The sequence below is a fragment of the Pipistrellus hanaki genome (assembly GCF_964339955.1).
Source record: "Pipistrellus hanaki genome assembly, chromosome: 1".
In the NCBI taxonomy this organism is placed as follows: Eukaryota; Metazoa; Chordata; class Mammalia; order Chiroptera; family Vespertilionidae; genus Pipistrellus; species Pipistrellus hanaki.
In genome coordinates, this window is record NC_140503.1 from 97,208,236 (window position 1) to 97,351,109 (window position 142,874).

The 142,874-nt window shown below is 48.0% G+C and overlaps 3 protein-coding genes and 2 pseudogenes across 8 annotated transcripts; 3 read left to right on the forward strand and 2 right to left on the reverse strand.

The window, feature by feature from the left end:
- Positions 1 to 11,142: 11,142 nt before the first annotated feature.
- SNX33 (sorting nexin 33) lies at positions 11,143 to 109,467 on the reverse strand. Of its 4 annotated transcripts, none has more exons than XM_084905735.1 (4): positions 106,892 to 109,467; positions 15,280 to 15,390; positions 12,502 to 12,615; positions 11,143 to 11,724 (listed from the first exon to the last, which is right to left on the reverse strand). In XM_084905735.1, the coding sequence occupies exons 1-4, from the start codon at positions 108,357 to 108,359 to the stop codon at positions 11,243 to 11,245; spliced, it is 2,175 nt and encodes a 724-aa protein (XP_084761861.1). In that variant the 5' UTR covers positions 108,360 to 109,467; the 3' UTR covers positions 11,143 to 11,242. The 4 variants fall into 4 exon arrangements, 3 of the variants coding, with proteins under 3 accessions (XP_084761861.1, XP_084761863.1, XP_084761862.1); XM_084905737.1 differs by having other exon boundaries at positions 11,634 to 12,086; positions 106,892 to 109,456; XR_014796927.1 differs by lacking the exons at positions 11,143 to 11,724; positions 12,502 to 12,615; positions 15,280 to 15,390 and adding exons at positions 91,292 to 91,994; positions 92,045 to 100,806 and having other exon boundaries at positions 106,892 to 109,440.
- Positions 28,376 to 64,982, forward strand: CSPG4 (chondroitin sulfate proteoglycan 4). The gene is made up of 10 exons (XM_084905470.1): positions 28,376 to 28,576; positions 48,143 to 48,306; positions 49,880 to 53,404; positions 54,571 to 55,053; positions 55,387 to 55,563; positions 57,377 to 57,575; positions 57,657 to 57,791; positions 57,903 to 58,069; positions 61,794 to 61,977; positions 62,275 to 64,982. The coding sequence occupies exons 1-10, from the start codon at positions 28,489 to 28,491 to the stop codon at positions 64,089 to 64,091; spliced, it is 6,939 nt and encodes a 2,312-aa protein (XP_084761596.1). The 5' UTR covers positions 28,376 to 28,488; the 3' UTR covers positions 64,092 to 64,982.
- LOC311612240 (proton-coupled zinc antiporter SLC30A5-like) lies at positions 71,822 to 90,314 on the reverse strand (annotated as a pseudogene). Its single transcript has 3 exons — positions 90,303 to 90,314; positions 72,457 to 72,678; positions 71,822 to 72,250 (listed from the first exon to the last, which is right to left on the reverse strand). The product of its transcript is annotated as a proton-coupled zinc antiporter SLC30A5-like (transcript).
- Positions 109,468 to 124,962: 15,495 nt separating the features above from the next.
- IMP3 (IMP U3 small nucleolar ribonucleoprotein 3) lies at positions 124,963 to 126,146 on the forward strand. Its single transcript, XM_084906753.1, has one exon. It carries the CDS (start codon positions 125,040 to 125,042, stop codon positions 125,592 to 125,594), a length of 555 nt encoding a protein of 184 aa, XP_084762879.1. The 5' UTR covers positions 124,963 to 125,039; the 3' UTR covers positions 125,595 to 126,146.
- A 3,070-nt stretch (positions 126,147 to 129,216) lies between these two features.
- On the forward strand, positions 129,217 to 131,115 carry LOC311633691 (ferritin light chain-like; annotated as a pseudogene). The gene has a single exon. The product of its transcript is annotated as a ferritin light chain-like (transcript).
- The last annotated feature ends 11,759 nt before the right edge of the window (positions 131,116 to 142,874 follow it).

A 142,874-nucleotide genomic window follows, 5' to 3' on the forward strand; every position in this document is an offset into this window, starting at 1 on the left:
AACTAACACCTATTCTCCTCAAACTATTCCAAAAAATTCAAGAGTAAGGAACACTTCCAAGCTCTTTTTACGAGGCCCACATTATACTAATTCCAGCACTAGATAAAGACACTACAAAAAGAGAGAATAGCAGGCCAATATCCCTGATGAACATAGATGCTAAAATCCTCAACAAAATGTTAGCAAGTCAGATCCAACAATATATGAAAAAGGTCATACACCAGCGGCTCTGGCTCAGAAACCACAGCATCTTGAAGGGTTCACAAGGTCGTCCTTGGGAGGAGGCTGCAGGAAGTGGCAGCGGCTAGGCGAACAGCCTGGCCACCACCCAGTCTAGCCACAGCCCAGGCCTGAACCCATGGGCACCCCACGCCTGTGTATGCCCCAAAGACACGACCCAGACCCTGGGCATGCTCCCCACAGACACCACCTGGACCTCACAGCTAAGTGAACGCCAGCAGTATCCCAAACACCTGCAACTGAAACTTGCAGAACCAGCTCTGTGAGAGAAGGGAGTACAGCTCAGAACAGGGACAATCAAGGCCTGAAACTCGAGGCAGACCCAGCCTCTGGGCTAAGGAGTCCCCACCTACTGGACTACTAGGAGCTTTCTAAAGATAAATTCCAGTCAAAAGAACGTACCTGTAGGGCTACTAAAGGAAAATTGTGTTTATCTTTCCTCACATTGATTTGCACCAGACAAGCTGCCAGGAGGCCCAGGATAGACACATCAAGGGACCAGATTCAATAACATCAGAGCAAAATTCAGTGAACGCTTCAAATAACGAGCCCAAGGTTTTTGAGTGTGTGTTGTTTTGTTTTTTGGTGTGTGTATGAGTGGATTGTTTTTGTTGTTCTTTGTTTTTTCCCTTTTATTATTTACTAGAGGCCTGGTGCATGAAATTCGTGCATGGGGGTGGGGAGTGTTGTCCCTCAGCCCAGCCTGCACCTTCTCCAATCTGGGACCCCTCTAGAGATGTCCAACTGCCCGTTTAGACCCAATCCCACTGGGCAGTCGGACATCCCTCTCACAATCCAGGACTGCTGGCCCCCAACTGTTCACCTGCCTGTTTTCCTGTATGCTCCTAACCACTTCTGCCTGCCAGCCTTATCACCCTCTAACCACTCCCATGCAAAGCCTGATTGATGTCTAACTGCTCCCCTGCCAACCTGTTTACCCCCAACTTCCCTCCTCGGCCAGCCTGGTCACCCCTAACTGCCCTCCCTTGCAGGCCTTGGGCTTTCCAACTGCCCTCCCCTAATGGCCATATTATGGCAGCCATCTTGTGTCCACATGGAGGCAGCCATCTTGTGTTAGGAGTGATGTCAATTTCTATATTACTCTTTTATTAGATAGGATAGAGACCTGGTGCATGGGTGGCTACCAGCTGGTTTGCTCTGAAGGATGTTGTGGATCAGGGTGGGTGTTCCCTTGGGGTGTGGGGCAGCCTAGGCAAGAGGCCTGTGGTGGTTTGCAGGCCAGCCATGCCCCCCAACAACCCAAGCGGAGGCCCTTGGTATCTGGAATTTATTTATCATCTACAATTGAAACTTTGTAGTCTAGACCAGAGCCAAGCCTCCTGCTTGCTCTGTGACAGCAGCCATTTCTTTCTTTTTTTTCTTTTTTTAAGTTTTTTTTTAATTTAATAAATCTTTATTATTCAGATTATTACAATTGTTTGTCCTTCCCTTCCCCCCCCCCCCCACATAGCTCCCTCCACCTGGTCCCTACCCTACCCTCTGCTCTTACCTCCCTCCCCACCTCGCTACTGTCCTTATCTATAGGTATATGATTTTTATCCAGTCTCTTCCAGTACCCCCCACACAGACACCCCTTTCCCCCTGAGAATTATCAATCCCCTCCCATTTTCTGCCTTTCCACGTTTCCAAGTCCCCATGTCCCCGCGCTCCAGCGCAGTAAACAATGATTTCTGTGTGCACCTCCGCAAAAAAGTCACCCTCACTTTTGTACCCAATGACCGACAGACCAGCTTCTCCCTGTAGGTATCTGGATCCCCTGTGTGACCCCAGAAACTGGATTTCAAAGTGATCGGGAGTTTGTTTCCCTTCGGGTTGAAAAAAAGCTGCGTGCCCAGTTGCCCACCACCAGCTCAATTCATGTGCCTCCCTACCTAGGCTTTTCAGCTTTTCAGCTTTTCAGCACTTGTGCTCCTTTCTCTTTCCTTCTAGTTGTAAGACTTCCGTTCAGCCAGCTTTCCAGTGGTTCTAAGTGATAGACATTTTGTCTTTTAATTGTAGTTTTGAAATCGTTGTGCGATGCAGCAGGTTAGTTGTTTACCTTTGCCGCCATCTTGGTTTCTCAGCAGCAGCCATTTCTGTTAAAATTTATGTATCTTCTATAATTGAAACTTTGTAGCCCAGAGTGAAGACCTGAACCTGCCAAGGCTGCAGAAGCTTGGCTTCCTCCATCACCCAGAAAAACCCTAGCCTCCTGCTCTTCCAGCTCCGTGGCTGCCTCCATTTCTGTTAAAATTTATTTACCTTCCATAATTGAAACTTTGTACCCTTGAGTACACCGCCAGGGTGTGTGGAAAGCTTAGCTCCATTGCCAGGGAAACCCAAGCCTCCCTCCTGCTCTTTGTGGCCACAGCCATCTTGGTTGGGGTTAATTTGCATACTTGCTCTGATTGGCTGGTGGCCATGGCTTGTGGGTATAGTGGAGTGATGGTTAATTTGCATATTACTCTTTTATTAGATAGGACTAGAGGCTGTGCCTGAAATTGGGGGTGTCCCTCAGCCCAGCATGCACCCTCTCCAATCTGGGACCCCTAAGGGGATGTCCAACTGCCAGTTTAGGCCCAATCCTAGAAGCAGTTGGACATCCCTCTCACAATCCAGGACTGCTGGCTCCTAACCACTTGCCTGCCTGCCAGCCTGATTAACACCTAACTGTTCCCCTGCTAGCCCTATATCCCCCAACTGCCCTCCCCTGCTGGCCATCTTGTGATGATGTGGGGATGGCCATCATCTTGTGATGACATGGGGTGGCCATCTTGTGATTTATATAGATTCTTTTTTCCCCGTTTATTATTTCCTAGGGGCCCAATTCATAAAAATTCATCCACTGGAGGGGGGAGGGTCCCTAGCCCAACTTAACCCCTCTCACAGTCCAGGAGCCCTCAGGGGCAGGAGGCAACCTGGCGATCAGGGGAAAGCGACGCCCCCATCACACTTCTGCTGCTGCCACTGCCTGCAGTGCAAGCCTCGGTCAGCCCTGGTTACCTGAGTCTTGGAAGGCCCTGGGTGGCTGGGCAGCTGCTATCTGAGGCTTGCCTGCACCTCAGGCCTGCCCTGGGCAGCTGGGCAGCCAACATCTGAGGCTTGCCTGTGCCTCAGGCTGGCCCTAGGTGGTTGGGGGGCTAAGGGCAGGTTTAGCTACACCATGCACCTGCCACTACCCGCCCCCTCCACCGGGCTGGGTTGAAAAGACTGGGAGACTCTGATGGGACTGAGGGGGCTGGGTAAAGCCATCTTTGGGACGACATGATGATCAATTTGCATATTGCATATTCCCCTCTTTATTAGATAGGATTCTTTTTCCTTGTATATATATAATTTCTCTCCTTTGATTCTATTCTACTTTAATCTATTCTTACTGTTATCATTAATTTTTCTTATTTTGTTTTTCTCTTTTTCCTCATGTTTTTTTTTTACTTTTCCTATCTATATCTTAATATACCCATTTTACTATGTGTGTTTTTTCCCCTAAAGACTGAGTTTTTTAATTGAATTTATAGGTGTGACATTGGTTAATGGTATACAATTCTATAACACATCAACTTGGTGTTCACCACCCCAAGACAAGTCTTCTTCCATTATCATTTCCTGTGCTCCCATATCCCCTTACTTCACTCCCTCCCCTCTGGTAATCACCATGCTGTTGTCTGTGTCTATGAGATCTTTTTTGCTTAAGCACTTCATCCTTTTCACCCAGCTCTGCAAACTCCATCCCCTATGACAGTTGCCAGTCTGTTCTCTATGAGTCTGTTTCTATTTCGTTTGTTAGTTCATTTTATTAGACTCCACATATGAGTTAAATCATATGGTACTTGTCTTTCTCTGAATGGCTTATTTCACTTAGCATAATACTCTCCAGGTCCATTCATGCTGACCCAAAATATAAGATTTCCTTATTTTTAATGGCCAAGTAATATTCCATTGTGTAAATAGATCACTTTTTTTATACACTCATATACTAATGGGTACTTGGGCTGCTTCCAAATGTTAGCTATTGTAAATAATGCTGCAATGAACGAAAGACCCCAAATAGTCAAAACCGGTTTGGCTCAGTGGTAGAGCGTCGGTCTGCGGACTGAAGGGTCCCAGGTTCGATTCCGATCAAGGGCATGTATGTTGGTTGCGGGCACATCCCCGGTAGGGGGTGTGCAAGAGGCAGCTGGTCGATGTTTCTCTCTCATCGACATTTCTAGCGCTCTCTCTCTCTCTCTCTCTCTCTCTCTCTATCTCCCTTCCTCTCTGTAAAAAATCAATAAAATATATTTTTTTAAAAAGAAAAGAAAAGAAAGACTCCAAATAGCCATAGCAATCTTGAGAAAGGAGAACAAAGTTGGAGGAATCATGCCACCTGATATCAAACTAAACTACCGTGTTTCCCCGAAAATAAGACATCCTCTGAAAATAAGACCTAGCGCATGGAAAGATAAGACATCCCTTGAAAATAAGACCTAGCGCAACTTTGGGAGAAAAAATTAATATAAGACACTGTCTTATTTTCAGGGAAACAGGGTACAAAACAGCCCGGTAATGACATAAAAACAGACATATAGATCAATGGGACAATTGTATGAGATCAATGGAACTCACACAACCCAACAAAAGGAAGATAAACAATCCAATAAAAAAAAAATGGGCAAAGGACCTAAATAGACACTTTTCAAAAGAAGACGTACAAAAGGCCAAGAGACATATAAAAACATGCTCAAAGTCACTAATCAGCCCTAACCAATTTGGCTCAGTGGATAGAGCCTCGGCCTGTGGACTGAAGGGTCCCAGGTTCAATTCTGGTCAAGGGCATATACCTTGGTTGCAGGCACATCCCCAGTAGGGTGTGTGCAAGAGGCAGCTGATCAATGTTTCTCTCTCATGGATGTTTCTATCTCTCTATCCCTCTTTGTAAAAAAAAAAAAAAAAAAAAAAAAAAAAAAAGATACATTTAAAAAAAAAAGTCACTAATCACCCAAGAGATGCAAATCAAAATGACAATGAGGTATCACCTCACACCTGGGTGAGGTACATCAATACATCAACAAATGACATGTGCTGATGAGAATGTGGAGAAAAGGGAGACCTAGAACACTGCTGCTGGGAATGCAAACTGGAGCAGCCATTATGGAAAATAGTATGGCATTTCCTCAAAATATCCATAAGGATCTTCCGTTTGACCCAGTGATCCCACTTCTAGGAATATATCCTAAGAAACCCAAAACACCAATCAGAAAGAATGTATGCACCCCTATGTACATAGCAGCACAATTTACAATAGCTAAGATCTGGAAACAGCCCAAGTGCCCGTCAGCAGGTGAGTGGGGGGGGCGGGGAGAAAAAAAAAAAAAAACCTGTGGTACATTTACACCATGAATACTATGCATCTGTAAAAAAGAAGGATCTCTTACCCTTTGAGACAGCATGGAGGGACCTGGGAGTGTTATGCTAAGTGAAATAAGTCAGTCAGAGGAAGACAACTATCACATGATCTCACTCATATGTGGAATCTAATGAAGAAAATAAACTGATGAAAAAAATAGGCAGTCAATGGGGTAAAAAACAAAACCAATGGGGACATCTGTAATACTTTCAACAATAAAGATACATTTTTCAAAAACAAAAACAAAATAGATCCAGATATATAGAAGTATGTAACAGACTGATGAATCTCAGAAGGAAGGCAAAGTGGGTGGGTGGGGAGAGATTGACCAAAGAATTTATATTCATATATGCATAGCGTATAGACACAGACAGTAGTGTGGTGAAGGCCTGAGGAGGGTGTTGAGGAAGGGGTCAATTGAGTGTAGAGGGTGGACATCTGTAATACTTTCAATAACAATAAATTTTTTAAATGAAGAAAGAAAATACACAAACTGGGCCTTGGTTCCCACCTTGTCCTCATCATCAACAACATGAAGTGGCAGAAGTTGTAAGTGGATGGTCTCTCTTGGCCACAGGAGACCACATGAAATATCAGGGGCCTCAGAAAATGTCTATACATGTGATCCCTGGAGTAATTCAGGCCAAATCTGGCAGGGGGGGGGGGGGGAGGGACATAGGAATGTCTGGGACTGAAGGCTGGGGTAGCCAGATCTGGGCAGAAATGGCTCAGGCTGGATGAAGGTATCCTAGGGGCCTCAGCACCTGATCTCCTGTGCAGCCTATGGAGAGGGCTGTCTGAGTCTCAGGTACCACGAACAGGCTACTCCACCTGTTTTGCCCAAGGGAGAAGAGCCTGTACAAAGCCTGAATGTCTCTGTTCTCCAACAGGCTGAGATTGAATCACAGGAATTTACAACACAGCCCCAAGTGAGAGATATGAGTCTGCTTCAAGCCTTGCTGGCAGAGATTGCCACCTTTCAGCCCCCATTGCCACTGATTGCTGAAGCTGTTTCCTTCCAAGAAAAAAAAATTCTCCGTAACAGGAAGCACTGGAAATGGCTTCCAGGCCCAAGGGCCAGCTCATCACCCCATACCTGTCCCAATCTGGACCCTTCTCCTATCCTCATAGCCTACACCTCCCCATGACCCTCCTAGCTCCCCACATCCCCAAGGAAAAGAGTATCTGAGAGGCCCAGCTCCCTGGCCAGAGCTCAGCCCTCCCAAATCTGCCACTTGCTCACCCCTTCCTGTTGTCTTTCGGAACGATCTATTTCAGGGTAAGCCAAGACTAGACATGCCAAATTCCAGGACAAAAATGGATCTCTGAGGTAATCTGGAAAACACACACATAGTTATTTCACAGATGAAGAACCAGAAGTGCAGAGAGAAGCCTTGCTCAAAGTCACACAGCAGCGCATTGATGTGGCTGAGATCTGACTTCATAAGACCTCTGGACCAGTCATTTAATAGCTAACTGTCATATCCATGGGAATAATATTCATCTCCAATACAGGCCCCTCTCCAGAGAATGGATGGACCTGGGTTTGAATCCCTGCTCCACCACTTTGTATCTGAGTTAAAACCTCTCTGCCTATTTCCTTACCCAAAAATTGGAGCTCAAAAACTAAACTAACTTCCTGTGGTTGTTATGAGGCTCAAGTGATATAATGCAGTAAAGTCTAGGAACAGAGCTAGATCCCTGGCTGGTATTCCCTGCATAGTAAAGATGGTCCTTCATCATACCTAATATCTCAAGGGGCACCACTGCCTGATTTGCTTAGGGGAGGGGGGCAATTCAGAGCAGGTGGAGCAGGAAGAACAAGGAGAGAGTATGTGTAGGACTGCAGGGCCAGAGTAAAGTCATTTCCTACTGGAGGAAACCCTGGAAGACTCCCTGGAGGAGGTGGCTTCATGCAGAGTTGCACTTCTCTTGCTCTGAGCTCCTTTGGGTCTTCCTGAGGACCACCTAGCTGAAGGAAAGCACCTTACCCTGAAAGCCAATCCCAATTCAAGCTTCCACCCTGAGTGACCTGAGGGTAAGTCCTTCCCCTCTCTGGGTATCTGCAAAACAGACCAGAGAGACCAGACAACACCTCCCTTAGAGGTGTCTTCCAGCTGTGACCCTTTTGCAATCTTGTCCATACCCATCTCCTGCAGTACCCAAATATTGCCACTGGGAGGCATCAAGGAGTTGAGCTAGAGTCCCCCTCCTTCCAGCTAGAGACTGGGGCTGCCACTGGATAGTCTGGCCCCAACACTGCCTGTTCCTGATACCCCGCACCCCTCAGTATGCTCTCCAAGGAGCCAGAGCTGGTGGACACCCACATCCAGACATTTGATCCTTCCCACAGGCTTGCAGAGCAGCCAGCATTCTCTTCACTTTTCAGTTAGGGAAAATGAGACAGAAAGAAGGGGGATTTGTTCAAGGTCACACACTAGAAATGGCAGAACCAAGTCTCCAGTCCTAGCACCTAGAGGAGACAATGTGAAAAGAAGATTGGAGTCAGATACATTTGGGCTGGAACCCTGGTGCCCCTCCCCCTGGCAGATCACCCACCCGCTCTGACTCTCAGCTATGTAAGTGCCTGGCACATGACAAGTGCTGAACACACAAAGCCACCACTTTTTCTAGTAAATTTTACAGGCTACAAGAACAGACACTTGTCTATCTTACTCACTTTGGCATCCCTGTCCCTCGTGGGCCGTGCCTGGAACTCAGAATACGGGTCTCCCTCCTCAAACCTTTTCTACAATCCCAGATCAACTTTCATTTGTCTTTTTCCCCTAGCAGCCCTGCCTGGTTCCCACACCCACCCAGGCCCTGCCCACATTTGCCCCATGTCTCAGATCCCTTTTTCATCCCTGACTCTCTCTCAGTTCCTCTCCCCTTCTGAGCCCACTCTACTACATGCTGTTTTTACAATGATGATAGTTTTTTACTTCTGATTATCTCCCTTTCTCCCCTGAAGGGTAACATGTTTCCACTCTCCTAGGGAAAAATGCACTCTGGAAGAGAAGAGCAAACTAAAGACAGTGAGACTGTAGGTGCTCCCAGCCACACCACCCACAGGCCACACAGGCCTCCTCTTATAATGGCCTCCAAGAACAGCTCTGTTGATCAAGGTGGACCTCTGGGAGAAACCAAGATGGCGGCCTAGGTAAACACCTAAACTGCTGCCTCACACAACAATTTCAATTTAAATCCTACAACTAAAATACAGAACTGATATCATCCAGAAGCACAGGAAAGCTGGCTGAGTGGAAATTCTACTACTAGAAGGAAAGAAAAGAGCTCACAGAAAATCAGAGCAGCTGCAAAGGACTGAGGTACGGAGACATGTGTGCAGAGAGGAAGGGCAGCTGAGTGCCTGGCTGATGTTCTCTGGAGGGAGAGGGAAGGAAGCCCCCGACTGCACTGAACCCCAGTTACAGGTGAAACCCCACGGACCCAGTCTCATACGGGAGGAGTCTGACTGTCAGGTAGGAGACTCAGAAACTCGGGGAAACGGCAGCGGGCAGGGGTCTGGATACGCGCGCACAGAGAAGACTGCTGAGGTTGCCACTGGCTCTCCCTAGTGGAAGGGAGGCGAAAGCTCCTGACTGCACAGGGCCCCAGCTCCAGGCAAGCCTGGGGGAATGTATCCAACACTTCAGCCCAAATATCACTAATTTTTATAGCATTCGTAATCAATGGTGTTGTTGGCAAAATGACATCTTTCTAACTTGCTGCAGGACCGATGGGTCCCCAAGCTCACTCGCTCCCAATTCAGTCTGCGCAGCCCAGGCTTGTTGAGGAATGTGGGAGACAGGACAGACACAATACCCCTTGGGAGGTGGGACTTCAGGCCCAGAGTCAGTTATCACCTATGGGTTTTTCAACAATCCCCTTTTAATAATATTCAGGGGTGTGTGTGTAGTTTTAAAACTCCAAAGCTATTCTCTGCTCCTTTCTGGCCAAAGTTGTTCAATTGAATTTTCTTTTTTTAATTTATATTTATTTCAAAGAGAAAAGGAGATAGAGAGATAGAAACATTAATGATTAAAGAGAATCACTGATCGGCTGCCTCCTGCATACCCCTACTGGGGATCGAGCCTGAAACCTGAGCATGTGTTCTTGACTGAAATGACCCGGGACCCTTCAGTCTGTAGGCCAACACTCTATCCACTGAACCAGAGCAGCTAGGGCTAATTTTTATTTTCAATTAAATCCTAACTATTTCTCAGATTCATAAAGATGAACCAGCAGACACATCAGAATATTGAGTGGTCCTTTCTCCTGCCTCTCAGCTCTTGGGATAGTGGATGCAGAAGAATGTGCCTCTCCTTGAGCCATGGGGTCTGGAAGACATTTTGCCTCCTCTCCTCTTCCCCAGTCCCTCTCCCTCCATAACCCACTGGCCCCAAGCTGCAGAGCAGGGATAGAAGTCCCCCTCACACCTCCTGTGTCCAGGGAGCAGGGCAAGTCCGAATGGGAGATCCAGACATTAAGAATTAAGGAAGGACAAATACCAGCCTTCCCGGAGCTGGCACCTGGCTGCCAAAAGCCAAGTCAGAACGAGTGGGGGCAGTGGCCAAGGACTGGACTCGGGAGCGAAGCAACACCACCCCTTCCTGGCTGGTGTGCAGCCCCTCCTCTAACCAGCACTGCAAGGCTCAGCTTTTAGGCTGGGGTCATAAAGTGACTTTCCAGAGACAGCATGTGACATTCAGCCCCTTGCCTCCTCCCGAGTCTGACTGCAGCCTTCAGGCTCTGCCCATCCTGCTCATCTTCTCTCTCTGCCCAAAGAATTCTGAAAATACTACATCTTGCCTACCTCACAGTGGACAAAGCCTGAGTCCACTGCAAGCTGGCCATCATCTGGTCCCATTACCAGCCAGCCTCCTGCAGTCCGGGCTTGTGCCCTCTGAGCCTTCCCAGCTCCCTGCCCTGCACCCTTTGGTCCCATCTACTGGCCTTTGCTCTTATCTTTACCACCACCAGGAATACCCTTCCTTCTGTACACTGTCTCTGCTTGTCCTGAATCCCTCCCCCAGGAAAACTCACCTCTCCCCCTTTCCCAACCAGAGTGACCCCTCCATCCTCTATCCGCAACCATTTTCCCTTCTCCCCTCTAAGGTGCTGAGCACTGTCAGGATTCAGAGTCACACAGCTCTGGACCTAGAGGAAACTTGAACATCCTCCAGGTCTCTCTCCCCCCACCCCCCCACCACCAGTCCTTACTGCACAAGGCCCAGAGATGGGCGGAAGCTGCATAAGATCACACAGCACATTAGTGGCAGAGTTAGAACTAGAACTCAGCCCTCTGGAACCTCTACCCACGGCTTCTTGAGAACATGTGGCCTCCCCTGATGAGCCAGAACAGGACTTCTCCCAGACATTGACCTGTAATGCCTCCCAGTGTCCCCACCCCTCATCCAGGGCAGGGCCCAAAGGAAGCAGTCATGAACATTTACAAAATGAAGAAATAAAAAAATAAAAATATTTATCTAATACTTTCTGTGTGCTAAACACAGCAGGCATCAGTTCTGCTACTCAAAACCTTGGTAAGTTGCTCATTTTTGTATAGAAAATATCTTCTGTGGGGAGGAGTGAGTGAGTACACCAGGAGGGCCCTCAGTTGTGAATGTCAATGACCAGTGGACAGAGGTGGGGTGAGTGTTTGACACCCATGGTGAAAGAAGGTGTGCGGGGCTTGTGCACTGTGACCAGCTGGACATCATGGGAACCCGGTCCAGGCTGAGGTGTGTGGCCCATTGGGTAGGCAAAACGCTTGGCCATGCTGTAGACGGGGCTGCGGTTCTGGTAGACAGATGGCTCAGGGCGGGCATGCACGGCGGGCCCAGGACCTCCTGCCGCGTTCTTCTTGGAGAACCGGATGTTGTCTGCGGAGGCCAAGCTATAGCAAGGAGCAGCTCGGTTGATGGGGAGGTTGGGCCCCAGCAAGAGTGGCAGTTGGTAGTGGTTGGGGGCCGGGTTGGGGTCCATTACTCTGTATGGGCACCGGGAGCCGAAAGTGTACTGTGGGGCCCTGCGTTCTCCAGGAGGGCGGGTCTTCTCCACGCAGTAGTGACAGGAGGCTGGGGTGGAGCTCAGGCCTGAAAGTGGGCAAAGGTGGCGACCTGAGGCATTGATTAGCCTGATGTGACTTCACTAGAGCCACATTCGCTTTGGACAGGGAGACATCCAACCCTACACGGAGCTGTGGGCAGGTGAGGGTCTTAGGCTATCCTGACATTAGAATGTGACACTATTGTCATAATATAAAGACCACGCCCTCATCAGTTGCTTAGTGGTTAGAGCATTGATTGAAGGGTCTCAGGTTTGATTCTGGTCCAGCGCACGTATGCAATTACAGGCTTCATCCCCAGCCCTAGTCAGGGTGCGTGCAGGAGGCAACCAACAATGCGTCTCTCTCATATCGATGTTTCTGTGTCTCTTCTTCTCCCTTCAAATTTCTCTAAAAATCAAGAGAGAAAAAAAAATATTCCTGAGTGAGGATTAATAAAAAGAAAAAGACATAAGTGTCATCAGTATGACACCTTGGGCTGTCAGCATTCTGACATTGTCCCCATGGCAAAACCAAGAAAACATCCTGAAATCACTATGAGCTTATTAGCATAGCGATATTGCTGCCCCTATATGAGCCCCACTTATAACCATCACCCCTGACACATATGCATAACGTTGGCTTCAATACGTAAGTACTATGACACGGATATGGTGACATCTGTGTCTTGATGTGACATTGCAGGGAGATACCAGCATCCACAGACACACCTGAAGAGGGGAGTCATGATCCTCTGCCCCCACTCAGGTCCTAAGGGTAGACCTCCATTCTTCAACTCCCAACCCCACTCCCCATCCCATCTTACACAGGTTAGGGATGCGTTCCTCCATGGAGATCTGCTGGCAGCTGGACAGCCCAACCCGAGTTATTTTAGGGTTCAATAAGTAGCAAGGCCCAGGGCTGCATATGTCCATTATCCCTGCAAGGTAGACACAGACCTCAGTCAGTTCTAGAGTCTGTCCCAGGGGAGAACCCTTCCCCAAGAAAGGAGCGAAGGGTTTCTTCTCAATTCCTCAGGCTCTTGGGTGTTTTGGGAACCCTGAGAATTTGACTCACCTGTAAAATGGGGCTTTTCATTCTCAAGAACTTGTCCAGAGGGACAGCTGCATAGCAGCTTAGTCCACTGGTCAGTGATTGGTGCCAAGGGGTCATAATAGGCATGGTGGCTATTGTTAGTTTTAAAAAGGGGCTCAAAATAAATAAGCTTATGAACAAAATAGGTCCATAGGCATAGATGCAAGGAACAGACTTGAGAGACCTGAGGGAGGAGGAGGAAGGGGGAAAGGGAAGAAATTAGCTGAAGGACATATATGCATAGCCCATGGATACAGACAAAATGTAGTGAAGGCCTGGGGAGGGATGAGGACTGGGTGCAGGGGGGAAAGGAGGATGGGGAATACTGTAAATAATAAAAAGGGGCCAGGCCCAGAGCAGCAGCAACCAAGCCCAGAGCAGCCAGGTCGGGAGCGGCCAGGCCTGGAGCAGCTGGGCCCAGAGCAGCCGGGTTGGAAGCAGCCAGGCCCGGAGCAGCCGCATCCAGGCCGGGAGCAGCCAGGCCCAGAGCTGCAGCAGCCAGGCCAGGAGCAGCCAGGCCCAAAGCAGCAGCATCCAGGCCGGGAGCAGCCAGGCCCAGAGCAGCCGGGCCCAGAGCAGCCGGGCCCATAGCAGCCAGGCCCAGAGCAGCAGCAACCAAGCCCGGAGCAGCCAGGTCGGGAGCAACCAGGCCCGGAGTGGCAGTGGCCAGACCCGGAGCAGCTGGTTGTGGAGCGGACCAGAGCAACAGAGGCCAGGTCCGGAGCAGCCAGGCCCAGAACAGCTAGCTCCTCGCCTGCCCATGCCCCAGGGCTGCCTCTCAGACATGGCTGGAAACTTTTGGGGGAACTTGAGGGTCTGCTGAATCAAGTGATGAAGGCTTAGATCTGGATGTGTTGAGTTAGTATAGCGCTGGGGTGTTGATCTGTGAGTGCCTTGTGTGGGGTCTGGATGAGGTTGGTTGATCTATTTGGAAATGTCTTTTGTGTGAAGTGTATCCTTGGGCATGTGGAGGTATTATTGATTGGAGAAAATGCTAAGTATCTGAAAAATTTAAAGTTCTGAAAGTTTAAGGTCTCTTGCCAAAAAGAGGTTTTAAAGCTAACACCTTAATTTTAATGGAGAAAGGGGAGGACAAGCCCTTCCCACCCAGAACAGGTAATCCAATTCCAACCAGCAGCTATCTTTAAACAATGTGTTCATTTACATTTGAATGGCTACACCTTTTGATAGCCTAAGGGCAAGTTTACATGTAAACAGGTTTGCTTCTCAATTCCCAGGGCAGAAAAAACAAGGTTTAAAATTATTAGATTTTAAAATTTATTCTTAGAAGTGTAAAAGTTTATTAATTAAAATAACAACAATAACAACAACAACAACAACAAAAAAAGGAGATTGAAAAACCTGATGAACAATATTAGCTGTTGATTATAGTAAAGTTGGAGATACAGGAGGGGAGTGGACTGACAGTTCTCAGGGAAAGGGGGAGTGGTGGATGCGGGAAGAGACTGAACATAAACTGTGCACCTATGGATGAGGACAATGGGGGGTGGAGAGGGGGCGGAGGGTGGTGTGGGAACCTGGTGGAGGGGGGAAGAAATGAAGAACCTTTGTAATAATATGAACAATAAAGATTGATTTAAAAAAAAACACACACACACACACACACACACACACACACACACAATAACAATTAGTGAGGATGTAGAGAAATTGGAACCCTGTAATGTGGCTAGTGGGGATGTAAAATGGGACAAGCTGCCATAACCGGTTTGGTTCAGTGGATAAAGCCTTGGCCTGCGGACTGAAGGGTCCCAGGTTTGAATCCAGTCAAGGGCAGGTACTTCGGTTGCACACACATCACCAATGGAGGGATGTGCAGGGGGTAGCTGATTGATGTTTCTCTCTCATCTATGTTTCTAACTCTCTCTCACTCTCCCTTCCTCTCTGTAAAAAAAAATCAAATAAAAAAATGGGACAGCTATTGTGAAAAAAATAAAATAAAATAAAAATAATAATAATAATAAAAAGAGCTGGTACTGCTGGCCAAGGAAGGGGTTTGGCAGGCACCCTAGATCTCAGACCCCCAGATACATACTCCTGCCCAAGGCCAGTAGCTCCAGCTCTTTTGTGATCCAGTGCTCCTACCCTTTCAGGGGGTTCCAAGCCACCTGGATAGCCTTGGGGGCCACCATCCTCACCACTTTCCCCCAGTCTCCAGCTATTCCTGCCCAGCTGCTGTGGCAAGTGAATCCGTAAAAGCCAGACAGAAAGGCGACTCTGCTCTGCCAGCTGGACAGTGACAACATCCCTCTAAAGCTCCCTCAGGAGGTCCAGTTGGAAGGTGCCCACAGAGTTGCCTTCAGAGGGGTGGGTCACTTGGGCATCACTGCTGACATCCATCTGGACCTAACAGATAACCTTGGTGTCCAGTTCAGGGCAGGCCTGCGTTCCCAGGGGCCTGGGGCTACAGATAATGGCTCTTTTCCTCTCATTGCCACCCCCAAACATCTAACAATAACCCTACACCCAAGGTGTGGGGGACACTCACGTTTTGCTGAGTGCTGAGTGTGCAGAGTGCAGGCTGGCTCCTGGAACATGGAGCTGTCGTGGCCTAGGTAGCCTGTGCAGGATGGCCGCAAGTACTTGGCAGGCCCTGGACCTGCGAGAACAGACAGCAAGGCTCACTCTGGGCCCACCAGATCAGAGGCAGGAAGCTCCAAGTACAGTGCTCCATGAGAACATCAGGGTCTTTGCTCCCACGACCTCAAATTCCACCATCAAGCCGCTTCCTTGCCTGAAAGGCAGTGTTCCCAGGTAAATGTAATTTCCCTTGGATAGGTAATAGTTACAACTAACTTATACTGTGCCAAGTAATACACTAAGCATTTTATGTGAATTGTTTCAGTTAAGCCTCCCAACAACTCTGTAAGATAGATACTATCATATTTCCCATTTTACAGATGAGAAGACTGAGGCTTAAGAATATCAATTTGCCCAAAGTCACACAAGCTGGTAATGTGAAAATTCTGAGACAATCAGCTCAAACATTTAACCATCACTAAACCACCTCCCAAACTGAGCAATAATTAGTTATTAACAATGTAGTAAAAAGTAATATTTCTGCTTTCATTTGAGATTAAGATTCAAGGGAAGGGGGGAAGCTAAAGCTGGGTTAAAGGCTCAAATAAATCCATAGCCTTTCATTAAAGCTGGCTTCACTCCATGCCACAGCCTCCCTTCCTTTCCTACCTACCTCCCCCCTAAAAATTCCCAGCAGTAGAATCACTGCCTGCACGGTTCAGCTTGGAGGCACACATCTTCTGTGGACCTTAAAGAAAGTCTGCAAGAGAAAGAAATGGGCCAGAGTTCAGGGCAGGGTCTGGGGGGTTCTGCTCTCACCTTTGATCATCGCCATGACCACAGGGGTCTGCTTCACCTCTTGCCAAGAGGGCACCTGCACCTTCTCCTCTGGGCGCTGCCCATAGAACACAGAATTCCCGGACCCCTTGCGCTGTTTCATGGCTGGAACCAAGGACGGGACAATAGCAGCTACAGAGACATCTAAGTGGCAGGCAAGGAGCTAGGCTGGTGTGGGGCTTATTTCAGGTTCCCCTGCCCAAGCTCCTGCGTCCACTCTTCCCCACTCCAGAGGTGTCGTGGGGCTGAGAAGGAAGACAATCTCCGGCTTGAGCAGCTGAGACAGTCTAGGGCGCAGCAAGCCACAGGGCCCAGGAGACAGGACCTGGAGATGACATCACTGCAGAACCTAGACTGTGAAGCGCGGTGTTTATTTCTGTCAGTTGCCATGGTGCCTGAACTGTGGCATAGAAATTCTATGCTAGCAGCTGAGTCGTAGAACCCTGAGAATTCGACCCAACCAGGCTATATTGCCTGAAGGGTCCCCAGGACACTGGGTCAGGGAAGGGAAACAGAGAGGTGGAGTGACAGAGCCAGATCTTCACTCCTCGTGGGTACCCTAGGGGTGGGAAAAGGAATAGAAAGACTAGGTAGGTCATGGGCCAAGGGTTCCTGGAGCCTGCATAGCTCCCTACGGTGGCCCTTTACCTCTTGCCCCTACTACCTGTCCCCCAAGGTTCCCACCATGCCCTCCCTTCTACCAAAGTCTGTTTTTCCTTGGGAAAGGATCAAGCCAATTATTTCACACTAAGATCCAATAGCTTCCCAGATTTTATCCCCAAGCCAGCATCTGTAGAAATCTATGTCTAACTCAAGGAATACTTGCCTGCTGCTGGCATTTCAGGCAGGGAATGAGAAACAAATAAAGGAGGATGGAGGGGTAGTGCTGATGCCTTAAGAAGCCACTTCCTGTGCCTGTAGTCAGGAGCACCGCAGGGTGGAGGGGAGCATGAGAGGAAACATACGATAGATGTCTGAGCCCCTGGGCAAAGGAAATGCTGGAAATCTCTTCACCCTTAAAATCCCTGGTTTTGGGGGGGCTCAGGGTCAGCTTATACCAACCAGTTTCTTAGCTCAGATGGGATTTGGTGGAAATCAAGTAAGAGGGGTTTCTATTCTGAGAACAAATGACAACTGGCTTTAGAGAGGGTATCTGTCACAACACCAGTACATAGATATGGAAACTGAAACCCCAAAAAGAGAAGGACTTGCCCAAATTTTCTCCTCACATCAGTAGCAGAAACAGACCCAGGACAAAACTCCAGGGCTCTCTTTGGATCATAGCGTCTGAGCTAATGGAAATCAAAATATGCTGAGCCTTATTCCCACCAGCAGGCACAGGGAAGACGTGGAGTGGACCAGCCATACATGCTGGCATTCTAAAATCCCCTTGTCGGACCAGAAGGCTCAGAGCAGATGGCAAGGTCCCACCCAACAGCAGCAGAGCTGCCCGTGCCCTCACATCACCTATGGAGTAGCCAGGCCTCTGATTTCTGGAGAGGTGAGGCTTGGCAAAGTGGGGATTGGCCCTACTTCAGTTCGTCCGGGGCCATGGGCAGTGCCGCCTCCACACCCCATCCTCGTCAGCTTTTCCTGGAGGAAGCTGTGAGCTTACTGGGCTAGAGCCTGATGGTCTCATGCCAATAGGGGCCAGATGTGGGGCCGGGAGCTCCACCTTCTTGGGCTTGGTGGGGAGGGAAGACGGGGAGGAGTTTCCTGGTGTTTAAACCCAGGGAGCCTTCCTTCCCTCCCCCCACCTCCCACCCCTGCATTGCTCCTGGCTGTCATCCTTATGCACAGCTCTCTTGGAAAAACTGAACCACTCTACACCCCTGCTTCTGCTCTGAATGCAGAAGCTCCCTTCCCTCCAGCTTTCACAGAGACTAGCTAACCCCTGGAGACAGACCTCTGTCCTCTCCAAAGCTTCTGTTCTGTCTCTCATACACCTGCGCCTGAGAGCTCAAGGTAGAAGGTCCCTTGTCTCCTCAGTACCCACCAGGCAGTGTCTACTCCCTGTCAAAAAAGGAGCTGAAAACTCATGGCTCTTGAACACTAGCTTTGCCTTCATGTCATCCCCTCCCATCTCCACTCTGGTCAGCTTGCTGTCTCCCTTTCCCAGAGATAATTTCAAGCATGGTTCATTCCCCTCTCCATGCCTGGCCCTCCCTCCAGCCCTGCTCACCTCCTCCTCAGCTAAGAAAAGTGAGGGGTCTCCCTGCCATACCATCAGAACCATCCTGCTTCTACCAACACCTGCTCTCACTTCCCTCTGGGGTGGGGAAGGACCCTCTAAGACTTTTCTCATCTCATCTGCCTCTTCAAGAACATTTTGCTCTCCATGGTTCCATTCTTTGTTTTTACCTCTCATCTGGCCCCTTCCTAGCTCACTCTACATATCCTACATTCTTCCATCTATTACAGACCACGCCCCTGGCCCCGCACACACCTCTCCATCACTACCTGGATCCCTCCAGTCCACAGCATTTCCCTGTTGTCTGTTCTCACATCCCTTTCATGCTTCGGCTCTCCACAGGCTGGCTTCAGGCCCATCACTCAACCTCAACTATGATCTGCATGTGGAAGTTGCAACCAGTGGACACTTTCACCCTCACCCAATTAACCTCTCATCTGTCCTGGACCAAACTGACTGACCATTCTCCCCTCCTTGTAGCACTCCTCCTGGTTCTAAGATTTCTGGTCTTCCTTCCATGTCCTCGTACGCTTTCACAAGCTTCCTGGTTCTTCTTCCTCAACCAACCTTTCAGTGTTGGCACATGCTTATTAATTACAAAGGGAAAACAGTAGCTTTACAGAGAGAATCCTGGCAGGTTGCACATCAACCAAGTAATGTAAGTTAACATCATCCACAATGGGACAGAGAGGTATTGTGTGCCTCCAGAAAGGATGCACTGAGAAGGACACAGCATCTCTTCTGGGCTGTTCCACCAAAGTACATAACCTAAACCTAATTATGAAGAAACCAGATAAACTCAAGTCAGGATTCACTTTACAAAATAATATTTCTGAAATGTCATGAAAGACAAAAAAAACTCTGAAGAACTTTTCCAGATTAATAAAAACTCCAGAGATATAATAATTAAGTACAACATAGGAGCCAGAATTTTCCTTTTGTGGACAAAAGGGACCACATGCTAACCTGACAAGCTCAGGGAAGGCCTGCATGGCAGTCTTGCAAACTCAAGGACCTAAAGTAACCATAAAGGATGGTCTGAAATTAAACTTTAACTAAAAGCAGTTATGGTGGGTAGTCACCTCCTAGGCCAGTATATTCACTGACAAGATCAACCTTTACCTTATTTGAGCCTATCTGTCTTTTTGCATCTATAATAACACTAGAGGTCTGGTGTGTGAAATTTGTGCATATGGGAGGGGGGTCCCTCAGCCTGGCCTGCGCCCTCTCACAGTCCAGAAGCCCTGGGGGGATGTCCGACCGATGGCTTAGTGGACCTAAGCCATCAGTCGGACATCCTTAGCATTGCCAAGGAGGCGGGAGAGGGTCCCACCACAGCTGCTGTGCTCTCCAGAGGTGAGCCCGGCTTCCGGCTGAGTGGCACTCCCCCTGTGAGAGCACACTGACCACTAGGGGGCAGCTCCTGCATTGAGTGTCTGCCCCCTGGTGGTCAGCACACATTATAGTGACCAGTCATTCCACCATTTGGTCATTTGCATGTTAGCCTTTTAATATGTAGGATATGCTGTAGATGAGGCCCCCCTGGAAGCATAAGAAATGCAAAAAAATTTATTGTTAACTCATTCTCGAATTGCCCCCACTTAAATCAAATTGACCCTCCTGTGGGGCATGTTGTGCACCTTGGGAACCACTAGGCTTGACACTTTTCCTCTCTGAGCTTCATTTCTGAATACATACACATATACCACAGGAATTGTAATCTCTTCTCTGCCTACCTCACTGGGTTGTCATGAGGAGGTTCTGAGCTAATAAACCTAGAAATGTTTCATCAAGTAAGTGATGTCTAAACAGGAAGGGATTGTAAATTTTGAGCTCACGGGTACCCTCGCAGGTAGCAGGTGCTGGTTAGGGGAGGAGGGCATGATTGTTTCCTGGGACTGTAGCTGTGGAAGCTTTGCAGAGGGTTCCACAGGCCTTGGAGAGGTGGGCTCTGGCCAGCAGTCCTGTAGGTTGTCCCTGGAGGCGCTGGTTGGGGGGCAGGGAGTTAAGGGGGCACTGGGGGAGGGGGGCCAGGACGGCCAAAGGGGGAGTAACTGTCAAACCTTCCCGCTTGGCGCCATTCTTTAATTGTACCTGGCTGTTCCACAGCCTTACCTGCTCAGGGCCAGGGCCAGGATCCAATTTCCTGGACCTGGTAGGGCCAGGCCAGGGCAGAGCCATGCAGGCTAGGAGGGCGGGTTTAGCCACACCCCATGATTCCACTGCAAAGACGGCCTGCCTCCACCCAGGTCTGGAGTTGTAGGGAGGAGAGGCATACCTGGCCCTAGCAGAGGGGGCCCGGCAGCAACAGACCAGCCGCAGGCTCTGGGGACCCGCTAACAGGTGTGCCAGAAACAAATCAGTTTAACTAAAAGAGAGATGTTGACAGGAAGCCAGGAAGGCTGGTCAACAACCTTAACTGCTCTAACCACTCACCTTTTAGTTGAGACATTGTTAGCTGAAGCAGCCTCCACCTTGTTTGTCCCATGTAAGTTTCTGTTACTTCCTGCCTAAGTTGTTTCCCCCAAAGCCCCAATAAAAGGATGGCAGGGCCAGAGCAGGAGTAGTTCTCCCACTAGAGTTGGACTACCACCTGGCCCCCCATATCACCAAATTGAATTTCTTCAAGTCTCTTCATTTGTGTGCGGCCCTTCTCCAGAACCCGAACCCTGAATTGGAACTCTTTCCACGCGGGACGTCACCATACAGGTGGTCACCAGCATGCTATTGTTGTGGGCGCCCCTGGTGGGGTTTGAGGGGGAGATATCGGGAGTCAGAGGTGCGGGCTGCAGCTACCCGCAAGGCTGAGTCTTCTCCCCATTCAGTCAACCTCCCGTCCCCCCAGGGGTGCTGGGGCTGAGGTAGGCTGTCTGTGCAGGGAGATTGGAAGAGCTCCCCGTGGCCGCTTCCTCTTCCTTCTTTGCAGTCTGGGCTCCTGTCAGGCAGTCTCCTCAGACCCCTGGGAACTTTGACCGACAGCCCCCTTTCTGTGCATGCATCAATATATAAATTGGTCTGGGACACCACAACAGACAATTAGCATATTACCTCTTTATATGTATAGATAGCCTTGAAATGTCTGGGTAATTTCTAACTTCCCTTTTTCTGGAACCCTTGGACACAACCTAATGTGCCTGGGTGCCAGGTCAGATCCCACAAATTCCTTCATTGTTATAATGTTAATTGTTCCTGCACCCACCTAAGTATGTCTATCATTTTACTTTTTATCCAATCCCAGAAGTTTCCTCCCCCTCCACCTGTGCTTTCTCCTGCCCCTCTAGTCTATCACCAATGGACTTCATGTAACCCACCTACATCTCCTCCTTTGATTGCAACGTATAAAAGCAGAGGAAAACCCACCATTCTCCAGAGGACTATCCTAATCCACTGAGATATTGCTTCCCAGAAATTATTGACAGTTTGGCTCAAATAAACTCACAAAAATTCTTTACAGGCTTGAATGTCTTTTATTTTACTATCAAAAATGTTATTGGGAAACACTGACAAAACTAGAAAAAAGTCTGTGGCTACTTAAAAGTATTGTACCAATGTTAATTTCCTGATTTTGATCAATACACTCTGATTATGAAAAAGAAGGTCCTTGTTCTTAGGAAATACACAATGAAATATTTAAAGATAAAGGAGCAGTAGTATATCTGCAACTTACTCTCAAATAGTTCAGGAAAATACAGTATATGCACGTACATAGAAAAGAATTTAAAATGTGGTAAAATATTAACCTTTGGGAAATCTAGGTGAAGAGCATGTGAGAAATATAACTAGAGGCCCAGGCCCAGGGCATGACATTCATGCACTGGGGGGGGGGGGGGGGGGGGATCCCGGGGGATCCCCTCAGCCCATCCTGCACCCTCTCCAATCCAGGACCCCTCAGGGGATGTCCAACTGCCGGGTTAGGCCCAATCACAGGGATCAGGCCTAAACAGGCAGTCAGACATCCCTCTCACAATCCTGCCTGCCGGCCTGATTGCCCCTAACTGCCCCCCTGCCAGCCTGGTCACCCACAACTGCCTCCCTGCCAACCTTGTCACCCCTAACTGCCACCCTCCACTGGCTTGGTCAACCCCAACTGCTTTCTCCCCGCCTCTCCCCCCACCCCCCACCCCCCCCCCGCTGGCTTGATCATCCCTTACTGCCCCCCTCTACCAGCCTGGTTGCACCCAACTGCCCCCGCTACCAGCCTGGTTACTCCACACAGCCTGCTATTCAGTCATTTGGTCATCCCTCACTAATCCCAATGCAGCCTGCTGTTCAGTTGTCATTGTTACTGTGACGGCTTCCCGGACACTTTGCATATTCTTCTATTATTAGTATAGATTTTCTTGCTACTTTTCTGGAAGTCTGAAATTATGTCTAAAAAAATGTGAGGAGAAAAAAATGTTGGTGTGTCAGAGTTCAGCCCTGGGTAGTCTTATCTTCTCTTGTTGCTTCAGCCCCACTATCTGTACCCGAAGAATTCCCAGAGATATGCCTCTGGCCCAAACCATTTTAGGGGTTTTAGAGCCACATTATTTGACAGCCTGCCCAGTGTCACTTAGGTTTCTCACAAGCTTCTCTAAATCAACATGCCCAAAGCTTTTCTCGTGAGATGCCCCTGCCACCCATTTATCTCATTGAATGATATCACCAGCCATCTAAGTGCCCACACTAAAAAAATGAGCTTGTCCTATACATCTCACTTGTCCCTACTCCCTATATCCAACAATCACCAAGTGACATTGGGGAGCCTGTAACCTCCCAAAAACAGGGATTCTGTCATTTACTTTTGGGTCCCCAGCCCCCAGGATACTGCCTAACATTTCTCAAGTGCTTGAGAAATATTGTTGAATGAATGAATGACTTTATTCATTGATTGGTCAAGGAAACATCACTTCTCCTCAAAGAAGCAGAGTCCTACTACTCTCTGAGTTCCAGACACATTTCTGATGTGGCTCACTGGACTACCATTTACAGTTGTACCGATTTGTATCAGTTAGCTATTGCTGCATAACAAAACTATCCTTAAAACTTAAAGCTGTTTCTGTAGATCAGGAGTTCGAGTGGATTAGCTGGAGAGTTCTGGCTCCAGGTCAAGATGTGGCAATCAAGATGTCACAAATAGGGGCTGTAGTTACCTGTATATCCATTTTCAAGATGGCCACTCACATGAATGGTGAGTTGATGCTGTCTGTTGGAAAAGGACTCAGTTCCTCTCCACATGGGTCCCTCCACAGGCTATTAAACTAACCTCAGGCCATGCTGTCTGGCTTCCCCCAGAGCAACCAATCAGAAGAGAGCAAAGCAGAAGCCTCCATGTCTTTTATAATCTTGCCTTGGAAGTCATTCTCTGTCATTACTGCAATGCCCTATTGATCATGCAGGTCAGCCCTATTCAATGTGGAAGTTGACTACACAAGGGCATGAGTGCCAGAAGACCACTGAGAAACATCTTGGAGGCTGGCTACCACGGGTATTTTACTGCACAAGGACACCTACTCAATGGGGCCAAAATCCAAGCTCTATGTTCTTGTGTAGAGTGGCATACCCACTAAGCCCCACACAGCTAAGCCCTGCCAGCTGGCTCCAGCTGGCTCTTGGTTTTCAGTCTTGCCTCTCCTTCAAGGGATTCCCAGGAGTCACGCAGAGAGCAGGACCCTGGCATCAATACTTCCCATTGACATAACCACCAGGCACTGTCCTGCTCAGTTTCTGAAGCACTAGCACCTCTGTTGGAGAACATCATCCAAGTGCTACAGTGGTTCTACAATTTACCACTGTAGGGGAGTTTAGGGGAATGGTGCAGAGGTGAAGTGACTCACCTGAGGCCTCACAGAAAGGCTTGGCAGAACCAGATTTCTGGCTCCTAACCCCACATTCTTTCCACTGCCCTGCCCAGCTGCCAGCTCAGATCCACATCCCCTAACATCCACTGAAGCTTCATTCATAGTCCTGAGGAGATATTTCTCATCCTTTTGGGAAGCGCTCCACAGTCCCCAAATGTGCCTGCCCTATGCTAGAGCCTGAGCAAGTATGTGCACATATTTTCCATCCAAACAGGGAGTTTGTTCCCCTCCCAAGGCTTCCTCTATAGGTAGCTGGGTGTCCACTGGTGGGCACAGCAGGGTTAACAACATGAACCACTGTTTAGAAATAGTGCAACCCCAGGGGAGTCAGCTGTGGCCAGCTGGTCACAGCCACTGAAGCCACAGCCTTTGTGGATGTGGTATGCACAACGAATGTCTGCTCCTGGGAACAGAGGCTCTGAGATGGTCCTCCCACCCCCAGTCTGTCTGTCCAGAAGGGCTTGGGGCTTGGCCCAGACCCTGTTCTGGCCAGGGCGAAGTCCTGCCACTGGTCTCCAGTCCACAAACGGCTGCCGGGAGCCGCAAACATGATATTTCAGCTCCTGAATGTTGTAATTGTTGGGAATGGCTGCCCCACCCCTCCTGTGCCTGGCCTCTACACTTGGAGGAGCTCCATCAGTGCTTTCAGCCTAGAGCAGGAGCAAGACCACTCCTAGCCGAGGCCCCTGTCGGAGGCCCAGGCCTGGGGCCTGCTGCTGTGGAGCTCCTGCTCAGGAGACTGCAGGGGCACAGAATCAGGGACAAAAACCTATGTCTCTTTGTACAGTAGTGGCCTGGGTTCTGTGTCCTTCATGGCAGAAGGCCAATTCCTTGAGGGCAGGACCTGGATAGTGAAAGCACACCCAGCTCAGGTACAATCCCATGTAGAGCATAAACCCGCACCATTTACTAGCAAACCGGCTTTAGTCATAGGCTTCTTGGGTGGGGCCCAGGTCTTCAGGGTGAAAAATATGGAGTCACTCAGAATCCCAGCTGTGGCTAAGGGCAGGACCAAGCCACAGCCACAACCAGAGCAGGCACTCTTAACCCCAAAAGCACTGAAGATAACAGTGACCAGGAGGCCTGACCAACATGACTGGCTGAGTTCTGCTGGCAGAGAAAAGAGTGATGTGGGTCTCTCTTGTTTGTTCTCCCAGAAGCAGATCTCTTGGGGAAACTGAGGCAGCACATACCACAGGTCATTGTAGCTTCAGAAAATTTGGAATCCTTCTCCACTTCTAGACTGTGGGCATCCTGCTTTATTCTTTGAATGTGTTCTGAGTCTCCCTTTCCCCAAGCTGGGGTGCTGTCCTGTGGGAAACAGTCAGTCAGGGGGCAGTGGAGACCCTAACTCAGACTTCCTGCCCTAGATAGGCATGAGGAGAATGCAGAGATATCACTCTCCAGTGAGTCTGTGGAAAAGGAGGCCAGTGATGGGAACGAGGGCTGAAAGGGCTTCCTGGAGGAAGCCAGAGAGGTAGGAGCAGTCAGAGATGGTCACTGAGGACACCTGGCCAACCCAAGCTAAAGAAAGTCATGGCAAAGGTCAGAGTGCAGAGGGTCTCAGGGGCATGCTGAGGAGGTTGGGAGAGGACAATTGAGGAGCAGGCAGCAGGCATTGCCCAGTCCAGAGACTTTTGCTCTGAGATAGTAGGAAGTAGTCAGGAACCAGTTCAAAAACAATGCAGGGCCCCAACTTTCTGCCAGTCTGCCTGGCATGATGCCACTCAGCACTGGTCCTGGGTTCAAATGCTGGGCTACAGGCTGAGCAAAGGCCAGGCTTGTGTGTGCCAGAGCCCCAGCAACTTTTCCATTATATAGCCTGTTTTCTCATCGTGAAAAGGGAGCATGGTCGCCTGACACACACACTTCTCAAGAGTTGTCAAGAGACCAGGTGAATGTTTTATAAACAGGGAGGCTCAGCAGAGAAGCAAGCGTGGGTTGCCATTATTTTTCCAGGCCTATTTCTCCCTCTCGCTAGCAACAAGGCAAGGGAGGCTTCGAGCTAATCCTGACTCCATCCTGAACTGCAACTGGAGGCTCCACAGACAATGGAGTAAATCTGTGTGGGTAGAAATCAGGCAGAACATGGAAAGAGGGAAGATGGGATGGGTGGGAATCTCCTCCCAAGTTTTTGATTCATAAAGAGACAAAGCCCTTCTCCAAACTTTTTTTTTTTCATTCCTAAAATGAAAGCTCTACTCCTCCAAACAGTCTTCCCAGCAGCTGCCATCCCCCGCCCCAGGCTCACACTAGGCCAGAAATTAACCCCTAACAAGGACCAGGTGCCTTACTGAGTAGTGGAGAAGGGAGAAAAAGAAACAAGTTGTAGAATCAGCTAAGCCACTAAGACCAACTGAGCACAGCCCCACCCCACGCCTTCTAGGGTGACCTACAAGAGACTTCTTAGTCTGCCAAAATTCCCACAGAGCAGCAGCAACTGGCTTCCTAGTCAACCCCACAATGCATTTATTGAGCATCTACTATATGCAGCTGCCTCTGAAGGGGAAAGTTCAACCTTCAAGGGCTTTCCTTCAAGGGAGATGAAGAATATGAAGCTGTATGCAAACTGGAACACGGATGTGCAGCAGGACAACAGAAAAAGGTAAGAAAGGACAAGCATTTGTTGAACACTTGCTGTATACCAGGCCCTGGGCTAGACACTTGTAGTACACTAAAGCATTTAGTCCTCACAAATCCAACTTTAGGAATGAGGAAACTGAGCCCCAGAAAGGTAAAGCAACTTCTCAAGTTTGGACAGCTAAGTAAAAAATCTGAAATTTTAAATCAGGGCTGGATTCAATAGCAGTGCTCACAACCCCCTCACAGACCATCACACAGTGCCTTGGTGGTAGGAGTGCTGGGCTTGGAATCAAAGACCTGGTTCCACTTCTTAGCAGCTGCGTAGACTCGCTCAAGCCCCATAAGCTCTCTAAGCCTCGGTTTCTTCATCTCAAATGGGACTTAATTTTGTTGCAAACTGAGATTTTGTTATACACATCGTGAGAATGCTACTGGTCAAGGGGAGAGGCTGGGGAGAGAGTACTTGGTGGGATGGGGTTGAGGGTGGGCTTAAGCAGGCAGGTGTGGTAGAGGAATTCTAATACAAGAAAGGAAAACACTGCAGGGGTGAGCTTCCACCCTTTCACTGTACATAAAAACTGAGGCCAGGCAATGCTGATGCCAGGACCAGCAGAGAGCAGACAGAGGCTCTAGTTGCAGGAACTCTATAATAATACAGCCTTTTCTACTCCTGTTTGGGACAGGATGAGGTTGTTGCCCCAGAGGGAGCCAGGCCCCAGCCTGAAACTGTTAGGTAGAAGCCAGATTTCCAGGAGACAGGAGTCAGGGGGCCTGGGATTTTGGTACCAAATGACCTAATCTCCACCTGGAGGCCTTGAAAGAACCACTTCCCGCTCTCAGCCTGTCTCCTACTCCATGAAATGGGGAGAGGGGTGGTTCTACCCACCTATTCTAAGGCAAATGATACCACGGAATTGAGAATCCCTCCTTCATACTAGGAAACTGAGGCTCTGCAGAGCGGAGTGGTCAAGGTTGCAACACCAGTGGGCATCGGACAGGTGTAGAACCTCAGGCTGATGCCTCTCTGCCCAAATGGAATCCTGAGGAGACCTCAGAGGCAGAGGCCCAAAAGCCATATGTGCGTTGGGGTCCTTCCTCTTAGCCCTAATGTGAGACTCTGTCCCCAATCCTTTCAAGGGCAAAAGGAAGAGAGTGGGTGGGCCATCCTAACTCATATAAGTCTAATCTCTTCTGGGACTCTGTCCCAAATATTCAAGGTGGGGTCTGGGTCTGACTGAGCTGTAACGGTCCCCTCACCCCTCCATAGGAAGGAGTAGCCTAGCACGGGCCCTTTATTTTATTTTTTTAAATATATTTTATTGATTTTTTGCAGAGAGGAAGAGAGAGGGATAGAGAGTTAGAAACATCGATGATGATAGAATCATCTATCAGCTGCCTCTTGAACACCCCCTACTGGAGATGTGCCCACAACCAAGGTACATGCCCTTGACCGGAATCGAACCCGGGACCCTCAGTCCGCAGGCTGATGCTCTACCCACTGAGCCAAACCAGTTTCGGCACGGGCCCTTTAAGAAGGTTGTTGGGGGGGGTCAGAGAGGAGGACAGGCAGGGAGCCCAGGCCTGAAATCCGAGTGCTGGTTGGGCTGCTGCTCCGCCCCCAGAGTTAAGTAGACTATGTGCACGGGGAGCCCCAGCCCACACCAGAAGAGCTGACTTCTCTCAACTGGAGACTTTGGCGCTCAAGTCCGGCTGCCAGCCCGCTGCAATGCATGCAGGTCCTCGGCCCCGAACCCCAGCCCCTGCCCTGGCCCTGGCTTTGACCTTGGCTATGTTGGCAGAACCAACATCTGCAGGTAAGTGAGGGACCCGAGACTCCCAACCCAGACTGGCAGGAGCTGTGGAGGGTTCCTTCGGTAGAGAAAAGAGATGGGCCTCAGAAGTGGCCCCCAGACTAGGAAGCAAGGAGGCTGGACTCCTGCCACCCCAGGCTGGAGTCTCTGGGAATTCCACCAGAGATAGATGCTCTCATCTCAGGGTAATACGGGCTCTGGTTTACTGAGCGTGGCCCTAGGAATGGGTTGCCCAGGGTAGGGGCCCTTCATACCCAGTGGAGCCCCTTCAATGCCATCTGAGCTCCCTGAGCCCAGGAGGCCTTCCGTGACCACATGGTGCCCAATGGACACCCAGTGATGAAAAGTACCCCAGCCTCACCGCCCAGGCCAGGAATGGGGAGTGCTGCAATGCAAGAAATGGGGAGGGAGCCACCCTGCCCCACCCTGTGCTGGGGAGATGGGGCACAGGCACCTCAGTCTCCTCTGGTCCCCTCCAGCTGCCTCCCAGCTCTGTTCCTGCTCCTACTCACATTGTCCGAGACACACTTTCTGTCTGGCTTCTTCATCGCCACCTTCCTTCTGTCTTCCTCATCCCCCTTCTGTCTTTTTCTCTCTCCTCTCTCCTCACTGAGAAGTCTGGATTGGTGACAGACAGGACCACCCGCTCTTCAGCCTCCTAGAGGCAGGGCTGTTGCCTGTCCATATCCTGTGCTCCAACAGGGACTCGTCCCTCAGACAGCTCTGGGCAATGACACACCTCCCTGTCGCAGGCCTTGGTGGCTGACCCCAGCAGAGACTGGATGACAGTTTACCTTCTGAAGGGTGCTAGGATGTGTCCCCTCTGGGTCACAATGTCAGAAATCCCACCACTGCAGCATTCTTCCTTCAGTGAAAGCATAAGAATGTGGCCTCAGAACCCATCAGTCATTATACCCATGTATGAATCAGTGCTTCAGCCTTCAGCTTTCGGGACCATTCCCAAGAGCAACTTTGAGAAGAGGAAGGACTTGAGTCTCCCTGTCAGGGGCTCAGGCCACTAAAAGGGAAATGAGTCAGGGGAGAACCCCACACATACTGGGGTGAGTCAGAGCCAGATCCCCAGGCGTGCTACTCCCATCCCCAGGACTCCATGGTCTGGGTAGTGGTGAGTCTCTAGAGAGATGGGAAGGGGGCATCTGGGGTGATTAGAGAGGTCCGCTCATGTAGCCCCCCAGCCTCTAGCCATGGGAAAGGACCCAGCAGCACCACTTCCTTGGGTTCAACTGAGAGCCTCTCTCAAAACCTCCTCAATGTGCAGGTGCCATGCTGAGCAGTGAGGAGTGCACAGAAAATTATAAACTGAACTTGGTTTTATACAGGAGGTAGAAAAGCAGATTAGAACTCAAACAGCAATTCCTGTCATGTCTGCAAAGATCCTGATAAAGTGTATGGAGAAAAGAAATCCAGAGGCAAGCTGGGGCAGGGCAGAGTATGATCCTCGAGCCAAGGCTTGGAGGATGTGAAAGGAAGGGGTTTAATGAGCAAAGGTCTGAGGTGTTATGAGCAGAGGGATGTTGAGATAGAAAGGCCAGCAGCCTGGCTGAAAGGCACATTTTGAGCACAAGCCAGGAAAAGCAATTGCACTGGGGCACAGACACTATAAATGGCAAAATGCAGCCCACTGCCTATGCCCTGCTGAGGAGCCAACAAAGGTTTTAGAGAGGAGATGACATGATGCCAGTGGGGCTTTATAACATTAAGCCAACCCCTGCTTTAGGAAAGATTTGGAATTGGGTAGGGAGTGGGTGAGCAGGTATCCTCTCCCCGTCCCAGGCAGAATTCCTCTCCAAAAACCCATCTCTGTCACCATGCCTGGTTAACTCCCTTTCCTGGTGTCTGCAGTAGAGACAGCCCCTGCCTGAGGAGGGCGTCACCACTAGACACCTCTGGCCCCAAAGGCCCTCAAGGTACAAGAGTGAGGCACATTGGGCATCTAGGTCATGGGTCCTGAGAGTCGAACATTCTTGGAAGCCATCTGGTCCAGCCTTCCAATTGTACAGCCAGGGAAACTGAGGCCCCAGGGAGGAAACAAAGTGCCCTAAGTCCCACAGAGAAGCCCAGCTGCCAGTCCTGCTCTGAGGGAGTAGGTGAGGTATCCAGCTCCTTCAGAGCACTGCGGGAGGCCCTCAGCAGAGTAACCATTGGGGAAGACTGGGTTTGAGCTGATGTGGAGATGACAAAGTTGGAGGTCAGAATGAGCAAAGAAGGGGTATAGCTGCCTTTGAAAGGTAGGTGAGGGGTTGAAGTGGAACTCAGGCAAGAGCACCTGGTAGGGAGGGCTCCTGTGTAACCTGGATGGGGGCTCTGAATTAATGGGGCTGTCTTAGAGAGCACAGGGGACCGGGTGCAAAGAACTGAACCAGGGCAGACTCCGCTGGATGGTCTGGGGGAAACAGTCTCTGAGCCATGCACATACTAGCCTGAGCCTCAGGCAGGGCAGGGGCTAGGGCCTTCAGCCCAGCCCACCCAGTCTCTACAAAAACTGTTTCAGAACCAAGTATAACTGAGCCCCCTCCCAATGTTTGCCTGCCTGCCTGGGCAGGATAAGAAGGGCCTTTCAGTGCAGCTGCCTAGAGGGCCCAGAAGGGGGCCAGGCCAGGTGGACCAGGCCATTGGCGATGGCTAGGGGGAAGAGGGGCATGTGGAGAGTTCTCAGAGGAAATGTATAGGCACAGTCTGGGAACTGGGCATGCTGCCCAGGAGGGGGCTGGCAGTGGAGGGGGAGATGGAAATAACCCTGACATACACACTCATTGACGCATACAGATGTGGGCTCGCACATGAGTACAGACAACCTGGCACACAGCCAGATGCCCTCACAGACCTGGGTGGGTGGGTGGCTGCTGCCAGGAGCCCAGGGTGGCTGCTGCCTCCCTATCTGGGAATACAAGCCCCATTTCTCACAGACCTGGGCTGGGTGGTGCCTGAGGGGGAAGGAGGTGAGGGCAAGATGGGACCAGGGGTGCTATGCTGAGCTGTGGCTCCTATTTTGGTGCCAGGAGCAAATGAACAAAGACAGCCTGCTCACTGCCTGGTCCCTCTGCTCCTTCACTGCCTGTCCCCCAGTTCCCGGCCCCATCCAGCTCCCCTTTTCCTTCCAACATGCCCCCTGCCCAGCATATGTCTAGTTCTGTAGAGCTTTCTAGAGTTAAGACTTTTTCTCCGGGTGCAAATGTAGGTATGTTTCAGAAGTACTGTATTCATTGTTACTGAATGTGTAGGAGTCATTTTTCAATTAACTGAATTGGTATGAACAATTTTGTACTTGGATTTTCTCTGGGGTGAGGAACTCCTAGTTCTTCCTGCTTCTCGGGATAGTCCATAACTCTAAACAGGGGAGAGAGTGAAGCTGTTATAATAGGGCTCCTCCCTCCAGAGATACCCTATGGGGAGGCTAATCATATTGCCATGCAGCCTCACAGCCCTGCCAGTCAAAGACATCCATCCCCATTTTACAGTTGAAGAAATGAGGCTCAAAGAACAGGAAGGTCTGTCCTCAGGCCACTCTTTGGGCACACCGGCCATGGTGTTCTCACTCATCCCAACAACAGCTGGCTCTCCCAGATAAAACCAGGTGGACAGCCACTACCAGTGGGCATAGGCCCCCCAGCAGGGAAGAGAGATAGGTCATCAAGGGGAGACAGCTCCCAGAGGCCCCCAGATCTCTGTTCCCATCCCCACATGCTCCTCCAACATCCCACTTCTCCAAATCCTCTCCACCTTCTCATAGCATAAGCAAATCCTCTTCAAGAAAGCTCCGCACTCCTCCAACAGCTGGAATGGCAAAGGAAATCACATTTGTCTCCGATATAGGGGAGTGGCTCTGGGGCTGCTGGCAAGATGGTTTGGTGGCATGGCTCACCCATGTTCTGGACAGTGCTTATCCTGTTGACCATTCCTTCCTCCCACTCAACTCCTGCCCATGCCCTGCCAGCTCTCAGCCTTCGAATGAGTTGGCTCTACCAGGCCTTCCTCCACTGCTCATACTAAACTGTTTCAGTCTGTGTCTCTCGTGGCTTAACTGTCATGGTAGGTCAGCAAGACTGCCTCCCCCCACCCCCACCCCCCGCAGACCTTACTACAGAGACTGCTGATCCCAGGCCAGACCCCCATGGTTCACAAGGAAACCAGAACCCAGAGAGGGGCAATTATTTTCTCAGAGTCGCACAGCAAGTTTTTAGCAGGGCAGGGGCTGGGCCTCGCTGCTCTTTGGCCTTATACCCTGGCCTTGCCAATAAGACCAGTAGCTCCCTGAGAGCAGACCTCCTATTTGCTTTTCTCCAGGGTCTCCACTTCTTGCTGAGCACAAGCCTGGACCCACAAAGGAGCATAGAGATCACTGAGCCAACCAGGGGTTTCCAGGCTTTATATCCCCACATCTAGAAATCTAGGATACATGCCCCAACCCTAATTCATGCACAGCATTTCATGAACATTCATTTATAAATTGGGGCTTTATTTTTGATAAAGTATTCTGTGGCTTAAAAAAAAAAAAAAAAAAAAAAAAACTTGAAAACCAATGAATTGCTTTGAGTTAAAACATACTGAGAGCATAGGAGATGAATTGCTTTGAGTTAAAACACACTGAGAGCATAGGAGATTCAGGCCAGATACAAGGAAGAACTTCCTGGCTTTTATAGAATCTAAATCACAATTGTTACAAAGGATCCCTGGAGATTGTCCTTCCCCAGGTGGACAGTCTGGAGGCCCAAAGGCAGGGAGCAGAACACAATCCCAGCTTCCTCCCAGCCAGGCCTGGGGGCTTGGCCTCTCATGCCCCAGCATCCCATTCCTAATCCTCCTAGAGCCAAACTGGACATTCCTAAGCATCCAGGTAAGCAAGAGCCTCATGGCACCACCTGCCTATCCCCCCTCAAATACAAGCCTCCGCATGTTAAGTGATCCTGTGTCCCACCACCTAACCGATGGATCAGGACAGCAGATGATAATCCATAACCTCTAGCATCCTTCTACCTTTGCCCAGACAGTTCCCTACAACTGCCTTCCCTTTCTCTTCCCATCCTTCAAGGCCCAGTCTCAACATCACCACCTTTGGGAGCCTTTCCAACCATTGATTGCTGAGGCCCACAGCCTGGGCTGCCCTCCTTCTGGGCCCCTGCCTTGTATCTCTACGAGCTTACAAGCCTTTCTTCCCCTATCTTCATCTGGCCTCTGCCCCTTGGTCCATGACCTCCATCAGTGTGACACCCAGTAGGAGCATGAGCACTCACACATACCGTGTTGCTCAGCAGCGTGGCTCAGAGCCTAGCAAGGAGAGTGCCCAGTCCCTGAGACAGAATTCCTGGGGGAAACCCCCAACTCAGGACACAGAGCCCCAGCTCCATCACCAGAGCAGGGCCTCTGGCCTGAGTCAGCCTGCTCTCTGGGGAATAGAGGGGACTGGGAAGAGGAGACCAATTTCCGTTCCCCCCTAAGAGCAGCTCCTCCCCCACCCACATCTCAGGAGGCCAACTATAAATATCAGCAAGCCCTGGATGCTGATTCCCATGACACCAGCCCCTCCTTGCCCCCTTCCCTCATGCACATTGGCTGGGACCAGCCCACACTCCTGCAGCTTTAGGCCAGCCAACAGGCAGGCCTCAGGCACACACACACACACACACACACACTTCCCACAGTGGTCAAGAAAGGAACAAATCATCCTTTTTGGGTGCTTTGAGCTCCCTTTTCACTCTCAGTTCTTACTCAGGCCCCTCATGTCCCCACTGTGAGTCCTTAGCTCTGGGAACCTCTATAGGGCTGGGGATGAAAGAGGCAGAAATATAATGATAAAGAACACAGTATTAGAGAGTCTAGGATTTAATTACAGCCCTACCACTGGATGCATGATCTTGGTCAAGGGATTTGGCCTTTCTGATCCTGAGTTTTCTCCTCTCTAAAACGGATAAATAATGCCTACTTCCTCTATTCGTCAAGGATGAAAGCCCTTTACCTAGAATAGGTATCTGCTCCTGAGGTTGCTGTTACTCTATTTCCATCTCCTTCGGGAATGGGGGCAGCAGCCCCAGCAAGATGGAGGCTCCTGCTTAGGAATCTTTCAGAAAGGTCCCAAGGTGGGGTATTGGATGTGGAGGCCCTCTGAGAGGGTCTTTGTGGGATAAAGTGACATGGAAAAGACAGCCATGACAGCCTGCCCAGGACTCTTCAGAAAAGGGCCAGGGGGGAGGAAGTCTGCGTCTGACTGACCCTCTTGGCTGAGACCTGCATGCCCTTCCCACTGTGAGTAGAAGCAGCCATGACCCAAATCCCTCCCAGCACTGACCCAAATCCTAATAGTCCCTTAGATGGATATCACTGAGCCAGAGTGCAATACAATCAATGTCTGCTGAACAAATGAACAAATGATACTCAGACCTGTCCCGAAAGCAGATGAGCCGGGACAAAGAGAGAACAGGCACCAGCACTTCTACATGACAGGGAGCCTAACCACCTTTCTCTTCCTCTGCCCACCCCTCGGGGGCCCCTCCAGAGGTAGGGGCAGAAGTCCAGGGCCATGAGATGGCTCAACTGCAGAGTTCCCATGGATATTACCACAACTCATAAGCGGCAGTGACTGCATAGTGAGGAACAAAATGCAAACTGAGGGAGTGGGGTACCCTCTCTGCCCTAAGCTGCTTGGAGCCATTGGGATGTTGGTGATGAGTCCCTGTATGTGTGAGATCAGGGCTGGTAGAGATGAGGGGAAGTGAGTTTCAGGAAATGAGCAGCCAAGAAGGGTGGAGATGCCACTGGAGGGACACTGGATAATAAACTTGCCAGAGCCTGGGCCCCAGCTCAAAATCCCACTGTGTGGGTTTTCTCTGCCTTCACCCCCAGAGGGGTAACTCTTCTCAACAGACCTTTGGGCAGATCCCAGCTAGCTCCCTGGATGTGAGCTAATCCTATATAATGAACAGTGGAACAACTGGTTGCTATGATGTGCACTGACCACCAGGAGGAAGACGCTCAATGCAGGAGCTACCCCCAGTCTGCGGGCCCCAATCAACAGTGGCAGTGGGGGATGGAACTGGTGAGCGGGCTGCACTAGACCAGCCAAGGCAGGTGCCAGGGGTCCACCCCCCCCCCCAACCCCCGATCACCCTGCTGATTGCCCCACAGATCGGCCCTGATCGCCAACCAAACCTAGGGACCCTATCCATGCAGGAATTTTGTGCACTGGGCTTCTAGTAGCTAATAAAATCCAGGCCCCAAATGATGGCTGAGATTCTACTTCTGGGCATCTGGTGCCCACATGCTTCCAGCCACCCATGTGGACCCCAGCTGAGCCTCTCCAGGGGAGGTATAGTTGTTCCCCTTATCCATGGGGGATACTTTCCAAGACTCCCAGTGGATACCTGAAACCTCAGAGAGTACCAACTCCTATACATACTATGTTCTTTCCTAAACAGGCACACCTAGTTTTATTGTGCTTCACAGATACTGCTTTTTTTTTTTTTTTTTTACAAATTGAATGTTTGTGTCAACCCTTTGTCAAACAAATCTATTTGTGCCATTTTTCATATTATGGATAACATTTCTTAGCAATAAAGTATTTTTATTAGAATATTAAAGAGGGAGAGAGAGAGACATCAATGTGAGAGAGATACATCGATCAGTTGCTTCCCACACACTCCCTGACCAGGAATTAAACCCACACCCTTCCAGTTCATCAGACTGATGAACCAACTGAGTCACACTGACCAGGGCAGCAATAAAGTATTTTTAATTAAGGTATGTAGATTGGTTTTTGTTTTTTGTTTTTTTAGATATACTGCTATTGCATACTAAATAGACTACAGTATAGTGTAAACATAGCCTTTATATGCACTGGGAAACCAAAAAAATTGTGTTCCTCACTTTATCACAAAGCTCACTTCATTGTTGTGGTATGGACGCAAACCCTCAATATCTCCGAGGTATGCTTATACATTTTCACTTAAAGGAAGCAATTCACGACTTCTCTTTGACATATCTAAATTGCCAAATCATTAGTCTTGCACTTTGGGGCCATTAGTAAAATAAGGATTACTTGAACACCACAGCCAATCTGATCTGATCATTTAACTAGCTTCTAAGTGATAAAGAGGCAGGAGCACATACAGTGTGGAGACGCTGGACAAAGTGATGATCCATCGCACTATCAGAATGGTACACAATTTAAATATTTATGAATTATTTCTGGAATTTCCATTTAATATTTTCAGAACATGATTGACCATAAAACCACAGAAGCAAAACTACAAATTAGGGGGTACTTTGTACTCAGATGGGAGCCTGTCCCTTCAACTGTTGACAGCCTTGGGGAAGGGGAGAAGTTGTAGGGATCTGGGTGGTCTTAGTCAGACCTCTGTTCCTCTCTCGGTCTCTTCATCCTTCAAGGTCAACTCTAAAATTATGAGCTTGCCGAAACCGGTTTGGCTCAGTGGATAGAGTATCAGCCTGCGGACTGAAAAGTCCCGGGTTCGATTCCAGTCAAGGGCATGTACCTTGGTTGCAGGCCCATGCCCAGTAGGGGGTGTGCAAGAGGCAGCTGACCGATGACTCTCTCTCATCGATGTTTCTGACTCTCTGTCCCTTTCTCTTCCTCTGTAAAAAATCAATAAAATATTTAAAAACAAAAAATAATAAAATAATAATAATAATTATGAGCTCAAGCCTCTTAGAAATAGGACAGGAGACTCTGCTTCTGTCCAGACAGAGCCAGATGCTTGTTCTGGGCCATATAACAAGGTAGGCTGGGCCTGGGACAGGACTGAGAGGCAGCCCAGCCTGCCAGAGCTCCCAGGCATTGGGAAACTGATTTTCTCTGTGGCACAAAGCCCTGGGGCTCTCCTGAAATGAGAGTAGCTGCTTCTCTCCATTCCCACTTCCCATCTTACCCCCTCACCCAGCCCCACCCTGCCAAAAATAAACCCAGACCACCCTGTCTTGTACCAGCTAGACCCACCCAGCCCCTCCAGGGGCAGCTGAGTCACCGCTTGGAGCTGCTGCTTTTTTTAACCGTCTGAGTCACCAGTGTGGCTAAGTCTCCATGACACATATCTCAGGCTGCAGCCCCCAAAGATCCAAATGGAGGAGGAGTCAGAATAGAAGCTGGCAGCAGGTGTGAGGAACTCAGGCTAGCGCCTTCAGGCCTGAGGAACTCACCCCCTAGCAATCCAGAGCCCAGACCTGCCCCTAATGATCCTGGCACTACCCTGCCCCATCTGCCCAAGACAGTCCTTCAGGAATTTTGGTGACAAAGCCCATCTGCATGGGCCCTGCTTCCACAGCATTTCTTTGCTTCTAAATAGGTCTGGGCTTCCCACCCTGAGATTGCCAAGAACGGAGGGTCTACAGGCCCTGAGCCCTGCAGGGTAGGAGTGAGCATGGCTTGGCTTTCTGAGGTGAAGGCCACAGAGATGTCCAATTCCTGCCTTTCCTCACTGGATCCAACTCAGACTCTGCCCACTCTGCCCAGAGCACCAGGAAGATGTTTTGTGGGACAGAAGCCCCCTGATTCTATTTTTTTCAATCTTTCTTTGTTCTCTCTGTGTCCCTTCCACACACAGGATCAACTGAACTGCAGAATTCTCCCCTATCCTTGTCTCTCTCTCTCTGCCTCTGTCAGCCCCATCTCTCTGGCCTTGCTCTGTTCTTCCTTTACCCAGTCCTGGTGGCAATCCAAAGTGCTCCCTCTGCAGCTGGCACCTCCACAGGTTCTTCTCTGCCTTCCCAGAAGACATGACACACCTCACCTCCACCCATTCCCACAGAGACTCTGGGCTCCAGGGACCAATCCAAAGAGAAAGTTTCCATCTCCCTCACCCAAGTCCCCTCCTTCCCCTGTCCAAAAACACAGCTATATCCTGTCCCAGGGAGTGTCAAGATCCCACAGGCACTTCCTTAGCAGCTGAGAAGGAGTGGGGGGAGGGAGGTTGTTAAGGAGGGGGCCTTGGAGGCCTCCTTCCTCCTTCCCCCTCCTTTCCCCAGCCTGTTTGGAGCCTGCACAGCCTCAAATCCCATCTATCTCCTGTCTGTGCTATGGACTCTAGCTATAAATAGGGGCTCTGATTCTATTTTCTTTAAAAACAAGCACCAGACTCTGTTACCACAGGCCCAGAAAAGCACTCCCTGGCTGGGGCAGGGTGGGGACATTGTGTCCAGGCCCCTGCCTCTGGGCACTGGGGCCCTAAAGGGCAGAGGGGAACTAGAAAGAAGCTTGGAGGGGAGAGAGGTTGGGTAGAGCTGGTCAAGCCCCCAGGTGCCATCCTTGCCAGCAGTCCACTAGGGAATACGGCTGCCCCTCTCATCCTCCTGGGCCCACCCTCCTTTCTTCCCGTCTCCCTTCACCAAGCAGCCAGTCTTATCCCAAGACTCACAGTGTTCAAGGAGAGAAGTGACAGTGACACAACTCCCCAAGCCACAGTGGAGTGTCTGTATCCCCAGTGCAGAGGAGCTTTGGGCTGTAGGGAAAGATAAGGTGAACTTTTATGAAGGAGCATGAGGGCATTTCACAGGCAGAGAAGAAAGAAGAGCTCGCCATGTAGAAGGCCCTGAGCAGAGACTAGGAGGAAGAACCTGACAGGTATAAAAGAAAAAGCCCAAGGTCTTGTGAGGGTGGCACATGGGGTGTTCAAGGGAGGTGCAAAAGAAAGCCTGAGGAGCAGGGGCAAGGTCACCCACCACCCCACATCAGTGCTGCAGTAGGGGGCTGGGGTTTGGTCATGGATCAATGGGGAGCCACCAAAGTATTCCAGGCAAAGAAGGATGATGGAGTGACTTTCATTTTAGGTTAACTGTAGCTGCTGTTAGCAAAACGAAACAGAAAATTTATAAAGCCAGGCAATTGATGGTGGCCATCTGCTTTGCGGGATAGCACAGAGGAGCAAGAGGGGGAGATGAATTTGAAGGAGAATTTAAGAGTAGGATAGGTGTCCATGAGGAGGGAGGAGGAGAATGTCTGAAACAACTTTTAGATTTCTGCCTAGCAGGGGGTGGGTGGAGGGACCTTCACTGACTGGGAGCAGAGATGACACTGTCTGGCTTGAGATGAGTGGGCTTGGGTTTGGGGGTTCCTAGAGTTGTTCCTGGTGTAGATGTCTAGGGGTCTCTGGCTGATGCCAGAGACAGAGATGTGGTACCATAGCAAAGAAGTGGTGCCTAAGGCCAGGAAAGAGAGATGGGCTAGGGAATGTGGCAGGATGGGCACAGCTTGGAGATACTGACAGGCTAGAGAGGTTACATAATTAGTGGACATGCTAGGTAGGGACCTATGTCAAAGGATTCAGGCCTGTCGTGAGAGGACTCAATCTGAGGACCTCTGGGAGACCTGGTTGGCGCAGAGGCCACTAGCAAGGACACTCGGCTACCTGGTCCCCCCTCACAGGCCACACCCTCCTGGCAGCACGCCACCAGTATGGGAGCTTGCTGTTCTGCCTATCTGCTGTCAGCTCTGCCAATAGAAAATCCCTCATGTGGGCCAAATTCTTCCTCATTTAATCTTTATATTCCCTTAGGTGCTGGTACTTCCTTTGTCAGTACATGTGTCTGGTCCTCCTGAATGATAGATGCCCTGGGCACAGGACACAGGCTCTGGGCCCTGTTCTCAAGAATGTTCAGTCTGGCCAGGCCTGTCATCTCTTAGGCCAGAGGTGAATTCTGCTGTATCCACCGTAGTGACCACACCTCTCCACCAGCAGTTCTTCTTGGTCTGAGCTAGGCTGAGCTGGCCAGGGCTCAGGTGTTATGTGTCAGTCTCCACACCTAAGTCCCTTTTCACAAATGGGAAAACTGAGGCCACAAAAGGTATGGCAGCATGTGGCTCTGAGTATAGAGTGTGTGTGCATGTGTGTGTGTGTGTGTGTGTGTGTGTGTGTGTGTGTGTGTGTGTTTTGGGGGGGTCCCTGACCCAAGCCTCTGATTTCCCCAGGTCTCCTGGATATGGAACTTCTGTCTGTGGGGTCATCCTACCTCCCTTCCCTATATTTCAGATGGGAGGACTAAGGCAAAGATAGTGGTGTCTTCTCTAAGGCACATAGCCTATTGAGCACCAGTTGCTTCAAATTGGTCTAGACCTCTGCCTGACTTCCACTGTTCCCCCATCCCAGCTCAAACTCACTGTCTCTAAGCCATCTGCCAGGCTCAGAAAAACTCTGAGGCACCTCTACAACACCTGCCCTCTGAGATTTCTCATCTCAGAACAGAAGGGATTCTGCCAGAGGGGATGCCCTCTCAGCCTCCTAAAGGCAGGCTTCTCACACCTCCCACCTCTCCAGCCTCTTCCATGACCTCTAAGACCTCTATGGGCTGGTGGATCAGAGAGGTACCTTCTTCACTGCTGACTCACTTATCACTATTTTCTGGAACATGTCATCCTCAGCCAGCCCTGAAGATCCAAAGCCAGACCTCATCCAGCCATGCTGGAGAGGTCAGCTGCCAAACCATGCATGGAAAACAAATGCTCTCCTCTTCCCTCACTCCCTTCCTCCTCTACTACTCCCAGCCCTGAAAGAGGGAGTCTTGAGGACAGGAAGGGAAAAAGTGTGTCTTCCCCAGGCAGGGGGCCAGTTCTCACACTCAGGCAGATGCTTCACTTCCAAGTCACACATAGCAATCAAACCCCCTTCCATGCATATGCCCTGCCCTGACACCTACAGTTGCAGGCTCAGGAAGCACACTACAAGGTCCTGAATCCCACTCCACAGCTGCCCTTTTTGCCCTACTATGGGTAGCTATCCTCCTTGCCTCAGTTTTCTCACTTGTAAAATGAGAGCAATCTCATGGGGACCCTGCTGGGGGTGGGGGCTGGGCAGGCCAGATGCCAGGCAAGTTCCTTCACTCTTTCTTCCCTCCAGAACCCCTACCTCAGCCCAGTAAACTGAGATGAGGAACCCATATTTCCTCCAGGGCCAGGAAAGCCAGGGGAAAGGGAATGTGGATGAGGGCCTAAAAAATCCTCCCTATATAAGGAGGAAAATCATAGGACAAGGAAAAGCCTTTCTGTGCTTCAAGCCACAGAAGCCCCACCCCTTCATGCCTCTGGCTTGGAGAACAGAAGGCTTCCACAAAGACTCCACTGAGGGCCCTGCTTCCTCCCGCCCAGCCTTCCAGCTTGGGTGGACTCTGGGCTGCTTCTTCCAGCAAAACCTTTCATTTTCTCTCCCACTTCCTCTGTGTCCCACGTGGCCTCAGGGTAGGAACAGATGGCTGGGAGCCCAGGACACCAATTCTGCTCCATCAGTATCTGTGGAACAAGCTCAGTATCTTAACTCACTAGTCCCCTGCTTCCTCTCCAGAGGCACTCGCCTTCCAGTGGGATTCCTAAATTGGACATGTTCCTCAGTGTGTGGCCCTTGGCATGGATGGCCTTCAGGTGCTTGGTCAGAAGACCAATAGCTGAGGCCAGTGACCAGGGTCAGGGCTCAGCCTATAAGTGAAGAAGCCGTTGTCCTGCCCTGAACTCCTTGGCAACCAAACACAAGGTCAAGTACCCTGAGAGTGAGTCTTGTGGTCAAGAGTCCTCAAAGTGAGGAGGAATAGGGACCACAGCTGAGGTCTCTGTAGTGTTGAGATATAAAGACAGGGGTTTGCCACAGGTACAGGAGCCTCTCCAACAGCCTACCCTCAGTGATTCCCACTGGGACAAGCAATTGTCTCCTAAGAGAAACAGGAATGGCCACTGTTTTAAGTTCCCCAGGACTTTGAACTAATCTACTGTTGTTCCTATGGCCATGCCTTGAGCATGCTTAAATAGCCCTGGGTTATGGACTCCATCTGGAACCAAGGACACAGGTAATGAGCACTGAGGGTGCCAGGTGCTTGAGCATCTTCCAGGTGACAGGTCCAGTATTGAGACAGGCTGGGCCCACCACACCCAATCCTCCCTTGTTCTGCACTCACTTCCTCCACTACCCACTGTGCAAGGGTTAGGGTCTGCGCTGCTCCGTGGGACTGAGTTCTCATACCAGTACATTTCTCCCAACTCTGCAATGGGTGGGAGCAGCATAGGGAACATCAGCCCCATCAGGTTTTAATTCAGAGGAAACTTCCCTACCCCAGCCTCATTAGAGGTTCTCTGGCTTGGGCAGCAGAATATTGGGAGGGCCCAGCTACAAGGGAAGGCCACCTGGCCCATCTCCGCTCTCACACAGGGCCATTCACAAAGACACCCAGGAAGACAAAGGACCCTTCACCCTTGCTTTGACACTCCCAGAATATCCCACTCTTCGGACTCCCCTGAGGGACCCTCCCAACCTCACCCCCTCCCTACCCTGTATCTGGAACCAGGATTTGTCACCCATGGTGGAAGAGTCCAGCTTTACCTAGAGCAGGAACTCCTTTGTCCCCAACTGGCTTGTAGGGTGTCCCCTCCTCACCCTCCTTGTTCCTGTCCACAGCAGCAGACTCACTGCCGACATCCTGCCTTCTCCATCTCTCTTGGGTTTTCCCTTCCCCATCTCCCTCAGGCCTCAGTCTGGATCCCTGAGTTCAGCCTTTGTGGAGGAAGGGTCTTTATTTTACATTCTCTGGTGTGTTTTGTTGTTGTTGTTTTGTTTTTGTTGTTAATCTTCACCTGGGGATATTTTTCCATTGATTTTTAGAGAGAGTGGAAAGAGGGAGATAGAGAGAGAGACACATCATCTGGTTGCCTCCCACATGAGAGGCCAAGATCGAGCCTGCAACCGAGGTATGTGTCCTTGAGGAGAATCAAACCCTTCAGTTCAGAGGCCAACACTCTAACCACTGAGCCAAACTTGCTAGGGCCCATTCTCAGTTTTAATATCTTTCTCAGGCTTTCTGTCTTTCCTAGGTTGGTTCTCCTACATCCCTATCATTCCAATATTGTATTTGTGGATGAATGAGGTTCTGCTTTCTCTCACCATCCATCTCAGCTCCTGCTGTTTCTGTACCAATAAGTCCTTCCTCAGCAGCACACATCCAGCTCTCCCACCATCCACACTTGACTGTGCGCCTAGGCTCTCCCCACTGGCCATCCTGCCCAGCAACTCTCAGCTCCCAAACTTTCTCCCTTATAAAGTCAGACAGCAGCAAACACCCAGGAATGCTGCTGCTGCCCATGACGCATGCAGCTGTGGGACTGCCTGGCTGCCCCCAAGCGACCAGGAATGTGGCAGGAGCAGGCACAAGGAATCAATTGCCAGGGAGGCATGAGGTGCTTGTGGGGGTGCCCAGACAGGTGGCAGGGCAAGAACTGCAGGCTTTCTGCTTCTCTCTGTCAAATAGCTTCTCCTCTGGGGTCTCAAGTGTTCAAAGAAATGGAAGCCAAATCCTCCCACTGCAGGCAGGGCTACAAAGAATTTTGATATTGTGGAACCCCCAACCTAGGAAGTGGGGACCCAGGACTGATAAGGCAAAAGGTCCCAGGCCAGACTCTTTAGACTGTTCTGGAGCAAGGGTGATGTTCCCAGATACAACCCGAATAGGACAGAGGGAAGAAGGGAGGCAAAGACAAAGCAGGGAGAAATGAGAAAAAACAAAGGTAGAGACAGGCAGCAGGATGGCTGAAGAGCCAAGATAGAGCCAAGGAGAGACAGTCTGACTAGCCTATACCTAAGGACTCAGAAGGAGCAGGGTCTGCAGCAGCCTACCCCTCCACCCTCGCCCCAACTGGAAAGGCACCATGTTTGAGAACTGTGCCTAGCCTGGGAGGTGGTCGGCAGCCTTATGTGCACATACTCTGCCCCTTGTCCCAAGAGCCTGTTGACAGGCAGACACATGGGCATCATAATGGAAGTAAGCCTCAGGGTTAGCATCCCCCAGGAGCAGGAGCCAGGTTCCCATTCATAAATGTCCTAGGAGTGTCCCCAGAAAACCAGAAGATGCCCACATACCTGTGCCCTGCCAGAGGGTGGCTTGCTAGAGGCCCTTGGCCTAGGCTTCATCTCCCCATGTGAGAAGGGACTTGGTAGGGAAGGACACAAGCTCTTTCTGTGCTCCCAGCCCCCGTCTCAGGAAGAGGGATGGAGCTGCCCAGCCCTGGGCACAGACAGCAGTGCCCTGTTCATGGGCAGGAAGGGTGGGGTGTTATGGGCCTTCTCCACCTTCAGTAAACCACTTAGATGGATGGGTGCCAAGGAGGAGGGGCAGAAACCCTTCAGGAACACAGGGCCCCTTTCACGGAGCCAGGCTCAGCCAAGTCATGGTGGGTGGGCACTGAGGGACAAGACAGGCCTAGGCACAATCACTGTTCTGTTCTGGAGGCTCCCAGCTACCCCCACCTCACCCCCAACACACACACACACACACACACACACACACACACACACATACACGCACACACACACACACACACACACACGCACAGACACGCAGCCTTATGCAAATTCAAAACACACCCCCAGCAGCCACCCACATACTTGTACACACATGCACTGTATTACTCTGGACACTCACCTATGTGCCTTCTTCTAGGCAGAGAAACTCATACAAGTGGGACTCTTCTTGCTCCTTCACTTATCCCCCTGACCCTGTGGAGCATCCTGCTCCCACCATTCTGAAAGCTTGGCACCACTCAGGCAGCCCACAACATGAACTCTCTGCACACCCATGCTAGAGAGCAAACCTCTGGATGGAGGAGAGACCTCCAGGACTAATCCCAACAGACAGGAGGAGAAAGGATTGGAAGGAGAGCCCATTTTACAAAATGGTGACCGGGAGGGAAGCCTCCTGTACACCGCACACTGGGGATCAAGCCTCCAACCCTACCTAGCATGGGCCCTTCTCCAGCTGTGCAGGCCTGAGCTGGTATTTAGATGAATCATGGGTCTTCTTGATCCAAGAGAATCAAGGGGAGATCTCCAGACAGTTCTAATGCCTCCTCTCCTCCAACATTCCTGAGCCTATATGTTCCCGTAGGTCGCTCACTTGTCCTTGTTCTTGCTGCACATTTCCCTCCCTCTCTGCTCCTCTATACCACCTTTATCTCCCCTAGGAAGCCCTTTGGGATTGACTTCTACTTATTACTTCTTTATCCTGCACCACCTATTCATTCAAATACCCTCTCCAACTGCCCCCTCCCCAGGACAGAGATTCTAGTTTCTTACAACTGCAGCCATCAGAGACAGTAAGGGGCAGAAGAAGAACAGAAAGTAGAGGCAGTGAGATTGGGGGCAAGGACTGTCAGAGTTTCCAAAACCCTGGCCAGCAAGGCCTCAGAAGCCTCTGTTGGGATAGGGTGGAGGGGCTGCCTGGTCTGTGAACTCCCAGCATAGCACAAGGCTGCTGTGTGAGCCTTTCCCTCCCTGGCCCCACTGGAAACAGCAGAGTCCAGGCCCTCAATGAGCCCATTCAGACTCCAGTCTCTGGAAAGTACCTCTACTAGTACATCCTGCTGCCCTCCCACTTGGGTCTGGAGAACCAGACCAAACTGCCTGCTGGGAGGGCACTGGAGGCAGGTTGGTTAGAGCCAGCCATCTACTGCAGTTCCTGCTTAATCCAGAGCCCTGACCTTGATTGTGCTGGCAAATTTATTTTTTAAATATATTTGTATTGATTTCAGAGAGGAAGGGAGAGAGAGAGAAACATCAATGATGAGAGAGAATCATTAATCTGCTGCCTCCTACATGCCCCACACTGGGGATTGAGTCTGCAACCCTCGCATGTGCCCTGACCAGGAATCAAATCGTGACCTCCTGGCCCATAGGTCAATGCTCAATCATTGAGCCACACCGGCCAGGCCCCAACAGATTTATATCCACCTTTAGCAAAAGGGAGTACGATGGGTGTTTCATTCCAATAGGGGAGAGAAATTGGCCCTCTCCCTGTGGGTGGTAGACAGGTAAATGTTCAGCAACAGGTTCTCTGGGGGAGAGGGAGCCCTGGTTTGTGGTTTTGGCCTCTTTACGTGGTATAAATATTCTCACTAGGCTAACAAAATCCCTAAAAATTTACAATCAGCTATTGCCAGCCGCTATGAGCTCTGGTGGCCCTGTTCTGCAGTGCCCATGTGCCCCACCTCATGGTTGCCCTCAGTGTAGTGTGCTGCATTTCGTTCTTAAGAATCAATGTTCTTGCAGGTAAGTTGCCCACAGGTGCCCGCTACCTGCCAGTCCCCTGACCTGTCCCTTACCAGCATCAAGGTCTGTTGGCCCTGCTGGGCTTACTGGGCCATGTTCTCAGGTGATTTTAAAGTTCTTATTTGATTCCTTTAACTTCCCAATCAAAGACTTCTGATGTTTCTATCAAGTGCCAGCAAAGGAGATGACTATATGGGTTGTAAGCTCAGCACAAGTGGAAGAGCATTATCCTTGGACATCCCTGGCATAGTGCTGGCAGCCTGTAAGGAATACATGCCTCAGACTCCTCCAGTGGCTATTTTTTCAGGCACACATCAGCTGGCTCCGGTTGGCCAGGGACTGTTAGGTATATAGCTGGTACTAGACCATCCCTATCATGCCATTAGCCTTATTCACTCACATGGGGTTTAAGGGAAGCCCAACAGAGATGAATCATCTTTTAAACCATTACTGTCTGCCTCTCCCAGGCTCGGACATCTGGGGGACAAACTCAAAGTTATTTTTTACCCTAATCTCCACAAAGGAATAGACCAGAAATTGTGGCAGCAAGTTGGAGGGCAAGAGAGGCTAATTTGAAAAAACTGCCTGGAAGGAGATGGCAACTTAAAAAGAGGAGGTGTCCCAGGATGGGTCAAAACGGACCCTGACAATGATCACTAACGCTATGAAACCCCTGCTGTTTTGGGAGGCCCACTGGCCTGCCCAGCAGACCCTCAGCTCCTCCCGAGCCTTGTCTTCAGCCTCAGACCCTGCCTTAGAGAGCTCAGCTGTTGTCATCCCTGGCTCGCAAACAATGGGACCGGATCTGACTGCTCACCAGGGACCAATAATAGCTCTACAGCAGGATGCAACATGGGGTGATGCAGGAAGTTTTGGCCCATTTGGGGTCTAGCACTGCACATGGCCTGCATCTGGCCTTAAAACCTTTGCTTCTCTGTGGACTCAGATCCAACAAGCTGCTTCTTCCCACACCCAAAAGCAGCTGAGAGCATGGCCCAAGAGAAAAGCAAAGATGGGTGAACTGCCTGATAGCAACACCCACCAGGCCCCAACCAACCCACAGAGGTTTGGCATAGCATGGAAAGTGGACAAAGTGTAAGGGTACTTAGGAGAAAGAATTTGAACAGGGATCAGTTGAGGGTTAAAGATGGTTCTGGAACTCCAGTCCTGAGGTTTGTGACCACCAGACAGGTGATCACACCAGTGATGGTTTCCCTTTGGACCAAGGAGGAGCCAGACCCATATTCTGCTGGGGCTAAGGGGAAGAGAGCCATTGCTGGTAGAGGCCCTTGGCTCCAGGAACCTCTGAAGAGGAGACCTAAGTTGCTTAAAATTGCTGGATTGGGCTTTCTTCAGAGACAAAATCTAGGCTAGGTACCTTCTGGGGCCAGGACCAAGCAGGTGCTGGGATCTGGCTGAGGCCCATGGACAGCATGAAACCTTTCCCTGCAACCTACATATTCAAACTGTAGCACCTGTCCTCCTCCAGGCAAGGGTCTGAGATTTGACTAAGACTCCCTCTCTCACACAGCCTCCTTCTTCGGTGAGAACCACCTGGAGGTGTTAGTGGCCACAGTTCTGACCAACATAGACCTACAGCTACAGTTCTCCACATCCCAGCGTGAAGCCCTGCTTCTCCTGGCAGCAGGCCCAGCTGACCACCTCCTCCTGCAGCTCAGTTCTGGACACCTGCAGGTCAGTGACATCTCCCTGCTGAGCTCTAGCTTTCAATGGCCCCTAATCAGCTATGTGACCTTGTGCAAGTCATTTTCACCTTGGGGTCTCAAGTTCTCCACTGTGAGATGGACAACAGAATCCCAAAAGCTGTGAGTCCCTCATGAACTTGCTCTGCCCTCCTGTTCTCCAACCTCACTTCTTACCACAACTCTAGCTGGCCTTTAGGTGCTGATTACTCCAATGGCTTTCAGTTACCTGGTTATCTATGGTCTCTTGCTGCCAGGTGTTTTCTCGCCAACTCCCTGCACCTGTCTAACACTAGTCTCTCCTTGAAGTCTCGGCATGGACATTTCTCCCTCCCCCTACCCCTACCCCACCCAGGGATCACCTGGGCTCCGCATAGCAACAGTCATGTCTGTAGATAATGGTAACAACAGTACTGCCACAGCTTCCTCGTTTTTCCATTTAATCCTTCAAGTCGCTATAAGCTATATTAGCAAGAATTTCTCTGGCTCTCTCTTGAGGCTTCTCCCTAACCATGAAGAGTTTGAGAACCCAAGTTCTTAGTCCAAATGAGAGTCAGCTTATTCCAGGCCACACTGAGGAGAGGACTATCACCATCAATCCAACTGCTGCTGCCATTGTTTCTCACTGCCATAAGATATCACTGTTAAACCTGGCCTCGTATAGCCTTCCTCTCTGCCAGATGCAATAAGACCACACCCCTACAGAGGTACTCCATACTTGGACTGCCAAGGTCTCATTAATAGTGCTCTTTCAGTTCCCCTATTCTGCTAAGACCTGTTCTGCCTTCTGCTTGTGGGAGCACTGCATCAGAGTCAGTTCTGGTGTCAGTGTCCTGGAGACAGAACCATGTCCCTCTTCTCTCCCTAAGGATCTCCCCTCACTTCAGGTCATGGAGCTTTACTTACTAAACTTTCACAATGCAGAACCTCTGGTTGGACTCCCCATCCCTGAATAGTGAGCCTGGCTGCTTTGTTTGCCCCACTCAGGGTCCTCAGCAAGGAGTTCCCAGGTGCCCATGATGGAATCTTTTATATTCCAAAGTAATTTTTCTAGCATGTCTCAGCCAAGGAAAGAGGGAACAGGTTTTTTTAAATCCAGATTGAATGTCTAGGAGAGCATCCTCTAGATCACATGTGTCAAACACAAGGCCCGCGGGCCAAATCCAGCCCGCCAGGCCTTGCAATGTGGCCCGCACCGCGCTGTCATCACTGCACTCCGCTGTCAGTTTATGACATTGTCAGTTTATGACTGTTCCGTAAACCATTCGGCCCGCGATTTAGGCTGGATTTTAGATTTTGGCCCCTTCTCTGATTAAGTTCGACACCCTTACTCTAGATATATGTTATTTGTGGATAGGAGCCACATCTGACTCATATCAGAGCCCAGTAGCTGTCCAGGCCTCATAGGGATCACTCTGGTGAGTATTTGGAAAATAAGAGATGACAGGAAGTAGAGAGAGGTGGCATGAGAAGACCTTGTCCTAGGCCCTAGGGATCAACTATGTTTTTCCAGCAAAAGTGGTAGATTCACATGGCTGCCTCCCCTACTCCCCATCTCTCCTCAGGTCAAACTTGTCCTAGGCCAGGAGGAACTGAGGCTGCAGACCCCATCAGAGATGCTGCTGAGTGACTCCGTCCTCCACACAGTGGGGCTAACAATGTCAGGTGGCTGGGCCTGGTTGTCAGTCGATGGGCACCTCAACACGTCAGCCCCAGTCACAGGGGGGCCTCTGAAGGTCCCCTATGGGCTCTTTGTGGGGGGCACTGGAAGCCTGGGCCTGCCCTACTTGAGGGGAACCAGCCGACCTCTGAGGGGTTGCCTCCATGCAGCCACCCTCAATGGCCACAGCCTCCTTCAGCCACTAACCCCAGATGTGCATGAGGGCTGTGCTGAAGAGTTTTCTGCTGGTGACGATGTGGCCCTGGGCTTCTCTGGGCCCCACTCACTGGCAGCCTTCCCTCCTTGGAGCACTCGGGATGAAGGCACCCTGGAGTTTACGCTCATCACAAGGAGCCAGCAGGCACCCCTGGCCTTCCAGGCAGGTGGTCAGCATGGGCAATTCATCTACTTGGATATATTTGAGGGCCATCTGCGAGCTGTGGTCGAGAAAGGCAAGGGCACTGTGTTGCTCCACAATGGTGTGCCTGTGGCCGATGGGCAGCCCCACGAGGTCAGTGTCCACATAGATGCTCACCAGCTGGAAATCTCCGTGGACCAGTACCCAACACGTACTTCCAACCGGGGGGTCCTCAGCTACCTGGAGCCACGTGGCAGTCTTCTCCTTGGGGGGCTAGATGCAGAGGCCTCTCACCACCTCCAGGAACACCGCCTGGGCCTGGCAGTGGGGGCTGTCAGTGTCTCCCTGGTGGGCTGCATGGAGGACCTCAGCATCAATGGCCAGAGGTGGGGGCTCCGGGAGGCCTGGCTGACTCGCAATATGGTGGCTGGCTGCAGGCCTGAGGAAGATGAATACGAGGATGCTTATGGCCCCTACGAAGTCTTCTCCACCCTGGCACCAGAAGTCTGGCCAGCCATGGAGCTGCCTGAGCCCTGCGTGCCTGAGCCCGGGCTGCCTCCTATCTTTGACAATTTCACCCAACTGCTGACCATCAGCCCCTTAGTGGTGGCTGAGGGTGGCACAGCCTGGCTTGAATGGCGGCATGTGCAGCCAACTCTGGACCTGAGAGAGGCTGAGCTGCGCAAATCCCAGGTGCTGTTCAGTGTGAGCCGTGAACCGCGCCACGGCAAGTTAGAGCTGGACATTCCGGGCACGCGGACTCGGCAAATGTTCACTCTCCTAGATGTGGTGAACCGCAAGGCCCGCTTCGTCCACAATGGCTCTGAGGACCCCTCCGACCAACTGGTGCTGGAGGTGTCAGTGACGGCTCAGGGGCCCGTGCCCTCCTGCCTTCGGAGGGGCCAAACTTACCTTCTGCCCATCCGGATAAACCCTGTCAATGATCCGCCCCGTGTCATCTTCCCACATGGCAGCCTCATGGTGATCCTGGAACACACACAGAAGCCACTGGGGCCCGAGGTTTTCCAGGCCTATGACCCAGACTCCACCTGTGAGGGTCTTACCTTCCAGCTCCTGACTACTGGCCCCGTGGAACGTCGAGACAAACCCGGGGAGCCAGCAACTGAGTTCTCCTGCCAGGAACTGGAGGCAGGCAGCCTTGTCTATGTCCACAGTGGCGGGCCTGCCCAGGACCTCATCTTCCGCGTCAGCGATGGGATGCAGGCCAGCTCCCTGGCCACATTGAAGGTGGTGGCTGTTCGGCCAGCCATTCAGATCCGCCACAACACAGGTCTGCGCCTGGCCCAGGGCTCTGCTGCACTGGTCTTGCCGACTAACTTGTCAGTGGAAACAAATGCTGTAGGGCAGGATGTGAGTGTGCTATTCCGAGTCACTGGAGCCCTGCAGTTCGGGGAGCTGCAGAAGCAGGGATCAGGCGGGGCAGAGGGTGCAGAATGGTGGGCCACGCAGGCCTTCCATCAGCGGGACTTGGAACAGGGCCGTGTGAGGTACCTAAGCACCGACCCGCAGCACCATGCTGAGGACATGGTGGAGAGATTGACCTTGGAGGTGCAGGTGGGTCAGGAGACCCTAAGCAATCTGTCCTTCCCAGTGACAATCCAGAGAGCCACCGTGTGGCTGCTGCGACTGGAGCCACTGCACACTCAGAACACCCGGCAAGAGGCCCTTACCACAGCCCACTTGGAGGCCACCCTGGAGGAGGCAGGCCTAAGCCCCACTGCTTTTCACTATGAAGTAGTTCAGGCCCCCAAGAAAGGTAATCTGCGACTTGAGGGCATGCGGCTATCAGAAGGTCAGGGCTTCACCCAAGATGACCTGCAAGCTGGTAGGGTGACCTACAGGGCCACTGCACGTGCCTCAGAGGTGGTTGAGGATGTCTTCCATTTCCGTGTCACAGCTCCGCCACACTTCTCCCCACTCTACGCCTTCCCCATCCATATTGGTGGTGACCCAGATGCTCCTGTCCTCACCAATGTTCTCCTCTCAGTCCCTGAAGGTGGTGAGGCTATCCTCTCCGCTGACCACCTCTTCGTCAAGAGTCTCAACAATGCCAGCTATCTCTATGAGGTCATGGAGCAGCCCCGCCATGGGAGGTTGGCATGGCAGGGAACACAAGACAAGGCCATCATGGTGACATCCTTTACCAATGAGGACCTGCTGCATGGCCGGCTGGTGTACCAGCATGATGACTCTGAGACCACAGAAGATGACATCCCATTTGTAGCCACCCGCCAGGGGGAGGGCAGCGGTGGCATGGCCTGGGAGGAGGTACGTGGTGTCTTCCGAGTGGCCATCCAGCCCGTGAATGACCACGCCCCCGTGCAGACCATCAGCCGCATCTTCCATGTAGCCCGGGGTGGGCAGCGACTACTCACTACAGATGACGTGGCTTTCAGCGATGCCGACTCTGGCTTTACTGATGCCCAACTGGTGCTGACCCGCAAGGACCTCCTCTTTGGCAGTATTGTGGCTGTGGATGATCCCATGCGGCCCATCTACCGCTTTACTCAGGAGGACCTCAGGAAGAAGCGAGTACTATTCGTGCACTCTGGGGCTGACCGCGGCTGGATCCAGCTACAGGTGTCTGATGGGCAGCACCAGGCCACTACACTGCTTGAAGTGCAGGCCTCAGAGCCCTACCTCCGTGTGGCCAACAACTCCAGCCTCGTGGTCCCTCAAGGGGGTCAGGGCACCATCGACACAGTTGTACTCCACCTGGACACCAACCTAGACATCCGCAGTGGGGATGAGGTTCACTATCATGTCACAGCTGGTCCACACTGGGGGCAGCTGCTCCGGGCAGGCCAGCCAGCCACAGCCTTCTTTCAGCAGGATCTGCTGAATGGAGTCGTTCTCTACAGCCACAACGGCAGCCTCAGCCCCCATGACACCCTGGCCTTCTCTGTGGATGCAGGGCCTATGCACACAGATGCCACCCTACAAGTGACCATTGCCCTAGAGGGGCCACTGGCCCCACTGCACCTGGTCCAGCACAAGAAGGTCTATGTCTTCCAAGGAGAAGCAGCTAAGATCAGCAAGGATCAGCTGGAGGTAAAGGGCTGGGGGATGAGCAGCATATGGGCCTTCATGCTGTGCATGCTTGGATGTTTCTGGTATGCCTGTGGTGGCTTCTGGGTCAGGTGTGTGTACATGCCTTGGGTATGCTCCTGTACACATCCATGTTGTGTTACCAAGAGTTTCAGGGGGTTTTGTTGTACATAAAGCTACCTGTGCATTGTGTGTACCTCCACATGTTATGTGCATATGTGTACGTGTGTGGTTAACCATGCATGTTTCTGGGCCCCTCTCTGGCCAAAAAATCTCTGAAGTTGAGCCTAAGAATCTATATTCTAGTAACAATAAGTTCTCTGGAGGGTTTTCTTGGACACAAATTTTGAGGACTACAGGCCTTGGAGACAGACTTAGCTGGTCCTCAGGCTCCCATGTCCTCAGCTCTTTTCCCAGACCTCAGACCAGGATTCCTGGTCTGAAGAGAGCTGCTGAACCCCCAAGAACCTCACAGAGCAACCACAGGCCTCCCAGCAGACCCATTGACTTGCTTTGTGATCCTCAGGCCAGTCTCTTGCCCTTTCTGGACCTTATTCTCCTACACTGTCAATTTCTGAGCCCCTGTGGTTCTGGCTCTCTGGGCTTTTGTCAGAATGTGATTATATATATATATATATATATATATATATATATATATATATATATATATCATCAGGCTGTCTTTGCCCTGGAGGAGGCAGCATCTGAGCCAGGCTTTGAAGAATCTGGGGTTTCAATTAGCAGGAAATGGGGGGGACCATATTACAGGCAGAGAGACAAGTCCAGGCAAAGACACAGAATCCGGGATGTGAACTTGGGGGTTGACAATCAGATGAGGGAGCACCTAGCAGTCCTTGATCTGGTCAGAGTCTGCAAGTTCCATGGAGCCTATAGTGTCTTAGCGTCTGTGCCTCAAAAAGAATGGGGCGCTCTCTGGTGATAAGAAGTGATAATAGTGGGGGCAGGGCAGCGTGTGTGTGTGTGTGTGTGTGTGTTACATGTGGGATGATTGTGTGTCTTTATTCACACGTCAGTATTTGGTAAAATTATGTGTCTATGTCATTGAATCTGAGGATGTGTAATTGTCTACATCTCAGGGAGTATGTCTCAGAGGTCATGACGACCTCCCCTGTGCCTGTGGTGAGTCCCTGTGACCCTCTGTTAACCAGGCAGCCCAGGAGACAGTGCCACCCGCAGACATTGTGTTCTCAGTGAAGACCCCACCAAGTGCTGGCTACCTGGTGATGTTGCCTCACGCCACCCCTGCAGCCGAGCCGCCCAGCTTGAATCCCGTGCAGAGCTTCTCTCAGGAGGCCGTGAATGAGGGCAGGGTCCTGTACCTGCATTCCCGCCCTGAGTTCTGGAGTGATACCTTCTCCCTGGATGTGGCCTCAGGCCTGGGTGCTCCCCTCAAGGGTATCCACATGGAGCTGGAGGTGCTGCCCACCACCATCCCACTGGAGGCACAGAACTTCAGTGTCCCCGAGGGTGGCACCTGCACCCTGGCCCCTCCGCTGCTCCGCATCACTGGGCCCTACTTTCCCATGCTGCCAGGCCTTGTTCTGCAGGTGTTAGAGTCACCCCGGCACGGGTCCCTGCGGAGAGAAGAAGACCCTCAAAACAGGACCCTCAGCACCTTCTCCTGGAGAGAGGTATGCTGGCAGGGAGGTTCCAGGGGTACAGTCCAGTTCTGGGGGCAGAGTGAAGGAGCTTAGGGGTGCCCAGACTGGGGGTGTGAAGAGAGGAGACATGGAGCCCATCTGTATGGAGCATGTTTGCTTCAGATGCCTTACCTCATTCCTTCTTCACCAGGTAGATAGAAATGACGATCCCATTTCCTTCACTCCTTCATTCCTTTATTCGGGGAGAAAGGGCTGTCTCTGCCTGCAGAAACTGAAGTGCTGAGGGACTCAGGCTCCTCCCCCACCCAAGGGCAGGGCAGGAAGGGTGCTGAGCCTGACCTCCAGCCCTGGGCTGGCCTGCAGGTGGAAGAACAGCTGATCCACTATGTTCATGACGGGAGCGAGACACAGACAGACAGCTTCATCCTAGTGGCTAATGCCTCAGAGTTGGACCGCCAGAGCCATCCCGTATCCTTTGCCATCACCATCCTGCCTGTCAACGACCAACCCCCAGTCCTCACAACAAACACAGGACTGCAGGTAAGAGCATTCTAGAACCACCTCCCACCCCACTTCACTCCCTCCTGAGAAAGGCCAAAGCTTCCCCCTCTATGGCCTCAGTTTCCTCCTCTTTAAAATAGGGACAATGTCACATGCCTCACTAGGTTGTTGGGAAGAGGGAAGAGCTATTGCACTGAAAATAGAGCACAGGTGTGAGGTTTTCTTCTTGGAAAATTGTTAAGTGCAGGAGGCAACCTTGAGAATGGCCACACTTGGCACTGCTCTTTCCTGAGCTCACTTTCAACAGAAGTGTTTTTCTATGGCTTAGGACCAGAATTCCTGAAGAAATTCTTTTAAGCACTTAAGGATGGACTCCAGGTGAGGAGCCATTAAGCTCCCTACTTCCACCCTCAGCAAGTAAATTTCACAGTTTGGCTCCCCAAGTCCCTGCCCTCACATGGAGCACAGCAGTGGTGCCCCATGTGAGGGCAGAGGTGGAAGTTGAAGCCCAGACAGATGACAAAACTTCTCTATGGTCTCAAAACTAGTGGAACAGAAAGGGTGTGGCTTCACCCAGCAAGGCAGCGATGGACAGGGTGTAGACTCCAGGTCAGCAGGAGACATGGGAGGCTTCGAAAGAGGCTGTCTGTGACATGAGCACTGGGCATTTTTGTGGTATAGGATGTGCAGTGGGGAGCATCCCAGTGGTAGGGAGACCAGCAAAAAGTGGGGTATATGCTAAGGGCTGTCCCCCTACCACCCTCCACCTCCCAACCCCCTCCCTTAGGGAAGTCAGGTGGTGCTATGTGGGAGCTCAGCCACCAGGTGGTGCTGTCCACTGTGTTCATGCCAGGAGCCTCCAACTAGTGGCCTTCCTTCTAGAGCTCTGGCAGGCGTCAGCTGGGGTTGGGGAGGGAGTCCAGGCATCCCAGAGACCTTAGCTCTCTGGGTTTGGAAACCCTTCCCTAATACTGCTCACAAGTTGTTGAGCCAGCAGGACATGTAACAGGACTCTGGGAATGAGCCGAAACCGGTTTGGCTCAATGAATAGAGCGTCGGCTTGGGGACTGAAAGGTCCCGGGTTCGATTCTGATCAAGGGCATGTACCTTGGTTGCAGGCATATCCCCAGTAGGGGGTGTGCAAGAGGCAGCTGATTGATGACTCTCTCTCTCATCGATGTTTCTAACTCTCTATCTCTCTCCCTTCCTCTCTGTACAAAAATCAATTAAATATATTAAATAAAATAAAAAAACAGGACTCTGGGAATGGGATCCTGCCGTGCTGGCAGGTAGGAGGGCTGAGAGAGGTTCCCCTTCGCTCTGAGCATAGGAAGGGGCAGTCCACATCCAGCAGGCCTCACCACCCACTGAGGCTTGTGACTGCCCTATTCCCAGTGCTGCTTCAGTGCTTCAAGGTGGTGGCCAACCATCAGCCTCTCCAGCTGTCTCTGCCTCCCATCCCCTCCTTCACCTGGAAGGGGAAACCATTTCTAAATATCCTGGGCAGGCAAAAATTACTGCTCTCAGTCCCTGCCTCCCAGACTCACTATGGAGGGTCTCAGGGAGACCTCTGCCCTGCCGGTGAGACAACCAGATTAAGCAGTGCTGTTGGCCAGGCTTGGAGGGTTCTGGGGTTGAGAAGCCTATGAGAGTAAGAGCTGGAAGCTTCCTGAGGTAGAGGGACATGAGCTGTCCTTGAGGGACAGTCAAGATTAGGGCAAATGGGAGCAGGAAGCCTGGGCATGGGGTCCCTGGGGAAACAGAGAAAAGTAAATAGGGTGGGACCATTTGTGCAGATGAGCCCAGAATGGCCATTGGTGGGCGCAGAACCTTCACAGGCCTATGTCCCCAGATGTGGGAGGGGGGCACTGTGCCCATCCCTGTGACAGCCCTTAAGGGCACAGACGGCGATTCAGAGCCCGAGGACCTGGTCTACACCATCGAGCAGCCCAGCAATGGACGAGTAGTGCTGCAGCCGACACTGGGCACCGAGGCCCACAGCTTCACACAGGCCCAGCTGGACAGTGGGCTTGTGCTGTTCTCACACAGAGGTGGGTGCTTAGATGTGGGGACACCCTGAGGACAGGGTACCAGCATGGACCAGTGATACCCAATTCCACATCTGCACTCAGGAGCCCTGGATGGAGGCTTCCACTTCAGCCTCTCTGATGGCAAGCACACTTCCCCTGGACACTTCTTCCACGTGATGGCCCAGAAGCAGCCGCTTCTTTCACTGGAGGGCAGCCGAACGCTAACTGTCTGCCCAGGTGAGTCTGCCAAGTGTGGGTGGCACATCAGGGTCAAGCTGCCTCTCCAGAAGTCACAGGCCTTGCCCTGGCCTTTGGTCTGAGTCTGACAGCCTTTTTTGCCTCTCATAGGATCTGTCCAGCCGCTTAGCAGCAAGAACATGAGAGCCAGTTCCAGCACAGGCACAGACCCTCACCATCTGCTCTATTGGGTGGTGCAGGGCCCCCAGCTTGGCCGGCTGTTCCACACCCAGCAGGGCAGCACTGGGGAGGCCCTGATGAACTTCACTCAGGCTGAGGTAAGGGCTCAACTCTCTACAGCCACATCTCAGGGGACCCACTCCACCATGGGCACACGTGGATACTGGTACCAGACCCAGCATAGTTGGCAGCACACTCCCTGAACCTCCTCTGATCCAGACCATGCATGCCTTGCTCTCCAGGAGCCACTGGGCCCTTAAGGCAAATGGGACTTAGTGCTCCATGATGAGAAAGAAGGATGCAAGAGGTCAAATTGACAGGGGCTTAGAACAGGGATCAGGTCCTGGGACTTGGCTTCCAGAAGGAAAATGAAGTTGGACCCTAGGAGCTAGAAAGTGTGCACTGGGGCGGGGGGGGGGGGGGGGGGGGGGGACGACGACACTAATACACCCCAGTGGCTGGTGAGGGGCAGTGTTTGGTTCAGGGGATGGAGTTTGAGATGAAGGCAGCCTTGAATGGAGGCTTCCCATGGGCAATTTGGGCCTGTGGACAGATGTATGAGCTTGGGTCTCAGGTCAGGAGCCAGCAAGAAACAGAGTGGGTCCTGGGAGCACGAGAGTGGACAGAAGGCAGCTGAGTAGGTCCAGTGGGGAGTAGAGCTGCCATCTGTCCATCACTGCAGTTTCAGGACATGGCTGTCCTAAAACACAGCAGAGGCTAACAGTAAACACTCAGACTACAGGGCTGGTGGGATCACAGAGCTCTGTGCTAACAGTACCAGTACCAGCAGCCATCACTTAACACCTCTTCTATGTGCAAGAGGTGCCAGGGAAGCCTTGGTTCTCCCAAAGGCAGGGCAGGTAGGGAGCTTTTAGGCCTCAGGAAAGGAGAGTCTTTAATGGTGATAGGAAAGATTTATTGGGTCTCTCATATCAACATCCACTAGGCCTGGGTTCTTGGTTCTCTTGGAGCCCTGGCTTCTGCTATGGCCCTCTTCCTGCCCCTCCCTATAATGAAATAGTCAGTAGCCCGGAGGCTGCAGCAGCTGTGCACCTGAGTCCCTGGGAGTCTTTGTCATCAGATACCCGGGAGTGGGAGGGAATGGACTAGGCCTCCTGAGCCCTGCCCTCACCCTACAGTGCTTCTCCCCACATCCCAGTAATCTGAAGGACCAGGTTGAACAGTCAGCATGCAGAGGAGCATGGCAGAGACCCATCTGCCCTTGGGGAAGGGGACTGGGGAGGACTTGGTGATATCTGACATCACCACTGCCCCACAATACTCTGAGCTGAGTTTGTCAGGGAACAGGTGTCCCATTTTGCAGATAAGAAATCTGAAGGTCACAGAGGTCAGATGATGTTCTTCAGAGCACATGGCTAGTAAGAAGCAAAGTAGGATTGTGCCTTCTGACTGTTAGAGGACACTGCCTTCTTTCCCTAGAGGACACTGCTTGCTCCCAGAGCTCGGGGACCCTCTCCACTCTGCCTGTGATCTCCCCCACCCTTAACCAGACCCCTCCCATGCAAGATGCTCTTATACCCAGGCATTCAGCCTCCCACCTCTACTCCCAGGGGTCCTCATTTCCTTCCTGCCCACCCTTCAACCTAGGCCAACGGTCACATCTGGCTGTCCTTGCAGGCCATATCTGGCCAACAGCCTGCACAATGCACTTAATATTTTTTAATTAATGGTCAACGTACAACCTTAAGAAGATTTCAATAAAATAAAAAAACACTAATTTCCAGTTCTTTAAAAGACCTGTGTTCCCTCTTACAGCAACCAGCTGAGAAGCCACCACCCCTTTAAATAGGCTGTGCTCTCCAGTCATCACAACCCTTCTCTCCTAAAGTCTCCCACACCAATCAGTTTCCATGCACAAGTCCTTTTTTTCTGAGTGAATGAAAATAGTTTTGTGTCTTCTAAAAGAAGAAACAAAAGATAAGTCAAGAGAACACGTTGGGATCAGAATGGGGGAGGAACTTCTTTATGGAAATGAAGAATATGCCTGGTGTTTAACATGCAGACAGCCCTAGCAAGCCACAGGTTGGCTGGACTGGATTTGCTAAGGAAAGGAGGTCATAGGAGAGGCTGAAAGAGTAATGGGGTCACAATGAGGTCTCTGTAGTCAAATGATAAGCTATTGCACAATCTGAGCAAGAGTAACATGACCTTACTTTTTAAAGGCTCATTCTGGTTTTTGTATTAACAAAATGTAGCGGGAGGGGAGCAGGGGCCAAAGCAGGCCATGGTTAGGAGAGCTATCACCATAATCCAGGCCAGAGATGATGGGGTGTGGGAAGAGGAGGGAAGTCAGGGATGATGCCAGAGTTTGGCCTGAGCCATTGGAAGAACAGAGCTGCTATCTTCCGCTCTGGGAGGCTGGAAAGGGGAGCAGGGCAGGGGTCTGCATGGTGCATGCAGAGTTTGAGATGTCCACTATACATCCCCAAGAAGCTGCCAAGAACGTAGATAGATACGAGAGGCTGGGATTCCAGAGAGAGCAGTCTGGGTAGGAGATACACATAAGGGGATCATCACATAGCTGGCATTGAGGACTGAATGGGAGCAGGTGGGGCCTGCCTGTAGATGGAGAAGAATCTCAAGGCCAAGTCATAGATGTTGGGGAGAACAGGAGGGACCAAAAGAGTCTGTGAAGAAGCAACTACTAAGGTAGGAAGAAAACCAAGACAAGGGACCATCCTGGAAAAGGTTGCATTAGAGCAGGGGTCCTCAAACTTTTTAAAGTGGGGGCCAGATCACAGTCCCTCAGAGAGCTGGAGGGCCGGACTATATGAACTACTAATTCCTACTGTAACACCTCGGCTGCGCTCACTGCCCAAAAAACCTGGCGGGCCGGATCAGACTCCTCTGCGGGCGGCATGTGGCCTGCGGGCCGTAGTTTGAAGACCCCTGCTTAGACGAAGGGATGCTCACATATGGCATCCAAAGTGAGATGAGGCCTGACAACCCACCATTGGATCTAACAACATGGAGGCCACTAGTGCCCCTGGCCAGAATAGGAGCAGAGTCTGGGTGGAGTACACTTAGAACATCATGGGGGAGTGTGGGCTATTTTTTTCTTTTTTCAAATATATTTTTATTTATTTCAGAGAGGAAGGGAAAGAAAAAGAGAGATAGAAACATCAATGAGTGGAAAGAATCATTGATCAGCTGCCTTCCCTGAATCCCCTACTGGGGATCAAACCCACAACCCAGGCAAGTGCCCTGACCAGGAATCGAACATGACCTCCTGGTTCATAAGTCTACACTCAACCACTGAGCCACGCCAACTGTGCAGCGTAAGCTATTCTTTTGCAGTTTGCTACAAAGAACAGCAAGAGGAAGGTGGCAAATGTTTATGTGAAAAGTGAATCAAGTCTTTTTCTTTAAGGTGGAAGAAAGAATAATATGGCTGCATAATGATGGGAATGAACCATTTGGGACAAAATTGACACCATACGGGGTGAAGGGGGGAGAAGGTAAAAGAGGAAAGTACTCAGTAGGCAAGAGGGGCAGGGATCAGGGCAAAGAGGAAAGACCTCTGTTGGGAGAAGTAAGGTAGAATATTGCTTTCACCAGAGGCTCAGAGAAGAGAGTTGCCCAAGGTGGCAAAGCCTGGGTCTGCCATATGGCTGCCTAGTGGTGGCCCCTGAGACAGTGAGAGTGCACATTACAGACACAGAGGCAGGCATAACTGGGAGAGCCTAGAATGAGGCTAGGAGGCTACCACCATAATCCAGGGATGGTCTGAGGGAAGTGCCAGCCTGGGAGGGGACTGCTGGGCTGGACCTGCCTTGTTCCAACAGACGTGGTCTCCCACAGGTATATGCCGGGAATGTTCTATATGAGCACAAGATGCCTGCTGAGCCCTTCTGGGAGGCCCATGACACTCTGAAGCTCCGTCTGACCTCACCTCCTGCCCCTGATGTAGCCACCACCCTTGCTGTGACTGTATCTTTTGAGGCTGCCTGTCCCCAGCGCCCCAGCCGTCTCTGGAGGAACAAAGGTGACAGTATGATAGGCTGGCAAAGTTAGGAAGACACTAGGAAAGGCCCAGAGAGAAGTGGACTCAAGACCAGGGTCAGCCCCCAGGACCTGGGATGTTATAGGGAGGGTGGGCAGATAGAGAGGCTTTGAGGTCAGAGGGAAGACATGGTCCTTGTTCCTCCTGAGAACTGTGAACTCCATCCTGGGGTACCTGGTCTGAAGGGGGAGGCGAACCTTGCCTTGGGCGCCCCAGCTTGAGGGTCCATGGCTCTTCCCTCAGTGGACTGAACCTTCATAGCCTGTGTTTTACCCACAGGTCTCTGGGTCTCCAAAGGCCAGCGGGCTAAGATTACCAGGGCTGCCCTTGACGCCTCCAACCTCCTGGCCAGTGTTTTGTCATCTCAGCGCCCAGAGCACGATGTGCTGTTCCAGGTCACGCAGTTCCCTGCCTGGGGCCAGCTGCTGCTGTCTGAGGAGCCCCTCCATGCTGGGCAGCCCCACTTCCTGCAGACCCAGCTGGCCTCAGGGCAGTTGGTGTATGCCCATGGTGGCAGGGGCACTCAGCCAGATAGCTTCCACTTTCATGCCCACCTCCAGGGGAAGGCAGGGGCCTCCTTGGCAGGACCCCAAACTTCAGAGGCCTTCACCATCACGGTACGAGATGTGAATGAGGGGCCACCTCTGCCACAGGCCTCCATTCCACTCCAGCTCACCCGCGGCTCCCGCGCCTCAATCTCCAGAGCCCAGCTGAGTGTGGTGGACCCAGACTCAGCTCCTGAGGAGATCGAGTTCAAGGTGCAACAAGCACCCCACAATGGCTTCCTGAGCCTGGCAGGGGCCAGTGCGGGCCCTGTGAGGCGCTTCACACAGGGCGATGTGGATGCAGGGCGGCTGTCCTTCGTGGCCAATGGGAGCAGTGTGGCAGGCATCTTCCAGCTGAGTGTGTCTGACGGGGCCAGTCCACCCGTGTCCATGTCCCTGGCCGTGGACGTCTTGCCATCCACCATTGAGGTGCAACCGCAGGCACCCTTAGAGGTGCCCCAAGCCTTAGGGCATTCCTCACTGAGCCGGCAGCAGCTCTGGGTGGTTTCAGATCAGGAGGAACCAGACGCCACATACCACCTCACCCAGGGGCCTCAGTATGGGCATCTCCTGGTGGGAGGGCATCCGGCCACAGCCTTCAGCCAGGTCCAGGTAGACCAGGGTGAGGTGGTCTTTACTTTCACCAACTTCTCCTCCTCTCACGACCACTTCAGTGTCCTGGCACTGGCCAGAGGTGCCAATACATCAGCCACAGTGAATGTCACTGTGAGGGCTCTGCTGCATATGTGGGCAGGTGGTCCATGGCCCCAGGGTGCCACCCTACGCCTGGATTCCACCATCCTAGATGCAGGTGAGTTGGCCAACCACACAGGCAGTGTACCCTGTTTCCGGCTCCTGGTAGGACCCCGGCATGGCCGTGTGGTCCGTATGCCCAGGGACGACCAACCTGTGGAGCAATTCACACAGCAGGACCTTGAGGATGGAAAGCTTGGGCTGGAGGTAGGCAGGCCAGAGAGGAGGTCCCCTGGCCCCGCAGGTGACAGTCTCACTCTTGAGCTGTGGGCAAGAGGTGTCCCACCTGCTGTGGCCTCGCTGGACTTCGCCACTGAGCCCTACAATGCAGCCCAGTCCTACAGCGTGGCCCTGCTTAGTCTCCCGGAGGCTGCTCAGACAGAAGCAGGGAGGCCAGAAAGCAGCCCTCCAACTGGGGAGCCACGGCCAACAGCCTCCAGCCCCGTGCCACCTGTGGCCAGAGGGGGCTTCCTGGGCTTCCTCGAGGACAACATGTTCAGTGTCATCATCCCCGTGTGTCTGATCCTCCTGCTTCTGGCACTCATCTTGCCCCTGCTCTTCTATCTCCGCAAACGCAATAAGACAGGCAAGCACCATGTTCAGGTGCTGACAGCCAAGCCCCGCAACAGCCTGGCTGAAGACACGGAGACCTTCCGCAAGGTGGAGCCAGGCCAGACCATCCCACTCACAGCTGTGCCTGGCCAGAGACCCCCACCAGGGGGCCATCAGGACCCAGAGCTTCTGCAGTTCTGCCGGACATCCAACCCTGCCCTCAAAAATGGCCAGTACTGGGTATAAGGACTGTCCTGGGCCCAGATGCTGACAGGACAGGGACAGGCTTGCTCAGGCCCAGGCCTCATTGCTCCCATGCCCTGATACTGTCTGAGTGTCCACAAGAGGACCTGAAGACACCAGGGATGGAGGGTGCTGGGAGGAAATTTCAGGGGTCTGGGTCAGAGTGGAATCAAGAACTGGGATCTCCCCAGCTCATTCCATGCCTGGAGAACTACAAGGAGCCAAGGACAGAGGCAGGCTTGGGGAGTCAGTCCCCTGCCCTGGAGCTAGTTTAGGCTATCAAAACCAGAGCAACCTCCTACATGGGTCAGGACTCTGGGTACTGGGTCTGTGACCTCAGGTGAGTCACCCCTAACCTTCTTAAGGGCAAGGCAAAAAAAGGAAAGGGAGGGGGAGGCAAGGTTCCTAGGTGGTCCCTCCAAGTCAGGCCTCCCCTTGTCTCTGCCCCAGGGTTGAGAGAAAAATGTTTCCCCCTCATCTTTTAGGAACATGGTATTTCCTGGAGCTGAGGAAGAGAGAGTCCCTCCACCCTCTGGAAGGCAGAAGCCAGTAGAATATGCTCAGAGTGCAAGGTGGGCGGGTTGCTCTGGGGATGGGTTTATTTAAGGGAGATTGCAAGGAAAGTATTTAACATGGTGCTGAGCCAGCCCAGATTGACGGAGTCCCTGGCAGTGTGAGATGGAGGAGGGTCTGGGGCCGGTTCTTTACCACCTGCATGGGATGAGGGCTAAGCAAGCATGCATGTGTGGCCCTGCAACAGGTTGGGCTGGAGAGCATGCGGGGTGTGAGGCCATGGGCACTATAATGCCTGTGCTCCCTGAGGACTAGAGGGCAGGCAGTTTGGGACACTTGGCTCCATGGGACCTGGATAAACGGTGCTTCAGAGGTTCTGGACAGCTGTGTGTTGTTTGTCTGACTGCACTGGGTCTTTGTCCACACCAGCCTGCACTCCCCTGGTCCCCAAAGCCAGCAGGGTGGCCAAGGTCACAGGAGCTCCAAACCTCCCCTCCTGGGACCAGATCTCTGCTTCTTCTGTGGGATGGGACTGAAGCCCTTTGGTTTAGTACATGTGGGCTAGGCCCTCTCCAAAGAGCTTAACGCAAAAAAGGAAACCAAGAGATATTCAGCGTCCATATCTAGATGTCTTAGCCTGAGTTTTGGCTTCCACAGACCTATCCCTCTCCACCTACCTCTCAAAAGGTTGGAGCACCAACGTTGAGGAGAGTAAGGGAGACATGAGGACCCAAGGCTGGGACCCTGGTGATGATGGGAAAGTTGAGACACTACCACTTCAGACACCTGCCCTCAGCTCCATGGAGATATTCACAAGGAAGGTTTCTACTGGCTTTAACCTTCTAACAAGAGGATTATGGGTGTTCCTCAAAAGCTGAGTAAGCAGCAAGGATTCTGCAAGCTGTTTCTGTGTGTGGCCCAAAGGGTTATCATTTGATTAGGGGTGGGTTAGAGACACAGGGTCTCCAGAAGGCCCCTAATGAGTTCCTGAGGAGCCACCACCCTCTGGTCCTTTCCATTTGGAGGGTCTCCCAGAGTTGGGGGAAATGGGTCCTCTTAAGAAGCATGAGAGGTGTCTGAGTTCTGGAGTAGGGGGGAAGATGCTTGAGCACAGCCAGATTGGGAGTGGAGAGCCCCAACCAGCCTTTGGCTGCTGGCCTCTGTTTGAGTCACCTCTTCCCTGTGCCTCAACACTTGTAACATCTAAACCAGAAACTAGAGCACAAGAAGAGATCTCTTCCTCCTCACTGGCTGCCCTGGACCACCCCTCCTTCTGGTGTCTTTACATCCAGCCACCTAGATCCTCTTCACTCTCTCAGAAGGCCCAGCCAGCTCTTGTTGCCACAGGGAAAGCTTGTCCTATAGGATGGCCAGGACCCATAGGTGGGGACCCCCCACAGAGATCCCTTTGTATCCAGAGCTCTAATCCTGGTCTGATTTCCTGGTCTCTTCAGCACCCTCCAGGCCAGCCTCACGCAGGGCCCTGCCAAGGGTGTCTCTATGCCACACCCCATGCTTTGCTTTGCTTCTCCCAGAAACCCAGGGATGGATGCTCAGGGCCCTGATATTTGGGGCCAAGTATCCACCCAGAGCAACCAATTTCCCTAGAACTGTAAGCCAGGGTTGCTGACATCTTCCTCTGGGCCCTGAAGATTATAGATCTTAAAGGGATAAAGGTACCAGGGCAGCCCCCCCAGAGTTCTCTGGTTGGCCTCTTGTTCGTGGCCATTCATGTGAGTGAGTCCTGGCACGTGAGTGGAACAGGAATGGGAACCAGACCTAAGGACCTCTCTCTCCAAAGTTCTTGGCTCACTGCAAGAGCTCTCAGGTAACACCATCCCCATGTAGTTATTGCTATGATTAGTCAGGTGTTGGAAAGGGTATTTTGTGCCAAAACAGCTTTGAGAAATGCAGATAGGAATCCACCCAGCCCTTGCTGAAGATCCTCCAACCCACCATGAATAACTACCACACCATGATATGTGCTGGCTGATGAGGGGAACCACAGAGTAAGAGGACAACTGGATCTGTCTGGTTCCTTCTCTTTTTAGAAAGTATTGGGCCTTTCCCTGGAAGTGGCAACCATGCAACCACTAAAGTCGAGCCAAAAATGCCAAACTTGCCTCCTGTCACATTTCCATTCTCAGTGCAATGAGGTGCAGTATTTAACTGAGAGCCGCTTTCCTCATAAAGGGTGCCAGCTCCTCAGAGGGCCTTGTGGCCACTAGGATCACGATGGATTGTACAGTATTCTTTCACATTTCAGTTATCTTAAGAGCTCCTAAAGACAGAGCAGCTCTTGGTTAAATCATCCAAGGCCAAGAAGGGATTCTTCTACTTGAACACAGACTCACTTGGGAATGAAGGAGCTCCCCTGATCTCAACCTGGGGACTGCCAACACTGTTAGCCTGGAGCTGGGAGCTTATCCCCAAGCTTCCTTCTGATGTCTGGTGAGATGACAAGGGGCTCAAGTGACCAGTCCTGAAGGCCCAAATTCAATGAGTGTCTAAGTCATTGCCATTCAAAGTAGAGCAAAGACTTTGGACCAGAAACACCTGCATTGCTGGAAATGAGGGATCTTAGGCGCACCCCAGAATTGCTCCTTCCTGGCCAGGCCTGGATGATAGCCTGACAGGCAGCATCTTCCCCCTTCTCTGCTGGCTCTTGCTTCTCCCGCATGGGTGGGACAGATGCACTCACTGGTGACTTTGGCTAAACACCTGAGAGGCAGCCACACTCGGCATTTAAACAAGGTCCCAGGTACTTGAAACGCAACCAAATAGCAAAGTTGAAGACACACTGACTTAAATCCTCCCTGTCAACCTCTGAGGGAACTGAGCCATGAGAGGCAGGGACCAGACCAGCATCACACTAAAGCAGCAATTTTCAACCTTTTTCACCTCATGGCACACATAAACTAATTACTAAAATTCTGTGGCACACCAAAAAATATATTTTTTGTGTCAGTCTGACAAAAAAACTAGATATGACTTTGATTTATTCATAATAGATGGCTACTGTTGCGTTGACTGCTGCTTTTTGTTTTTTATTGACAATCTAGGGGAAAAGAAGTCAGTGTCCCTACTAAATAGTCAGGTATTGCATGTTTTGTTCAATTCTTGCAGCACACTGGTTGAAAATCACGCACTCAGGCAATGACCCAGCTGGAAGGAGGTCAGACCTCATGACTATTCCAAGATATTGTCTTTCACTCCAATGGCAATAGATGTTTATGGAACATCTCCTAAGCACCTAACTCTGGGCTGTCTATCCTTCTCTCCTACGCTCTTTTGAAGTCCCCACTTTCCCACACATTTGGGGGGATAGAGTTCTGATGTTGGAGTTCCTGTCTCCAGTGAAACAAAGAGGGAAGCAGAGGAGGGCGAGGCTGGCAGCCAGGTCTGCTCCAATAGGGAGAGTCTTCAGGAAGCAGCACACTCGCACCCTTACCTCCCAGAAACTGGTTGCCAGGAAGTGCAGCAGCCCCTGTACCCTGCCTTCTGCAACTACCTGGCCCTTTCCACCCTGGCCCCTACCCACCTCTCTGGATCCCACATGCAGAGTGAGGGACAGAGGGAGGTTTTAGCCAAAGTCACCAGTGAGTGCATCTGTCTCACCCATGCGGGAGCAGCAGGAGCCAGCAGAGAAGGGGGAAGAAGCTGCCTGTCAAGCTACCATCCAGACCTGGTCAGGAAGGAGGTGCTGGGCCTCCCAAAGCTCTCTGTCCCACAGAGAGTGGAAGCAAGAGAGGCTGCCACACTAACTGTCCCTTCTGCCCCCCAGAACAGATATTGGCCATGGTTCCCAACCTGGTTCTGGCACCCAACTGCCCTACCCTTCCAAGCTGCTGAGGCCCTGGCATGAGCAAAGTTCTTCAGTACCTTATAGTAAACATAGTTCAATGCTGTGTTCAGCCTGACCCAGGGTTAGGTGCATAGTAGATGTTCAGTAAACATCTAGTACCAGAATATAACCCCTCCCTTCCCACGGGTTAAGAGGTCTCTAACCACCAATCCCATCCAGACCTCCTTTCTTAAGTTGCCACTGGTTCCCCTGACTTCCCTCGTTCCCAGGGGTGCTGACTGGGCTTTCAATTGCTTTTCTGGTTCCCAGATCCCTTCAGGACCCAGGCAGACCTGACCCCAAGCCCTAAGTTTCTCAGGAGCAGGTTTCATCTGTCCCTCCCAGACTCTCAGAGCTCATTCTTCTCTCCCTCCATGCTCACCCGTGACTCCCTCCCTCCCAGACACTCTGGGTCTATCTGCTCAGAAACTCATGGACTTCTACCACTTTCACCAAATCATGCATGAGAGCCCACCACAGATAGAATCAAAATACTCAGGAGGAGGAGACATCCCGGAGCCCCACCCACTGAGCCTCCTCCTTCCCTACAGCCCCTCCTCAGAACCTCCTGAAGCAGCTGATCTAACCACTGCAAGGGTTAGCTGACCCAATCTTCAGGAGCAAGGAGCAGAGTAGCGCCAAAGGTTTCCCCACTGCTACCCCACCCAGAGGACCCTGCTTGCATTTAGAGCGGCGGCCGCCAAACTTTCGGACCTCATGGACCTCCAGTGGCCCGCAGAACACCGGTTAGCAACCGCTGCTCCAAAGGTTTCCTGAAACCAACGGTCCCCAATCTTTGGTGTCTCACAGACCACCGCTGGTCAGAGGCCTAACCAGGAGTGACTATCACATGATGCAGCTTACTTCCCAGAGGCTTGGAGCCCCTCCAAATGCCAAGGACACATCTCTCAGCAGTGGGATTCTGAACACCTAGATTCTGGAGTAAGTGTGGGTAGGCCAGCGATGCGAATCATGTGAGTCCACAGCAGAGACCTCCAAGAACCAGAGAGATGCAGGGGAACTCTGTCGAGTCTTACTGGGGAAGGTGTAGCCTGTTCTAAAAGTATGCTGAGCAAGCAGGCAGGTGGGTGAAGCTGGCAGAGCCTGGGTGCTCCTGAAAGGTGGTAATTCAGGGCAGAAAGGCCCCTTCTAAGCCAGCCCTGCTAAGAGGTTGCCTTATGAGCATGGAATCCGATAGGCAGCTGGGGCACCCCAAGAAGATTCCCCAAGAAGATTCCAAAACACAGGACCTCAGCCCCTCTGCCCCATGATCTGCCCTGAGAACCTCAGAGTTTAGGGACAGAAGCCATGAACTAAAGGAGAGAGGGCAGGAGTGACTATTCAATGAACTTGTGGAAGTCCACCTACCTGTTCTAATTCAGGTGGGATCACTGACCCCAAAGAGTATGGATCAAGGCTGGGGGGAGCTTGATGCCTACTTTCTGCCTAGAGCCCCATCTCCTGACTTCATTTCTGCCCTATCCATCCCTACCAGTATCCATGAGATGTGGCTAGCCAGAATCCCCAGCCCCGTTCCCACTTCTCTGCCTGAGTAAGAACCTATCAAAACAGAGGAACTGGCCAAGACTTCTTTTAAAGGGTAATTGTTGTGGCAAAATTCTTAGAATAACCCCAGGAACATAGTAAATGCTCAGTAAATGCTGACCATATGATTAGTGCTGTTATAACGGTGGTTATTTTGAATTGCCTAGCATATTGAAGGTGCTTTAAAAATGTTCAAAATCAATGTTATTGTTATTATAATTTACTAGAGGCCTGGTGCATGAAATTCATGCACGGGGTTGCTAGGGGGGGTCCCCTCAGCCCAGCCTGCACACTCTCCAATCTGGGACCCCTTGGGGGTTGTCTGACTGCCAGTTTAGGCCCAATCCCTGGGATTGGGCCTAAACAGGCAGTCGGACATCCCTCTCACAATCCTGGACTGCTGGCTAATTGCTCACCTGCTTGCCTGCCTTCCTGCCTGATGGCCCCTAACTGCCCCCCGCTGCTGGCCTGGTCACTCCTTACTGCCCCCCTGCCAGCCTGGTCACCCCCCAACTGACCCTCCTACCAGCCTGGACGCCCCCAATTGCCCTCCCATGCCAGCCTAGTCACCCCCAACTGCCCCCCCTGTTGGCCTCATCACCCCACATAGCCTACTGTTCAGTCATTTGTTTGTCCCTCACTAACCCCCCTGCCAACCTGGTCATAGGCAGCCATCTTGTGAGGGTCAATTTGCATATTACCTCTTTATTGTATAGGATTATAGACATTGTGCTAAACAAATGCTCAGTCCTCCAGGAAAGCCAAATGCATGCAGTCCCCATCTGGAAAAGAGGACATTGAGACACTTTCTTTTGCTTGATGCTAGAAGTGAGAGTAGTCAAGTTCTGGGTAAAAGCTGGCAGCCCCACTCTGACTTCTCCTTCTCTACCTCCACCCCAATGATTCACAGGACTCTACCTGAAGTTGGAGTTAGGGTGGGCTGGGCTGGGCTTGGATCATCGGCCTACCTTAGAGGAATAGAGGAGGGAAGGCCAGAACACGGGCTTCCTGGAGGAGACCGGCTCTGGGGAATCAGGCTGAAAGAAGCTGTGGAAGGCTTGATCTGATAGGGTATCACCTCCAGGAATAAACCTGGTGCTGGGCTGGAGGCATGCTCTTCCACCACTGCCCATCTTCCAAGGCCAGCTCTGTATAATTGTGTGCAATTTTCTTCCTTCTGGCAATACTCTAAGTACTTAGTCATTTAATCTTCATGGTAATTCCCAGTTATTTCATATGATGTAAGTACCATCTTTGTCATATTTCATGGACACTGTTTGTTTTATCATAGCCAGTACATGATGAAATCCAGTACTTAAGTGAGACATATGTTGAAAGTATGCCTCTTATTCCACTTGAATTGTTAAATTGTTTACTCAGCATCTTTTAAGTATTCCTGTAACCTGCTGTACTAGTCTTTGTTTCAGCACATCAGATATCATTTATATATGAATTGTTCCTGCCACAATTCTGGCAGAATTATGCCAAAAATGAGGGTCTTGGTATGATACTAATTTTCTGTATCTTTTCTAAAGCAAGACATAATTCTTTTTCTTTCTGGTGGTAGTCTCAGGGACCGAGTGGAACAGGTTGATGCGGGGGGGGGGGGGGGGGGGGGGCGCGGGGGAGAGGGGGAGAAACATCTGTAATACTTCCAACAATAAAGATAATTTAATTAAAAAAAAAAAGTAGTACCTGATATTCATCTTTAATCAATAGAATGACACTGAGATATATTATGATAGCAGTAAAAAGAGAACAGAGGGGATTGGCAATGAACCATCCAAACTGCTCTCTAAGTACACCAGTACTGCCATGTGTGTCCCTCACATTAGCTTCCTTGAGAAAATCCATGGGCATGGCTAAAGGCACAGATATCTATAAGGTTTACTATCAGTCCTCCAACTGAGACTGGTGTTAACATGTGTGTGTCTAATTTTGGGGGATCAATTAATCTATCCAGTTACTCCATAAACATAAGGAAAGCTAACACCATTAGAAAAAGTCCATTAATAAATACAAGAGAGATTTTCTATTTGGCCACACCCATAGGAAAAAACCTAAATTACTTTCCATCGACTCATTAAAGGAGCAAAAAATCCCATCACCAAAGCAGAACAGTTAAAGAGCATGAGATCAGACCCAGATTACTAGTCAACCTGCAATAAAATAATCCCAAAAAGGTAAAAAGCAGATTCAAACACAAGAAGTAAACAATCTGTCTAGAGTCATTCTCCTCAAGAATTTGTTTCAGTGATTCCTTTTTTTAAAATATATATTTTATTGATTTTTTACAGAGAGGGATAGAGAGAAACATTGATCAGCTGCCTCCTGCATGCTCCCTACTGGGTATGTGCCCGAAACTAAGGTACATGTCCTTAATTGGAATCAAACCTAGGACCCTTGAATCCGCAGGCCAATGCTCTATACACTGAGCCAAACCGGTTAGGGCTGTTTTAGTGATTCCTTAATAAATGTGAGGATTGACTAGGAGCCATGCTGAAAAGCATCACCCATAACGTTATAAAAAGGTGTTCCTTCATGAGAAAAACCAATTAGAATACCACTCTGTCCTCTCTTAGAGGGAGATAATGTTAGCAGAAAAATGAAGAATATAGCGTTCTTCCAGTCGGTGTGGCTCAATGGTTGAGCATTGGTCCATGAACCAAGAGGTCCTGCATTTGATTCCTAGTCAGGGCACATGTCCGGGTTGTGGATTCGAACTCCAGTAGGGGGTGTGCAGGAGGCAGCCACCAGATGTCTCCTTCATGGATGTTTCTACCTTTCTATCCCTCTCTCACTAAACACAAGAAGTAAACAATCTGTCTAAATTCATTCTCCTCAAGAATTTGTTTCAGTGATTCTTTTTTTAAAATATATATTTTATTGATTTTTTACAGAGAGGTAAAAAATCCTTCCTTGCTCACTAAAATCAATAAAAACGTCTTTTTAAAAGAATATAGCACTCACTATATGAGTGCATATAGTGACCACTCCTCCAGACAGGATTTATTCAACCCAAAGCTGGTCTGTTATTAGACGTGTCCAAAAATTAAGGATACATAGCAGGCACATTTGAAAACTTCCACTTTTTTAAATTAAATGTCTATTGTTGAAAATATTACATATGTCCCCTTTTTGCCCCCTTACCCCTTCTAACCCACCCTTGCCCCCAACCTTAGGGTTTAACCATCCTGTTGTCTGAGTCCATGGGTTATGCATATATGCATAAAAGTTCTTTGGTTGACCACTTCCCAGCCTCCCCCACCTTCCCTCTGAGATTCCCCAGTCTGTTCTGTGCTTCTCTGTCAGTGCATCTATTTTGTTCATCAGTTTATTTTGTTCATTATATTCCACATATGAGTGAGACCATACTTACCTTTCTCTGACTGGCTTATTTCACTTAGCATACTACTGTCCTGGACCCTCCATGCTGTGTCAAAGGGTAAGAGATCCTTGTTTTTTATCCATTCCTCTACTGATGAACACTTGGGCTATTTCCAGATCTTAACTATTGTAAATTGTGCTGCTACGAACATAGGGGTGATTGGTGTTTCAGATTTCTTATGATATACTAGAAGCCTGGTACATGAAATTCGTGCATGGTGGGGGGCGGAGGGTGTCCCTCAGCCCAGCCTGCACCCTCTCCAATCTGGAACCACATGGGGGCAGCCATATTGTGCGTTGGAGTGATGGTCAATCTGCATATTACTCTTTTATTAGATAGGATAGAGGCCTGACCCTCAATTCTGACAGAGGGTGGGGGCCAGCTGACTTGCCCTGAAGGTTGTCCTGGATCAGGTTGGGGGTTCCCTTGGGGCATGGGGTGACCTGGTGAGGGGCCTGTGGTGGTTTGCAGGTCAGCCATGCCCCCTGGTAACTCAAGCAGAGGCCCTGGTATCTGGAATTTATTTGCCTTCTACAATTGAAACTTTGTAGCCTGGAGCCAAGTCCCCTGCTCCCTCCATGGCTGCCACCATTTCTGTTTGAATTTGTTTACTTTCTATAATTGAAACTTTGTATCATTGAGTGGAGGCCTAGGTCACCAGGGTGTGTGGAAAGTTTGGCTTTTTCTATAGCCTGGAAACCCAAGCCTCTCCACTGCTCTCTGTGGCTGCAGCCATCTTGGTTGGGATTAATTTGCATGCTCGCTCTGATTGTTTGGTGGGCGAGGCTGGTGGGCATGGTTTGTAGCAGAGTGATGGTTCATTTGCATATTACTCTTTTATTAGGTAGGATTCCTTGAAGTTGGATGATTGGGTCAAATGGCAGTTCCATATTTAATTTTTTGAGGAAGCTATACTGTTTTCCATAATGGCTACACCAGTCTGCATTTCCATGAGCAGTATATTAGGGCTCCCTTTTCTTCACATCCTCACCAGCACATCATTAGTTGATTTATTGATTGTACCCATCTGACAGGTGTGAGGTGATATTTCATTGTTGTTTTAATTTGCATCTCTCTGATGATCAGTGACTTTGAGCATTTTTTCATGTATCACTCAGCCATCTGTATGTCCACTTTGGAGAATTGTCTATTTAGTTTCCTTGCCCATTTTTTAGTTGGATTGTTTATCTTCCTTTTGTTAAGTTGTATGAGTTCCTTATATATTTTGGGGTTTTTTTAAATCTTTATTGTTCAGATTATTACAATTGTTCCTTTTTCCCCCCATAGTTCCCCTACAACCGGTTCCCACCTCACCATCTGCCTTTACCCCACCCCACTGTCCTCATCCATAGGTGTACAATTTTTGTCCAGTCTCTTTCCAAACCTTCCACACCCCTTTCCCCCAAGAATTGTCAGTCCACTCCCTTTCTATGCCCCTGATTCTATTATATTCACCAGTTTATTTGGTTCCATCAGATTTTTTATTCACTTGATTTTTACATTCACTTGATAGATATGTATTTGTTGTTCATAATTTTTATCTTTACCTTTTTCTTCTTCTTCCTTTTCTTAAAGAATATCCTTCAGCATTTCATGTAATACTGGTTTGGTGGTGATGAACTCCTGTAGCTTTTTCTTATCTGTGAAGCTCTTTATCTGACCCTCAATTCTGAATGATAGCTTTGCTGGATAATCTTGATTGTAGGTTCTTACTATTCATCACATGGAATATTTCTTGCCATTCCATCTGGCCTGCATAGTTTCTGTTGAGAAATCAGCTGACAATCGTATGGGTGCTCCCTTGTAGGCAACTAATTGTTTTTCTCTTGCTACTTTTAATATTCTCTCTTTGTCTTTTGCTCTTGGCATTTTAATTATGATGTATCTTGGTGTGGTCCTCTTTGCATTCCTTTTGTTTGAGATTCTCTATGCTGCCTGGACTTGTAAGTCTATTTCTTTCACCAGGTGGAGGAAATTTTCTGTCATTATTTCTTCAAATAGGTTTTCAATATCTTGCTCTCTCTCTTCTTCTGGCAACCCCATAATCCAGATGCTGGTATGCTTGAAGTTGTCGCAGAGGCTCCTTACACTATCTTCATATTTTTGGATTCTTTTTTGCTTTTTGCTTTTCCAGTTGGGTGTTTTTTGCTTCTTTGTATCTCAAATCTTTGACTTGATTCTTGAAATCCTCTAGTCTGCTGTTGGGTCTCTGTATAATATTTTTTATTTCAGTCAGTAGGTCCTTTTCCATATCCTCGAGGGTCTCACTAAATTTATCGGCCTTTTCTAGAAAATTCTTAAAGACCTTACAACCGCGATTTTGAATGCTATATCCAGTCATTTGCTTTCCTCTATTTCTTTCATTTGTGTCCTGTTTTTTTGTCTCCGCATTTTGGCTGCTTCCCTGAGTTGATAGAGTGGCTTTTTGTGCTAGGGGTCCTATAGGGCCCAGTGGCTCAGTCTCCTCGGTTACCTGAGGTCAGAACTCTTGGTGCACACCTTTGTTGTAGTTAAGCCTTGATTGTTGTTGATATCACTGAGGAATTGACCTCCAGGCCAAATGGCTGTGAGGATAAGCTGTGTCTATGGTGGGATAACTTTTGTTCTGGAGACACCCTTATGAGACAAGACTTGCTTCAGTGGGGCTTTGGAGCTCACTGAGTCTGCCCCTTGAGTGAGTCCCTTATGGATCTGAGGAGTTGTAATCTGGATGGTCTCACTCTGACAACTGGGTACACTGGCTCTTGGATCTCCAAGGAGGTGTTAATGTAGCCTCTGCCTGAGGCCACCCAGCAGGAGCTATGGAAATAACTGCAGATTCCTCTTCTTTGTTTGGGTTTTGGAGCTGGCCAGATGAGGCCCAGCTGTGAAACAATGCAAGCTGCTGTGGGGCCTTAGGCCTTCTTTTAGATGTTCTGGGTCTCACTGACTCAGCTGCAGTTTGTTAGGTAAGTTTAGAATTCAGGCCTAACCAGTTTAGCTCAGTGGATAGAGTGTCGGCCTGCCGACTGAAGGGTCCCACCTTCGATTCCATTCAAGGGCATGTACCTTGGTTTCGGGCACATCCTCAGTGGGGAGTGTGCAGGAGGCAGCTGATCAATATTTCTCTCTCATCAATGTTTCTAACTCTCTGTCCCTTCCTCTCTGTAAAAAAATCAATAAAATATATTTTTAAAAAATAATTCAAAGGACCAGGCCATTCATATGCAAAAGCCTCTGTGCTCAGCTTGGATGGGGCAGAGTCTCAGTGCGGAGCAAACAACAATGGCTTCTTGTTAACCATGCCCTAGGAGGCCCCTGGGTTTCAGTGTCCCACAGTAATCACTGCAAGCACCTCTGAGAGAAAGCCACCCTCAAATTTCACCCATTGCCAGACAGTCCAATTTCTCCCCAGAGTCTTGCCCAGAACTGGAGTTCAGAGCAGTTGGGAGCTTTTGTCTCCCTCCCAATTGAGAAAGCCAGCCACGTATTCCGTTGCCAGCCCTCTCCACACATGCACCTCTGTACCTCTGCCTTTACTTCCGCAGCTCCTCTGAGTCTCAGTGTGTTTTTCTCTTTCCTTCTAGTTGTAGAATTTCCACTCAGTCAGCCTTCCTGTGGTTCTGGATGATATCCATTTTGTCTTTTAGTTGTAGTTTTGAAATTGTTGTGCGAGGCAGCAGTTTAGGTGTTTACCTATACAACCATCTTGGTTTCTGTTTCTCCTTATATATTTTGGATATTAACCCTTTATCAGCTGAATCATTGCCAAATATATTCTCCGATACAGTGGGCTCCCTTTTTGTGTTGTTGATGGTTACTTTTGCTGTGCAAAAGCATTTTAATTTTATGTAGTCCCATTTATTTATTTTCTCCTTAATTTCCTTTGCATGTAAACATATTGCTATGAGAGATGTCTGCTGCCTATGGTTTCTTCCAGGATTTTTAAGGTTTGACAATCTATGTTTAGGTCTTTTGTTTTAAATTTATCCTTGTGTATGATGTAAGTTGGCAATCTAGTTTCGTTTTTTGCATGTATCTGTCCAATTTTCCCAAAACCTTTTATTGAAGACAATGTCTTGACTCCGTTGTCAAAAATCAACTGACTGTAGCCAAAACCGGTTTGGCTCAGCGGTAGAGCGTCAGTCTGTGGACTGAAAGGTCCCAGGTTCGATTCTGGTCAGGGGCATGTACATTGGTTGCAGGCACATCCCCGGCAGGGAGTGTGCAAAAGGCAGCTGGTGGATGTTTCTCTCTCATCAATGTTTCTAGCTCTCTATCTCTCTCCCTTCCTCTCTGTAAAAAATCAATAAAATATATATATATATTTTTTTTAAATCACTTGACTGTAATGGCTTGAGTCAATTTCTGGGTTCTCTGTTCTGTTGCATTGATCTATACGCCTTTTCTTGTGCTGGTACCAGGCTGATTTGATTATGGTGACTTTGTAGTATAACTTGATATCTGGTATTGTGATTCCTCCAACTTTTTTCTTCTTTCTCAAGATTGTTGTGGCTATTCAGGGTCTATTTTGGTTCCATACAAATTTTTGGAGTATTTGTTCTAGATCTGTGAAATACGCTAATGATATTTCAATAAGGATTGCATTGAATCTACAGAATGCTTTGAGTAGTATGGATATTTTAATTACGTTAATTCTACAAATCTATGAACACAGTATATTTGTTTATATGTTCTCTATCTATTTTTTCAATGTCCTATAGTTTTCTGAATACAAGTCTTTTATTCCTAAGGGTCTTAATTTTGTTGTTGTTGTTGCGATGGTAAATAGGATTGTTTGTTTAGTTTCTCTTTCTGAGATTTCATTTTTGGTGTATAAAAAAGCCACTGATTTCTGGGTGTTAATTTTGGAACTTGCTACTATGCCAAATTATTTTATTAAGTCTAGTAGTTTTTTGGTGGAGTCTTACTATTTTCTCTGTACAATATCATGTCATCTTCAAATAATAAGAGTTTACTTCCTCTTTTCCAATTTGGATGCCTTTTATTTCTTCTTCTTCTCTAATACCTGTGGCTAGGACTTCCAGTAATATGTTCAATGAGAGAGGAAAAAACAGACATCCTGTCTTGTTCCTGTTCTTAGGAGAAATGGTTTTAGTTTTTGCCCATTGAGTATGATGTTCACTGTAGGTTTGTCCTATATGGCTTTTATTATGTTAAGATATGCTCCCTCTAATCCCACTTTGCTGAGAATTTTTATCAAAAATTGGTGCTGGCATGGGACATTTTCAAACATAGACCACAAGCAAAGTCTCCCCAAATTCAAGAAGATTGAAATCATATCAAGCATCTTCTCAGACCATAGTGGCATAATATTATAAATAAACTACAATAAAAACAATACAAATAATTCAAACACTTGGAAGCTGAGTAGCATGCTATTAAACAATGACTGGGTTACCAGATAGATCAAAGAAGAAATTTAAAACATTCAGGAAATCAATGACAAAAAAACACAACAATCCAAAATCTACGGGACACAATGAAAGCAGTCTTAAAAGGGTAGTTTATAGCTCTACAGGCTTACCTCAAAACACAAGAAAAAAATGGGAGTAAATCATCTAACTCTACAACTTAAAGAATTAGAAAGAGAGCAACAAGAAAAGCTCAGATTAGGCAGAAGGAAGGAGATGATAAAGATCAGAGCAGAAATAAATAACATAGAGACCAAAAATAACAATAACAAAAGATCAATGAAACAAAGAACTGGTTCTTTGAAAGGGTAAACAAGATAGATGAACCTCTAGCCAGGCTCACCAAGAAGCAAAGAGAGAGGACCCAAATAAACAAAATCAGACATGAAAGAGGCAAAATAACAACAGACCCCACAGAAATATAAAGGATTATTAAAAAATACTATGAACAACTCCATTCCAACAAACTAAACAACATGGAAGAAATTGACATATTCCTAGAAAAATACAACCTTCCAAGAATCCATCAGGAAGAACCTAAAAATCTCAATAGGCTGATAACTATGGAAGAAATTGAAGCAGTCATCAAAAAAGCTTCCAGCAAATAAAAGCCCAGGGCTAGATGGCTTCACAGGAAAGTTTTACCAAACTCCTCAGATACTCCAAAAAAAATTCAAGAGGAAGGAACACTTTCAAGATCATTCTATGAAGTCAGGATCACCCTAATACCAAAACTAGATAAAGACAGCACAATGAAAGAGAATTACAGGCCAATATCCCTCATAAACATAGATGCCAAAATCCTCCACAAAATTCTAGCAAATCGAATCCAGTAGTACGTCAGAAAGATCATACACCATGACCAAGTAGGACTTATCCTAAGGATGCAAGGATGGTACAATATCCTCAAATCAATAAACGTGTTACATCACATAAACAAATTGAGAGATAAAAATCACATATCAATTGATGCAGAAAAAGCATTTGACAAAATCCAATACCCTCCCCTGATAAAAATTCTCAGCAAGGTGGGAATAGAGGAATCATACCTCAACATAAAAAAAATCCATTTGTGACAAACCCACAGCCAACATCATATTCAATGGGCAAAAACTAAAACCATTTCTCCTGAGACAAGGATGCTCACTCTTACCACTCCTGTTTGACATATTAGAAGTACTAGCCATTGCGATTAGACAAGAAGAAATAAAAGGTATCCAAGTTGGAAAAGAAGAAGTAAAAGTGTCCTTATTGGCAGATGACATGATAAGATACATAGAAAACCCTAAAGACTCCATCAAAAAATTATTAGACTTAATAAATGAATTCAGCAATGTATAGGATACAAAATTAACACCAAGAAATCTATGGCATTTCTATACACCAATAGTGAACTTACAGAAAGAGAGACTAAAAAAAGCAATCCCATTTACCATCACACACACAAAAAGTAAGATACCTAGGAATAAACTTAACTAAGGATGTAAAAGACCTCTATGTAAAAAACTACAGGACACTGAAAAAAAGAGATAGAGGAAGACATAAACAGATGGAAGAACATACCGTGTTCATGGATTGGTAAAATCAACATCATTAAAATGTCCATACTACCCAAAGCAAGCTATAGATTCAACACACTCGCCATTAAAATACCAATGGCATGTTTCACAGATCTAGAACAAACTCTCAAAAAAATTCATCTGGAATAAAATAAAATAAAACACCCCAAATAGCCACAGCAATCCTGAGAAAGAAGAACAAAATAGGTGGGATCTCAATACCAGATATCAAATACTATATTACAAAGCCACTATTCTCAAAACAGCCTGGTATTGGCACAAACAGACATATAGATCAATGGAATAGAATAGAGAACCCAGAAATTGACCCAAACCACTATGCTCAATTAATATTTGACAAAGGAGGCATGAACATACAATGAAATCAAGACAGTCTCTTCAATAAACAGTATTGGGAAAATTGGACAGATACATGCAAAAAAAAATGAAACTAGACCACAACTTACACCATACACAAAAATAAACTCAAAATGGATAAAGGACTTAAACATAAGATGGGAAACCATAAAAATACTAGAGAAATCCCAGGCAGCAAAATCTCAGCTATACACTGAAGCAATTTCTTCACCAATACCGCTCCTAGGGCAATGGAAGCTAAAGAGAAAATAAACAAATGGGACTACATCAAAATAAAAAGCTTCTGCACAGCAAAAGAAACCATCAACAAAACAACAAGAAAGCTCACTGCATGGGAGAATAAATTTTCAAATGTTATCACTGATAAGGGTTTAATCTCCAACATTTACAGGGAACTCATACAACTTAACAAAAGGAAGATAAACAACCTAATCAAAAAAAATGGGTAACGAACCTAAATAGTTATTTTTTCAAAAGAAGACAGAAGGAAGGCCAAGAGACACATGAAAACTTGCTCAAAGTCACTAATTATCCAAGAGATGCAAATCAAAACAACAATGTAGTACCATCTCACACCTGTCAGAATGGCTATCATCAACATATCAACAAACAAGTGAGGATGCGGAGAAAAACCCTCATGCACTGTTGGTAGGAATGCAGACTGTTGGAGAACAGTATGGAGTTTCCTCAAAAAACTAAAAATGGAACTCCCATTTGACCCAGTGATCCCACTTCTAGGAATATATCCCAAGAAACTAGAAACACCAATTAGAAAGGATATATGTACCCCTATGTTCATAGTGGCACAATTCACCATACTAAGATCTGGAAACAGCCTAAGTGCCCATCAGTAGATGAGTGGATTAAAAAACTGAGTGGTACATCTACACAATGGAATATTACAGTGTGGTAAAATAAATAAATAAATAAATAAAAAAGGCATTCTTACCATTTGCAATATCATGGATGGAACTGGAGACCATTATGCTAAGTGAAATAAACCAGTCTGAGAAAGATAAATATCATATGATCTCACTCATTTATGGAACATAATGAGCATCATAAACTGATTAATAAAAACAGATACAGCCGAGACCGGTTTGGCTCAGTGGATAGAGCGTCGGCTTGGGGACTGAAGGGTCCCGGGTTCAATTCCAGTCAAGGGCATGTACCTTGGTTTGGGCATATCCCCAGCAGGGGGTGTGCAAGAGGCAGTGGATCGATGACTCTCTCTCATCGATGTTTCTAACTATCTCTCTCCCTTCCTCTCTGTACAAAATCAATAAAAATATATTTAAATAAATAAATAAATAAATAAATAAATAAATAAAATAAAAACAGATACAGAGACAGAGAAGCATTGGTCAGACTGTCAAACCTCAGAGGGAAGGTAAGAGAGGGTGGGGATAAGGGGGAGAGATTAACCAAAGTAGTTGTATGCATGCATAGAAGCCTAACCAATGAACACAGACAACAGGAGGGTGAGGGCATGAGTGGGAGGGTGGGGATAATGGGGGGGATAAGGACACATATGTAATACTTTGATCAATAAAGAAATTTTTTTAAATGGGTGCTGGATTTTGTCAAGTGCTTTTTCTGCATCTATTGATATGATCATGTGGTTTTTGTCTTTCAGTTTGTTTATGTGATGCATCACATTTATTGATTTGTGAATATTGCATCAGCCTTGCATCCCTGGAATAATCCCACTTGGTCATGGTCTATGATCTTTTTCATATATTGCTGGATCTGATTTGCTAACACTTTGTTGAGGATTTTAGCGTCTATGTTCATCAGGGATATTGGCCTGTTATTCTCTCTCTTTGTAGTGTATTTATCTAGTGCTGGAATTAGGATAATGTGGGCCTCGTAAAAAGAGCTTGGAAGTGTTCCTTCCTCTTGAATTTTCTGGAATAGTTTGAGGAGTATAGGTGTTAGTTCTTTGAATGTTTGGTAAAATTCCCCTGTGAAGCCATCTGAACCAGAGCTTCTGTTTGCTGTGAGTTTTTTCATTACTGCTTCTATTTCATCAGTTGTTATTGGCCTATTCAGGTTTTCTGATTCTTCCTAATACAGTTTTAGGAGATTGTATTTTTCTAGAAATTTGTCCACTTCATCCTCATTGTCCAGCTTGTTGGCATATAGTTGTCCAAAGTATTTTCTTACAATTCTTTGTATTTCTGTGGAGTCACCTCTTACTTTTCTGCTTTTGTTTCTGATTTTATTTTTGGGGGGTCCTCTCTCTTTGTTTCTTTATGAGTCTGGTAATGATTCATCAATCTTGTTTATCTTTTCAAATAAACAGCTCTAGGTTTCATTGACTTTTTATATTTTTTAATCCTCTATGTCATTTATTTCTGCTCTAATCTTTATTATTTCCTTCATCCCACTTATTCTGGGCATTTCTTATTTTTCTCTTTTTAATTCTTTAAATTGTAGGGTTAAATAGTTTATTTTGTTTGTTTGTTTGTTTGTTTTTTGAGATAAGCCTGTAGTGCTATGAACTTCTCTCTCAGGACTGCTTTTGCTGTGTCTGAGATTTTGGGTTGTTTTGTGTTCATTTTCATTTGTATCCAGGAAGTTTTTTATTTGTTCCTTGATCTCATTGGTAACCCATTCATTGTTTAATAACGTGCTGTTTAGCCTGCATGTATTGGAATGTTTTGAGTGTTTTCATTCCATTATAATCTAAGAAGATACTTGATATTATTTTAATCTTCTAGAGACTTGTTTTGTGTCCTAACATGTGATCTATCTTTGAAAATGACACATGTGCATTTGAGAAGAATATATTCTGCAGCTTTGGGGTGAAATGTTCTATAAATGTCAATTAAATCCATCTGATCCAGTGTGCCATTTAGAGTCACTCTTTCCTTGTTAATTTTTTTGTGGACGATCTACCCAGTGAAGTCAGCAGGGTGTTAAAGTCCCCTACTATGACTGTATTGTTGATCTCTTCTCTAGGGTTGTTTTTTGTTGTTGTTGTTTTTAAATATATATTTAGGTGCTCCTATATTGGGTACATATATGTTTCCCATGGTTATATCCTCTTGTTTGTTTGATCCCTTTAGTGTTATGTAGTGACCTTTGTTGTCTCTTGTGATGGCCTTCATTTTTAAGTATATTTTATCAGATATGAGTATTACTACCTCAGCTTCCCCACCCCCACCCCCGTTTCCATTTGCATGGAAATTTTTTTTCCATCCCTTCACTCTCATCCTGTGTGAGTCTTTTGTTCTTTTTTAAAAAATATATTTTTATTTATTTTTTACAGAGAGGAAGGGAGAAGGCTAAAGAGACAGAAACATCGATCAGCTGCTTTCTGCACACCCCCTACTGGGGATGTGCCCTTAACCAAGGTACATGCCCTTGACCGGAATTGAACTGGGACCTTTCAGTCCGCAGGCTGATGCTCTATTCACGGAGCCAAACCGATTTCGGCTGTGAGTCTTTTGTTCTGAAGTGGGTCTCTTGTAGACAGCATATAATTGGGTCATGTTTTTGTACTGATTCAGCTATCCTATGTCTTTTGATTGGAACATTTCATCCATTTACATTTAATGTTATTATCGATAGGTACACATTTATTGCATTTTAATTCTGTATGCCTACATTTATCTATTTCTTCTCATTACAGCAGTCCCTTTATAATTTCTTATAGTGCTGGTTTGGTAGTAATAAACTTCTTTAGTCTTCTTTTGGCTGGGAAGCTCTTTATTTCACCATTTATTTTGATTGATAGCCCTGCTGTAACATAATAATCTTGGTTTCAGATCTTTGCTTTTCATTATCTTGAGTAGTTCATGCCATTCCCTTCTGGCCTGTAGAGTTTTTAACGAGAGCTCCTTTGTAAAAAACAAATTGCTTTTCTCTTGCTGCCTTTAAAATTCTTTCATTATTGGCATTTAATTATGTGGCTGGGCATGGGCCTGTTTGGGTTCTTCTTGCTTGGGGCTCCCTATGCCTCCCAGATTTGTTTGACTTTTTGCTTCACTATGTTAGGGAAGTTTTCTGCCATTATTTCTTCAAACATGTTCTCTATTCCTTGCTCACTCTCTTCTCCTCTGACACGTTATTATGCAAATATTGGTACATTACATGCTGCCCCACAACTCCCTTATGTTGTTCCTCTTTTTTTAATTATTATTTGTTTTTTATTCTCTGATTGAGTGATTTTATTTCTACCCTGTCTTCTAATTCACTGACCTGATCCTCAGCTTCCCCTAATCTGCTATGTATTCCTTCCAATGTGTTTTGTTTTTGTTTTTGTTTTAAGTTTTTGGTTTTTTAAATATATATACTAGAGGCCTGGTCAAGAATTCATGCACTGATGGGGTTCAGCTGGCCCACCCCTGAGGGGTGGGCCGGCTGGGGTGAGGGGCCACAGGCATTCCATTCATTCTGCTGTTCAATTGATTTGCATATTACTTTTTTATTATATAGGACATACATTTACATATATGTTTGGAATTTTTATATTGATTTCTGAGAGGAAGGGAGAAGGAGACAGAGATAGAAACATCAATGATGAATCATTAATTGGCTGCATCCTACATGCCACCTACTGGGGATTGAGCCCACAACCAGGGCATGAGCCCTGAGCAGGAATCAAACCATGTCCTCCTGGTTCATAGCTCAATGCTCAACCACTGAGCCAACATGGCTGGGTTATGGGTTGTTTCTTTGTCTTCCCATTTTGGCTGCCCATTTGGATTTGTGTCTATGCTCCTGGTTCACAGGTCAATTATCCCATCTCTGAACTCTCCTACACAACTCCAGTCCTCTGCTAGCGCTCAAGGTGAGTAGCTGCACACAAAATTTTTGTGCATTGCCCATTAAGAGGGTACCTGCATTTCCAGCTGTTTCTCCCTGCTGCTTTTTGCAGCCAGATATTATGTGGACACATTTCTCAGTTCTGATGCTATGGGTTGGGGAACTCAGCTTGGGGTTTAGACTCCAGAGTTCTCAGTGGGAACTCCCTACAGCTAAGATTTTCCTCTGGAACTTCAGCTGCTGTCTGCAGGAGCCTGGTTAGCCTGCTCATGTCTCTGCACTTCCTATTAGTCTCTAAGCTAGGGGTGTCGAACTCAATCAGAGAAGGGGCCAAAATCTAAAATCCAGCCTAAATCGCGGGCCAAATGGTTTACTGAACAGTCATAAACTGACAATGTCATAAACTGACAGCGGAGTGCAGTGATGACAGCGCGGTGCGGGGCACATTGCAAGGTCTGGCGGGCTGGATTTGGCCCGCGGGCCTTGTGTTTGACACATGTGCTCTAAGCACTCTCCACTTTCCGTTCTTAGTTATCAGGGTTCTCTTCAGCTAGTCTTAAGTTGATTATTCAAGTTGGTTTTTCTATATTTTAGTTGTAATTCCAGTTTGGTCCTGGAAGAATCAATGTAGCTTCTGCTTACTCCACTCCCATTTTTAAGATCATTAAGAACTGGAAACTTCCATTTTGACTGAGCAAATGAAATTGACATAGAAATCCAGGATCATGGAATCCAAGATGGCTGCTCGGGTAGGCAACTAGCCGCAGCCGCACACAACAATTTCAAAAAATACAACTAAAATATAAAATGGACATTACCCAGAACTACAGGAAAGTCGACTGACTGGAAATCCTACAACAAGAAGCAAGGAGAAAACCAGAAGGAAGCGCGGAGGAGCTGTAAAAGCCCAAGGTACGGAGACACGCGGCGCGCGGAGAGGACGGAGCCGGAGAGGAGGGAGGCCGAGTGCCTGGCTGGCGTTCCCAAGCGGGAAGCAGAGAAAAGCTCCGATTGTGCTGGGCCCAGCTCCAACTGCTCTGAACCCCAATTGTAGGCCAGACCCTGGGGACCCAGGCTCACCCATAGGGAGCTGGGCTGTAAGGCGGAACTCCAGAGAACGGTGAGAGGAGGTCCCGGAGGCGCACAGTGCGCGTAGAGAAGGGCCGGCCGGCTGTGCCGCGGGATTGCCCTGACGGGAAGGAGACAGGGGCTCCAGACTGCTCTGAACGCCACCTCCAACTCCACTTCCAACTGAACTGAACCCCAATACCGGACTCATTGGGGGAGAGCATAGACAGTTTGGCAGCAGGCGAAAATCGAGGGCACCTTTCTCTCAGAGGTGCTTGCAACAAGTACTGAAGGATCCTGAGTCTCAGGAGTCGCATAGGGCGGGGCTGACGAAAGCCAAGGCTGTAGGCTCCACCCTGAAACCCCGCCCCATCAGGAAAGCTGCCTGCGAAAATGCCTAAACCAAATAGATCACAAACAAAAGAAATGGAGAACAAAAAGCGACTGGATATAGAGTTCAAAACCACACTTATAAGGTTTTTCAAGAGTCTCCTAGAAAAGGCCGATAAAATAAATGAGACCTATGAGGATATGAAAAGGGATCAACAAGAAATGATAAGGGATCAACAAGAAATAAAGAATACATTGTCTGAAATAAAAAATATTTTACAGAGTCCTAAAAACAGAATAGAAGATCGCAAGAATCAAGTCAAAGATTTGGAACATAAAGAGCCAGAAGACACTCCTCTGCAGAAGCTAGAAGGCAAGAGAATCCAGAAAATTGAAGATGATGTAAGAAACCTCTGGGACAACTTCAAACGATCCAACATCAGAATTATGGGGGTCCCAGAAGATGAAAGAGAGCAAGATATCGAAAACATACTGAAAGAAATAGTGACAGAAAACTTCCCCCACCTGGTGAAAGAATTGGACTTACAAGTCCAGGAAGCACACAGAACTCCAAATAAAAGGAATCCAAAGAGGACCACACCAAGACAAATCATAATTAAGATTCCAAGAGCAAAAGACAAAGAGAGAATATTAAAAGCAGCAAGAGCTAAGCAGGTAGTTACCTATAAAGGAACACCTATACGATTGTCAGCTGATTTCTCAACAGAAACCATGCATGCCAGACGGGAATGGCAAGAAAAATTCAAGGTGATGAATAGTAAGAACCTACAGCCAAAGATAATCTATCCAGCAAAGCTATCACTCAGATTCGAAGGTCAGATAAAGAGCTTCACTAATAAAAAAAGCTAAAGGAGTTCATCACCACCAAACCAGAATTATATGAATTGCTGAAGGGGGTTCTTTCAGAAGAGAAAGTAAATAAAGATAAAAATTATGAACAACAAATACGTAACTATCAACAAGTGAATCTAAAAACCAAGGAAACTAAAAAAAAAAATCTGAGGAACAATATTAACTGTTGAATATAATAGAATCAGAGGTATGGAAGGGGAGTGAACTGATGATTCTTGGGGAAAAGGGGAGAGGGAGATGTGGGAAGAGACTGAACATAAATTGTGCACCTATGGATGAGGACAATGGGGGGTGGGGAAAGGACAGAGGGTGGGGTGAGAAGGGGGGGGGGAAGGAACATTTGTAATAATATGAACAATAAAAATTTATTAAAAAAAAAAAAAAAAGAAAGAAATCCAGGATCATGACAAAAAAGATAACCATGAGAAAAAACAAGACTTGATTTTACTCTCAGTTGTCACACACACACACACACACACACACAAAAAAAAAAAAAAAAAAAAAAAAAAAAAATTCAATGTCCCATGGACACAAGAGAAGCTGAAAAACAGGATGGGATAAAGTATGAAGACATTTGGCTCCACCTACATCTATAGAGAGCTTTCTGGAAGCTGTATGAAAACCATCTTTATGGCACAAAGCCAGTACTCGCAACAATACTCCACCTTTGTGATCTGCCACAACTAAGAAGGCAATGGCTTTGGAAAGCATGTGAATTAGAGCAGCACTCATGGTCCATGAGAAACTTTTGGTGGCCGTAGAAAAATTTGGACATTATTTGCATTTTTTATGTTTTATTGATCCTAATAATAAAACACAAAAAAATATTCTAAGAAATTCTTATATTCTGACTGAGTGACAATTTTCACCTTTACACTGCATAAAATTCACGAAATGTACTACAGTAATGTACTACATTACATCATAATTCCCCTTTCTAATAACTAAGAGGGGGAAACCAGAGAGGTTGCAAGCGGCTTCAGTATTGTTTTGACCATTACAGCAGTCACCACTCCGCGATTACCAATTCTCATCTGATAGTTTTATTTTATTTGTGTATTATATGTAGCTGTGTATTTTCTTTAACTGTTATGTTTAATGGCATCAAATAGTTTGACTTTAATAACTATCATTTCTTGTTTGGTTTTAGATTCTAGTAAAATAAACCCACAATGAGTAAAAAAAGGCAAAGGAATATTTTGCATTTCTTTAGTAATACAAAAGATAATGTAACTAATGACAATAGTAACAATAGTAATATGAGTACTTCACTTAACCGTAAGCTGATCAATGAATCAGTCTCCACAGTCCTCATCAGGCACCATTAGGAAGAACATACAAACTGGATACAGAGACAAGAAAAAACTCAAAGAATCAAGTAAATAGATTCGAACTACTTGAAATGTGGATTTGTTCAAGAACCTGGTAGTGAGCTGGACCCACAGCTGCTTTCTGCCGTGTGTTCTGAGACTTTACCCAATGATGTCATGAACCTTCGAAACTCGAAAGACATTTGCAACCAAAACACCTGGATTTAGCTAAAAAACCACTTGAATATTTTCAAAGGATGCATGAAAATATATAAAAGCAATGATTGCTGTAACAAAAATGACTGTTGGAGATAAATCCTTATTAAAGGCTTATAAAAAGCCGTATATTAGCCCTGGCCTGTTCAGCTCAGTGGATAGAGCGTCGGCTTGGGGACTGAAGGATCCCAGGTTCAATTCCAGTCAAGGGCATGTACCTTGATTGCAGGCACATCCCCAGTGAGGGGTGTGCAGGAGGCAGCTGATCGTTGTTTCTCTCTCATCAATGTTTCTAGCTCTCTATCCTTCTCCCTTCCTCTCTGTAAAAAATCAATAATTTTTTTTTTTTTTAAAGCTGTATACGATTGGAGAAGACTTAATTAAGCCTTGCATGTTACAAGCCAGTAAAGAGGTTTTGGGAAAGCAATTCCTATGTCTGCTAACTGAAAGCAATTCCTATGTCTGCTAACACTGTCAAATGCAAAATTGAAGACATGGCTGAAGATATTGAATATCAAGTTATAAAAATGGTGAAAAATTCACAAACATTTTATTCAACTTGATCAACAGACCTAAGTAACAAAGCACTTTTCCTTTGTTTTGTGAGGGCTGAGTGTGAAGGAGAGTTACAGGAAGAACAAACTACTTTGTTCACTTAGCTTGCCAGTGGAACAACTAGCTCTGAGATTTTTGAAGCACTTAATAGTTATTTCCTGGAACACGAAATTGAATGGAAAAAAATGTACTGGGATATGCATATACGGTGCCACAAACATGACTTGACATCTTTTGGGAACTGTTGCAAAGCTGAAAAATGTTGTCAGGCATTTTGTCTACACACTGTATTATACATCGTGAGCAGTGTGCAGTGAAAAAAATGTCCCCAGAACTACACAAAGTATTATCAGATGTTATGAAAACTATAAATGAAATTCCATACAAAGTGCTCAGTTCTCAAATATTTGAGGCACTTGGCGAAGAAATGGGTTCCCAGGATACTCACCTTCTTCTTCATGCTGAGGTGAGATGGCTGTCGAGGGGCAAGATACTAACCCAACTGTTTGCCCTGCAGAATAAGTCAAAATATTTTTCCAGCGGCCAATAATCCGAAATTACAAGAACTCTTCTCTGACGATGAGTGGATAGCCAAGCTTGCATACCTAACAGATATTTTTTTGCTATTAAATGACAACTTAAGGATGTGTTCACACTACAAGGTAAAATTGATGCTTTTCAAAAGAAAATATTACTGTGGCAAACGTTGTTGGCAGAAGAAGATCTGCAAATGTTTTCAAGCTTCTATGAATATATGCAAGAGAGTGATGTCAACTGGCAGGTGGTAACCATTGTTTAACAGCACTCACTTACAATCACTCACAGAACCTTTTGGTCATTCTTACCCAAAGAAAGAAGATACCAGACTTGGTAATATGTGGATAATAGATCCATTTGCAGCAAACATTGAAGACAGCAATTTAAGCATGAATGAAAAAGAAAGCCTCAACAATCTATTGCCTCAACAAAAGAAAGCCTCAACAATCTAAAGCCTCAACAATATCATCCAACAACAGTCTCAAAGCTAATTTCTAGTCATTCTTATCATGACCTCATTTTTGGATCTCTGTTAAAAGTGAATACCCATTGTTGAGTGAAAAGCAATGAAAATTTTGATTCAATTTTCAACAACATATTTGTGCAAAAAACATTTTCATCAGTCACAGCAATTAAAACTCAGTACCAGTCTCAGCTTGAAATAAATATGGCTCTCCATCTTGCAGTAACATCATTGGAGCCAAAAATCCATAAATTTTTTTCAAGCAAAAAGGAGCAAATATCACACTGTAAAAATGTGTAATACTTAAATTTATTTTAATGAATGTGTTACAATTAAACAACCTTTGAAGATTTTGTTATGATTAAATAAGTATTTATAATGTTGTTATATTAAATAGGTACATTTCATATTAATAAAATGGAAGTTCTTTTTTTTAAAATATATTTTATTAATTTTTCTTACAGAGAGGAAGGGAGAGAGATAGAGAGCTAGAATCGTCGATGAGAGAGAAACATCGACCAGCTGCCTCCTGCACACCCCCCACTGGGGATGTGCCCGCAACCAATGTACATGCCCTTGACCGGAATCAAACCCGGGACCCTTCAGTCCACAGACCGACGCTCTATCCACTGAGCCAAACCGGTTTCGGCTAAAATGGAAGTTCTTTGACCGTTATTTTACAAACTTTGTGCACTGGGAGGGGGTGTCCATTAGCCCAGCCTGCATCCTCTCCAATCTGGGACCCCTCAGGGGATGTCCAACTGTTGGTTTAGGCCTGATCCCACAATCAACATCCCTCTCACAATCCAGGACTGCTGGCTCCCAACCGCTCACCTGCCTGCCTGCCTGCCTCATTGCCCCTAACTGCTTCTGCCTGCCAACCTTATCAACCCCCTAACCACTCCCCTGCCAGCCTGACTGATGCCTAACTGCTCCCCTGCCGGCCCAATCACCCCAACTGCCCTTCCCTGCAGGTTTGGTCCCCTCCAACTACCCTCCCCTGCCAGCCTCGTCATCCCTAACTGTCCTCCCCTTGCAGGCCTGGTCACTCTCAACTGCCCTCCACTGCAGGCCCAATCACCCCCAACTGCCCTCCCCTGCTGGCCTGTTTGCCCCCAACTGCCCTCCCCTGCTGGCCATCTTGTGGCAGCCATCTTGTGATGACATGGATGCAGCCATCTTATTACCACATGGGGGCAGCCATCTTGTGACCATATGGGGGTGGCCATCTTATGACCACATGGAGGGGCCACCTTGGGCCAATCAATGATTCTCTCTCATCGTGGATGTTTCTATCTCTCCCTCTCTCTCTGAAATCAATTAAAATATTTTTTAATAAAAATTTTTAAAAAGCAGTCCTCCTCCAGAACTAGTGAACAAAACACTGAATAGTAAGATGGCAACTACATTACTATGTTCAAGTAGCAGCAAAGTCTTAGTGGTCCACAGAGTGAGGCTAAAAACCACAAGGGTAAAATTATATACCCAGCATCTGCATGTTTAAATATTTGATCCACTGGTGTTGGGTAATACTTTTTCCAGAGAAAATAGCTTTTGAAACAAAACCATAAGAAATGCAGTCCTAAGTTTTAATATAAAAATGAACTGAATAATGTGAACTGCTTTTAGGAGGTTAGATGATTCAAAAAGTCTCACTGCCTTAAAAAATTTAGTGAAATATAATAATTTTTACTCTGAATTTCTGTACTATTTGTGTTTTTTTTGTTTGTTTTGTTTTGTTTTTTTGTTTGTTTTTTTTTACAATGAGTACACATTTCTTACTTAACAACACAATAAACCAAGAAATAAAGAAAAAAACTAGATGATGGGCTGGATACTTTGGTTTCTTTGCCTGAAGATATTACGGAGACACCTTCCCCTACTTTACACAGGAGGATGTCAGAAAGGTTAAGAAGTCACTAAGTTACTATTTTAGGGAGAAATCACCAATAGAAATACTTCTCCTCGATCTGAAAAACCTCTCACTAAAATGACCAGCTGTTCTAAGGTTAACAGTCTGTCCCGAAAACTCCAATTTCAAGCAGAACCGTCCTGGTGTTAGAGCATTCATTCTGCAGCAGGGAACAGAGGAGCTGATGAAAGCTAGAAGCAGCCTGGAAGTAGAGAGGACAGGGGACTCCAGGGCTCATGCTGAACCAAGGAGGGTGATCCAGGCTGTCATGGGTTTGAGAGGGACGCTGTAGGAGTCCAGAGCAGCAGCCAGGAAAAATGTGTCCGGTGGGGCTAAGCTGTTGTCAAGATCCGTGACTGAGAAAGCCTGCGAGAGCAGGCACATGGAGAGAGCCTTTAGCGATAGGCACTGATCGGTCCCTGACCAAGGGCTATGCATGTCCACCAGCCCGATGCCACCGCTGCTACCAACGCTGGGGCTGGCTAGCACATTCCTGTCGAGTCTCTCCTCCATATCAGGGCTCAGGAGCCACTGCCACTGCCCCTGCTGCAGGGTCTCCTCATGTATTGCCACTGTGGTGGAACAGTGGGCAGAGGCATGTCACTTTCCCATGGCAGTGGATTCCCACAGGCCGGGCCGCCACCACCCCAGGCATTGGTTGATTCTTGTATGTACCCTGACCAGGATTGTTGCATATCAGGACAATGCTCTAACCAAATGAGCTACCCAGCCAGGGCTAGAAAGACTCTTTGGATGGTCAGGGAAGGCTTCTCCAAAGAGGTAATATGTAAGCAAAGACTTAAATTAACTGAGGTGTGACCCACCCAGACATCTGGGAGGGAAAACATTCTAGACAGAAGGGCCAACAAGCACAAAGGCCCTGAGGTACAGCAAGTTGGGCCTATGTGAGGAATAGCCAATAGTTCAGTGGGCCTGGAGTTGTGGGTAATATCACAGAGACTAAGAGTTTGGAATCTATCTTACAAATGGTAGGAACCCTACAGGTTGAAAGCAGGGGAGAGGCATAATTTGGTTTAGAATATGGTTTGAAAAGATTACTCTGGCTCTTGCTAGATTGTCCTGGAGCCGGTGAGAGAGCATAGAAGCATGTTGGGGGCTACTGTAATAATCCAGGCAGGCATGGTTAGGGCTTAGGCCAAGCAGTGAGATGATGAAATGGGTCAGATTTTGGGTCTTTTTTGAGGATCTAACAAAAGTTTGCTTATGAATGAGACATGGCGGATGAGAGAAAAAGAAGCTGAATATGGTTCCAAGGCTAACACATGCATGCAAACATAGAGCGCCACCACAGGGACCTATACATCAGGCACAGATGCACTCAGCCACCACACAGCTGGAAGCACACATTCCATAGTATCAGGGATAGACACAGACCCCACCACTTGACCTCTGCCTGCCCCAGTCTTCTCCCACATCAAAGCCCCGGGGTCAGAGCTCCCGTCTGACTCCAATCCTTCCAAGCTCAGCCTTGGCACCCCCACCCCAGTATTTTCCTACCAAATCTCATTCCTGCCCATACTGGCTCCTTTAACAAGGAGGCTCCTGACTCAGATTCTTCTCAGAGACTAGAGCCTAGCCTCTGACTCCAGCTCCCTGCCCTTGGTCTCACCTGACCAATCCCTTCCTCCATGACCAGATCCTGCTCCCACACTCCAGTCTGAGGCCCTACAGAAAATTATCACTCAACAAATATTTGTTCAGTGCTCTCTATGGGCCAAGCGTTCTGCCCTTTTACCTTGACTTGAAGTCGCACCTCCATGTTTACCTAATACTACCAACTGCCCTATTCCCAGCACTCCTGCATTCATTCTACAGGATGGCTGCCCTCTCTCCCAACCACCCTCTGGGTTCCCCCTTGCCCCCATCCAGCCTGCCAGCCATTGATAGGCAGCCTAGTGCAATGGGGAAGGGCAGTGCTTCATGCTCAGGCAGCCCTCAGCCCCATCCACCATTGAACAGCTGCATAACCAGCCAAACACAGGTGATTCAATGCCTCTTCTATAATAGAAAAGGTTGGCAATAGTTCTAACCTTCCAGACTTGTGGACAATAATTCATGGGAGTCCCTTAGCCCAATGCCCAGTACATAGCAGCTACACAATGGTAGCTGTTGTGCACTCAGGCCCACCTCTGCCTTACTGGCTCTATGGCTTGAGGACAAAGCACACCTGATGGGGACAGTGGCACTTGTGATCTCAGGCCCTAATTGTGATAACCATCACTCAAGTGATGTTGGGGGAAACTGAGACTGAACGGTGACCTTGCCTAAGATCCCCCAGGGAGTCTGTTGAGGAAGTCCTGAAGTGTGAGCCTGTGTCATAAGTATTGGGCCATGCTATCCTGTGTGCATTGAAATATGTAACAGCCAGGACACCTCCTGGCCTGGACTGACAAATACCTATGAAATGAAGCCCACATATTTTTGGCTCAAGAGCTGCTCTAAGTTTCTGCTCAGAGGCTGACAATCCCTGTGGGTCCTTACTGAGCACTTGCAATGTGCAGGCACTGTCCAGATGACCAATTTTGCTCATGTAACCCTCCTGAAAACCATTTGAAATTCCTGTTATAAATGAACACATAGGGTGGTTATGAAATATTGACCACCCACTGTCCCTCGTGGTGCTGCTTACACTGGAAGACAACAGATGCCCCAGACCTCAGACAACAGAGGGTGGCAGTGTCTCTAAGCAGCCTCCAGATCTCCTTGTGCTTGAGCGTGAGGTCGGAGCTATGGACTGATGATCACAAGCCCCACAGAGGGACACTGCCACCCCCCTGAGGTTCCTTGTGGGCCACAAGGTTCAGGGGCAATTGAGGGGGCCCTGCGTCTCAAAACAGAGAAAGGGCCAGACCCCCAGGCCTCAGTATGGGGATCAAAGAAATAAGGGGTGAGGAGGCAAGTAGGAGAACATGACCAGAAAAAAGACAAAAATCAAAATTAATAAAGTTTAATTAAATATCTATAAGACAATACATTGTTAAGTAGTAATGAACCTAACTCAAATTGGTATATATTAATGACTTTAATGTGGAATGCCAGCAAAATTTCTTACGTGACAGGGTGTGGGATTCAGCCTCTAAAATTCAAAGTGCCAGGGGCCTATCGTCTTCAAATGTGCCACCCCCAAAACGTAGATGCATCCCTCAGAAAAGAAAGGGTCCTCATACTGATGTGAAATTAAATTTCAGCCATGTGAGGAAATGAAAAAGCAAGAGAGGAACACAAGTCAGTTATAGGAAAATGTAGGAATGCTCTTCACACATTCACCTGTAACGGAGTGCCTGGTCAGCCTCTTCATCACTGGGTGCTGACAGGATCCACCTACCGTCAAGCCCCTTCACCCTTCAGCAGCTGGGCTCACCAGCCTCCCATTCTTTACCACCTCTGAAGTGGAAACCTGCCACCCCCTCTTCCTTCTAACCTAAAGAAGTTAATTCATGTGACTTTAAGGAATGGATCCAGAGAGCTGGGTTTGAGTCCAGAGGCCTCAGACTCATCGTGTGATCATAGGCAGATCCTATTCTCCCACTGGCCAAGTCGTGGTCCATGAAATGGAATAATGATGCCTAGTAAGGCTGCTGTATGAACCAAGGAGGTCACAGCTGTGTGAGACAGTTTTTTTAAACAGATTGGACTGCACTGAGCTTTGTCTAACAAAACAAAACTCAAGGAAAAATGTTTTTGTTAAGCTATGTTGAATCCCAGAGACATTTCATATTTGTCCTTTCTGAGCTCTGTTTGGGGAGGTGAGTTTTTATTGTTCCCCATGGTCATTCTGCCGGGCTCACTGACTCTTTCTGGCCTGGCAAGTGGAGAGAGGTACCACAGCCGAATTGGTAGGAAAGCAGGTTTGTGGAAGGGTGGCAGGAGCCCAGAAGGCTTGACTGCTAGAGGTCTGAGTCAGCAGCAGACAGGTAGGATGGGCCCAGTCCTCACATACTTAGGGAGATGGTGCAGGAATGTTCCTCCAGCCCAAGGCCTGGGCTCTGCCCACTGCATCCTGGCTCTTGCAGATGCAGCAGCCTCAGCTTTAGCCCAAGAGGCGGTAGATGCCTGGAACTTTGTTTGGTGGCTTCAGCCAGGGGCCTTCAGAGACAGCCTAAACTTAGGCACTGGCCCATGGGTTCACAAGGCCAGGCCAGAGAGCCTACCAGGAGTTGACTTCTGGCCCGAAGCATCCCCTGGCACACTGATGCAGCCAGCTGCCACCCCTCCCTGGACCTCATGTTCCTTGTCTGTGCAATGAAGAACTAATGTGGATGTGTCGGGTGATGGGTGATCCCAGATGGCTGGAGGTGGCTCACACACTGCCCCAGAAGGTGTCCCACAGGTGCAGCTATATGTGGGACACCTTTGCTATATTCACATGTGACTTTGTGGCAGTTTGCATGTATCACTGTGTGAGAGTATTACTGTGTGCATGAGACTGTGGTATGGCTGAGAGTGATGCCATAGCTGGGACTGACATAGTGAACAGATAACATGTATAGACATAGCCAAGTGTGGACATGGCTGTGAATGTGTGATAGTATGTGGCACTGTAGATAGGAGTGCAATTGTGAGAGCACATGACCATGCAGATATGTATATGTGGCCAAGAGAGGTTTATGTGCCTGTGGGAAAGGTGTGTGGCTGTGTGTGGCTGTCTGCTTTGGGTTGGGCAACAGTATCAAGGACCATGTGGGTGTATGGATGACTGTGTGGCTGTGCTACAGGATGGGAAGTGTGGCGGTGAACTGAGCCTAGGACCGCCTGAATTCCCCAGGCCTGGCTCTGTTCCAGCTGTGGCACAGTGGTTCACAGCCCTCCTGTGTCCAGGAGGCAACAAGATGCAGGATCTGAGAACCACCTCCATCCCCAACACCCCACATGTGGCCACAAAACAGATTCCTTTCCTGAGCTGGGCCAAGATTGGATATCAGGGTAGTTGCCCAGGGCAGAAAGAGAGGCCCGGTTTTCCATTCGCCTCAGACAAAAATGAGGGAGCGAACTGGAGGCAGCTGGGCCCAGCTTAGTCTAGAACAAATGTCTGGTATGTGACTGAGGCCAGCCAGCAGGATTTTCCCCCACACTATTCCCCCAGTCTCCTGCAGAAAGGAGCTCTGGCCAGACCCAACAGATCTCAAATTCCCCCAACACCCTATCCCACACAGACCGAAAAGGAAGGGAGGAAGGAAGGAAGGAAGGAGGGAGGGAGGGAGGGAGAGAGAGAGACAGGGAGGGAGGGAAGGAGGGAAGGAGGGAGGAAGAATAGGGAGAGGGACTATGATATTCAGTCCTCACCACACACATGCTATCTCAGCCTACAGATCTCAGTAGGCCTAGCCCGTCCCAACACTTCACATTCTGGTTCTTCTCCTAGGTGCATGCTGATCTGGTGTCAGGCAACTCCCTCACCCTGAGGATGGGAGGTATGGGAGATGGTCCCCTTTTAAGGAAGGGACACAGAGGGCAGTCCCAGGGCAGGAAGCATGCATGGGGACTTTCCAGGCACTGTGGGCCAAGAGGAGCATTCCCACCCTTCTCAGACTGACCTTGAGAAGTTTCCCCAAACCCTCTCCCAACAGTCCCCTTGCTGTGGTCAGATTGCTCTCTGCAGAAGGCTAATTAGAGGTCAACGCTGAGAAAAGATTAAGGGGGAGAAGGTCCTCAAAGGGACTAGATATGAAGGAAGGAGAGCAGCGAGGAGGGAGGGGAAAAATTCCACAAAGTCCCAAATCTGACCTAACTTGACTCAGGGTCAAGGGCCCACTCCAGAATTTCCTCTGAGGACATTCTACCCTGAATGGAGAGCCCTTGCTGCCCTCTCCCCCAATGCATCTGCCAACCCTTTCCTTATCTCACTGCGCTGAGCCCCCAGGCCCCTGGCCTAGCCAAAGCCTCCCCTGATGTCTGGACCCAGGCACTTCTCCTACACCAAGTCCACACTGCCCTGAAAGAACACTGTGCTTCCACCACACTTCTCTGTTCCAGGTGTGAAGTTCCCTGCACATCCTGCCTGGGGCACCCCAACGGCAGGGCTGAGGAGTCCTCCTCAGTTTCCAACATGGAAGCCACCACATGGCTGGGTATTCAGGACTGCCTAGGAAAGGACACCGTTTCTGAGCCCCACCTCCTTCCCTGGGCTGGGGCCTCCCTGAGGAGAGGAACCCCATCTATTAGACTGTCCTGAAACATGGTCTCCTATCCCTTTTTCATGCAACCCTCCGCCCTAGATCAGAGCAGCACAGCCAAATCCCTGGCAGGACTTCACCATTGTGAGAAGATAGTGAGGTCTGAGAAGGGTGTGAAACTATCTAGAGGTGTTCTTGGCCACCTCTAGATCCCCAAATAGCACCTCCCACCAGCACAGCCTTCTCCCCAACTATTGAGGTTCTGGGGTAAATTTTGTGCCTATCATAACCTCAGGGACAATCAGGGTTCTATCCTTCCCACACCCTCATGCCCTCTGAGATCTAAGTTTAAAAGTCATCTTTTTGTTATCTTAATTGTAAAAAAGTTTATCAAGAAAAAATATTCAAGCAGCAGCCACCAGGAATGGCCATGACCTCCTGGAGGGGGCTAGCAGTGGCACCTGTCAGTTCCACCCAACTGCTGCTGGACCACCCCCTGGCCTGGGGGAAGGAGTAACATAAACATGAGTTGGAGACAGTGTAAATGGCCAGAATCCAGGCAGGCATCACAATGAGACTGGCCATCAGCAGGTGGACCCAGGGTCAATTGACCTATATTTTCCCCTGGGTTTCCCACTGTGCACCAGAAGAATTCAGGGATTCATAGGACCAAGGACCCTAGAAACCCGAGGTCTGAGCCTGCTGGAGTGTGAGGAACTATTGCTGTGAACTCAAATATCTGGTACCTTTTGGGTGTGCCCTCCAGGAAAATAACACCAGGGCCCTGGGGTTTATGACTTTTCTTAACACCTTGAACCCAGGGAAAAGATGCTGTGTGGTCCCCTAACCAAGGGATGTTAGGGGCTTAGCAGGTAAAAGGGAGTCAGGAGGATGTTGGCCTGCAGGCCCTCCTGCAGGGGGTAAGGGTGGGGCAGAGGCAGGGACAGGGACAAAGGGACAAGGAAGCTCCCTCCCCACCAAAGTAAGGTAGCAAACTTGCTTGGGAAAGGGGAGGGAGAGAGGAAGGGTGTTTCCATGCCTATATACCTTTGCCCATGCTGTTCCTCTCTTCCAAATGTCCTCCCCATCTACTGTCCTCACTTACTATCTGGCAAGTCCTTGTCATTCTTCAAGACACCACTCGAATGTCACCTACACTGTGGAGTCTTCCCTGACCTGCAGAATGAGTGAACCCTTCTGTGAGCTTCCAGGAACCCCTTATTTACCATGGGACATTCTGTGTTACCCGTCCCCCCCGCCAAATCTGTTTCTGTGATTGATTCCCACTTTGACTGGGGACACCCTGAGGGCAGGTGTGTCACAGCTCTGGGTATTCAACATTTGACCCAGAACCACAGCAGGGCCCAGAATGAGGGGATGGTGGCCAGGTGCACAGAGACTAGAGGCTCTACAGTTAGCTAAGACTCTGGCCTAGCCTAGAGTGACTGACCAGCAGCCCAGGCCTCAGTTTGGAGGGTTCCTGGTCCCATTCTCACCCTTGCTGTGCCCACTTCTAAGGGATGGAGAACTTCCCCCGGGGTACCCATGACTCTTCCACAGCCCACCCCCAGCTGCTGCTGGTGCAGGAAGTCTGGAAACCAAAGTACACTGCAGTGACCAGGCTGATGGTGGGGTGGGGCCCGGTACTCAGGTCAGAGGTTGTCGTACATGCGCAGCGTCTTCTCCAGCTGCTGGCCTACGCGCTGGTAGAAGAGGATCTGCTGGCGCAGGTAACTCTGCATCATGTGCTTAAAGTCGAGCTCGCGGCGCTGGTGGAAGTGGTTCATCTCAGCCTGCAGGGCGAAGCCCACCACGCGGCAGCGCCTGCGAATGCCATCTGCTTCGTCCTGTGCCATGCGGCCCTCGTCACTCATGCGTTGGCTCTCCTTTACCTTGGCAAAAGCGCCTGGCATAGGCAGAGCAGAAGACAAGGGTTGTTAGGGCTCCGATGTCCCCAATTTGTTCCCTAAACCCTCTGTTAGTACCCCCAAGAGCAGACAGTGGTCTCATTAATTCAACTCAGGCCTCACTCCTGGACTCCAGACTCCTGGTCCAACTGGGTGTCCCCACCAGGATGTCCCAACCCGAACCTAAACAGATGCACCATCTTCCCTCCAAACCTGTGGCACCAACAACCCACACCCCGCAGTCACTGCTCTGCTCTCTACATTCCAGAACCCGGATATCCTAATTCAGCTCAGACATTACCTCCTCCAGAAAGCCTCCCCTGGAACCCACTGCATTAAGTGCTTCCCAGTGTTCTCAGGTGCCTGGGTTTCCCTCCCCCACAGCTCTCACCACCCTGCAGTTTCTCGACTGCCTCCCTATGGGCTCTGAGCTCAATATTTCTAGCACCCAGAACAAAGCCTAACACACAGCAAATCCTGATACATACCCACTGATACATGTTCAATGTGTCCCTCACTGGACAAGGACAACAGGCCTCCAAAGACCTCACACCTCAGTCCCAGCCTCAAGAGATTCTCCAGAGCACCTGAACGCAGCCAAGCTGGACACCCAGAGTTCCAAGCTTTCCCTGGCTTCCCTCTGTCTGCAGATCAAGATCCACATCCATTCATAAGGCTCTCTGAGAGCTGGTCCCTGTACCCATTTCACACTGATCCCATGTTCATCAGACTCACCTTGCTCTTTCCTAACTCATCTCTCTGCCCCCTGGACCCCTATGCATAATTCAAACCTCCCGTCAGTGTTCCCAGGAACAATGCTTCCCTCTACATCACACTGCTTACTCTAAAACAGAGCCTCCAAGGCCACCTGGAGTTTTCCTTTGTGTGTGTCTCCCCCCAGACAGATCCTGGCCCCTCCTCACTCCAGCTCCCAGGGGACTAGAGGAGGCCATTGTAATAACCAGGTGACAGATGGAGGGCAAGAGATGAACCTGGGCAGGTAACCCAATTTGGAAGAATCTGAATGAATCAACAAAGCAATTGGTGAATGGATTCCAGTTTGGAATTAACAGGTACTTGACTAATTCTGCAATGAAGCTGAGAGGGGGAGGCAGTTTGCCAGGGCCTGGCACTCACTCCCTCAGAGCTGTAGGGAACCCATTGTGCAAAGAAGAATGAGATGAGAAGGGTTGGCAAGGTGGACAGCACACCATTAAGTACTTCAAAAGGATCCACTGCATACAAATAACATGCTTATTATCCATACTTCCCATTTCTTCTTTAAGGAGGCTTCTCAAGGTACTTCAAAATGTGTTATTTTTACAAATTATTCAGTGCATTCAAGATGCATTTATTGAGCATTACTATATGCCAATCCCAGGACTCTATATCCTGGTAATAACTCTGGGGGCCTTTAGAACTGGCAGCACCAAATTAGTAAACAAGTGCATGGCTTATAGGCTAATATTGGCATTTGGGGCAGATACACTCAAGTTTGAACAGTCTCCAGAGCTGCTCACACCGCATTCAAAATAACCCTGAAGTCACCAGATCCCAGCCCACTCAGTCCTTCGGCCACATTCCGGCTCCAACTACTCAGGCCTGGGCAGCAGAAGCAGGATCACTCTAAGACCTAATGAGAGACTTCAGAGCAGGAGAGGCCCTAGAGGCCAGCGGCCTGCCCCACCTCCCAAACCACTGCTCTGCAGAGGAAACAGGCCATGAAGGGAAGGGACTTGCCTAGGGGCTCCCACCTCCTTCCTGCCCCTCACAGACGGAATGCCTGCCCAGAGACATCCCTCCACAGCTGGGAGGTACACATGACACCTCCTGCAGGGAGCCCATGCCAGGTCACCCAGGCATTTGTGTGGGACCCCCAGACAATGGACTCAGGAATTTGAGAAGGTTCCAAGAAATAAGGACTAAACAGGTAAAAAACAGCAAGACAAAAAAACTGGAGTTAAGCTTCAGCAAAAGGAACCTACTGGAAGAGGGGACACTGACAAGCCTGGATTCCACCTGCCTGAGAAAGTCCAGGTACAGTGGGGGGTGGACCTGTACTCGAGAAGGCACTTCTTGCCCATAGCCTAGCGGAAGAAAAGGCCCCTTTTGTTGATGAGGAGATTGAGGCCCAAATAATAGAAATTAATCTAATGTAATTGTAGGTATCCAAAGACAGACAGCCAGGCAAGGAGCCAGGGACAGGAGACAGAGGCTATGGGGATAAGAGGGAGGTGGAGGCCCCACCCTGCTCTCTGTCACTTCTCTACCCTGCAACACAGGTCTGGGGCCTAGACCAGCTGACACTAAAGTGCCCAGAAACCAGCCAGGGGTCAGGAGTCAGGCCTGTCCAGCATCCCCCTACATTCCACTTTGGAGTCAACCTGAGAGACCCAGGGGAGCGAGCCTCTTGCCCTGGCAGTTGTCCTGTAGGCTGGGTCCCAGGAATAGGAAAAGGAGGGTTGGAGTTTCAGAGCTCCATGGTCCCAGGCATAGTCCCTAAGCTCCCTGCTTAATCAGTCTTATCCCCATTTCTTGGAGGTTGTAACCATCTGCACTAGGTTGGGGGCAAGAGATCTGAGTCCTGGTCCTAACTGTGTCACCTCCAGCAAGCTTCTGCACTTGCCTGGTCTACAGGTTTCCCACATCAAAGGGTGCAGGTTGGGTAGAAATGATGCTACTGACAACTGCTCATAGCAGGATAATGCTTTAGTTTCCACATCTGTGAAATGGAATAAGAATATTTACCCTCTAGTGTAATTGAAGTTTGATTGAACTAATATGTATAAAGTACTTAGGATGGCATCTGACCAAATAAAAGCTCAAGATGCTACATGCAATTGTCTACAAACTGCTTTTTAGTCACAGCAAGAACCAGCTGGTGGTGGCTCATGGCAATGATTCTCTTTGTTTATGGAAACCTAGGAGGGATGGCAGAGGGAGGGTTAGACAAGAGCCCAGAACGGAGGCCCCACCTGTCCCCCAGGCAGGTGCCTGGCTGTAAGAGTCACTTTGCCTTGGCCAATCTAGGAGCTCCCTGGCCCCTCCGTGCATGCTTTGTGGTCCCGGGCCTGCCTCCAGTCCACAGAAGATTGCAACTAAGTTAGCACTACAGCATCCAAGCCTCCCTCCCTTTCCCTTCCCCTCCTAACTCATCTACTCCAAATAGCCATCCCTAAGAGAGCTCCTTCCCCCATCTATCAGGAACAGTGGACACTGCCTGGGCTGTGGAATCAGACACACCTGGGCTCCAATTCCTGCTCTGCTCACCATCCCACCTCACTGCACCTCGTCTGTAAAATGGAAGGGGTCATACCAACCTCCTGGCTTGGGGGTGATGAGTCTTAGGCAGGGCAGTCACTGTCTCCCCTTGTTGTCCCAGGCCCTAATAATAGTTACCCTGGGACAATTACCCCCAAAACTGCTTTGATTTGGACTGAGGTCCAGGAGCTGGACCAGTGGGCAGACAGGCTGGTGAGCCTCATTTCAGTGCCAACTAGACTCCATCTCCCATTTTACTGAGGTAAAACTGAGGGGAGAAAACTCTCTCAAGGTCACTTTACAGACAATGTGTATCTAAATCCTGGCCTCCTGATCCCATCTAGGCCTCCCACTCCCCGCCTCCCATGACCTCTCCCAGACTCTCACCATCTTGCAGATACCCAGACACGCTGGACAGAATCCTGGGGGACCCAATTTCCTCCTCCTTCCTCTGAGAAAAGGCTCTCCTTGCAGGGCTAGCATGGGACCCCTCCTCCCTCCAACAGGATTTGGGCCCCCAAAGCCGGCCCAATTCTGTCTCAGCCAGATTACAAACCCCTCTGTAACTCACCAGAACACAGACCTAGGAATGGCAGTGCAGAGTCCAGAAGGAGGAATAATAAGCCCAAAAGGGCTTTGATTATTGGGGAGAGGGTCCTCCAGGTAAGGGGAGGTGGACCAGCCTCTGCCTAAGCTTGAATACATCACCCCAGAGGACTGTTGGCCCCTGACTCTTAGAAACACAAGTGGCAAGTGAAAAGTCAGAAATGGCCTCTCTCAGCTCTGTCTCCCTGCCCCGGGGTCAGAAAAGCCAGGTTGGCTTCTACTCCCATCTACTTAAGAGTGTGCCTGGGAGCCCCGATTATAGGGCTGCCTTCCTGCCCCCAGCTCTGCCCTGGGTGAAGGTCCCCAGCCACCAAGGGAGGGGGCGTGCACAGCGGTTTAATCACTGTGCCACTGCTTTCCCTCCTGCTGCCTCTTCTGCTGCCCAGTAGGAACAGGCCTGCTAAGGAACTGGTTGAACCAGCTTTCCCAGGTCCTAAAGCAGCAGTGAGGGTGTGGCTCCATTCCAAACGGGCCACCAGCCAGCCAGGCCGCCTCCCCTACCCTCTCCCTGCTCCAGAGCTCAGAGCCAGATCTAAGGCATCACTGTCCTCAACCAGACCCTCCCCATAAGTCTCCCTCCCCCACCTTGAAGGTCTAAGAGCTCAGGGTCCACCCTCCCTTGTTTTATAGATCAGGAAACTAAGACCCCAGAGACAGGAAGGCAATTTTCAGCAAATTGGGGGGAAGAGCCAAGACTAGAGCTCAGGCCTCGTGTCTCCTGAAGCTGAAAGAAGAGGGAAGGAGGAGGAGAGGAATGGAGAGATGAGAGAAAAAGACAAAGAACAGAAAAGAGAAAGTGAAGAGAGAAGGAAGCTGAGAGCTATAGAAGTTCTAGAAGCCAACCTCCTGTTAAAGGAGAGCAAGGCTGGTTTACACCAGACTCTCCTGGGTACTGAGGCAGGGGGTGGCATTTGCTGACGACCCCCAGGCTCAATCCAGAGGCCTGACTCCTGACCCCACCCAGAGGAAAACTCCCAAGCTAGCCAGGCCTGACCTCAGGCCTAGGGGGCACGGAGCGGACCCACCCTATAGAAGCCCTAGAGACGTTCTTCCTGAGTTACCAAGCAGCCGCAGGGAGGACCACACCTCTCTCCTGACGTCTGCCCTGCTTGTTGTCTCCAGGACTCAGTCACCAGATAGGTCAGATCAGGATTCACTGCTTAGGCAAGAAGACAGCCAGGCTCGGGAAAGGGTAGTTAGATGGGCCATGTGCCCCTGGTTCCTCCCCAGCCCAGGTGCCCCTGGGTGACAGAGTGAGTCACTTCCCTGCCAGTTCCTTGACAGCCCCACAGTAACAGCGAGGGGCCCATCCTGCTCCTCCCCCACAGAGGGGCTGTGAGAAATTAAAACACAGCCAGGTTTGGGAGGTGGCCAATAAGAATATGCGCTTGAGGAGTCACAAGAGAAAGAAACAGTCTCCGCTGGGCCGTGGACTCCCTATGCAACTACTCTCCTATGGACACCACCCTCTATACCTGTAGAATGGGGACAATCCTCCCCACCAGACTGGGAGCTCACAGAAAGGATATGCAGTGGTGAGAACCGGTTCTAAGGAGGTGAGCTTGTGAGGCAGTGGGAAGACAAGCCACACTGTGCTTGTTATCTGAGTCTGTATCCATGTGTGCTCCTCAAGGGCAGGGCCTAGGCCCTGGTCATCTCTGTGTTTCCAGAACCCAGCCTGATACTTTCAGGAGCTCAGTGTAGCCCTAGCCGACTTGGCTCAGTGGATAGAGCGTCAGCCTGCCGACTCAAGGGTCCCAGATTCGATTCTGGCCAAGGGGACAGGCCTGGGTTGCGGCTCAAACCCCAGTGAGGGTCGTGCAGGAGGCAGCCGATCAATGATTCTCTCTCAGTCATTGATGTTTCTCTCTCTCTCCTTCTCCCTTCCTCTCTGAAATCAATAAAGAAATTTTTTTAAAGAGCTCAGTGTATAATGCGTAAATGGAAAAATGAGACAGAAACAGAAAAATAAATGAAAGAAGAAAAGACAACAAGAAGGTAAACAGTGAGCCTCATCAGGACAGGGACCATATCACTACACCTAGAATAGCATCTGTCTTATAGTAGGTGCTCAACACGCTTGTTGAATGAATGAATAAGACAGAGACAGAAAGATAAGATGAGCTGTTCCATTCTGTGTAGGCCATGCTCACATCCCCACGTCCAGCAGAGTGCAGATTCAGTAAGGCTCTCCAGATGTGCTGCACTGGCTCTTACCTTTCTGCAGGTGAATGATGTCAGGAAAGTTGGAGAGCAAACCCTGGTAGAGAGACAGCATGTCGAGCAGCTGGAAGAGGTCGTTCTTGGGCTGCTCAGCGAACATCTCACCAACAGTTTCATAAGTACGGCCCGTGTGAGAAATGGCACTGTTGAGGGCCTCGGAACTAAAGGGGGGGTCCATCTGAAAGGCATGACTGATGGCTTGAAAGGCATTGCCCAGCTTCTGGAATTCTTTGCGGAAGCCTCCCACATGCTTGCGTACCAGCTCCAACGCTACAGTGCTGAGCTGCAGGACACTGTCATCCATCTTCTTGCTGAAGGCCTTGAAAGTGTCCACACGGTCCTCCACGTCCTGCAGGTCCTGGTGCTCTGTGGGGATCTGGAAGGTGAGGAGGAAGCTGGCACCAACCATCTCATCCTTTTCTGCCCGGCGTTTGCCCATCTTCCACTGCTTGTCATCCAAGCAGCTAAGGAAATGCTGGAAGCCCTCATACTGGGACAGCACAGGGTGGCTGGTCATGTGGTCCATCCAGAGGATGAGCCGCCGCTTCCGCTTCTCAATAAAATCCTCCTCAAAGCGACCTGTGGCCTGCTTCTCTGGCAGGTGGGGCACAGAGATGACAGTGAATTTGTGAAGCAGGCGGTTATAGAGCCAGTCAAAGTGCTTATACCGCCGGTAGACAGGGGAGCCAGCATGGGTGGGCGTGAGCTTGTAGGAGATGTAACTTTTGATGCCCTTGAATTTGGTCTGTTTGGTGGGGTCTTCCACAGAGCAGGCAAATGGGTGGGGATTGGCCTTCCACTGGGGGCCACGAGGGCCCATTTCAATGGAGTATGTCTCAGCAATCTTGGCCATCATGGGCACATCACCCAAGATGAAGGCCTCCACTCCAGAGCGCACAAAGCATGAGAAACGGTTGAGGTTGCGCCCCACCACACTACCTCGCTTAGCAGATGCCAGGCTGTCCTGCCGCTCCAGGAGTGGCTTGGGTTGGAAGGCCAGGTGCTGGCTGGGGTAGGCACCAGGGTAGGATAGGTTGAGTGGCGAATACCCATTGGTGCCCATCCCACCAGTCCGTGGTTCCTCAACCACTGTGCATCCATCGTCCCAGTCGTCCCAGTCATCATCATCATCATCCTCGAAGCTGCCCTGGTTTGAAAGGAAGCCACTGCCCCCACCGCTCCCAAGGTTGGCCACCGTGGAGCTGTCATACAAGCTCACCTGGGTGCCTGGAGAGCCTGCAGAGCTGCCGGAGTAGTCAGCGTGGTTGAAGCTGGTGCCAGAGCTAATGATCTCCACATAAGAGGCGGGGAAGAGCCCTGTCTCACCAAGGCTGTTCTGGCCCTGCAGCCAACCATCCAGTGAGGTCTCACTGAAGATGACCAAATCCTCACCCTGCTGGATATTGATTTCCTCTTTGTTCTCACTGTGGAAGTCATAGAGGGCTCGGCCTTTTAGTGCCATGGCTGGGCCAGTGGTAGAGAAAGATGAGGAAAGGGTCCTGCCCAGAACTAGGATGTCCAAGAACGCACTAGCAAACAAAGGCCGGCCCAGCAGCTGTCTCTCCGCCCCTAATGCAGGTCCCAGCACCCAGCCCTCTCTTCAAAGTTGTGCCCATGGCTCCAAAACTTCCCTATCACAACTCCCAGCACCTGTCTGGGGGCAGGGGAGCCTCATATCCATAGTCTTCTTCACCACTCTTGGCAGGCCCTGAAGGGGAGTTTCTCCCTCCTTCCACTCCCAGGAGAAAAGTCAAATGACTTGGAGAAGTGAGAGGGCAAAAATTCCACTTTCCACTGGAACAAGGTTCTAAAACAAAAGAGAATCACTCGGAAATCACGGTTCCAGAACCCTGGCAGCTGTGGTTCCCAGCTCCTTCTGGCCCCCGGGGCCTTGGAAGACTCTCACATTCCTCCCCAGATCTGCTCCTTCCTCCTTCTCCTCCTCCTGGGCCACTGGGTTTCCAAAATTCCAGAAAATCCAAAGGAAAAAAGCAGCAGCCTCCTTCCTGAATCGAGTCCAAGGGTGGATGTGTCCAGCTTCCCAACCGGCCAGGCCGGGAAAACAAGGACTGCGGCTTGCACAACAGGCCGCCAACTCGCCGACCCTGGCGGTCCGGGGGCCTCCAGCCCGCTCGGGCTACGGAGGGCTTAGTAGCGTTTGGGCGACTTTGCCCCACCGGCGGAGCGGCCTCTTTTGTTTGCCTAATTCCTCAGCAGTTTCTGAGCCTGAGGCTGACCCGACCGAACCCGAGGACCGGGTCCGAAGGCAAGCCGCCCGCAGACCCCCGCCCGCCGCACGCGCTCACACTCAGGAGTTTGCAGAGCGACCCAGCGAGCAGATGGCGCCCGGCCGCCTCCGAGCCTCCAGCGCGCCTCCGCCGGCACTTGCAGCCCCTCCACACCGCCAGCAACAAGCCAGCTTAAAAAAAAAAAAAAAAAGGCGATTGGGAGGCGGCGTCCGCGGGGAAGGAGGGAACGGGAGGCGGGGGGCGGGCGGGCGGGCGGCGCGGGGTAGGGCTGGGAGTGGCGGAGAGAAGGCAGGCAAATTCCGCGGCACTTCCGCGAGGCGCAGGGCTCCGACTCCGCCTCCCCCTCCCCACCCCCCCAGCTCCTGGCTTCTTTCTTCGGGCAGTGGCCCACACCAGCTCCTGTGAGATCGGGGTGAGAGAAGAAAGAGACGACCCAGGAAGTAGGGGGGCCGAGCCTCCAGGACTGTCAGCCCTCAATGGGAGGTACCTCCGCCCCGAGGGTCTGGACTCTGGAGCGTCGAGCTCTTCCCCGCCAGCCACCGCCGCCTCCTAGACTCCGGTCACCCCCCCACCCCCGTCTTTTTCCTTAACGCAGTGTTTGAAAACCCCAAAAGTTTGCAAATTGAGGGGCTGTGAGGAGGATATCAGAGGAAGGGGATTGAGGAAGGGGGCGTGGAGAGCCGCTCCCACCACCTCCCCTCCTCCCCTTCCCTCTCCCCCTCCACCCCGTCCCTGCCCCAGCGGGACTGGGCGGCGATGCAGCCCTGCACTGTTCTCTGGAGCCTCGCCCACCCCTGCCCCTCCCCGAGCCAGCGGCGTCCTCATGGAAGAAGCCTGAGCGGCCTGGGATATTGGCCGCTGCGGGTCCTAGAACCTCAGCCAGAGACAGGAGCACCCCTGCCTTGGGAAAGTTCTTTCAAGGAAAAAGATCAAGAGCCTAAATCTTGTTAGCGACAGAAACAAGCCCAGACACCACTCGGTTCCGTGTTGCTTCGTGCAGCGGTGGGGACGGTGGGGAGCAGCGAGGAGGAGGGAGGGGTAATCGGGGTAGACATCCAAGAAGAGGCAAGGAGGATTTTACTCTTGCTCAGCCCGTCCAGAACATTTTGGGCACTGACTGCCAGGCACTGTGCCCACAGCACAAGTCATTCCGGGTTCCTGCCCTTGAAGGCTTACAGTTCACTCTCTTGTCCTTAATTCATGCATTCTCTCTCTGTTTAATTCAATCATGCACTCAAGGAAGCACTGTCCTTACATTCCAGGGGCTCAGATGTGTTTGGACAAGTAGACAGAGGCTCTTTGCCCAGTGTGAGCAGTAACATAAAATGTGCTTGAGAGTGCACAGAACCCAGCCTGGAATGGAGCAAGGATCGAGGACAGCTTCCTAGAGATGTGCAGCATAGGCCTCAGTTCCTACTCTCCTTCCAGGCTATGCCCTGGAGCCTTGCCTACCCCTCTAGCTAGGATTCCCTATCATTCTCACTCTCCCCACTTGATGCAGATTAACTGGCAGAAGGCAATACTGCTAAAGGTGCACACCATTGGCTGTTTTGATGGGTGTGATTTGCAGGCCTCTAGCTCCAAACTCATTCATTGGTGCAGTGAGTAGATATAATTCCCTATGCACGTCTGGCATTTGACCCAAAAAAAAAAAAAAAAAAAAAAAAGTATTTTATACAAACCCCAAAAGCCCAGGTATTAATTTGCACAGAGAAATAGAGCTGTGAGGGAAACCTGAATTTTTGCACCAATAGAATAAAGCAGTTTGAGCTGCTCCTAGAAAGCCCAGTTACCAGAAGGTTTGCACAGTGAACCTGGAATCCCTAGAATGAGAAAAGGGGATGGTAGGGCAAGTCTCAAAGAACAAACCTTGAATTTGTATCCCCCTCTACAGGGGCAGCCTTGATGCTAAGGACTCAGTTTATCCCAGTTCTGTATCACCATGACCAGTCTGAATACACGTTTCTCCCAGCTGCTTTGGGATGCCTCTTTCCTGTGATGTCTCTGCTGTTCACAAAGCCTCCTTCCAAGCTGGGTTTAACAATAGCAGCTACACCTGAACCGGTTCAGCTCAGTGGATAGAACATCTGCCTGCAGACTCAAGGATCCCAGGTTTGATTCTGGTCAAGGGCATGTACCTTGGTTGTGGGCACATCCCCAGCAGGGGGTGTGCAGGAGGCAACTGATAGATATTTCTCTCTCATTGAAGTTTCTAACTCCCTTTCCCTTCCTCTCTGTGAAAAATCAATGAAGTATCTTTTTTAAAAAACAATAGCAGCTACTTCCTTAGAGACACTGTTGTAAACATCTTAACCTTTATTAGCTCATTTAATACAATTGGGATTTCTGCTCACACAACTAGGCTTCTAATCCAGCCTCAGCCCCTTGAGAGACCCCCAGCCACCAACTTGATGGTCTTTAATTCTCACACATTTATAGGCCAACCATCTTTGCTTTACTCCCACATCTGTTCTGGGTGGGTTTTTCTAACTTTCAAGGGCCAACCTTATTTCCAGGTTTTGGGGAAAACTTCGGCCTCACAGGCACTTGCAGAACTTGTATCTCCCATTCCCTCCCTTCCAGGGACTCTCTTCAAGTCTAGGAGTTACAGAGCCTCTGCTCACATGTGTCTGGAAACCACTAACCTTTGTGGTTTCCCTACATTCTGCTCATTCTGTTGGGAAAGTTGCTTTATTAAGTTCTCTTCATGCTGAAACCAGTTTGGCTCAGTGGATAGAGCGTCAGCCTGTGGACTGAAAGGTCCCAGGTTCGATTCCAGTCAGGGGCATGTACATTGGTTGCAGGCACATCCCCAGTGGGGAGTGTGCAGGAGGCAGCTGATCGATGATTCTCTTTCATTGATGTTTCTAATTCTCTATCCCTCTCTCTTCCTCTCTGTAAAAAAATCAATAAAATATATATATATTTTTTAAATGTTTTCTTCACATCATTATAATTGGAGTACGGTCTCTTTTTCCTGCTGGGACCCTGAATCCTGCACAGGAAACAACATCCATTTCCCCTTTCAGGCATCCAACGTTCCTCCTTTAGGAAAGGAGTCAGCAAATGAGAACTCCTCTTTCATCAGTATTTACTGCAGCTCTGATGGTCCTAGCTACTCTTTCTCACCTAGATCACTGCAATAGCTTCCTAGTAGTTTCTTTTTCCACCTCTGCCTCCAGATAGTCTGTTCTCAACACAGCATCAGGGTGATCCTTTTAAAATACAAGTTAACTGTCAATCCTGTACAAAACCCTACAGTGCCCTTATCTCACTCAGCATAAAATGTTCTTACAAGAGCCACAAGCTTCTTTATCTGAATTCCCTTTCTTGCCTGCCTAGCCCACTCTTCTGCAGCCAAGATGGCTGTTACTCCTCTTCAGACATGCCAGGCACTTTCCTGTCTTAAGGGATTTGCACCGACTGTTTCCTCCTCCAGAAATGCTCTTCCCTTAAATATAGACATGGCTATCCCTAGCCAGTTTGGCTCGGTGGATAGACCTTTGGCCTTCATACTGAAGGGTCCTAAGTTCAATTCCTGGTTGCAGGCTTGATCCCCATGCTGGGCGTGCAGGAGGTAGCCAATCAATGATTCTCTGTCATCATTGATGTTTTGACCTCTCTTTCCCTCTTCCTTCCCCTCTGAAATCAATAAGAATATATTTTTTAATTTAATTTAAAAGATTATATATATATATTAATATATATATCCCTATAAAATATCACTTCAATAAGACCTACCCAGACATACCCTATTTATTTTTTTTCCTTAATTTTTTATTAAATTATTATCTGTGTACATATCTTACCATTGCCCCCCCCCCCATACATACCCTCCCTTCCCAGAGTTTTGTGTCCATTGGTTGTACTTCTTTGCATGTATACAAGTCCTTCGGTTGATCTCTTATCTATTGGGTCGGCAGCTAAGTAATTGCGGATTTTTTAAAGAAAATCAAAGACAATTTTTTCATGGAACTAAATAACTTTATTCTGTAATGTATTGCCCATTTTGATCAATGACCTTTTGCCATCTTTCAGGCAGCATCATAATCCCACGTTCAAAAAACTTCTGGTTTTTATTAGCAAAAAACTGAATCAGGTACGATTTGACATCATCATCATTATTGAAATTTTTACCATTCAAGGAGTTTTGTAAAGATCAAAACAAAAAGTAATCAGATGGTGCAAGGTCAGGACTATATGGTGGATGTGGCAAAACATCCCAACCAAGCTCCATTAATTTTTGCCGAGTGACCAAAGATGTGTGTGGCCTTGCATTGTCATGATGGAATACAACACCTTTCGATTTGTCAATTCGGGCCGCTTTTCTTCAACTGCATTGTTTAATTTCGTTAGTTGTTCAATGTAGACATCAGAATTGATCGTTCGGTTGGGTGGTAAGAGTTCAAAGTAGACAATTCCTTTGTAATCCCACCAAACTGATAACAAAACCTTCTTTTGATGAATATCAGCTTTTGATGTTGTTTGAGTTGGTTCACCTGGCCTGCTCCACGATCTTTTCCGCTTGATATTGTTGTAAACAACCCATTTTTCATCACCAGTTATCAGTCGTTTTAAAAATGGATCATTTTCATTACGTTTCTTTAGCAAATTGCAGCTGCTAATGCGTTGCGTTAACTGTGATTCTTTCAGTTCGTGAGGAACCCATGTATCGAGTTTTTGAACATAGCTAAGTTGTTTTAAGTGATTTTCAATGCATGTATGTGATACATGAAGCTTCTCTGCAATCTCATGTGTTGTACTGTGACAGTCTGAATTGATTATTGCTTTGATTAGGGCGTCATCAACTTCAACTGGACGACCAGAGCGTCTTTCATCTTTGAGTGAAAAATCACCAGAACGAAATTTGGCAAACCAATTTTGACACTGCCGTTCTTTTAAGGCTTTGTCACCATAAACAGCACATAACTTTTTATGAGCTTGCGATGCGTTTTCCCTTTGCGGAAATAAAAAAGCAAAATATGACGAAAATGTTCCTTTTGATTTTCCATTTTTCAACGAACGCCAAACGAAAACTACAAAACAGATCAAAAAACTTTTTTTACTGATTAACAGCTGAATAGCCAACTATCAAATAACAAAATGTGTTTTACATTTGTACTACGTCTGCAAACTAAAAATTCAACTGAAGCCATATATGTGTGAAACCCGCAATTACTTAGCTGCCGACCCAATACCCCAGATCTCCCTACCCTCCCCGCTGTAATTTGATAGTCTGCTTGTTACTTTACTGTCTCTATATCTATCTTTTGGTTCATCAGTTTATAATGTTCTTTATTATCCATAAATGAGTGAGGTCGTGTGGTGTTTCTCTTTCATTGACTGGCTTATTTCACTCAGCATGATGTTCTCCAATTCCATCCACGTTGCTGCAAATGATGAGAATTCCTTCTTTTTTATGGCAGCATAGTATTCCATTGTGTAGATTTTCCATGGTTTTGGATCCAATCATCTGCTGATGGGCACCTAGGCTGTTTCCAAATCCTAGCTATTGTAGATTGTGCTGCTATGAACATAGGGGTGCATATATCCTTTCTGATTGATGTTTCTAGCTTCTTGGGATATAATCCTAGGAGTGGGATTACTTGGTCAAATGGGAGTTCCATTTTCAGTTTTTTGAGGAAACTCCATACTGTTATCCACAGTGGTTGCACCAGTCTGCATTCCCACCAGCAGTGCATGAGGGTTCCTTTTTCTCCGCAACCTCGCCAACACTTGTCGTTTGTTGATTTGTTGATGTTGGCCATTCTGACAGGTGTGAGATGGTACCGCATTGTTGTTTTGATTTGCATCTCTCAGATAATTAGTGACTTTGAGCATGTTTTCATGTGCCTTTTGGCCTTCCTTCTTTCTTCTTTTGAAAATATTCTATTTAGGTCCATTGCCCATTTTTTAATTGGATCCTTCATCTTCCTTTTATTTAGTTGTGTAAGGTGTCTGTAGATGTTGGAGATTAAACCTTTATCAGTGATAACATTTGCAAATATGTTCTCCCATACAGTGGGCTTTCTTGTTGTTTTGTTGATGGTTTCTTTGCTGAAAAAAAGTTTTTTATTTTGGCCGGGACTGGCTTGGCTCACTGGATAGAGCGTTGGCCTGCGGACTGAAAGGTCCCGGGTTCGATTCCGGTCAAGGGCATGTATCTTGGTTGCGGGCACATCCCCGGTGGGGGGTGTGCATGAGGCAGCTGGTCGATGTTTCTCTCTCATCGACGTTTCTAATTCTCTGTCCCTCTCAATTCCTCTCTGTGTAAAATCAATAAAATATATATATATTTTTTTAAAGTTTTTTTATTTTGATGCAGTCCCATTTGTTTATTTTCTCTTTAGTTTCCATTGCCCTAGGGGCAGTATCAGTGAAGAAGTTCTTTTGGCATATGTCTGAGATTTTGCTGCCTGTGGTATTTTTATGGTTTCCCGTCTTATGTTTACATCCTGTATCCATTTTGAGTTTATTTTTGTGTATGGTGTAAGTTGGTGATCTAGTTTCATTCTTTTGCATGTATCTGTCCAATTTTCCCAACACCATTTATTGAAGAGACTGTCTTGACTCCATTGTATCTTCGTGCCTCCTTTGTCAAATATTAATTGAGCATAGTGATTTGGGTTGATATCTGGGTTCTCGATTCTATTCCATTGATCTATATGTCTGTTCTTGTGCCAGTACCAGGCTGTTTTGAGAACAGTGGCTTTGTAATACAGCTTGAAATCTGGTATTGAGATCTCTCCTACTTTACTCTTCTTTCTCAGGATTGCTGTGGCTATTCCGGAGACATACCCTATTTAAAATTACAGCCTATCCTAATCCCAAGCCCTCCTAAATCCTACTGAGTTTTGTTTCATAACACCACCTGATAACATATATAATTTACATATTTATCATGTTTGTCTGGGGAGAAGGTAGTTAGTCAAGAGTCCTGCTGCATCCAAAATGGGTTTGGCTCAGTGGATAGAGCGTCGGCCTGCGGACTGAAAGGTCCCAGGTTCGATTCCGGTCAAGGGCATGTACCTGGGTTGCAGGCACATTCCCAGTAGGAGGTGTGCAAGAGGCAGCTGATTGATGATTCTCTCTCACCGATGTTTCTCTCTATCCCTCTCCTTTCCACTCTGTAAAAAATCAATAAAATATATATTTTTTAAAAAGAGTCATGCTGCAGACATGTTGAGCAAGAGTTGAAATGGGGGAAAATGTGTTGGAAGGGCCCTACCCAGTTTGTCTCAGTGGATAGAGCATTGGCCTGGAGACTCAAGGGTCCCAGATTCAATTCTGGTCAAGGACATGTACTCTGGTTGTGGGCACATCCCCGGTAAGGGCTGTGCAGAAGGTGGCTGATTAATGTTTCTCTCTCATTGATGTTTCTAACTCTCTCTCCCTCTCCCTTCCTCTCTGTAAAAAAAAAAAACAACAATCAATGGAATATATATATATATATATATATATATATATATATATATGGTTTGTTTGTTTTTTTTTTTTTTAAGAGTTGGAAGGAAATGAGGCTAGGGTAATATGAAAAGTGGAGATAAAGTGCAAATTGGGATAAGATATTTGTACCAAATATATCTGGTTAAGGATTAATATCCATAATATATAAAAAGTGCCTTCAAGGAGAAACCAAGATGGCGGCATAGGTAAATACCTGAACTTGCTGCCTCACACAACTACTTCAAAACTACAACTAAAAGACAAAATGGACATCATCCAGAACCACAGGAAGGCTGGCTGAGTGGAAATTCTACAACTAGAAGGGAATATAAAAGCACACTGAGACTCAGAGGAGGTGCAGAAGTATAGTGCAGAGGTAAGGAGGCAAGTATGCAGAAAGGGCTGGCAACTGAGGACACAGTTGTCTTTTTCAATTGGGAGGGAGACACAAGCTCCTGACTGCTCTGAATTCCAGTTCTAGGTTAGACTTTGGGGACCCAGACTCATACAGAGGGCAAAACTGGACTGTCTGGCATTGGGCCAGAACATGGGGGTGGCATTTTCTCATAAGTACTTGCAGTGATTACCAGGGGACACTGAGACCCAGGGCCTCTTAGGGCAGGGTTAAAGGTCAGCCATTACTGTTTGCTCGGCCCTATCGATTCCCTAGACCCCACCTCACCCAATTTACAACCCCACCCCAGCTGTGCACAGAGGCTTTTGCATATAAATGGCCTGGCCCTTTTGCAATCCACAATTTCCTAACAAACTGCAGCTGGGTCAGAGAGCCCCAAAACTTCCAAAAGAAGGCCCAAGGCTCCACAGTAGCTTGCATTGCTTCACAGCTGGGCCTCATCTGGGCACATCCAAGAATCTGCAGATCTCTCTGGCCTCAGGCAGAGCTAAATTTTCACCTCCTTGGAGATCCAAGAGCCAGTGTACCCAGTGGTCAGAGTTCAACCATCCAGATTACAATTCCTCAGATCCATAAGGGACACACTCAGGGGGCAGACTCTGTGAGCACCAAACCCCTCTGAAGCAAGTCTTGCCCCATAAGGGTATCTCCAGAAGAGAAGTTCTCCCATCATAGACACAGCAGGTCCTCACAGCCAATTAGCCTGGAGGTCAATTCCTCCCAGTGACACCAACAACAATCAAAACTTAACTACAACAAGGGTGTACACACAGTCCACAAAGGGGTGCACCAAGAGTGTCCACATCAGGCAACCGGGAGGCGGACCCATTGAACCATATAGGACACCCAGGGCCACAAAGCTACCCTACCAATTCAGGGAAGCAGCAAAAATGCCGAGAAAAGGAAATAGATCTAAAAAAAAAAAAAAAAAGAAAGAAAGAAAGAAAGAAAGAAAGAAAGAAAGAAAGAAAGAAAGAAAGAAAAGAAAAGAAAAGAAAAGAAAAGAAAAAAGAAATGGAGGAGAACAAAAGACTGGATATAGAGTTCAAAACCACAGTTATAAGGTTTTTCAAGAATTTCCTAGAAAAGGCCGATAAATTTAACAAGACCCTTGAGGATATGAAAAAGGACTAACTAGAAATTAAACATACACTGACTGAAATAAAAAATATTATACAGAGACCCAACAGCAGATTAGAGGAACGCAAGAATAAAGTCAAAGATTTGGAATACAAAGTGGCAAAGGACACTTCTCCAGAGAAGCAATAAGCTAAGAGAATCCAGAAAGTGGAAGATAGTGAAAGAAGCCTCAGGGACTTCAAGCATACCAACATCAGAATTATGGGGGTGCCAGAAGAAGAGAGAGAGCAAGACACTGAAAACCTATTTGAAGAAATAATGACAAAAAATTTCCCCCACCTGGTGAAAGAAATAGACTTACAAGTCCAGGAAGCGCACAAAACCCCAAACAAAAGGAATCCAAAGAGGACCACACCATGACACATCATAATTAAAATGCCAAGAGCAAAAGACAAAGAGAGAATCTTACAAGCAGCAAGAGAAAAACAGTTAGTTGCCTACAAGGAAGCACCCATTTGATTATCAACTGATTTCTCAACAGAAACTATGCAGGCCAGATGGGAGTGGCAAGAAATATTTAAAGTGATGAATAGCAAGAACCTACAACCAAGATTACTCTACCCAACAAAATTATTCAGAATTGAAGGGAAAATAAAGAGCTTCACAGATCAGAAAAAGTTAAAGGAGTACATCACCACCAAAACAGTATTATAAGAAATGCTAAAAGGTGTTCTTGAAAAAGAGGAAAAAGAAGAAAAAAGTAAAGATAAAAATTATGAACAACAAATACGTATCTATCAACACGTGAATCTAAAAGTCAAGTGAATTAAAAATCTGAGGAACAGATTAACTGGTGAATATAATAGAATCAGGGCCATAAAATGGGAGGAAATTGATAATTCTCAGGGGGAAAGGGGTATCTGTGTGAGAAATATGGGAAGAGACTGAACAAAATCATATACCTATGGATGAGGACAGCAGGGAGTGAGGGGGGGTAAAGGGCAGAGGGTGGGGTGGGACCCGAGTGGAGGGGACCTATGAGGGGGATAAAAGGAAAAACAATTGTAATAATCTGAACAACAAAGATTTTTTTTCTTTTTTAAAAATAAAAAAATATGAAGATAGTGTAAAAAGCCTCTGGTACAACTTCAAGTGTACCAACATCTAAATTATCGGGGTTCCAGAAGAAGAGAGAGAGCAAGATATTAAAAACCTATTTGAAGAAATAATGACAGAAAACTTCCCCTACCTGGTGAATGAAACAAACTTACAAGTCCAGGCAGCATAGAGAATCCCAAACAAAAGGAATGCAAAGAGGACCACACCAAGACACATCATAATTAAAATGCCAAGGGCAAAAGACAAAGAGAGAATATTAAAAGCAGCAAGAGAAAAGCAGTTAGTTACCTACAAGGGAGCACGCATTTGATTAACAGCTGATTTCTCAACAGAAACTATGCAGGCCAGATGGAAGTGGCAAGAAATATTCAAAGTGATGAATAGCAAGAACCTACAGCCAAGATTACTCTACCCAGCAAAGCTATCATTCAGAATTGAAGGTCAGATAAAGCGCTTCACAAATAAGAAAATCTACAGGAGTTCATCACCACCAAACCAGTATTATATGAAATGCTGAAAGTAATTGTTTAAGAAAAGGATGAAGAAGAAAAAGGTAAAGATAAAAATTATGAACAACAAATACATACCTATCAACAAGTGAATCTAAAAATCAAGTAAATAAAAAATTTGATGGAACAGAAACTGGTGAATATAATAGAATCAGGGGCATAGAAAGGGAGTGCACTGACAATTCTCAAGGGGTAGGGGGTGTTGGGTGCAGGAAGAGACTGGACAAAAATCATACATCTATGGATGAGGACAATGGGGGGTGATAAGGGCAGAGGGTGGGGTGGGAACTGGGTGAAGGGGAGCTATGGGGGGGGGGAAAGGAACAACTGTAATAATCTGAATAAAGATTTATTTTTTTAAAAAGCACCTTCAAATCAATTAGAAAAAAAGCAAGCAATCTATATGAGTGGTTTTTTCGTTTGTTTTTGGTTTTTATTGCACTGTTGTAAGAAATTAACACAAATTTATTATCTTACAGTACTGGAGTTCAAAAATCCAAACTGGATCTCTCAGGGCTTAAATCAAGGTGTCAGCAGGGCAATGTTTCTTCTGGAGGCTCTAGAGAAAATTCTATTTCCTTGCCTTTTCAGGCTTCCCAGAGGCTCACCATATTCCTTTGCTCCTGGTCCCCTTTCAGCTTCAAAGCAGTAATAACATCATTCAGACTTCTGCTTCTATCAACATATCTCTTTAGGCTCTTCTGCCTCCTTCTTTTACTTATAAGGACCCTTATAATTACAGGGGACCCACCCACATAATCCAGAATAATCTCACTACTTAAAGATCCTTAATTTAGTCACGTCTGCAAAATCCCTTTTGTCACATAAAGTAACATTCACAGGTCGTGAGTGGATATCTTCGGGGGGAGGAGCATTATTCATATATGAAACCATTATTCATCAGGGAAATGAAAATTAAAATCACATTGAAATGTCATCACACACTCACCAAATTGCCAAATATTTTAAAAACTAACAAGCAAAAATGAAAAAACGCCCTAACTGGCTTGGCTAGAGCGTCAAGTGCAGACTGAAAGGGTCCCAGGTCAGTGAGTAGAGCGTCAGCATGCAGACTGAAAGGGTCCCAGGTTTGATTCAGGTCGAGGGCATGTATCTTGGTTTCGGGCACATCCCCAGTAGGGGGTGTGCAGGAGACAGCTGATTGATGTTTCTCTCTCATCGATGGTTCTAACTTTCTATCCTTCTCCCTTCCTCTCTGTAAAAAATCAATAAAATACTTTTTAAAAAAAAAAATAAATACTCATTTCTATTAAGAAGAAGAAGAAAAAAGAGAGAGAGAATGAAACACACCCAGCTGGTGTGGCTGATGGTTGAGCATCAATCTATGAACCAGGAGGTCTCAGTTCCATTCAAGGGCTGGGCACATGTCTTGATTTCTGACTCAGTCTCCAGTGGGGGATGTGCAAGAGGCAGCCAATGGATGATTCTCTCTCACTGATGTTTCTATCTATCTCTCCCTCTCCCTTCCTCTCTGAAATCAATAAAAACATTTTTTAAAATATTGTCAAACCAGACAAACATAAATATGCTTTTTTTAAAAATAAAGAAAAAAAGGGAACTCTCATGCATTACCAAAGGAATATAAATTGGTACAACCCTTTTGTTAAATAACTTGGCAATATAGTTGCACTCTCCCTATAGGGAGCACATCCATACCATCCCTTCCCCCCACTTCTTTCCTCTCTTCTTCACCCACAGGCATTCATCTCCTAAACTCTAAGATCCCCAGGAAACATGCAACCAGGGCAGCAATGCCCAGGGGCAGCTCATCCCAGTCTAACTCCCTGAACCTATCTCTAAAGCCCCCTTCTCTGACTTCCAAGTGAGCTAAGGCAGCCCAGTCTGGCTCTCTTGTCAGTTATTTATGCTAAGCCTTTCCTTGTTTTACTGTCCCTAGCTTTAATAAACATACCCTCATCCTATATATAAAAAAATATGCAAATTGACCATCACTCCCTCACACAAGATGGCTGCCCCCATGTGGCCACCAGATGGCCATCTCAAGATGGCTGGCAGGGGAGGGTAGTTGGGGGCGATCATGTCAGCAGGGGGGAGAAGTTAGGGGTAACCGAGCTGGCAGAGGAGGGCAGTTGTGGGGGACATAAGACTCCAGGGGAAGGCAGTTGGGGGGAACCAGGCCTGCAGTGGAGCACAATTAGGGATGAGGGCAGTTAGCGGGGACCAGGCCTGCAGGTGAGGGCAGTTGGAGAGGACCATGCCTCCAGTGAAAGGCAGTTGGGGGCAACCAGGCTGGCAGGGGAGGGCCATTAGGGGCGACCAGGCCAGCAGGGGAGGGCAGTTAGGGGCAACCAGGCTGGCAGGGGAGGATAGTTAGGGGTGACCAGGACTGCAGGGGAGGGCAGTTGGGGGGAGCAGGCCTGCAGGGGAGGGCAGTTAGGTGTGACCAGGCTGGCAGGGGAGCACAGTTAGGGGTGACCAGGCCTGCAGGGGAGGGCAGTTAGGTGTGGCCAGGGTGGTAGGGGACGGCAATTAGAGGGGGACCAGGCCTACAGGAGAGGGCAATTGGGGGCAACCAAGCTGGCAGGGGAGGGCAGTTAGGGGTGACCAGGCTTGCAGGGGAGGGCAGTTAGGTGTGGCCAGGGTGGTAGGGGAGGGCAGTTAGAGGGGGACCAGGCCTACAGGAGAGGGCAATTGGGGGCAACCAAGCTGGCAGGGGAGGGCAGTTAGGGGCGATTGGGCCAGCAGGGGAGCAGTTAGGTGTCAATCAGGTTAGCAGAGGAGTGGTTAGGGGTGATGAGATTGGCAAGCAGAAGTAGTTAGGGGCAATCAGACAGGCAGTCAGGCAAATGGTTGGGAGCCACCAGTCCTGGATTGAGAGGGTTGTCCAACTGTCCATTTAGGCCTGACCCCACTGGGCAGTGGGACATCCCTCGAGGGGTCCCAGATTGGAGAGGGTGCAGGATGGGCTGAGGGACACACAACACACACCCTCCCCTGCACAAATTTCGTGCACCGGGCCTCTAGTAGTCTAAATAAAGAAAAAAGAAAAAAACAATTTGGCAACAATGACTAATAAGATTGAACATGCACATACTTTAAACTCAGCAATTTTGCTCCAAGATGCATACTAGAAGTTACAGAAGACCTACAAGAATGTGACTAACAGTACTGCTAAAAAAAATAGTCCTTCCAAAAAGCCTAATAGGAAAAAAAAATTTAATAAATTTCTTAGAACCAAACAATGGAATATTCTGAAGCAATAAAAATAATGAAAAGAAAGAAAATTAAAACTACAGCCTGGCTGGGGTGGCTCAGTAGTTGAGCATCAACCCATGAACCAGAAGGTCATGGTTCAATTCCCAGACAAGGTATATGCCTTGGTCTCAGGCTCAACCCCATTGGGGAGCATGCAGGAGGCAGCCAATTGATGATTCTCTCTCATCATTGATATTTCTATCTCTCTCTCCCTTTCTCTCTATAAAATCAATTTAAAAAATTATAAAAACCAAAAACAACTACATCTACATATAATAAACTCCTTATGGTGTGATGTCTTCTAAGCAACACTTCTCAAATATTGTGTGTGTACAAAATACCTGGTAATGTTGTAAAATGCAAATTGTGATTCTGTAGGTCAGGAGTGGAGCATGAAATTCTGCATTTCCAACGACCTCTCTGCTGGTGCACAGGCTACACTTTGAGTGGGAAGGATGCATATTTAGAGATGCATGTATAATGAGAAAACTATTTTTCTTTCTTTTAAACAAAAGATTCTGGAGAACAGGAGCGTAGTTAGATGAAATGATCCAGGTGACATTTTCTTAAACTGGCTGTTGGGTTTATAAGAATTCATTATACTTTATAACTTACATATAAAACCTATATTATTTTTCATAGATCAAATATTACACCTTAAAGACAATGAAAAGAGTACAAAAAATAACAAAACAAAAAAATGAATAGGGAAGAAGCAAGGTGGCGTCAAAGGCTTGAGCAAATGAAGTTAATCGGGCAGCGCTATACTCAGATACAAATTACAGATATAACTAGCTGAAACAGAATTAACTTCGTCAACTCAAGCTAAGTGACTACATATCCACCGTCAAGCAAATTAGTTTGCGTCCATACTGCAGGCTCCGGGCTTGTACCTACTACCCAAGTTTCTCAAACTTGCTGTGTTTTATGAATCAAGTAGCACTCCTGTCAACAGTGCAGATTTCCAGTTGGCTCCCGTGTAGACCTCGCTTCTGCCCGTATAGGAAACGGCCAGAGAACCTGTATTTCAGAGGTTCGCTGCAGCCCAGCCCCTTTAGCACAGAAAAACCGTTCCTCTCGTTGGATGAAGAACCTGGCTCTGGCGATAGGTGGGGACTTCCAGGACAGCCCACAGGCCGGCGGACTCCGGGAGGCCCTCTACAAAGTGGAATGAACCCAACGGTCAGCTAGCACTACATAAACCCAACCAAACAAATGCCATCTTCCCTCTTCCAGCTCTCCTGTTTAGCTCTTATAGGGGAGACTCCCTTGGGAGACCGTAAAAGGCGGACATCTAATGAGAGAAATGATTATGGCATCAGAGGATTGGTTCCTAACAATTTAACACTGCTCTGCCCGCCCCGCCAGCTCCGCCACCCCCGCCCGCTCCGCCCCCCTTTCCCCCCGCCCGCTCCGCCCCCCTTTCCCCCCCGCCCGCCCGCCCCCCCCCCGCCCACCCGCTCCGCCCCCCTTTTCCCCCCGCCCGCTCCGCACCCCCACCCGCTCCGGTCCCCCCGCCCGCTCCGCCCCCCCTTTCCCCCCGCCCGCTCCGTCCCCCCCGCCCGCTCCGCCCCCCTTTCCCCCCGCCCGCTCCGCCCCCCCACCCGCTCCGCCCCCCTTTCCCCCCCGCGCACCCGCCCCCCCCCCCGCCCACCCGCTCCGCCCCCCTTTTTCCCCCGCCCGCTCCGCACCCCCACCCGCTCCGGCCCCCCCGCCCGCTCCGCCCCCCTTTCCCTCCGCCCGCTCCGCTCCCCCCGCCCGCTCCGCCCCCCTTTCCCCCCCCCGCCCGCTCCGCCCCCCTTTCCCTCCGCCCGCTCCGCTCCCCCCGCCCGCTCCGCCCCCACAGGCTCCACCCCCTCTCCCGCTCCGCCCCGCCCCAGCCTCTTGAATGGCGCGAGAAAATCGCGAGATACTTTGTGGGTACGTGGCCCCACTCTCACCAATGGAAATTGGAGACATGATAGTGAGCCTTTTTCTCATTGGCCCAGTTGCGAAGGCAGCCAGGTCTTCTCGCGCCAAGGCGGAAGTTGCACGGAAGCCGGAACTCACTCCCATCCCGGGGTCCTAGGGAGCTGGCATTCGCCATCATGGTGAGGAAGCTTAAGTTCCACGAGCAGAAGCTGTTGAAACAGGTGGACTTCCTGAACTGGGAGGTCACTGACCAGAACCTGCACGAACTGCGCGTGTTGCGTCGTTACCGGTTGCAGCGGCGCGAGGACTACACGCGCTACAACCAGTTGAGCCGATCCGTGCGGGAGCTGGCGCGGCGCCTGCGCGACCTGCCCGAGCGCGACCCGTTTCGCGTCCGCTCCTCGGCTGCGCTGCTGGACAAGCTGTACGCCCTTGGCCTGGTGCCCACGCGCAGCTCGCTCGAACTCTGCGACTTCGTCACGGCCTCGTCCTTCTGCCGCCGCCGCCTGCCCACCGTGCTCCTCAAGCTGCGCATGGCACAGCACCTCCAGGCCGCCGTGGCCTTCGTGGAGCAGGGCCACGTGCGCGTGGGCCCCGACGTGGTCACCGACCCCGCCTTTCTTGTCACACGCAGCATGGAGGACTTCGTCACCTGGGTTGACTCGTCCAAGATCAAACGGCACGTGCTGGAGTACAATGAGGAGCGCGATGACTTCGATCTGGACGCCTAGCTGTCTTTCCTCCCCACTCCCTCACCAGTGCCGCATTTTATAGACTGGAGGCTGAGACCGGATGCTGGAGATTCTGTGAATTCGCTTTCCCAAGAGTGTGTCAACCGGTTCTTAAGAACTTGGCTCCTTAGCTGCAGGCCACGCTTACAACCAAAGGGTACGCCCCTGTTATTTGAAAATTTCCTTAGCCCTTGGACTATTGATAATTAAATGTCTGCCTTGAAACAATGGGAAGCGGTTTTGTGCTAAGCTAGGAATTGTTAGATTATTGCAGTGTTTTTCAACCTTTTTTGGGCAAAGGCACACTTGTTTCATGAAAAAAATCACGAGGCACACCACCATTAGAAAATGTTAAAAAATTTAACTCTGTGCCTATATTGACTATATATAAAGTAATTCTCTTGAATAGGAATCAAATAAACACAAAGAAAGTATTTTATAATTACTTTATTATGAAATATTAAGTAAACAAAATAGTGAAAAATTATAAAATTCTTGTCTTGTCTGCACCTACGGCACACCAGGCAACATCTCGCGGCACACTAGTGTGCCGCGGAACAGCAGTTGAAAACGCTGGATTATTGTACCTTTAATATTGCAGTGTGGCCCTAACCGGTTTGGCTCAATGGATAGAGCATTGGCCTGCGGACTGAAAGGCTCAATGGATAGAGCATTGGCCTGCGGACTGAAAGGTCCCAGGTCAAGGGCTTGTACCTTGGTTGCGGGCACATCCCCAGTAGGGGGTATGCAGGAGGCAGCTGATCGATGTTTCTCTCTCATGGATGTTTTTGAACCTCTATCCCTCTCCCTTCCTCTCTGTAAAAAATGAATAAAACATTTCTTTAATATTCTTGTGTGAAAGCAAGAACTTTGCGCCCACTCCCGCTTTCCCCTTGTTTTCTCAGCAGAACCGTTAATTTAACTCGAATTTTTGCTCCTGGTGATTAACTTGTGTATGACCATGGAGAATTTTGTTTTAAGTTTTCATAAGATGGGGTGAGAGTTTAGTGTTTAAAGGAATGCTTTTTTAATACCAATAAATAATTCAACTACTTTGTAAGTGCAAAATTTTGCCTGTGGTTTTTTCACATAGGGTCATATCTGTAGGTCTTCTTTGCTCAAGAACCCTTCCTTTCTAACAGAACATTCTTCCCAACAGTAGGACAAAGTAGGAGCTTGGACTAAGGCCATAAAAAAAACTTAAATGCCTTGGCCCAGCCTCAGCCCAAGCCATGCTCTATCAATAAATGTAACTTCCACACAAGTTACTTGCTTCTAATTCTTGATGGTAGGTTTCATCTTGCTGACTTCAGGTTTCTAAAACACAACACACAAGACTTATTAGTGCTTTTTTGAGTCAAATAAAAAGGAACTGAAGTATATTGAAGTCATTTTCAAATGCACACTACATAGATGCCTTATAAATTAAAGATAGCACAGAACTTCTATTGTAAGTTATCAAAATATTGTATACATCTATCCATCCTAGCATAGAGTAGTTTGCCCATCTGCTGCATAACAACCTTAATATTACTAGCAAGAGCCCAGCAGATGAGGCGCAATGGTTGAGTGTCCACCCATAAACACCGGTCAGGTACCATGCCCAGGTTGCAGGCTCCAACCCTAGTAGGGGGTGTGCAGGAGGCAGCTGATAATGCTTCTCATCAATGAAGTTTCTATTTCTCCCTATCGCTCTCTCTGAAATAAATTTAAAACATATTTATTAAAATTACTAGCAAGAAAAAAAGCACAAGAATAAGGTTTAAGGCTAAATCGATTCCATGTCATAATTATTCTCCATGCTAATCTTACCAGAATGATCTCCATGATATAGGCAATAATGACAACTGCATCTACATTTTTTTAATCTAGGTGTGCTCTCCCTCCCAGGAACACACCTGAGCCTTTCCCTTCCCCCTCTCCTTTCCTGACAGGCACGCATCACGTAAACTCTAAGGGACTCCGCAAGACTTACAACCAGGGAGCAATGAGCAGTAATAGCAGTAGCTCATCCCGGGCTAATCTCCAGAACCTATTTCCAAGGTCCCCTCTTCTCTGACTTTCCAGTGAGCTGACAGCAGCCCAGCCTAGACTCATTTCCTTCCTATAATAGTTCTGGAGAGCAAAGTAGCACTGCCTAGGCTTTCTCCTATTGCTTCTATCCTAACCCCTTCCTTGTTTCACTATCCCTCTGAGAATAAAAATAAAATTTTTTCCTGAATCTTAGTTCAGTTTTGTTTTCTTTCCTGTGGGTCTTTTTGAAGTAGAAACTTAGTGCAGTATCTAATAACTTATCCTTTTTTCCTGATCAGTTGCCAATGTCCTCACTCCACATCTATTGAGAGCATGGCTTGGGCTGAGGCTGGGCCAAGGCATTTAAGTTTTTTTTATGGCCTTAGTCCAAGCTCCTGGAAGTTTTTTACTTTGTCCTACTGTTGGAATGAACGTTCTGTAAAAAGGAAGGGTATTTGGTACTAGGTTGAGAGTTAAGTTACCCAGGTTCTTTGCTAGTACCTCTGAGACAGCTTCGATGTCAGCTGAATCTTCACGGGGCAGCTGAGAAGACTCCAGGGTCAAGGTTGGGTTAAACTTCTTTGGTGAGTCCATTGAAAATCTAGTCACAGCCCGAAGTTCCTCCTAGATCCCCCTCAAAGGGTTTGAGCAAAAGGTGATTCTTAAAACTCAAATTGCTTACAAAGTAACCTGGAAAGAACTGTATAGCCCAGAAATAGGGAGAAAATCCCAAATGCCAACAAAACATATTGAAAGAAAGAGCTAACCTCAAGATGTGTCAGGGTTTAGAGAGAGACCCTGAATTTGAATTTTCAAGCCAGCAGAGAAGCAGCATCACTGGGCAATGTTATATGAGTGTTTGAGCAAGGAGCAGGCATTGAGCTACCAAGGCTTGACTAACACTCACTGATGCCCTGCTTGTGCTAAGCTGCCATTTGCTCTTCCCAGCAACCTCTAAGGCAGGTGGTGCTGTCCATACCTTTTCAGTTTGGGAGACAGAATGGGAACTAGAACTTATCCAAGGCCCGCATTCAAGTCACATTCACTCGTGACAACAAGGGACATGTTTTTTTCAGTCTATCTCCTTAGAAATGGAAGGAGAGGAAATCTTACTATTCCTCAATTGTAATTGCTAGGCACAATCTCATCTCATTTGAGGGGTGTTCTCAGGGCTCCCAGGGTTAGGGATCACATGAAAAGAGAGTTTGGTGTCTCTAGAAGGCAGGACCCGTGGCCCTGGGCAGGTAGCTTAGTTGGTTAGAGCATTGTTCCCTAATATGCTTAGGTTGCAGGTTCATTTCCTGATCAAGGTACTTACAAGAATTAACCACTGAATGCATAAATAAGTGGAACAATTCTCAAATCAATCAATAAATTTCCTTTAAAAATGAAGACAGGCCAAAACCGGTTTGGCTCAGCGGATAGAGCGTCGGTCTGTGGACTGAAAGGTCCCAGGTTCGATTCCGGTCAAGGGCATGTTGCGGGCACATCCCCAGTAGGGGGTGTTCAGGAGGCAGCTGATCCATGTTTCTCATCTATGTTTCTAGCTCTATCCCTCTCCCTTCCTCTCTGTACAAAATCAATAAAATATATTTTTTTAAAAAATAGAAGGCAGACCTGGCTGGTGTGGCTCAGCAGTTAAGCGTTAACCTATGAATCAGGAGGTCACAGTTCCATTCCATTCCCGCGCAGGACACGTGCCCAGGATGTGAGCTCGATCCCCAGTGTGGGATGTGCAGGAGGCAGCCAATCAGTGATTCTCTCTTGTCATTGATGTTTCTACCTCTCTTTCCCTATCCCTTCCTCTCTAAAATAAATAAAAATATACTTTTTTAAATTAAAAATAAAATAGAAGGCAGGCTCTATCTAGTTTGGCTCAGTGGATAGAGTGCTGGCCTGCAGACCGAAGGGTCCTGGGTTTGATTCCAGTCAAGGACACATACCTGGCTTGCAGGCTCCTCTCCGGCCTGGTCCCTGGTCTGCGTACATGTAGGAGGCAACCAATCGATGTGTTTCTCTCACAAAAATATTTAAGTCTTTCCCTCTCTCTTCCACTCTCTCTGAAAATCAATGGAAAAATATCTTGGGGTGAGGATTGAAATAAATAAGTGTAGGCAGCAGGGCTCTCAGAGGTCCCGGATCTGTCTCTTGCTTCAACAGTGTTTGGATGGAACAGACCCAGGGACGCCCGTTCTTCCAGCCTCCGGCCACTCTCCTGCGTCTCATCCGGTCACCACCTTCAGCACCACCTCCAGGACCAGCCAAAACACTGGTTTGGTTTGGTTTGGTTTTTTTCTACCTTAACACCTCATTGCTGAATGGCCATGAGCTTCAAATTCCTCAGAATTATTCCCCTGAGGTGGAGGCCGCAGTCAATCGCCTGGTCAACCTGCACCTGTGGGCCTCCTACACGTACCTCGCTCTGGGCTACTATTTCGACTGCAAGGATGTGGCTCTGGATGGTGTGGGCTACTTCTTCCGAGAGTTGGCGGAGAAGAAGCCAGAGGGCGTGGAGCATTTGTTAAAGTTGCAAAACAAGCGAGACTGTTGCGTTCTCTACCGAGAACCTTCCAAGGATGACTGGTCCAAAACTCAGGACGCCGTGGAAGCTGCCCTGTCCTTGGAGAAGAGCCTGAACCAGGCTCTTTTGGAGCTGCATGGCCTGGCTTCTACCCGTGCGGACCCTCACGCCTGCGACTTCCTGGAGAACCACTTCCTGGACGAGGAGGTGAAACTGATCAAGAAGATGGGCGACCACCTAACTAACATCCACAGGCTGGCTGCCCCCAGGCTGGGCTGGGCCTGTATCTCTTCAAAAGGCTCACCCTCAAACATGACTAGGAGCCTTTGGAGCCCAGAAACTTTTCAGAGGCCCCCGCCCCCCTCTGCATCCCCCTAGTGTCTCTGGCTTTTACCTGAGCCTCTTCCCAAAGCTACTAGCCATTCTTTTAACCACCCTGGAGCCCTCTCCCCTGAATCAGATCAAATTAAACAATAAAGCTTTTTGCAGAAAAAAATAAAAATAAATAAGTGTAAAAAAATAAAAATAGAAGGCAGGTTCAGCCAGTGTGGCTCAGTTATTGAGCGTCAACTTGTAAAGCTGGAGGTTACAGTTCGATTCTCAGTCAGTCAGGGACATGCCTAGGTTGTGCGCTTGATCCCCAGCAGGGAGCGTGCAGAAGGCAGCCAATCAATGATTCTTTGTGCTTTTCAGTATTTTTTAACTTTTCTATAAAGACAATACATAACTATAAGAAATTAATAAAAAATACATTTTTTTAAAAACAGCTTGCCACATATAAGCCTCAGCTTAATTAAAATCATGCAAAATTAGCCGAGACCGGTTTGGCTCAATGAATAGAGCGTTGGCTTGGAGACTGAAAGGTCCCGGGTTCAATTCCGTTCAAGGGCATGTACCTTGGTTGCGGGCATATCCCCAGTGGGGGGTGTGCAAGAGGCAGCTGATCGATGACTCTCTCTCATCGATGTTTCTATCTCCCTTCCTCTCTGTACAAAATTAATAAAATATATTTTTTTAAAAATAAAATCATGCAAAATTATATTTGTGTGTCATCCTAACTTAGGCCAGCTTCCTAGAAAGATTAAACAGACAAATGAAACAAAAGTCTTATGAAACTGGTGCCCTGTTTTTTTCTATTCCTCTTATGCTTTTACTAGAGGTCCGGTGCACAAATTTGTGCACAGGTGAGGTCCCTTAGGAGGTTGGCTAGCCAGCCCCCCAATCAGGGCCAATCGGGGGCTGGCTGGGTGAAGGGAAGGGCTGTGGGAGGTTGGCTCTGGGAGCACACTGACCACCAGGGGGCAGCTCCAGAATTGAGATTCTGCTCCTTGGTGGTCAGTGTGTATCATAGCGACCAGTTGTTCCAGTTGTTAGGTCATAACAGTCGCTTAGGCTTTTATATCTCTTCTACCCTATCCAATAAAGAGGGAATATGCTAATTTACCATTGCACCCTCACAAAGATGGTGGCCCCCACAGCCAATATGGAGGGAATATGCTAATTGACTGCTACACCCTCAAAGATGGCAGCACCTAGTCCCCTCAGCCCTGCCAGGGCAGCAGGCATGTGACGTGGTGGGGCCAATCCCCAGGTGCACCTGCCTCCAGAGTCCCCAGTCCCCTCAGCTCCCCAGTCAGCCAGGGCCGGCCCGAGGTGCAGGCAAGCCTCGGATGGTGGCTGCCCAGCCACCCAGGGCCACCCGAGGCTCAGATAACTAGGGCCGGCCTAGGCTTGTGCTGCCAGCAGTGGCAGCAGCATAGGTGTGATGGAGGCATTGCTTTCCTCTGATCACCGGGTCATCTCCCAACCCTGAGGACTCCCAGACTGTGAAAGGGGGCAAGCCGAGCAGAGGAACCCCCCTCCAATGCATGAATTTTCATGCACCTGCCTCTAGTCTATATATATAAAAGCCTAAGTGACCATCACAACCAAATGGATAACTGAACAGGCTGCATGGGGAAACCAGGCCAGCAGTGGGGTTAGTGAGGGATGATCAAATGACTGAGCAGCAGGCTGTGTGGGGCGGCCAGGCTGGCAGGAGGGCAGTTAGGGCGACCAGGCTGGCGGGGGTGGGGGAACAGTTGGGGGCAACTAGGGTGGCAGGGTGGGCAGTTGTGGTGACCAGGCCAGCAGGGGAGGCAGTTAGAGGTGATCAGGCAGGCAGGCAGGTGAGCAGTTAGGAACCAGTGGTCCCAGATTGTGAGAGGGACATTCCAGATTGGAGAGGGTGCAGGCTGGGCTGAGGGGAACTCCCCACCTTGCATGAATTTTGTGCACCATGCCTCTAAAATATATATATATATATATATATATATATATATATATATATATATATATATATATATATCCCAAATGTGCAAATAGACCAAACAGCAGAACAACTGAACAGCCAGTCGCTATAATGTGTGCTGACCACCTGAGGGCACACAGAACATGGCAGGCATCGGCAGCAGGAGGCAGAGCGCAGAACATGGCAGGCATCAGCCGCAGCAGGATGGTGAAGCAGGTGAGCCGAGGCATCAGACCAAGGCAGGGTGCCAGTCGCTATCATCAGGGCGAGCCTCTGGTGGTTACTGAAAATTCTTTGCTCCCACGTGCTGCAGTCCTACCCAGCACTCACACCTGCTGCCGGTGCCGGAGCCACTGCTGTACCTGCTTCTCGTACCTGGTGCTGGCCCCGACCACTCAGTGCCATCAATGGGTGCCAGCGGTGGCTGCCGGCTCCAATTGCCCCTCAGGGATTCTCAACCTCCCCCTGTTCCTGAGAGGTGATCAAGGCAGCAGCTGCTGCTCTCACCTGCTGACAGTGCCGGCCCCAATTGCTCCACACTGGCAGTGTGTGGGAGCGCAACAGTGGGAATGGGGCTGCTAGCAGAGAGGGGACCAGGGGTCAGGGCTGGAGGGGCCAGGCAGGGGTGCGGAGGATGGGCTGAGACCTGCCCTTCTGTCCACCGCCATCTCGCGGTTCCTTTCAAGGTACACAAATTCGTGCACTGGGCCCCTAGTCTATAATAATAAAAGCATAATATGCTCATTAGACTGGACAGCCAAACAACCTTCTGGACGTCCTTCAGAACAAAGCTGGGGCTGTGAGTGCCGAGGCGGTTGCCATGGTTGCCATGGCTGCGAGGGCCAAGCTCCTTGCATGAATTTTGTGCATTGGGCCTCAAAAAGCCTAAGGAGACTGCAGCAGAGTGGCAGTAAGCCTACCGAATGTTGGTTGCAACAGGAGCAGCAGATGGCGTTGGACTACCAGTTTTGGCCTGATCCCCGCAGACCACACCAAGGGACCCCACTGGTGCACAAATCCATGCACTGGGCCTCTAGTAAACCGGATAGCCAGACAGTCTGCAACAGGCTCTCTAATTGTTCGTCTATAAATGCACCATTTGCTTTTAATAACTATTGAAGTAACAAAGAAATCTGTTACTCAGTGGACACCTGCTGTCCTATTATGAAACCTTAGCTGAATAACATACCCTCAAATTTGGAAATTCCAAGCCAACTCCAATTACTGTGCAGTTACTCTTTGTTTTCTTTCTCCTCATTTCCACCATGTCTTGTTGCATTCCTTGGTCCTCACATGGGGTACCACTTTGCTGGGGCAGACCAGCAGACCCTGAGTGATGGATGAATGATTACTCTGACACGGGATTGCTATGGAAGAGAGGGCTAAGAGACTGCATGGCTAAAGGAGCCAGTCAGCCTTGATCATCTGCCTCTTCAGGCTTTTATTGTAACAGCATTGAAATAAAATTTATCTTTTAGATACAATCAGTAGGGTAAGTAATCTTGGGAGAACACTTGTGTCTGCAATGTCCTTTAAGCAAGGACACCTAAAGATTAAGCATAAAGATTCTGGTAAACACCTGAGGGTCTGCACATACACAGACTTGTTTGGAAAGGTCAAGAAACAATTATGGGCAGATGCCTTTGGCCAAACTCCCCTAAATAGGAATTCTGATAAACAGGGTGGGCCGTCTTCAGCCCACTCCTTTTTTTGGAATTTTTCTCCTTACAAACTTTTTAACCAAGTCACCTGCTCCCCCACAGAACTAAACTGATGACAATTGCTGGGAAGCAAGAACTCAAACACTGCTGAGAATGACATTAGACATGTGACTACCCACTCTCACCTTTCCAGTTAGCAATTTATGAACAGATCACTCTGTGAGGTTACTTTCTTAGTGTTATTACAGACTCCGTTTTTTCATCCATAACTGTAAACTCAGAAGTGATATTGCTGGATCATATAGTAATTTTATGTTTGTTTAAGGAACCATCATTATACTGTTTTCCATAGTGGCTGAACCATTTTATATTTCCACCAACAATGCCTGAAGGTTTCAATATCTGCACATCCTCACCAACATTTGATATTTTATATTATTTTTTAAATTTTTTATTGATTTGAGAGAGGAAGGAAGAAGGGGAGATAGAAACATCAGTGATAAAGAGAGAATCATTGATTGGCTGCCTCTTGCATGCCTCACACCAGGTATCAGCCTGCAATCCAGGTATATGCCCTGACTGGGAATCAAACAGTAACCTGGCTCATAGGTCAATGTCAACCACTGAGTCACACCGACCAAACGAATCGTAGTTCTTTATATGTCCTGGATATTAGTCCTTTGTCAGATATTTGATTTGCAAATATTCCATTCTGTAAGTTGTGTATTCACTCTTGATAATGTCCTTTGATGTACAAGAGTCTTTAATTTGATGAAGCTCAATTTATCTATTTTAATTTTGTTGCCTGTGCTTTTGTTGTTGTTGTATCTGTCCAGGGAAGAGATATACAAACCTATAGAGATATTTTCATAAGAGTTTATTTGAGCCAAACTGACCACATATGCAGAAAGCAAGATCAAAAAAGCTCCTGAGAATAACACTTTGCATCTTCTTTTATGCATTTGTAATTAAGGAAGGTATGTAAGGAAGATTGGAGAGAGCAAGGCTGGGCCCTAACCAGTTTTGCTCAGTGGATAGAGCATCAGTCTGTGGACTCAAGGGTCCCAGGTAAGATTCTGGTCAAGGGCATGTACCTAGGTTTTGGGCACATCCCCAGTGAGGAGTGGGCAGGAGGCAGCTGATCAATGTTTCTCTCTCTCATTGATGTTTCTAACCCTCTCTTCCTCTCCCTTCCCCTCTGTAAAAAATAAAATATATATTTTTTAAAAAGAAAGCAAGGCTGGGATTGGATTACCTGGTAGTTAACAAGATTATGTGCTCTTGAGAGAACACACTCCCTCTTCAAAGGATATTACTTCTGTCTTTTCTTTTTTTAAATATTTTTATTGATTTCAAAGAAGGGAGAGGAAAAGAGAGAAACATCAATGATGAGAGGTAATCATTGATTGGTAGCCTCCTGCATGCCCCACACTGGGGATTGAGCCTGCAAAGCCAGGCATGTGCCCTTGACTGGAATCGAATCCAGGACCCTTCAGTCCACAAGCCCATGCTTTATCCTCTGAGCTAAACCTGCTAGGACTACTTCTGTCATTTCAAAGGTGTGTTAGTCTAAATGTATAAGAACAAATGACAGGGCTAGTTAAAAAGCTTTCATAAGGAAGAGGGGAACGGGCTGGAAGATAGCGGCCAGGTAAACACTTGTACGGGCTGCCTCCCACAACCATATCAGTGCTGCAATGGGGGATCTTACCTGAGACCTGAAAGGACCACAACTGTGGGGCCCTGACCAGCGTGGACACGCAGATTCCACAGAAAGGAGAGAGAAATCAACCCAGGAGAGAGACATCCTGAAAAGAGAGACCATGGGGAGACAAAGAAACAGCCCACAAATGAAAGAAAAGCAGGCATCACCAGAAAAGGAAGTAAACAAGTTAGAGGCAAGCAACCTTCCAGAGCAAGAATTCAGAGTAACGATCATAAGATGGCTAAAAAGAATGGAAGACAAATTTGACAATATGAGTAAGACCCAAGAGGAAATGAAAAAAAAAACAAGAGGAAATGAAGATGACTCAAGAAGAAATGAAAAATGAAATCGCTACTATGAAGAACTCAATAGAAAGCATCAAGAGCAGACTAGAAGAAGCAGAGGACCGCATCAGTGAGCTAGAAGACAAGGTGGAAAAAAATACCCAATTAGAGCAGCTTCTAGAAAAAAAATTAAAAAGCAGGAGGAGAGCCTACAGGAGCTTTGGACAATGCAAAACAAAACAATATTCAAATAATAGGGGTTCCAGAAGGAAAGGAAACTGAGGTAGACATGGAAAACGTATTTCAAGAAATAATGACAGAAAACTTTCCCGAGATAGAGAAGAAAAAACGCACACAAATCCAAAATGCTCGCAGAGTCCCAAGCAAAATGAATCCCAGAAGACCGACGCCAAGGTACATTATAATTAAATTGGCAAACACCAACGACAAAGTAAGAATTTTAAAAGCAGCCAGAGAGAGACAGAAAGTTACATATAAAGGAACCCCCATCAGACTAACAACTGATTTCTCAACAGAAACTTATCAGGTCAGAAGGGAATGGGATGAAATATACAAAGTCATGCAAAGGAAGGGTCTGAATCCAAGAATACTGTACCCAGCAAGGCTATCAATCAAAATTGAAGGTGAAATCAGGAGCTTCACAGACAAAAAAAGACTAAAGGAATTTATCTCCACCAAACCAGCAATGCAAGAAATGCTAAAGGGTCTACTGTAAAAATAAAGAAATAGGAAGCGAAGAAGGAACATGGGAATATAGAATAAAAATGCTGTCAAATGAGTACCTATCATTAATAACTTTAAATGTAAATGGTTTAAATGCGCCAATCAAAAGACATAGAGTAACAGATTGGATAAGAAAACAAGACCCATACATCTGTTATCTACAAGAAACCCACCTCAGAAAAAAAGATGCACACAGACTGAGGTTGAAGGGATGGAAAAAGGTTTTCCAGGCAAATGGAAATGAAAAAAAAGCTGGGGTAGCAATACTTATATCTGAAAAATTAGATCTCAGAGTGAAGGACATAATAAGAGATAATGAAGGCCATTTCATAATACTAAAGGGAGCAATCCAACAAGAAGAAATAACTCTGGTAAATATATATGCATCCAATATGGGAGCACCCAAATACATATAAAAAAAAAAAAAAAAAACCTGCTGGAGGACATTAAGGGAGAGATTAATAGCAATACAATCATAGTAGGAGATTTTAATACCCCACTGTCACCCTTTGACAAATCATCTACACAAAAAATCAGCAAAGAAATATCAATCCTAAATGACTCGCTAGACCAGATGGAATTAATCGACATCTTCAGAACATTCCACCCCAAAGCCACAGAATATACATTCTTCTCAAGCGCACATGGGACATTCTCAAAGATAGACCACATTTTGGGACATAGGCAAAGTCTCTTCAAATTCAAGAAGATAGAAATCATATCAAGCATCTTCCCAGATCTTAGTGGTATAAAACTGGAAATTAACTACAATAAAAATAATCCAAAGAAATCAAACACATGGAGACTAAACAGCATGCTACTAAACAAGGACTAGGTTACCAGAGAAATCAAGGAAGAAATTAAAAACATCCTGGAAACAAATGACAATGAAAATACAACAATCCAAAATCTATGGGACACAGCAAAAGCAGTTTTGAGAGGGAAGTTCATATCCCTACAAGCCTATTGCAAAAAACTAGAAAAAATGGTAACAAATGATCTAACTCTACAACTGAAAGAGTTAGAAAAAGAGCAACAAGAAAAACCCAGTGTAAGCAGAAGGAAGGAAATAACAAAAATTTGAGCGGAGATAAATGACATAGAGACCAAAGAAACAATACATAAGATCAACAAAATCAAGAGCTGGTTCTTTGAAAGGATAAACAAGATAGATGAACCTCTAGCCAGGCTAAACAAGAAACAAAGAGAGAGGACCCAAATAAGCAAAATCAGAAAAGAAAGAGGTGAAATAACAACAGACCCCGCCGAAATACAAAGGATTGTTACAAAATACTACGAACAACTCTATTCCAACAAACTGAACAACCTGGAGGAAATGGACATATTCCTAGAGAAATACAACCTTCCAAAACTCAATCAGGAAGAATCTATAAATCTCAATAGAACAGTAACTTGGGAAGAAATTGAAACAGTCATCAAAAAGCTTCCAGCAAACAAAAGCCCGGGGCCAGATGGCTTCACAGGAGAGTTTTACCAAACATTCAAAGAAGAACTAAAACCTATCCTCCTCAGACTATTTAAAAAAATCCAAGTGGAAGGAACACTTCTAAACTTCTTCTATGAAGGCAGCATCACCCTAATACCAAAATCAGATAAAGACAACACAATGAAAGAGAATTACAGGCCAATATCCCTTATGAACATAGATGCCAAAATCCTCAACAAAATTCTAGCAAATCGGCTCCAGCAGAGCATCATAAAGATCATATACCACGACCAAGTAGGATTTATTCCAGGAATGCAAGGATGGTACAATATTCGCAAATCAATAAACGTGATACATCACATAAACAAATTGAAAGATAAAAATCATGTAGTTATATCAATTGATGCAGAAAAAGCATTTGATAAAATCCAACACCCTTTTCTGATAAAAACTCTCAACAAGGTGGGAGTACAAGGATCATACCTCAACATAATAAAAGCTATATATGATAAACCCACAGCCAACATCATACTCAATGGGCAAAAACTAAAACCATTCCCTCTAAGAACAGGAACAAGACAGGGTTGCCCACTCTCACCACTCCTGTTTGACATAGTACTGGAAGTACTAGCCATTGCAATTAGACAAGAGGAGGAAATGAAAGGCATCCAAATTGGAAAAGAAGAAGTAAAGTTATCCTTATTTGCAGTTGACATGATATTGTACATAAAAAATCCAAAAGACTCCATTAAAAAACTAATTGACTTAATAAATGAATTTGGCAATGTAGCAGGATACAAAATTAATGCCAAGAAATCCATGGCATTTCTATACACACAACAGTGAAACTACAGAAACAGAGGCTAAAAAAGCAATTCCATTTACCATCGCACCAAAAAAACTAAGATACCTTGGAATAAACTTAACTAAGGAGGTAAAAAACCTATACACGGAAAACTACACGGCACTGAAAAAAGAGATAGAGGAAGATGTAAACAGATGGAAGAACATACCATGTTCATGGATTGGTAGAATCAACATCATCAAAATGTCCATACTTCCCAAAGCAATCTATAGGTTCAATGCATTCCCAATTAAAATACCAACGGCATATTTCACTGACCTAGAAAAAACTCTTCAAAAGTTCATTTGGAACAACAAAAGACCCCAAAGAGCCACAGCAATCCTGAGAAAGAAGAGTAAAGTAGGAGGGATCTCAATACCATATTTCAAGCTGTATTACAAAGCCACTGTTCTCAAAACAGCCTGGTACTGGCACAAGAACAGACATATAGATCAATGGAATAGAATCGAGAACCCAGATATCAACTCACCATGCTCAGTTAATATTTGACAAAGGAGGCACGAACATACAATGGAGTCAAGACAGTCTCTTCAATAAATGGTGTTGGGAAAATTGGACAGATACATGCAAAAGAATGAAACTAGATCACCAACTTACACCATACACAAAAATAAACTCAAAATGGATACAGGACTTAAACATAGGATGGGAAACCATAAAAATACTAGAAGCATCCACAAGCAGCAAAATCTCAGACATATGCCAAAAGAACTTCTTCAATGATACTTCCCCTAGGGCAATGGAAGCTAAAGAGAAAATAAATAAATGGGACTACATCAAAGTAAAAAGGTTTTTTACAGCAAAGGAAACCATCAACAAAACAACAAGAAAGCCCTCTGTATGGGAGAACATATTTGCAAATGATATCACTGATAAAGATTTAATCTCCAACATCTACAGACAGCTTATACAACTTAATAAGAGGAAGATAAATGACCCAATTAAAAACTGGGCAATGGATCTAAATAGAATCTTATCAAAAGAAGACAGAAGGAAGGCCAAGAGGCACATGAAAACATGCTCAAAGTCACTAATTATCTGAGAAATGCAAATCAAAACAACAATGCGGTACCATCTCACACCTGTCAGAATGGCCAACATCAACAAATCAACAAACGACAAGTGTTGGCGAGGTTGCAGAGAAAAAGGAACCCTCCTGCACTGCTGGTGGGAATGTAGACTGGTGCAACCACTGTGGAGAACAGTATGGAGCTTCCTCAAAAAACTGAAAATGGAACTCCCATTTGACCCAGTAATCCCACTCATAGGAATATATCCCAAGAAGCTAGAAACATCAATCAGAAAGGATATATGCACCCCTATGTTCATAGCAGCACAATTTACAATAGCTAGGATTTGGAAACAGCCTAGGTGCCCATCAGCAGATGATTGGATCCAAAAGCTATCGTATATTTACACAATGGAATATTATGCTGCCATAAAAAAAAAGAAAAAATTCTCATCATTTGCAGCAACCTGGATGGAATTGGAGAACATCATGCTGAGTGAAATAAGCCAGTCAATGAAAGAGAGACACCACATGACCTCACATATATGGATGATAAAGAACATTATAAACTGAAGAACGAAAAGATAGATATAGAGACAGTAAAGCAACAAGCACACTGTCAAATTACTGCAGGGAGGTTGGGGAGATCTGAGGTAGATAAGAGATCAACCTAAGGACTTGTATACATGCATATAAGTACAACTAATGGACATAAAACTCTGAGAGGGAGGGTATGTACGGGAGGGGGGGGCATTGGTATATGTACAAAAATAACAATTTAATTTAAAAAAATATATTAAGAAAAAAAAAAAAAAGCTTTCATAAGGAAGTTATAGACCTGGAGCAAGACTAACCACAATTGAGAGGAAACCAAAATGGCGGCATAGGTAAACGCATAACTGCAGCCTCACACAACAATTTCAAAAAAAATACATCTAAAACATAAAGTGAACATTATCCAGAACTACAGGAAAGTTGACTGACTAGAAATTCTACAACTAGAAGGAAAGAGAAAACCAGAAGGAAAATCGAAGGAGCTGTAAAAGCCTAAGGTATGGAGACACAGTGCGCACGTGGGGAGAGGACGGAGCCGGAGAGGAGGGGTTGCTGAGTGCCTGGTTGGCATTCCCTAGCGGGAAGGAGATAAAAGCTCCAGACTGTGCTGAACCCCAGTTCTGACTGCACTGAACCCCAGTTCTGGGCGAGACCCTGGGGTCCCAGGCTCAGGCAGAGGGATTCTAGGCTGTAAGGCGGAAACGCAGGAGAGATGCGAAAGGCAGAGCCCCAGAGTCGCAAACATTGTGTGCAGAGGACTGACTGTTGACTGTGCTGCTGGATTGCCCTAGTGGGAAGGAGACAAAAGCTCCAGACTGCACTGAACCCCAGTTCCGGGCTCATTGCGGGAGAGACTAGACTGTCTGGTAGTGGGAAAAACTAAAGGGCACCTTTCTCTCAGAGGTGCTTGCAGTGAGTACCAAAGGACACTGAGGAACACTGAGACTCAGGAACCTCATAGGGCGGGGTTAACAGGAAGCCAAGGCTGTAGGCTCCACCCTGAATCTCTGCCCCATCCAAGCTGAGCACAGAGGCTTTTGAATAAGGCTGTCTTCTGGCATAAACACAGCTGTTCCTCACAGCTAATTGGCCTGGAGGTCATTTCCTACCAGTGAAACCAAAAACAATTAAGACTACAAAAGACTATACACACAGTCCACAAAGGGGTGCACCAAGAGTATCCACCTCAGATAATTGGGAGGCTGACCCACTGAACCATATAGGACACCTTAACACACAAAGCCACCCTATCAAGTTCTCTGAGTGAAAATGCCAAGACAAGAAAACAGATCACAAACGAAAGAAATGGAAGACAAAAAGCAACTGGATATAGAGTTCAAAACCACGCTTATAAGGTTTTTAAGAATTTCCTAGAAAAGGCCAATAAAATAAATGAGACCTATGAGGATATGAAAAGGGATCAACTAGAAATAAAGAACACATTGTCTGAAATAAAAAATATTATACAGAGTCCTAAAAACAGAATGAAAGATCGCAAGAATCAAGTCAAAGATTTGGAACACAAAGAGCCAGAGGACACTCCTCCGCAGAAGCAAGAAGACAAGAGAATCCAGAAAGTTGAAGATAGCGTAAGAAACCTCTAGGTCAACTTCAAGCGAACCAACATCAGAATTATAGGGGTCCCAGAAGAAACATATTGAAAGAAATAACGAAAGAAAACTTCCCCCACCTGGAGAAAGAAATAGACTTACAAGTCCAGGAAGTGCACAGAATCCCAAACAAAAAGAATCCAAAGAGGACCACACCAAGACACATCATAATTAAAATTCCAAGAGCAAAAGATAAAGAGAGAATATTAAAAGTAGCAAGAGAAAAGCAGGTAGTTACCTATAAAGGAACACTCATACAATTAGCTGATTTCTCAACAGAAACCATGCAGGCCAGACAGGAATGGCAAGAAATATTCAAGGTGATGAATAGCAAGAACCTACAGCCAAAAATACTCTACCCAGCAAAGCTATCACTCAGAATCGAAGGCCAGATAAAGAGCTTCACAAATAAAAAAAAGCTAAATTGCTGAAGGGGGTTCTTTAGGAAGAGGAAGAAAATAAAGATAAAAATTATGAACAACAAATATTTACTATCAACAAGTGAATCTAAAAACCAAGTTGAATTAAAAAACCTGATGAACAATATTAACTGGTGAATATAACAGAATCAGAGGT

Coding starts and splice junctions, on each gene's coding strand:
- IMP3 (XM_084906753.1), top strand. CDS start 125,040: ATGGTGAGGAAGCTTAAGTTCCACGAGCAGAAGCTGTTGAAACAGGTG.
- CSPG4 (XM_084905470.1), top strand. CDS start 28,489: ATGCATGCAGGTCCTCGGCCCCGAACCCCAGCCCCTGCCCTGGCCCTG. Junction 55,054..55,386: donor GCACCTTCTCCTGGAGAGAG/GTATGCTGGCAG, acceptor GCTGGCCTGCAG/GTGGAAGAACAGCTGATCCA. Junction 58,070..61,793: donor TGAACTTCACTCAGGCTGAG/GTAAGGGCTCAA, acceptor GGTCTCCCACAG/GTATATGCCGGGAATGTTCT.
- SNX33 (XM_084905735.1), bottom strand. CDS start 108,359: ATGGCACTAAAAGGCCGAGCCCTCTATGACTTCCACAGTGAGAACAAA. Junction 15,391..106,891: donor CATCATTCACCTGCAGAAAG/GTAAGAGCCAGT, acceptor CTGTTCTCGCAG/GTCCAGGGCCTGCCAAGTAC. Junction 12,616..15,279: donor CACTCAGCACTCAGCAAAAC/GTGAGTGTCCCC, acceptor TCTACCTTGCAG/GGATAATGGACATATGCAGC.